Source organism: Schistocerca piceifrons, chromosome 6 (assembly GCF_021461385.2).
Source record: "Schistocerca piceifrons isolate TAMUIC-IGC-003096 chromosome 6, iqSchPice1.1, whole genome shotgun sequence".
NCBI classification, from domain to species: Eukaryota; Metazoa; Arthropoda; class Insecta; order Orthoptera; family Acrididae; genus Schistocerca; species Schistocerca piceifrons.
In genome coordinates, this window is record NC_060143.1 from 280,763,390 (window position 1) to 280,907,568 (window position 144,179).

Genomic DNA, 144,179 nt, shown 5'->3' on the forward strand with positions numbered 1-144,179 from the left:
GGTATTGAACTAATGAGATGTGGGAAACCGCCTAAACAGCATACGCAATCTCGCCACTGCAACGGTCCTCGTCGTTAATCCACTGGGAGGGTTCGATGCAGGGCCGAAAGCAACACACGGCTATCCGGGCTGGCGTTTAAGAAAAGGGAATTAGGAAATACAAGGGTTGGACAAAAAGGCTTTGAAACACGTATATAACGTAGCAGCGATGGTGAGGCACGTTAAAATCTTTGACCAGAGAGCCTATTATCGTGGTTAGTCCGCGCTTGACCGCGCGAGTGTTGCGTGCAGTACGCTAATAGTCGTCGTGCAGTACAGTTGCGAGCAGTCTGTCAGTGGGCAGTCTGTGAGCAGTGCAGTATGTCGGTAATAGCAGTCGAGTGGAGTTGTGTGTGTGAGGAGTCGGCGAGCGTCGACATGGCATTCTGGTCATGAGGTATATTGTTAATTAAGGTAATCATCAGATAATGTAAAGTTTGTTTATTGTAATTAATTTTCAACAAGTGCCCCAATAATAATTTTGATTTCAAAGCAATTTTTACAAAAAAAAAAAAATTTTATTTAATTAAACTAACGATTTCCTTCCACTTCCCTTAAAGAAAAGTTTCAGTTAAATTAAAAAAAAAAAAAAAATATTATTTGCAATGCAGTTCCTCCAAGCCGTGCCAACAATAAGAGCAGAAATTTGACTAGCAGTTTCAATGAGGTAAGAATTTTATTCTGATTTTTGCACAGGGCCAAAGACCGATATTTCGGTTTAATTGAATTATCATTATCACTGAGATTTTCTTATCACTGAATTGACTTTCATTTTTTTGTGAGGAACTTATACTTGGGTCAGATTGCTAATTTTTGTTTAATTGTCATTGTCAGTAAATTTCATTGCGGGAGGTTACACTTGGCTCCCATTTATTATTATATTTTTTTATTTAAATATTTCTGTGGGGACGATATTGCTTCTTGGCTCCCATTTCTATTAAATATTGTCTTTTCTTTTAAATTTTTGTGGGGAGGTTACAGCTTTTAAAGATGAATAAAGCAACGCGTTACCACACGTATTACGGAGTAGGAAAAACATTAGCAATCATAACAGCTCCCAGTCGTCTCGGAATGGATAAATAGAGATCCTGTATTAGTTTTCAAGGGAATCTCGAATCAGTCTTGCTGGAAAATACTGGCAACTTCAAGTAACGACGATGGAGGTGGACAGCGTTCACGCACACTTCCTTCCAAAGCAGACGAAAAAGGCTCAGTCTGCCGACTGTGGTGGCCAGTGACCAGAGGGGGGTGGGGGGGGGGGGGCGCAGGACGATGCGAACCCGTCGTCTTGGAACACAGCGTCACCAGTGAGGAAAGAATTTTGTACCGTGGGATGGACATGGTCAGCCGAAATGGCCACGTAATCCTCGGCAGTTTTGCGGTGTAATAGAGTAACCATGGGGCCCGTTGAATCCCACAGTGCGGCTACCCAAATCGTCGGCGAATCAACGCCGTGTTTTACTCTATCGGCGAAAACTGGGCAAGAAGTAGGAAAGAGTACGAAATAAGACCCATCCGACCAAATGAATCTCTTCCGTTGCTCCATAGCCCAGATTGTATGGCTTCGGCACCAAGTTTTCCTATTACGGGAATTTGAATCACTGATGAGTGGGCTTCGAAGTCCAGCTTGTACTGCAAATTCCGCTTATGGACCTCCCTTCGCCTTTTTTTTTCTCTTTTTTTGTGCTGACATGGTCAGTTATGTAATGGCATTGCAGCTGTCGTCCTCTTAGTTTCCGGCGCAATCCTGATCAGTGATCCCCTGTGACAACACACACTCTCGTCCGCGTTGTGAATTAGCGTATGATGTTTTTACGCTTTCCCTGTGTGCCTCTTGAAACACCAACACTCCGGGTGCCTGGGTTAGGGCAGCAGCCGCCATACGACCACCAGCTGTTTGCCCAGTTCGAATTCAGTTAGCTCCGACGCAGTGCACCCTCAACTACACAGAACATAGTTCCGACCACAACTGGCAGCTGTAAGGTGTCGAGGACATTGCAAAGGTGCCGTTGGTGGTCAAGAACGACAGCGCAACTTGCAGGCTCGGCTAGCATCTACATTTATGTTGAACCCGTGTATATTAAACTGCTGTGGAAGGGTTTGCTGGAGGCGAAAGTGTGAAAAGCGTAAAACACTCTCCCATTCATAGAGGACGGTACAAACGGGTGAGGTTCACGTTCCGATGTGCTCGGTATGCACAACCATTACTCGTGCAAATACTCAGCAACGAGACACAGTGCAACTGGAGCGGCGGCGTCATCAGAAGTAATGGCGGCGGTCGACTGCGCTGCTCGCCGCCGCCAGTGTCTGAGAGTGAGCGGGCGGCGGGCGACCGCCCGTCCATCCGTCAATGCGGACAGCAGGCCGATCGCTCATAATCCATCACGGGGAGGCGCACGCGCGACCAGCTGCGTCCCGGCAGCGCGTCCTGAGCCACGCGCCCGCCACCTGCGCATCACGACACGTAACACAGGGACTGGAGAAAAACGTGGAAGCTCCGCGACAAATGCGTGCTTCAGCATAACGCACATTCCAGCCAATCCTGCAGAGGGCGCTGTTGCATTCGACAACGAACGGCACCTGCTCAATATTCCTCAGAACGGTCCCCTGTGTTGTCGTCAGTGCATTATGTCGAGGTGAAGCGAATTCAAACCAAGGCGAATTGTTGACCCTCGTATGGTGGCTGCTTCCGTAATCAAGGAATCCCAAGGTTTTGTCGGTTCAAGAGGCACCTTACCGAAAACATTTATAACGGACGCGGGGAAAGCTGAAGAAATTTATCAAAACAAAGACGAAAGTGTCTGTCGAGTGATAGTGATGGGCGGCTAGGATTGTGACGAAAAATAAGAGGTCGACCGCTGCAAATGTCACTGCAGGACTGAATGACGCACTCGCGAGCTCTGTCAGCACCAGTACAACACGAAGGGTGCTTCACATGTAGAGAATAGCAAGGCCCTCTGGAATACCAAAACCAATCGTCACCGGTGCAAATGCCCTTAACACGGAAATGTTGCGCCCAAGCCAAGATACCTGGGCTATGGAGCAACGGAAGAAAGTAATTTGTTCGGACGAGTCTTGTTTCATACTGTTTCCAACTTCTGACCGAGTTTACGTACCAAGATTGGAACATAGCGGTCGTTCCGTGATGATTTGCGCCGTCATATCACGGTATCCCATGGGACCCATATTCTCGGCGAAGTCGCCTTACTCCCAAGGATTATGTCACCATTTTGGTTGATCAGGTGAATCCGATGGTACAATATTTGTTCTCCAATGGTGATGCTCTGTTCTAAGACGACAGACAGCCTGTACATACGGCTCGCATCGTCCGGCACTGGTTTTGTGATCACGAGGAAGACTTGTAGCATCTTCCCTGACCATCACAGATTCCAGACATCAAAATTATTGAGACTATGTGTCCTACTTTCCCGAGAAGTGTTCGCGATCGCTATCAACGTCCACCATATTTACCTGAACTTGCGACTGTTCTGCAGGAAGAATGGTGAGAGACTCCCTTAGAAACCATGTACGACGTATATTTACCCATTTCAACAGCACCAGCACCAAATTTGCTTTCATGATGCCTCTCTTTTGTTGTGGCTGGTGGATTCCATCCCCGTCTACGTAACGGTCTGTGTGCGTGGGAGTTGTGCCCATGGAGAAAATAACAGCCAGTGTAGAAGTAGGCATTCGTAGTGTTAACACGCCTACAGCTGAAGAAATCCATATAGAAACTATAAGAAGTATCGGCTAGCGCGAAGCTTCGAAAAAGTAATTTAACTGTGGGTGAGAGGAACGCCATACGACGCCTCAAAGAGAGCGATATTATTATCATTCTCCCCGCTGGCAAGGGAAATGCCACGGTAGTTCTGAATGTGACTGTCTGTCATAGTGTGATTAACGACTTATTAGATCCGCAGACATACAGGAAACAGAGTAAGCATTCTACTGACAACGTTTCTAACAATATTAGCGATTGATAAAATTGTGCTCGGTCTAACAGAACGTTCAGGGAAGTTTGTTCGATTCAGTTGCGCTACCACCAACATTTCTCTGTTGCCGAAGGTGTATAAAGAACTTGTTCCACTGATACGCACAGTAAATAAATGCCAGGACGTAAACTAAGTGCCATTGTTTCGCCCAATAACACGATTGCCAAGTTCTTGACAACATTATTACGGCCGTATGTGGATGATCGGACTCCTTTATCAAGAATTAGGCACATTTTATCAGTAAATTAAACGGCATAGTGGTCGAGCTGCAGGAAGTATTAGTTAGTTTTGATGTGGTACCGCTATTTACTATGCTTCCCCTCAATGAGGTGTTGCTACAACTGAATCGAATTATTCCTTCTGATACTGCAGAACAGTTTAAATATTGCCTCACGACCACATATTTTAAATGGAACGATGAGTTCTATGAACAGACGGATGGTGTCGTTATGGGGAGCCCCGTAAGTCCAGTTATAACGAACTTCTTTACGAAAAAATTCGAGCAGCGGGTGTTGGATACTGCCAACAAAAACCCGAATATTTGGTTCTGCTACATAGATGATACTCCTGTTTTGTGAAGGCATGGTAGAAAGGAAGTACGTCGTTTTCACAAGCACCTCAGCAGGATTAATCCGAAGATTCAGTTTACCATAGCGGAGGCAGCTGGGAGATGAGTTCTATGAATTTTCCTGATGTGCTAGTTTCCAAAGAAAAAAATGGTAGCTTAGGCCACACAGCTTACCAGAAACCCATGCACTCAGATCGTTGCCTACACTAAGATTCGAACCACCACACAACAAAAGCGAGGCACCATGAATACAGATAGAGCAAGGAACTTAAGCGAACCAGAGCTGCGTGATGCGGAATTACGACACCTCACATTGAGCATTGCTCAAGAACGGTTATTCACCCGCTGAACTAAAAAGAGCGTTAAGATCGCCGTGCAAAAATCATAGTGATGCACAAGCGCCTGTGAAATAGAAAGTTTTGCTGTTCATTAAGGACATTTCTGACCGCCTAAGAAAACCTTTGACATAACGGAACATCGACATAAAGTACAAACCCAGCCTGAAGACACAGGATCCCCCGAAATTGGGCAAGAATGTTCGAAAACCGCTTGGAAAAGGCAGGAATCTGTGTCGTGGGAAGCTGCACATGGGTACTACAGAAATTGCGGTCGAAAACGACTAGAAGAACACAAGGGCAACCATAGAAAGGGAGAGACTGACGCATCTCCTACTGCGGAACATGCTTTTTGTCCAGCAGGCCACCACATTCACTTTGATATGACTCAAATACTGGCAGCAGCAAGCCGATACCTGAAAGGCTATACAGAAACGCCACAGAGATTGTTAAACACCCCAGCAATTTCAGTGTAAAGGAGGAGGGCGTGAAACGTAATAACATCTGGATCCCGATGTTGAAGAAGATGTGTACGAGTCTTCCACCATGGGATGATAGGAACTGCTCACGACGGCAGTCGAGAACCGCAGGCATGAGACTTCACGCCACTGCGCAGCAGCACGCCTAAACAGAATTTTGTTGCAGTCAATAGCGAGCCAGTATGAATCGAACACTCAAAGAAGCTACGATCCCTCTTGAAGATATCCTCTGCAGATGGTGACCAAGGCGTAACAACCCGTAATATTTTGGCAACTGCAATTGGACAAAATTTAGCTTCAAATGAAACAGTGTACAAGAAAACAGAACCAGTAATGAGCACGATCAGGATGAAGCCTATATCACACTTTCGTTGTCTGATGAGAACAATAGAAAACAGATTTAGTAAGGAAATAATAAAAAAATGGTGGTTTAGTACGTGCAACATTAAACGGATCACAGAAATTGAGGAAGATGCAAGAGAACTCAAAATCACGATAGACGTCTAAAAAAAAATAAAACAGGGAAAACCAGAACACTGTAAGACACAGAAACCAGGCTACAAACGAAGACGAAAAATGGTTCAAATGGCTCTGAGCACTATGGGACTTAAGTTCTGAGGTCATCAGTCCCCTAGAACTTAGAACTACTTAAACCTAACTAACCTAAGGACATCACACACATTCATGCCCGAGGCAGGATTCGAACCTGCGACCGTAGCGGTCGCGCGGTTCCAGACTGTAGTGCCTATAAGCGCTCGGCCACCCCGGCCGGCAAACGAAGACGAATAAAAGGGGTGTACGAAGAGTGATCTAAGACGTAGAAATCAAGAAAATACCTGAGATAATGAAGTATTTGGCAGACAAGAGAAAACACGCTTCATATAATAATACGTTATAACATTCCCTAAATAACTACTGCACTATTGAACCTCTTATTGAATTAATTATTTAACTGTATTGCATTATTAAATAACAACCTCTATAAACCTTTGTATAGACGACTAGAGTGGTCCAATGAAGGCTATAAAATAATAATAATAATAATAATAATAATAATAATAATAATAGTAATAGTAATAGTACCAAAGTTAGCCCCACGCACAATGGATGCTTATGAGTACCTGGACGGATTGAGAAGAACACTACGCGAAAACTACAAGCCATATACACAGAAGCGCCAAAGAAACTGGCATAGGAAAGACGTGTTCAAATGCAGAGATACATAACAGGCAGAATAAGGCGCTGCGGTCGGCAACGCGTATATAAGACAACAAGTGTATGGCACAGTTGTTAGATCGGTCACTGCTGCTACAAGGGCAGGTTATCAAGATTTAAGTGAGTTTGAAAGTGGTGTTATAGTCGGCACACGAGCAATGGGACACTGCATCCCTGAGGTAGCGATGAAGTAGGGATTTTCGCGTGCGACCATTTCACGAGTGTACCGTGAATATCAGGAATCCCGTAAAACATCGTATCTCCGACATCACTGCGGCAGGAAAAAGATCCTGCAAGAACGGGACCAACGACGACTGAAGAGAATCGTTTAACCTGGCAGAAGTGCAACCCTTCCGTAAATTGCTGCAGATTTCAGTGCTGGACCATAAACAAGTGCCAGTGTGCGAAAAAGTCAACGAAATATCATCGACATGGGGCTTTCGAAGCCGAAGGCCCACTCGTGTACCCTTGATGACTGCACGACACAAAACTTTACGCCTCTCCTGAGCCCGTCAGTATCTACATTGGACTGTTGATGACTGGAAACATGTTGTGGCGTGCTCGGACGAGTCTCGTTTCAAATTGTATCCAGCGGATGGACATGCATGAGTATGGAGATAACCTCATGAATCCATGGACCCTGCATGTTCGAACTGGTGGAGGCTCTGTAATAGTATGGGGCGTGTGCAGTTGGAATGATGTCGGACCCCTGGTGCGCCTAAATACGACTCTGACAGGTGACACGTACGTACGCATGTGTCCGATCACCTGCATCCATTAATGCCCTTTGTGCATTTCGATGGTCTTGCGCAATTCCAGCAGGACAGTGTAACACCCCACACTTCCAGAATTGTTACAGAGTGGCTCCAGGAACACTCTTCTGAATTCAAACACTTCCTATGGCTACGAAACTCCCCAGACATGAACATTATTGAGCATGTCTGGGGTGCCTTGCAACGCGCTGTTCAGAAGAGATCTCCACCCCCTCGTACACTTACGGATTTATGGACAGCCCTGCAGGATTGATGGCGTCAGTTCCCTCGAGCACTGCTGCAGACATTAGTCGAGTCCATTCCACGTCGTGTTGCGGCACATCTGCTTGCTCGCGGGGGCCCTACACAATATTAGGCAGGTGTACCAATTTCTTTGGTTCTTCAGTGTATAAAACAGACAGATATCAGTGGATAGGGCATCTCTTTAAGTTTTTAACTCACGCTACAGATGTTCGATACGGACACTGTTTGTGACGCGGCTTACGACAATGCGTCACTGAAGCCGCTGAAACGAATTTAGCAGAAAGGCGTGACAGCAGCACAGTTCGTTACTCTATCCACTGGGTCGCCTCTCTGTATGTACGAACTAATTTGATGCTTCTGGAGCGTCGTTGCGCGTTATGGGATCCTTACGACATACGGCTGACACAGGACTTAGAAAAAGTTAGAAGAAGGGCAATATATTGTTGTACTATTCCGAAATAGGTGTGAGAAGGTCACGGTTATAAATCAGTTGGGGCTACAGTCGTTGAAACTACGGCGTTTTTCACTGCAGAGAGTTATTTCACGAAATTTAAATAACTAAAATTCTTCTCCAAATGACAAAGTTCTTTGTTGATTTACATCTGCATATGGAGAAATTATCGTCGTAATAAAGTAAGAGAAATCAGATCCCGTAAGGAAAGGTTTAGGTGTCCATTTATACCACGTGCTCTGCGGAGGTGGAAAGGTATAGAGATAAACTCAAAGCGATTATGTGCGCCTTGACCAAGCAGTTAAGTGTGAGAGGCAAAGTAATCATGTAGGTGTAATCTATGCACCTTCATTTAGAACAGCGTAGTGAGTTCTGTTGACAAGGAAATTTTCAGTACTGTCGCATTTCTGTACAGACATAATCATATGCATATAAAAGTTCAGTTATGGTACAACGTAAGATAAAATTCCCACTGTTTGTCAAGAAAACTCACTCTAGAGGCGTTTCCAGTTGGCGTTACCTGTTTCTGCCAGCGTTATGATCATTAATCAAATTTCAGCTGGCATATTCACAATCATTAAAATTTTGCTGTCAGCCCGATATTCCCGACTGCGTATTAACTGACAATCCCTTTAGGTGATTAATTACCGACTGACATCGTAATATAGGGGCAACAGTTCAGCACGATGCAGCAGCACAAATATCAACTCAGGCTGAAAGCTCCGTCATGATAGCTCGTAAAATCTCCTTTCCCATGTCTCTCCGAAGTTCGACTCCATACGTTTCTGTATAGGAAACCAACATTCGTGGAAGAAAAATGACCTCATGTGGGCGAGACGTTAAACCCAAAAAGTCTTTCCTTTCACGGAAAAGGTGTGGTCGAAAATGGCTAAATCCGCTGTCTCTGAGCTGGTACTCGCTTAAAGCTCAAATGACTGAAAGTTACTTGCGAAAGGCAATTGTTGAGGTTGTTGAGGTCAGAGTCCCTGTTGGGCACACAGGTATAATTTGACAGGAAGATTCATTACTACATTTATTTGTTTTTTCAAATCAAAATCACTGTATTTAGACGTACAACGATACGTTTCGGCCATAAGCTACAGTCATCTTCAGATCTATAAAGAAGAAAAACGAAAATAAGCAAAAATAACAAACAAAAATAAAATTACAATAGTACCATACCTCTTCGGGACTCTCCTGATTTTTAACAAAATATCCAATATTTCCGATAAAGAAAACGGTGTACTGTACAGACTAAACATTACAGACTGATGCACTACTACAGCGGCTTGATGTGACCACCACCTACGTTTTCACAGACATTGTACCCATTGTACACTCCCCGTCCTATGTGGTGTCTCCTCAGTTTCTAGTGCAGTGGCCAGAACTCGTGCGACGACATCTTACTCTGTCTCTGCAGGAGACGCGCAGCAAGGCACACGTTAAGTGACATCAGGTGACCGTACGATGTGGTACACGTTATCCTGTCTACCGTACTGCGTACCAGGAAAAGCAACTCTGAGACCTCATCTGATGATAAATCGTCAGGCGATTCGAAACCGGTCATGAATAAATAAAAACTGAAAAAAAACGGCGATTGGTTGCATTAATTCCTGAAACCTTTAACAAGACAGTGGTAGCGTTGCAAATCCAGAATGGATAAAAGTTTTAAGTGTGCAAATAATTTAATAGGTACATAGAAAGAAATGCTACTGTATAATTGTAGCTGAGCGACGTGGCGCAGAGGCTAGCACACTGGACTCGCATTCGAGAGGATTACGGTTCAAACCCGGGTCCGGGCATCGAGATTTAGGTTTTCAGTGATTTCCCAAAATCGCTCCAGGCCGATGCTGGGATCATTTATTTGAAAGGGCAAGGCCGATTTCTTCCCCACCTTTGCCACAATCCGAGCTTGCGCTCTGTCTGTAATGACCTCAATGTCGACGGGACGTTAAACCCAGTTTTCCTTTCTTCCTTCCTTACAGCATAGTATAGATGGTAAATACGGAATAAGGTGAACAGAAATGATGCTTTTACTCAAAGACAATAATTATACTGAAGTCACCCAAATTTATGATAGTGACCTGGACATTACAAAAAGAAGGACATGGTTCGTAATAGGGTGTGTGCTGGGCAACGTGCTCCCATGCTGCTGCTTGGTGAGGCGTTCCTGTGGCAGAATGTTCTGTTCCTCCACCAGTGCGATCGACAACTCCTGGACGGTCTTTGGTGTGTGTGGAGAAGGTGCAGTACGTCTTCCGACGCATCCCCTATGTGAGCGGTGGGATTCAAGTCGGGGGAACGGGCAGGTCATTTCATTCGCCGAATATCCTCTCATTTCAAAAGCTCCTCCATCTGCTCTGTTTGATGCGGTCGCGCACTATTGCATGGGGGCTTAATTAAATATGATTGAAAATATTTTTATTTTTTAGTATGTCCGATTACGCAGTGTCTCGTAATCGGTTGGCCCTGACTAGTATTATTACGCTATCTGACTGCAACAAACAATGTAAGAAAATTTTCGTAAACACAGTTAATTAATTAAGTCCCCAGCAACTAAAAAACCTACAAAATCCAAGCACAAATGTAACTGTTGTGTATGTGGGAGTGTGACTCAACGTATGCATCTGGCACGGTTCTTTTCCAACAAGACAAGAATTTTTAAATACCAACTATACAGACGTGACAAAAGAAAATTAGAAAACTATAATTACGCAAGAAAACCAGAATTCCACTCTAATCCAAGAACACAAGCCAGATGCTTTGTTGACTGAACCTGTAGTGACACATTATTTCAGATAGACAATTAATAAAAAAAAAAAATTATAAATTTTACCTTCATATATATTGACGAAATGCACTCATTACAATAACATCTGCTATCTCTCCCATCAAATAACTGCATAAAACAAGGAGCAACACTCTTTACTACCACATCTCACTCCGACTTCACGACAATCACGAGCTCTTAACACACACTGTGCTCTCTACTAGCACTGACTGCCACGAACTCTCAACAACCACTGACTTCTACAATCTCATAACAAGCACTGTGGAGGCGGCTTAATAGTACTCTTTGGCGCAATCTCTGGCGCAGTGGCACAGTGTAGCCACCTTTCACTATCATTCATAAAACGAAGGCAGAGCCGAATGCACCCCTGAAAAGAAGCAAGCGGGGAAGGAGAACAGTATAAAAATAACACTGACAAGTGTGTGTATGGTGTTCAAATGTTTGGAGATCAGTTTGCCTATGCAAAATTACGCCTGCCCACGTCCTGTAACACTTGGGCCACCAAACCGACTATGTTCGACGATCAAGGACGTACCGTGATATGGCGAGTGGAACATTGTCGAACATGATAGTTTTGGTAGCCAAGTTAACGGAGACATTTGTCAACTGTGCGCGTTGACCTGCAAATCTCTGATGCCGGTGCACTCACCTGACACTGAACTAGCCTGTCCATTCCCCCGACACATAGAAGACGCGATGGGGAGACGTAGTGTAACGTGTCCAGAAGCACCGACGACCATCCACCAGCTGACAGCCCTTCCTCAAGAACTCCTTACCAACCTTGTGGTCTGCAGCAACTGTCGACGTTGTGTTTCGGGCGCAGAGGTATCGTTGCAAGCGTAACATCATGAAGGGATGGCTGAATGGCCAGTATGGAGTACCTGGAAAACAAGCAGATGCCCTAGGAAAGCAGGCATATCGCTATCGAGCTGGTAGAGGACATACCAGACAAAGGCAGTCACTACGCAGTTATTCATCCCACGATTCCAAGAGTACCACGGTACTGTGCGGCACGAACATCATGAAGCTTCACGACTGTTACACCATGGCTCACATTTAATTGATGGAAGTTCAACTAACATCTCTATCGGCTCAACCAAAGCGCCCTTTTCTACGTATTGGTGGAGAGGAAGTAGATCCAAATCATGTATTTGTACAAAGTCTTCGGAAGACGTATTACGTAAACGTCCTTACAAGTAATCTTCGAGCCCTTGGCCATTAATTCCCAAGCAGCCTCCAAACCTTGTTAGCATTCAACAATATGGCGACTTATAAACTACTGTGCGAGTTCGTCAACAGTGCCAGCATCAAGATATAGCTCTCTGGGCTCCGCAGCTAATGCCCTTGGTAAATAGAATCCCAGGGAAGGATGAAAACTGAATTAACTGACTATATTCCCACGTGCTACTCAGCAGAATAATGAACACTCTTCCTATAAATGTACATCACTATGTACCTCCTATATGTATGTGTCTGGATACTGGTGTATCCGTATGTATGGCTCTAAAATCAAAATTCGGTTCTCCTGCTATGTCTAGATGATACTTATAGATCTGCAAAAATATTCAGTTCTCTATCCGCAACTTTTGAGTCAGTTTTTACATGACATACAAAAGAACAAGTTTTTGTTAATTTAGATACATACTCTTTAATATTTGTAAAGGTTTTGTTTCATACAGAAAATTGTATTTTGTCTTTTGTCACACAGGAAAGTAAAGCTTCAACTGCATCTGAGTAATAGAGGGCAACATATCCGAAAAAGTGGTTGCGCTGCGAGAGGCTGTTAATGGAACCTTTGCTTATGAGTGAAGTGCAGTCTAGGAGAGAGAGAGAGAGAGAGAGAGAGAGAGAGAGAGAGAGAGAGAGCGAGAGATGGAGATGGAGTAAGACGTGTTTAGGCCGCGCTGTGTGCTGCCAGTAGTTTTCTTATATTATTTTTTATTTATGGAGAGATATTTTGTAAATGAATTTAGGAGACTTCAAAAGGTACTGTAACAGCGTATTTTCCGAGATATCTAACCACAGTAATCGATTTGGTCAGGGATTTATGACTGGAGATTTTTTATGATAACGTAACAATGTGTGATTAACTGAGTTTTCTTCATAGATGGATAGCATATATGTTTGAAAGAACGTAAACAGAATTTGTTCAGGTTTTCCCACTATTAATGTAAAGTGAATTTTTATTTCAAGTGTTAAAATATTTCGTCTTAATGATGTAAAGTTTTCTTAATACAGTTACTTTACTGTTTTTCGAGAAATCTGCTTTCGTCTCTCTATTTCAAGTTTCACATACATAATTTTACTTTCCTGAGTTTCTTAGTAACAGAACTTTAGTTGACAATGAACACTGTAGTAATGAGATTTATTAGCACATAAGTTTTATCGATCACTATAGTTTAAAACACGCATTGCACGTCGCGTTGCTGGTAGTTTGAAAATGTAATTCTTTAAGTAGCAAAGCGGCAGCAGCCGTAGTAGTTCGGAGACAGCAGCACAGCATTTAATCATTGCGCAAGCAGGTGGGCCAGTTATAAAATGTTAACGTCGTGTGACTAGGGCCTCCCGTCGGGTAGACCGTTCGCCGGGTGCAAGTCTTTCGATTTGACGCGACTTCGGCGACTTGCGCATCGATGGGGATGAAATGATGATGATTAGGACAACACAACACCCAGTCCCTGAGCGGAGAAAAATTTCCGACGCAGCCGGGAATCGAACCCGGGTCCTTAGGATTGACTGGTCTGGGCGGACGTCAAAGGACATCCGTTCAAGTTGATGGTTGATTCCTTTACTCACAAGGGAACCTCCCCATCGCACCCCCCCTCTGATTTAGTTGTAAGTTGGCACAGTGGATAGGCCTTGAAAAACTGAACACAGATCAATCGAGAAAACAGGAAGAAGTTTTGTGGAACTATGAAAAAAATTAGTAAAACATACAAACTGACTAGTCCATGCGAACATAGGCAACATCAAGGTCAGTGGGAGTCAAGGAGGTGGTGCCATGGTTAGCGAGAGCCGCTACGGAACAAGAGGTCCTAGGTTCAAGTCTTTCCTCGAGTGAAAAGTTTAATTTTTTATTTTCAGTTTATGTGACAAACTCTTATGTTTTCATCACTTTTTTGGGAGTGATTATCACATCCACAAGAAAACCTAAATCGGGCAAGGTAGAAGAATCTTTTTAACCATTCGCTAACTGTACAAGTTAGGTGGGTCGACAACATATTCCTGTCACGTGACGCACATGCCGTCACCAGTGTCGTATAGAATATATCAGACGTGTTTTCCCGTGACCTATGACCTTGCGATCAAATGTTTTCGGTTCCCCTTTCGTCTACTAATCGCACGGTTTTGCGGTGCGGTCGCTAAACACAGACACTAAACTTATTGCAGTGAACAGAGACGTCAATGAACGAACTGACAGATCATAACCTTGCGAAAATAAAGAAAGTAAAATTTTCAGTCGAGGGAAGACTTGAACCAAGGACGTCTCGTTGTGTAGCTACTCACGCTAACCACAGGACCACGGCGCTTCTGAGCTCAGAGTCTCCTTGATGTTGCGTATCTTGCGCATGGACTACTCAGTTTGTATATTTTACTAATTTTTTTCACGCTTCCACACAACTTCTTCCTGTTTTCTCGATTGATCTATGTTCAGCTTTTCAAGGCCTATCCACTGCGCCAACTTGTAACCAAATCTGAGGGGGGTGCGATGGGGAGGTTCCCTTGTCAGTTTTCTTTTTTATTACTGAGGTGCAGCGCCTCTCTGACGGAACACGCTGAGCAACCGTGCCGGCACCACTCAGCTACCGGGGGCGGACAGGCCAGTTATAATTTACGTGTATACAATTAACATTTCAACAGTGACATACTTTTCAGACAGAGCATTTTCGGTAGTTATTTATATTTAATATTTTTCTGGCAATCAGATTGCTCGTGTTATTGCTGAAAGGACAGTTTTCTTAAATTTAACAGATCAAACTGTACTCTTGCCACGAGTATTGCTGTACACAGTTTAATGTTGCATTTCTGATTAATTTTTGCGCTGCTGATCACTTTTCACGAATTACGAGATTACTTACAAACTTACATACGAGCTTAACTGTTTTTCTAATCTCGAGTTTAGCTTGACATTACCACACAGACAAAATACCAGTAAATATTTCTATATACTACCATACAACAAAAAGTAATTAGCCACTTTCATACTGATTGACCTGGGAGTATCCCAAATGTGTATCAACAGCGATTTATTATTTCTTATTGTGTTACCAGTAGGACTTTTATAGCATTGTACGTCTGGGTGTTTTTGATCTGTTCAATCGTTTCATCATACTGTGGCCGTAAAATTGGTTTCATGTCGTAATCTGTCCTTTTGTTAAGCCTATGTAACTTCGTATGAGGGTAAGACTTAAACTAATGTCTAGTTCGAATTGTCAGAACAAACTGTAATACTAGAATAAGTGTTGACATGCATGTATGGGAACGTTCCGAAAAAAAGGGAAACTTGTGGCCAGGATGGGAGCACGTTGGAGACCATGCACTGCCGCCTGTAGTGATTGCACGCCCTATCAAGAACTATGTCCTCCCTTTTGTAATGCCCAGGGAGACATCATAAATCGCGGTGGTTTCATTGTAATTATTGCCTTTGAATAAAGATGTCATTTCTGTTTGTGTCGCTGTGTATTTCTGTCACTCACCTTCTGTAGTATACTGTAGCAGTTCTTTCTTACATACGCGGATTAGGGTGATCACGAAATAAAATTCACTGAGACGATTGACTTATCGAAAACATCGAATTATCATGTGCGTATGTGTAGAGAGGCTATAAACACCATAATCGTTTTAATAGAAAAAGTAAGGTGTTAAATTAGACAAAATTTGGATGACAACATTATAACGTAAGAATGAGGATCGATTGCTTTCAGTCGATAATGTTAGCAACACCAGCGACAATCTCGTAGCCGACGTCACATGGTGGACTGTAATGGCCTCTACACTGCCCATATATTCGACGATCCCTCGAGTTTTGTTTGCAGTTCGTCACTTTGCCTCCGAAGATTTCTCCCGTAGTGGCAGAGGAAACATTATGAGAAAGTTTTATATATCGAGCACAACCTAATGGCCCGGAAGTGTTGGTAATGAAAATTCACTGGCGTGTGCTGCGAGATGAACAACTGTTGCCTGAATGTCGGGCAGTTAAAAGCAAGCCGTAACATACGGGCGAGGAGCGCACCGCTGCTGCGCACTTTGCGGACCCTGCGGTGGCGGCGTCTGGGGGCGTCCCGTCAGCCACCTGTCAGCAGGGCGGCGCCGCCCCCGCCCACGCCCTCGCGGGGGCTGCAGTTATCTGCCGCCTGCCGCCTGCCGCCGCTGCTGTACAGTCGCCACGCTTCACCGTGGAACCTCGCCGCCCTTTTCGCGCCACGCGGGAGCCGTAAGGGTTACGTTTATCTCGTACTACCTTCTCGCCCGATATGTCACATATAGGCTAATCGGGCCAAAAATTAGTCACCCCTAGGGAAATCATTAGAAGCGTTGTCTAATACCGTGTAATTCTGACCCTAGATTTGTTAACCGCCGGCATTCGGTCAATAAGTGAGTGCATAAGATTGTGCAGTTACGTCGCATTCAGCTTAAGCGACTCCCTGAGGATTGGATCGCACATTTCCACCAAAGTGGCGGAATGCTGATGTCGGCGTTTTACTCGCCGTTCCAAAATGTCCCTTAGATTTTCTACAGGTTTCAAGTCAGTTGGTTACTCATGCCAATCGAATGTTCAGAATACCTGTCACATTTTCTTCCAGCTCCGTGAACTGTGCTGTTGTCTTTCTCTGCTTGTGTGAGCAATGGCCTCTTGCGAGATGACCGACTGCACACGTTTATAGCACGCAGTTCCCATCATAATTCTCTCTTACTGATATGTTGGGACGTATTTTCATTGCCTGTTTGCAGCAAATCCTGTCGGACGTCCGGTTTGGAAGCAATTTTGATTCACAAGTCGTGAAAAGTGTCTGCGTTCAGCATTTTTTCCCGACCACAGTTATGACTTGGTGTTTTGTGTCACGTGTGTTACACTACTGCTGGTAGACACATTGAACAGTTCACCACGAAACACCAACAAATCCTGCAACTTCACGCACCGTATGTCTACGGACACAGCCAAGTAGGTTGCCCCTTTTAGCCAATCTGTCACGTCCACAGATTTAAGCATATTTGCCGGCCGCTGTGGCCGAGCGGTTCTAGGCGTTACAGTCTGGAACTGCGCGACCGCTACGGTCGCAGGTTCGAATCCTGCCTCGGGTATGGATGTGTGTGATGTCCTTAGGTTAGTTAGGTTTAAGTAGTTCTAAGTTCTAGGGTCCGCAGCTCGTGGTCGTGCGGTAGCGTTCTCGCTTCCCACGCCCGGGTTCCCGGGTTCGATTCCCGGCGGGGTCAGGGATTTTCTCTGCCTCGTGATGACTGGGTGTTGTGTGATGTCCTTAGGTTAGTTAGGTTTAAGTAGTTCTAAGTTCTAGGGGACTGATGACCATAGATGTTAAGTCCCATAGTGCTCAGAGCCGAGAGTAAGTTCTAGGGGACTGATGACCTCACATGTTAAGTCCCATAGTGCCCAGAGCCATTTGAACCATTTAACCATGTTTACGTACAACGCCTGCTTGAAACATAAATGCCTCATAGATCGCTAATGCCTTATGATATCTTACAGGTAGTGAGCGTGTGCTTGAGCACATCACTCGATCGCCGTGTCATGTATACTGAAGAGCCAAAGAAACTGGTACATCTGCTTAATATCGTGTAGGTCCCCGCTCGCAGAAGTGCCGCATCACGACGTGGCATGGTCTCGACTAAAGTCTGAAGTAGTTCTGCAGGGAATCGAAACCACAAATCCTACAGGGCTGTCCATAAATCCAAAGGAGTACGAGGGGGTGGAGATCTCTTCTCAACAGCACGTTGCAAGGCATCCCAGATACGCTCAATAATGTTCATGTCTGGAGAGACTGATGGCCAGCGGAAGTGTTTAAACTCATTTGTATCATATTTTCGCCCCCAGACCCACTCTCACTGGATGTAGGTGGTTCTTACTCTTACAGCATTTTTTTCCAGATAGACAGTAATATCTGTAGCAAGTTTGGCTGAAATCGAAGAATTGGTTTTGGACGAGATGTGGAATGTATATATATCACACTTACATGCATAGGTATATGCAACATTAATTTTTATAATACGTACAGATTCACTGTCACATCTTCTCCTGCCTTTCTTTTCGCTCCATATTTTGACTGGAACACACTGTCCCAATTAAAGAGAGTGATTCAAAAGGATTCATCCGATTTCACAACAGTTCACTTTCTATATTAACTTTCCTTTCCTGCAAAACGGAAACTTATACTTTACACTATGATTAATTGCTTTCGGGAGATAGAAAATGAACCACTATCTACTGTATGAGACTCGAACTTTTCAAGAGACGGTGTTACCACATAACTTTTGAAAAGTACAGAGAGACTTGTTACAGGACTGTTTGCTTATGACGATACAGCGTGATCCAGAAATTTACCGACGAAATTTCAAAGGTTATTCAGTCATATTTTCTGAGCATTTTTGCTTAAAAGCACGTCGTCTCAGATGGGTCGTTACACAGTAATTCTATTTGATTTGGTACCCCATTTCTTTTTGTATCTGTATCACTGAAAATATCTGGACTACGAGGCAAACGTCGACTGTATGAGCTACGTGTTTTCTCTATAAACTCGATTCACTCACGGTACTTGCTTTGGACAATAGTGACCTTCACCTTTCGGTTTGAACCTTGCATTCAGTGCCGTTCTGCTTTGTGCCGGGTATGTTTTTTCTGAATTATTTGGTGTACGTTACCGGTGATACACAGCGGTGAGGACTGGTCTACTGATAAAGAATTTGCAGATATGCACCCCGTGGGTGAGTTAATTGAATGCAAAGGAACATCGGCACAACCACACTACGCTGAGCTCTTTCTGCAGCGATGACAGCCACTTTACAGTGCTTTGGCGTCTGTCTGGCAGTTGCTACGTTACTCGCTGTCTTGTGTTATGTGTTTTTAGTGACTGAATAATGTGAATAATGCAGACGTTTTCTGTGTTCTGATGGTATTTTCGCAGATACAAAGGTAGTCGAGGTAACAAAGCAATAAAGCGTAGTAACTTTATCATTCTATAACGAACCGTAGGAGAGCACAGGTCGCTAATACCAAAATATTTACAAAATACCCCTGACCGGTCTCGGTAATTTTGTTACTGGAGTTTGTGTTCGTAGTGAATAGGGAACGTACATTTACGTTTCTCATGTCGAGTTTCATTTTTACCGTCTGTATTATACAGCTAGAAGAATGGAGTGGTAGTGAAACTTTGAATCGGATGTGAAATGTGAAACAAGTTTCTCCCTTGATACGGAAATACCAACTTTTCAACAGAATGTCGGTATGAATATCACAAAATCAATATGGTTGTTCATTCCAGTGTATTACGTAGTGACATGCAATTTCTGTAGTTTAATCTAAAATGTAGTTTTCAACAATTTGTGCCGACTGATACTGAATATTGTCCACATTGTAGTAACCTAATGTGCATCCACAGTGAATATGAAGATTCGATAAGTGAAATTATCTTCCATGCAAAGCTGTAGCTATCAGGGGGTGGTGAGTTCACATCAAAATGTTCCTACGAGATTTTATTCTCGTTCTTTCTGTTGGAACAAATAACAGTATTTCTCCATGCTTCAGCGTTAAAATCAGATATAGTGTTATGAAACGTTACAGCGGCTCTTTACTTCTTCACTATTCAACATTGTTTGCATACATTTTACCTTAGTTTCGCTAACTTCTTCTCGAGGAGTCTGTTATACAGGGACTGAAAAATGTTTCAAAGACAACACAGCAAATGAGGACACACAACTATTAGGACCATTCAGAGGAAGTTTTCACCTAGAGATCTGGCTGAAGATTAATGACCTCAAACTAACACTTTTAAATACATTCTTCTTTAAAGAGACGAAACAAAACGGTCCGTCCCCTTACCGTTGAAGTCTTGATGTGACCAATGTAACTGTAATGGTGTCAATCTACACTATTGACAGCAGGTATAAAGTGAATTATGTCCACAAATGCTTTCGTTTATGTCGTCAAGAATGCGAAAGGCTCAAAGTGAAAGGCGTGTTGTAATATTTCCCATAGCTCCGGAAACGTAATGATGAATGCCATTCTATAATCTACGACTAAGATAAGCAATTCCTGAATTTGGTTGCCAAACCGTATTTTGAGCCAAAATTATGTCCAATAAACGCTTGAATAGAAGTTTGTTTTGTCGAATTGAACAAAAACAGAGAAAGATAAAACGAAAGTGATACAGTTTGAACATTTTTTTAAAGATTTTCGTGAATTATGCACAGTTTTCTGATAAAGCGTTTGGTTTCTAGTGGAGAACGTGAATGAGTGTAGTCAGCAGCTTAAGTTAAGCAACGCGAGAGGAAGTACTGTTGCTACCGCAACGAATTAAGAAGATACTAATGACGGAGAATCCTAACGATCAAACGTTATAAACTAAGTGAATATTTATTTACAGTCAGTGAGTCGTGGTCGTGCGGTAGCGTTCTCGCTTCCCGCGCCCGAGTTCCCGGGTTCGATTCCCGGCGGGGTCAGGAATTTTCTCTGCCTCGTGATGACTGAGAGTTGTGTGGCGTCCTTAGGTTATTTAGGTTTAAGTAGTTCTAAGTTCTAGGGGACTGATGATCATAGATGTTAAGTCCCATAGAGCTCAGAGCCATTTGAACCATTTATTTACAATATTTTCTGTAGTACAAGAACGCTTACTGAAGAGACCGCACACTAGAGGAAAACGACGTATAAAATTATTAATAGCGAATAATTCCATCTGTAGATGTAACTTGAAATTCTTTTCTTGCATCTGGTCGCCGCAGTCACCCCTTAAAACTATATCATGAAAAAATAGGACAGTATTAGCTAGCAAAACTAACAATACTGAAACAATCTGTTCCAATTAGCTCTACGTGCACCTTATTTCATGGCTAACTTGTAAATTGATCGAACAGCCCGCGGCTGTACTGTAGGTTCATAGCACAATATTGCGCCTGTCGTACTTATGAACCCTCCCAACACCCTCCCCCTCCCCTCCTCGCGCAGAATGACACGGAAAGGAAGCAGTTGTTCGAAGGGAGTGAGACCAGGTTGTAGCCTATGCACGATGTTATTCAGTCTGCATCTTAAGCAACCGGTAATGCAAATTAAGGAGGATTTTGGAAAGGCAATTAAATTTCAGAGAGAAGAAATAAGAACTTTAACCCGTTGATACATTAATAAATTTTTCTTTGAAAGAAAAAATCAAGGATCATATTTTTTAACCAGTAATGAAGTCTTACAGAACACCTAAGGCCAAATCAAAGATCTGTCATATCTGTCAGGTAAGTGCATATCGCGTATCTGCAACGATAGGCATTTTAGAAATTGAACACTTACAACAAATGATTTAGTGAAAGATTTTTAGTTAACATTCTGATGATAAATTGAGAGCATTTATGCGGTTAAAAATGAAATGTACATGGTGATACGCATTTCACATAATCATGGACAGCACAGTCTAGCTTTACTCGTGAGACTGTTCGACCGCGTTTCTTCTTACATGGTAGTTCTGCCCCTGTACTGGGTGAGGACAGCCATCCTTTTTTTGTTATGTCTTTTTCCTGCTCTCAGAGCGCCTCTGCTGTTCTGGATTTGAATTCTATCCTATCATTTTTTATTACGTGTAATTCTGAATCTGTCAGTCTCTCTACGAAGGTGGTTAACGAGCTTTTGGAGCATCAAACGTCGAGCATCCATCGCTAATAGAAAAAAGATTTTACAGTAGTAACAGTTCACCAGAATTTCTGCATCTCAGTAAACGTGAAATATAATCAGTCAATAGTCAAAACAGTGTTAAAGTTGATGTTCATATGAAGTACTGGAACTTGTAATAAATTAAAGTTTATACACGTAGTTAATGAACACAGTTGGTCACTGAAGTATTGTGGAGCTACAAATCAATGGAAACATTTGGTTCCGCTTCACTTGATTTCATCTGCTACATGCACCCACAGACGTACACAAGCGCCTAATGATAAGCATTTTACACTAACAGTATTTTCGACTTCAGTTGCACGTGCAGCTACTTTGCTACATCAAAATAACGTACGAGATGTGTCTATAAAATAAGGCATTATGGCTGTGAAAGGTTTTATTTCAATTTATTTAATTGTCGTGAGTCTTAACATAATCCCCTCCTCTATCCCTACAACCATCCATGCGAAGTTTTCATTGATGGAAACCGTACTGCAAGTCTTCTTCTGAGCTTCTTAATGGCAGGTGTCGCTTTTCCTTTCACTGCTTCAACGGACTGAAATCTTGTTCCTTTTAATTCAGATCGGACCTTGGAGAGTAAATAAAAGTCACATGGTACTGTATGAGGCGAATTAGGTGAGTGGACTAATACTGGGATACTGTATTTCGTTACAAACCTCTTAACAGACAACGCGAGCTGAGCCGATGCGTTGTCTTCATGCAGAAGCCACAACTTCTTCTTCCACAATTCGGGTCGTTTCTTTCCTTATTTTCTCACGGAACTTAGCAAGAATCTCAAGGTAATAATGTTGATTAGTAGTATGATCTTCATGAATCCAATGAAGGTACAAAATTCCATGAAAACAGAAAAAAAAATCATCGCTTTGTGTCTTGACTGGAGTTGGGATCTTCCAGTGCATGGACTGACAATTAGTTTCTTGATCATAAGTGAAAAACCGGGATTCGTCACACGTTATCACTTTTTCCAAGAAATTCGGATAATTTTCAATGGTATTCAAAATGCCAGTACAAACGTTTTCATGAGCTTTTTTTTGTTTGATCGGGAGAATTTTCGAAACTAATTTCGCGCATAGTTTTTTCACATTGAATTGGTTGCGCATTCTTTGTCAATTTCTACAGTTTCAGCAACACTTCGAATACTCAGCCGACGGACAGAGTGAATCAAATTACCTCCCTTTTCGTAATTTTCATGCGTGTTTGACGCTGAAAGGCGTTCCGGACGTAGATGACCTTGAACTTCATGTCGACTATCTTGGAAACTCTTGAACCACTCAGAAACCGCCGTACGTGATAAACAGTTTTTGCCAGACACTTATTTTAGTAAAAAAAAAAAAAAGAAAAAAAAGAAGAAGATCCAACTGCTGATTTTCCAAGTTTCATATGGAGCTTCCCGACAACTCTTTGATCAGTTATTATTACTCTTAACATTTTTCCGGCAAAACAAAATAACAGCTTATGTACACGCGAGGGCTCCTGCCACAATGATTAGTCTACAGACACCAGAGAAGCCACATTCGACTGAGAAGCCTTCACGCTTCACAGTTATTGGTCGTTCGTCTTTGGCGCATGCGTACTTAATTTCTGACAGTATGTCCCGCTATTTTACAGCCACACTTCTTACGCCACGCTAAGGTATTATAGAACAAGCAAATAGGTTTCAGAACTGAACTTACCTGTTTATATAGCTGTAATTCTCCTAAAACGACCGCAACTTCCATAACTTCTCATTCGTGTGCCGTGAACAAATGCGCGACAAATAGCTCTAGAAGTGAAACACTCAGGATATGGTAGAGCGCGTCAGAGGTATTGGTAGCTTCGTGTAGAATCTACTCCTACCATCACTGGCCCTCAAAAACATTTAACCTTTAATGTATTGGCGTCGCTTTCGTAGGATGCGAATACGCGACACACGGTATTTAGGAGTTATGGTCTAAGGATGACATTATAATTCTGTCAGAGAACTTTAACGGTCAGCTGATAGGAAAGGCTAGTGCTTTAAAAAAGTTTATCATATCACTATCAACACAAGTCAGAATTAAATTCAGCCACGAAATAAATCAATTAACGCAGCAGACGAAGTTCGCTATTTGGGTAGCAATATAACTGACGATGATAGACATAGGATATAAAAAACGTAAACCAGGAATAGGAGAAAAGCGTTTATGAAAAATGCAATTAGGGGAACAGTTAATTTCTGCAGAAAATGAAATTTTTAAATTTAATATAAATTTAACTATTACGTAGTCTCGTCAGAAGAATTTGTCTGGAATGAAGCTTTATATGCAAGAGGAAGATGGACGATAAACAGTATAGGAACGAAGAGAATGGAACAGTTCTGAAATGTGGTGCTACAGAAAAATGTAGGAGTTTGGATGGTTAGAATGGATAACTACAGAAGATGTCCGAATCGAAACGCACAAGAAAGAAATTTGTGTCACAATTTAACAAAAGAAATGGATCGACTGACAGGACGCTTACTAAGGCCTCGTGGAACAGCCAGTTCCGTTAGAGAGGGGGCATCTAAAGATTGTAGAGGGAGACCAAAACTTTACGTCTGTGTGAATATTCAGATGAATATGGGTTGCAGCAGAGGCTTGCAGAGGACAACTAGCGCGGAGATCGGCATTAAACCCGTTGTGTCCTCATTTTCCACTGTTGAGTCTTGTACCGGTGAAATCAAGGGAGAGGCTGTTGTTTGGGGGCAGGTATCCTCTTTCTGCAACACAACTGCACACACGTATTAACAGGGTTCTTCATTTACATAAGCAGGAACCTTCTTAATTTTAAGAGTCCATGTGTTGTGGTACAAGCTCTTCACTAACGGTCCAAGTACAAGTCCCAATAAACGATGAACGACAGACGTCAGACTAGCATGCGAGTCACTGCCTGACAGACTGAGACTGACTGAGCGAGACTGAGACCGAGCCCTCCGGTCTGTAGCGGCGATCTAAATACTTGCGGTCGAGAGGGCGTTGGCGGCGTTTTGCTTGTGAGTCTGTCTCTGGCCTCTCTCTTGATAGGCGCGCTTGATCCGGCGCCTCCTATCGATCTTCGTGCTTCATCTTTGCCGACCGGTGTGCTGGCGACAGCTTGTGCCGGCACAAAACTAAAATACAAAGTGAAGACCGTAACGACATCAACAACACTAGGGTTCGTAACGCTTTGGAGACATTCAGTGAGTATGTTGAGGAGTACAGTGTGTGAACGTAACTGAAATTTACTGAAATTGTATTGTGGAGTCCGCCAACACATTCGATGTGAAGAGTCAGCTGCTCTTCTTAGATGTTATCAGTAGTCCGATTCAGGTCCACCTTGTGTCGCTTTGGCTTAGAAACTGGCCTACAGATTGACAGTTGGGCTGCCATATTAGGGGATCAGCTTCGAACACAATCTCTCACTGATTCGAACCCACATAACTAGTGTATGGACTTGTGTTTTTCTTCAGTGTGTGCTACCAGAGGTATTGTGCAAGTGTCAAAATACGATCTCTCCTAAGCGACACGCATTAGAATGCTGCACCAAACGCTGCTGACATTCTAATTTAACCTACTTCTAGTTTGTTAGTGTCAATAGGAATTGTTCCATTCAGTCTGTATATAGGCTAAGAATAAGAGTTCCTTACTATCACTCCAGTCTGTGATTACCGAACATCAATATCACTTTTCAATAAATGAAAAGCTTTTGTTCTACAATATTACTTTTATTGTTAACCGGTTTTCGGCTTACAAGGCCATCTTCCGACATTTACTGAGTATTATCACCAAAGAACTTAAATGTTAGCAAACAACATTCGAGTCTGTATTTGTCGTGGCATACTGTTCACAAGCTCATCAAGGCACTGTTGGCCCAGATTGTCCCACTACTCAACGGCGATTCGGCGTAAATCCTCGGACTGATAGGTGGGTCACGTCGTCCATAAGCAGCCTTTTAAAATCCATCCCTGGCATGTTCGATAGGGTTCATGTCTGGAGAACACGGTGGCTACTCTAGTCGAGCGATGTCGTTATCCTGAAGGAAGTGATTCACAAGATGTGCACGATGGGGCTGCGAATTGCCGTCCACGAAGACGAACGCCACACCAATATTCTGCCGATATCGTTGCACTGCCGGTCGGAGGATGGTATTCACGTATCGTGCAGCCGTTACAGCGCCTTCCATGACCACCAGCGGCGTACGTCGGCCCCACATAGTGCCACCCCAAAACAGCACGGAAACTTCATCGTGCTGCACTCACTGGACAGTGGGTGTAAGGCGTTCAGCCTAACCAGGTTGCCTCCAAACACAACTCCTACGATTGTGTGGTTCCAATGGTTCAAATGGCTCTGAGCACTATGGGACTTAACATCTGTGGTCATCAGTCCCCTAGAACTTAGAACTACTTAAACCTAACTAACCTAAGGACATCACACACGTCCATGCCCGAGGCAGGATTCGAACCTGCGACCGTAGCAGTTGCGTGGCTCCGGACTGAGCGCCTAGAACCGCTAGACCACCGCGGCCGGCCGATTGTGTGGTTGAAGGCATATGCGACATTCATCGATGGAGAGAACGTGATGCCAATCCTGAGCGGTTCATTCGGCATGTTGTTGGGACCATCTGTACTGCGCTGCATGGTGTTGTGCTTGCGAAGATGGATCACCCCATGGACGCCGGGAGTGAAGTTGTTCCTCATGCAGCCTTTTGTGCACAGTATGAGTCGTAACACGACGTCCTGTGGCTGCACGAAAAGCATTATTCAACATGGTGGCGTTGCTGTCAGGATTCCTCCGATCCATTTTCCGTAGGTAGCGGTCATCTACTGTAGTCGCAGCCCTTGGACGGCCTGAGCGAGGCATGTCATCGACAGTTCCTGTCTCTCTTTACCTCCTCCATGTCCGATCAACGTCGCTTTGGTTCACTCCGAGACGCCTGGACACTTCCATTGTTGAGAGCCCTTCCTGGCACAAAAAAGCAATGCGGACGCGATCGAACCGCGGCATTGGCCGTCTAGGCACGCATAAACTACAGACAACACGAGCCGTGTCCCTCCTTCCTGGTGGAATGGCTGGAACTGATCGGCTGTACGACCCCCTCCATCTAATAGGCGCTGCTCATGCATGGTTGTTTACATCATTGGGCGGGTTTAGTGACATCTCTGAACAGTCAAAGGGACTGTGTCTGTGATACAATATCTACAGTCAACGTCTGTCTTCATGAGTTCTGGGAACTGGGGTGATGCAAAACTTTTTTTAATGTGTGTATGTGAAGTGTACCGCACAGGGATAACATAACAGTTATTGTCGAGAACTATGTTAATGTAATGACAATGGCGTGCAAAATGAAGTATAGGACCTTTAAGAGTATACGTGTATGTAACTGGACAGTGAACAATTATTGTGGTTTCCAAAATGAACGGGAAAATACCGGGTTTGAGCCCCAACCCGGGACAAAATTTTAATTTGCCAGAAAGTTCTATATCAGAGCGCACTAAACTGTAGAGTTAAGAATTCATTCTGGAAACCATTTCACAGGCTGTAAATAAGCCACGCCTCCGCCTTATCCTTTTCTCGAGAACTGCTAGTCCTGCAATATTAGCAGGAGAACATTTGTTAAGTTTGGAAGGTAGGAGACGAGGTACTGGCGGAAGTTGAGTTGTGAGGAGGGTTCGTGAGTCGTGCTCGAGTTGCTCGGCCTGTAAAACTCGTCCACAAAAGGCAAAGGTCCTGGATTCGTGTCCCGGTGCATCACACCTTTTTACTCTGCCAGGAAGCTTTAGTGATTAGGGTGTATATGTTTCGATACTGTGTTAGTGAATAGCATCTAGCATCATCAATATTATGAGAATAAACTGCCCATCAACAGGAATGTCGTTTGTCAGCGTGTTTAATGAACGCGCATATGTCATCCTATTCCCATGGATTGCTACTGTTTATAGTGTGTACACACAAACGGACGGAGAATCTTGAAACTGTAAGAAACGCACACAACGAAAACGTTTCAACCTCATGTGGGTACTGTATAACATAAATTAAAGAAACTTCAGTCTCGTGAAACCATAGCTCTCGGATGTTTATTTTTATTTTCCGAGTGCGTACACTGGTATTCTGATTCGTACTGAAAAGTCGAGAACGTAAACGCCGACGGTGCGCAATTGGTATTACCGCAACCGAGTTTGGTGATGAAGGAAGGGGCGGGCAGCTTCCTCCGCGGAAACGAAGACGCGACGGCGGAGAAAATTCCTCGGAAGCCTCGCAGGCGAGCGTCGGCGTGGCCACCGGCGCGCCGACCCGCGGACCGGTGCAGGGTGGTCGCGCCAATTTACAACCCGGAAATTTAATCAAGAGCGGCTCGCGGGGATGAGTGTCGAGCTGGGGCTCCTTAAAATTAAGGCGGGACGTTTCGCACTTGGCGCTCGCGAGTGCACCCGGCACAGGCACACACGTTCCTGTCCGCGCAGACACACGGGCCCGCGTCCAATTAGCGGCTTAATTAGGTCCTCGGACAATGACGGTCCTAAAATGCGGTAGCTTCCATTAGCGCGCGCGCTCAAGTGCTGCAGTCCTCGCGGGCCGCACCTGCCATCTTCGTCAGTGCTTCTGCAGCTGGTTTAGCCCATTGTCGTAGATGCGAACAGCACTCGCACTACGGTCGTGTTAAATAAGTCTCTCGTTAAACAACTGCATTACATATTACTTTGTATTAAAGTTTGACGGCACGTTGAAAGATAAAGGTGAACTACAAATTCACTAGTGATGACTTCGTAATAGCCAACTGGAAAACTGTCACAAAAATTATTTCATCATCGTTTGGTTGAGTTCAACCAGGAGCCGTGTTTGCAGACTAAGTTATGACATCTTCACTTCTGAGATAAAACAATTACATACAAAACTTCCTTTCATATTTTCCAACAAACTAAAAAAAAGCATGACACAAATGCAAATTAAATATTTGTTGATGCTTCATTCAGGCATAAATGAAGATCCACATATGTGGACCTCAAGTTTCACTTATCGTGAAAACGTACCGGTCTTTATTACGTATTTTCTTCCCTCTTTCTTCAGTAAAAACATTACACACACACACACACACACACACACACATATATATATATATATATATATATATATATATATATATATTCGAAATTTATATATATATATATATATATATATATATATATATATATATATATATAATTTGTAACAGTAAATTGTATATGTTATGCACAAATAAAATAGGATTCTTAATAGTAATATTTTTGAAATATACGATTTCCAGTACAGGTTTTTGTTGATGCCTTAAAACTACTTCATAAATGCAAGAGAATAGCAATCATACAATAATTTCTGCCTGATAATTATTTGCTACTGTTAGTAAATAAATCTTTATAGTACCTTTTATGATAAGCATGTAAACAACTACTGTTCACAATAGATAAATACATTCCACATTCGACGCACATGTCACTGATCTTGCAATTGTAGCCATGTTCCCTGCCTTTTGAGGCATTCCTTGGGTCAACAAATTTTCGTAATTGGCCAACGTTGTAAAACTTAACTTCTGAAATCGGTTGCGACACAGCTGTTCTTGGCTTTTTATTCTAATTTTCTATCTGATATACGTCTTCACTATCAGACGAATTCACCGTACAAGGACGCCCCTTCTCCTAGCTACCGGCACTACAACCTAACGTTCTTACTGTTTATCAGACAGTCTCATCAAGCTCAGCGGGACAATCTTCGGTCTGAAGCAAGAATTCGTCAGCTTCCCAATCAGACAATTCTGCACTGCTGTCATTACGATGATATTCTAATTGTTCATCAGTTGAAATTTCATGCATTTCTATAGAGGGAGAAATAACGATTATTTCAGTAGTCCAATATCAAAGGCCAAATTGAAATTAGGAAATGTGCATTATGACCCGAGGTCCACGTACGAGGACTTTCAGAAGATGGGTCATTTCATAGTAACGAACAAAAGTTTTACAAATCTGTTGTAATAAACAAGATCTAGAATAGTTAGCGAAAGTCAACTAAAAACCCACATTCACAATCCAGTATTTAGCCACAATAATTATTTATGTACATTTTCTATGTGTAGAAGAAACCATTTTCTGCATACGACCAGCTGTAAACTAAAACACGAATCGTTCCTTGCAGGGTGCTGCTGCGTGGTTTGAAAACTAAGAACTAGAAGCTCCACACTCGCGGATCTTCCGTCTATAACCAAAAAATAGCCTGTTTAAGATGAAAAAAAATTACTGAAGGTCCGCACGAGTGGACCGAGTGTACGAAGAGTATGAGAATCAATTCTGCCAGTTGAGTAAACGACCAATCTGTACGCACTAAATTCCTGTAGAAACTGGAACCGGTGAATCGCGAATAAACTGAGTAAGGATGAATGAAGGGTCGCATAACCTAGAGAACATTTTTGTTCTACAAAATTATCCTCCTGTCTATTACTTAAAAATGAGTAGAAGCTATAGCAAAATTGAAATTGTCGATGTTTAATTCAGCTTTTATTCGAAAATTTTTGATTCGTAACGGTAAACAGAGTGATGTAAAAATCAATCCAGGTATATCTTACAGCGCTAGAACAAGCCAATTCCTTTTTAAGGATTTAGCACTATAAAAAACCACAAACCAAAATCGTATCAAACATCCGTTCAGTACTATGTCGTATCTATACAAAATATGTTTTTGTTATTCACAAACAACTTTCGCACTGATCAATAGTAACAGGAAACTCTTGCCTTTGATCATGATGAAGAACATTCTATTGAGTACAAAATAAAAACAATAATTATGCTGATTTTTTATGATAGCCGCGCGGGATTAGCCGAGCGGTCAAGGGCGCTGCAGTCATGGACTGTGCGGCTGATCCCGGCGGAAGTTCAAGTCCTCCCGCGGGCATGGGTGTGTGTCTTTGTCCTTAGGATAATTTAGGTTAAGTAGTGTGTAAGCTTAGGGACTGATGACCTTAGCAGTTAAGTCCCATAAGATTTCACACACATTTGAACATTTTTTTATGGTCGTGCATGTAAACTGTGCTTGGTTCAAAATAATTGCTTTGGTTACATAAAAGCGAAGAAGTTACGCAGTCAACTAATATCTACTACTTATAAAATACAATTTATATTTTGTAACTATGTAAAATACTCAGTGGACGGCTGACACTGAACGATGTGCGGTTCGATTATGTGAAACAGAAACAAACAAAGAGAAGTCGTCGGCTCCCAGATTCTCTCTCACACATTCATTTATGTTTGTTTTCCTACCAGTGCTATCAATACTACCACTAAACCACGATTTACAACGTCGTCTATGTACTGTACCAAAATTATGAAACCGTAGTTTTGGTAGAGAGCAGCTCTAACGACAGAAAGGTTGGTGAATGACAGCTGACATGTTGAGCACTTCTTTTAAAAAATATCGCCTTTGCTAAAAAATCTACTGTTACGCTAATTATTGCTTTTGTATGATATGAAGTGCCGTCTGTTGGTCATTTTGTGCACTTTGTTTTCTGGTTTCAATGAAACCCCATGTCAATTCAAGCAAGTGTTTCAGTTTGTACCTCTCCACCTAAATTATTCTGTGAAGTATTGAGTTTTCAAATGTTAATGGAAATTTGGGTCCCCCTGTACATGCGTGAAAACGCAGTCGATGATAACTAAATGTTATCGGTAGGAAGTTTTCATTTGCGTATTTAGACTCATGTTCAGAAAAAAGAAAAAGAGAACACCTTGAACGACGGGATAGGACTTTCACATTCGCCGGATATGTACATCAGTATGTTCTGCAGAAATGATTAGCATTTCAGTCACCTCGGTTGAGCATGTGTCCTGTTGCCTAATAGGCACGGGATCTGCCATGGGCATGATAACTTATTCCATGCATGACGGCATCGACGTGTAGCGAATGGCATCTCGTGTTATAGCCATCCACATTGCATTCACCTGATTCCATAGTTCATCTGTGAAGCTGGCATTGGGCCACAGCGCTGCACCCGTCATTTCACCGTATCCCACGCATTTTCAGTTGGCGACAAGCCTGGTTATCTGGTGGGCCAGGGCGAAAGGTTTACATCCCGACACCAAGGAGGTACGTGTTCTTGCAGCAACATGTGGTCTGGCATCGTCTTGCTGAAAAATGCCGTCTGGGGGGTTGTGCAGAAACGGCATCGCTACGGGTCGCAGGATGTCGTTCACATAGGTCACACTGTTCACAGTACCCTGGACACGAACCAGCTATAATTTGTGATTGTACCCAACAGCACGCCACTCCATAAGGCCTTGAGTTGGTGCTTTACGTCGTGGGCGAATGCAGTCACCGTGATACCACTCCCTCTGTCTGCGGCGAACGGAACTACGTCCATCGCTTTCAAACAAACAGAATCCAGATTCGTCCGAAAACACTATCTGATCCATTCCTGTCCACAGTGGCGTCGTTACATACACCGTTGCCATCTAGCACGTTTCTGCACATTCATCAAAGGTAGGCGGAGAAGTGGACGACGCACACGTAGCCCATGCCGTAATAAATGGCGTCGAATTGTCGCCCCTGAAAGTGTGCTATGTGTTACACTGTTGTGTTGTTGCGTCAGAGCTGAGGATGACGCAGATCTGTCCTGCAATGCCACTGGGATGTGTTGATCTTCTCGGAGGGTGGTCTGGGTGGTGCGATGTGACCCATCTCGTTGTGCTCTAGGGCCTTCTGTGAACCATTCTCCACACACCCGTTGCACTGTCGGAACACTTGGCCCTACACGAGCAGCCAATTCCCGGATGGATGCGTCACATTTTCTCATGACAATAATGAGTCCTCGTTTGAACTCAGTGAGTACGGGTCGGCTCGAGCACATGTCTGCGACGCACCCTGCACGTCTGCTCACCTCACACCGATCTATGTCATTCAGTTTATAGCGACATTTTATCAGTGGGTGGAGTTGCTTCGCATTACGATGTTGACCTTGAACCCACGGGCCGACATGATTCAAATGCAAATGGTTTCTGCAGAACATACTACTGTACATGTCCTGTGAATATAAACCTCCAAGCCAGTCGTTCAAGGAGTTCTATTTTTTCTGAACATTAGTGTACTATCAAGCAGATGGAATGCTGAGTGGTGCAAGGATGTCCATACGACGTCTGTAGGAGGCGGGAGGCAGACCTGGGGGTGTGGAACATTTTTAATATTTTGGAAGACGAATGACTGCTTGTAAGTGCCGCAAAAGAGCTCCAGTTTCTACCTCGTCAAAAACCTGCATAATACCGACTTTTAAGTCATTTTATTGAAAGACAAGCACTGACGACACTATATATTTTTTTCCTTTTCCTGAGAGCTACAGCGAGTACTACACAGCTCCACCCTTCTTGCTCCCAGGTATGGGGGCCCTTGGAGTGACTGATGCCTTGTGCCGCGTCAAAACTGACAGAACTTCTCCCATTTGCTGCAACGTCACTTTGCTCGCTTTAAGGAACATATATATGGGTTCTAACGCTGAATCAAAGTTATATTTCACTAATACGTATTTCAATCCCCTTTTGAGGGACTATGGTACAGTATTGTTATTAGCAGGTGAAACACGTATGTAACGCAGCAGCGATGGCGAGGCATTGTAGCATCTGTGACCAGAGAGTATGCGCTTGACCGCGCGAGTGTTGCGAGCGGTTCTCAGTCTGTCTGTCGTTGAGAGTCTGTCAGTTCAGTCGTTGCGAGTCTGTAGCTCGGTTTAGTCGTCATGCAGAGCGGTCGGTCAGTAGTAGCAGCCCAGTGCGGTTGTGTGATGTAGGCGGTCGGCAACACTGGTCAAGATGGTGAATAAGGTATACCATTAATTAATATAATCATTAGATAATGTAAAAATTTATTTATTGTAATTATTCTCCAACAAGTTCCCCAATAATAATTTTTATTTCAAAAGCATTTTTTTCAAAAATTTAATTTTTTATTGAACTAAAGATCTCGTTGCACTTCCCATTTCATTCCACTTCTTTTGAAGAAAAATTTCACTAGAATCAAAAAAAAACAGAATATTATTATTTGCAATGCAGTTCCTCCAAGCGGTGCGCAACAACAAGAGCAGATATGTGACATCCATTTATTCCGAGGTAAGACTTTAATTCTGATTGTTTTACACAGGGCCAAAGACCGATATTTCGGTTTAATTGAATTTTTTTGTCACTGAATGGACTTTAATTTTTTGAAGGATTTATATTTGAGTCAGATTGCGAATTTCACATTTTTTGTTGCCATTGTCAGTACATTTCATTGTGGGCAGGTTACGCATAGAGCCATGTCCATCAGCATTTCTAATTAGTATCGTCCTTTTCTTTTAAAATTTTTGTAGGGAGGTTACACTCGGCTCCCATTTGTATTGAGTATTGTCATTTTCATTCCTTTTAAAATTACGGTGGGGAGGTTACACTTGGCGACACCCAGTCCAGGATCGTATTTCGTTGAGAGTCTTTTGAGCGACAGTCAGATATCTGCTCTTATTTGCTTAGATAATTAGGATTTGGCGCAACGCTTTTAATAATATTGTGACTTTCTTTCTACAGGTCAACGGCAATTTGCTGCTTTGTTGTATTTGTGTGTTGCTTTTGCATTGTGCTTATTTGTTTTGTGAAAAATTTTGACTATTGTAAAAATGCCGCGAAAGACTGTGAATAGTGTATCGCGAAGTATTGTGAATGAAATTACCGACTTAAACAACGTGACCGATAGTAATTGTGATACGCAACGTAATGATGACAATCCTGCGTTCACTAACAATCAGTGCATTCCAACCACTAATGATGACTTTCACCTTAATGATGAACAAACGAACTCAATTGTCTCGTCTGTTAACTTGACGACAATTGATGACGCGGAATGCTCTATGGTAATGAGCGCTGCAGAGCTTAACACACCCGATTTGGAAAATTCAAGTAACGTACAGGCAAATTTGTCTAAAGAAAGTGATCAGGATACACAAAGTACGACGGATTTATTTAATTCCGGAACAGTGTCTGACAATGTACATCCGACTGATAAACGTTTTTGTAAATTACAGAATGACCAAATGGTCACACAAAACGCGACAATTGTAGATACACCATCAAACAGTAGTGAGAATAAAGTAGGTAATGTTACTTTGGAACAATTTATGACAATAATGCTACAGTCTAAGAACAAAAATGACGAAAATTTCAAACACTTAAATGAAAAACTTGACAATAATGACAAAAAACAAGACAAACTTAGTGAACAGGTCCGACAACAGAGTGAAAATTTCAAACAACTTAGGGAACAGAACAGACAGCTTAGTGAACAAATTAGAGACGTTGCCGCGCAGTGCCATGACACTAAGGAACAGTTGCGCGTGGAAATTGAGGCTTGTTCACGAAAAAATAGCGAAGAAATAAAGTCTGTTGCACAAGAATTAAGGGAAATGCAAACAGCCGCAACAGATACACTCAGAGACGAAATTAGCGGAGTCGCCAAACAGTGCTCTGAAAAAGCTACACAATTACGGGACGAGTTTAGAGCAATGACGGTAGAACTTTCGCGCACTATGGACGCGAAGATAGACGCGAAATTCGAACAGCAGAACACTCAGATTAACGAGCGCTTTAATCAGCACATACAGAACAGTGATACGCGTTTCCGCAGATTTATTCAGGATCAAAACAAAGTAAAACGACAAGTCATGGAAACAATCAGTGCACAGAGACAAGAGGACAAACGTAAAATATTCGCGAAAGCGAAGACGTATGTAGACAATAATATTACTACTGTGTCCGACAAAATTAATACCATAGAACAATTGAACGCGGAATTACGGGATGAAATTTCTGACCTTAAATCAAAAACAGATACACACACAGTAAATATTCAAACAGTGATAGATAGATTCGAACAATTAGATCTAACACAGGATTGTGATGTTATCAAAGGTGATGTTAAAAAACTGAGCGAAACTACGCGCAAGTTGCAAAAACAGATTAATGCGTCTGATTCTAAAACCGATGATCAGGTTAAAATACTGACTGAAAAATGTGATGAATTGGCCAGTCGTATTGATGTTATCGAAAATGCTAATGACAATAAATCAGACGATACTGCACCGGTTTCATTTATCCAAACACCTGAATTTCAAAATTTACAGCAGACAATTAATGAGATCGATTCATCTAACAACACGTTACGTAGGAAGTTATCAAATTTACAACAAGAAGTAACAGAGATGAAAAACATTTCAGTTAATAACATACCACAACAGACGCCACTTCGCGAACATCCGTCAGACTCGCGCAACACGTATAATGTGAGTAATTTACAGAGACTACGAAACGTAAAATCCGAAAAGCCACGCGACTTAAAATCTGAAAAGCTACGTAACTTGAAGTACGAAACGACACAGACAAACAGATTCACACACAAACCCGAACGTGTTCTCAAATTCAGTGACGAGAACGTTGATAATAAGCAGTTTGCATTTGTAAGAAAATGTAAGGAATTTAATAATGACAGCGTACAGGTATACGCGTTGCACTGTATAAGACAATTTATCTTTGTACATTCACCGCTATTACCTGTAATGCAGAAACTAGCTTTGAACCTGATGCGACAATTTGCTATTGCATTTTCATCAGCATTGCCTATAATGCAGAAACTAGAATTAGCACGGATACAACAATTTGCCTTTGGATTTTTACCGCTATTGCGTGCAACGCAAAAGCTGAAATTTAGTTGCAGTGCGTAATTGACCTCAGGGGATTCATTACGCTTTAATGAATATGTGCCGTAGCGAGCATAGGGCCCCGAGCTGTAGTAGTGCTGTTTCATCTTTAGTTTTCTGCACTGCTGCCTTCTCTTCTACTATCCTATATATCTATCAAAATAGCTCTTTAACTATTGCTCTTTGTAGAATTAAGAAACGTATGTAATGAAAACCGGATATGAGAAATATTTTACCGAATGTGACAATTTTCAGTAGGCACTCCCGTAATGACAATTACCGCCGTAATTTTTAATAACAGATAAAATCGTAATCATCAGTATGTGTAAAATTATCAGCAATAGAAACCATATTTTTGTAACAATAGATGTTTTTCACCACAATAGCATGAAAGTCAGCCGCTTAGCATACCTAACCAACAATGCAGTCTACAAGGTCAACCAAACTTTAATGTTTCGCCGCGTGCACGTATAGTCCCAGCTCTAACAAATAGTAACGCATGGCAGCAAAGAAATAACTACGTACAGACAACACACCATTTCAACTCGTATCGCAATGCGCCGTATAGAAATTACTATCATGACAGACGTAAAAAAAAAAAAAAAAAAAAAAAAAATGATGAGCACAATTTTCAGCGTACATTTAATAACAGTCGATCTTATGAGCAGCAACAACATCAGCAACAACGAATAATCATGAATGAAACAGACAATAGGTGTCATCGATAGCGTAATACGTCAGTAAGAAATAACAGAACAGTTCATATAGTGGATATGCCACAACATTCTCCCATAGATAATAACACATACGATAGATTTTAACCAGATACAGCACAGATTGCATATTACAGTAACGCAAACATTACTTTTGACACGCAGAATTTTGCTCACGAGAATGCTATTTGAAAAATGCTCTGTTGAATGCTCCACTTTTATCGCACCCAGATCTTAGTAGAAATTTTTCCATTGCCATTGACAGTTCTAACACCGCTTTAGGCGTACACATTTTCCAGGAAATTGAAGAAGATGGTTCTACAGTAATTAAAAACATCGCATTTGCAAGTCGCATTCTGTCACCTGCTGAACGAAATTACTCCGTTACAGAACTTGAAACATTATGTGTTGTATGGGCTTTTACGAGATTTCGGCACTTTCTTTATGGCAGACATACCACCGTGTACACAGACCACAGAGCGATACAATTTTTACTTTCGGCCAAATTCACTCACGACAGATTAAGTAGATGGAAACTATATTTACAAGAATTTAATTTTACGATTGTTCACATTCCGGCACACAAAATGTTATAGCAGACGCACTATCGCGTTCTCTCAGCAACAATCAACAAGACGTAGCAACCAACTTCTGCAAAGCAAATTTCAGCGTCATGTACATTCAACAAGTTGCATTTGAAAATTTCATTTCGTCGTCATTACGAGACATAGTATTCTTTTTTTTTTTTTTCTTTCACATGCTTTGGCCAGCTGCGCGAGCTAATGCTTCTGTCCGTCAGCTGTGTTGTCTTCTGCTGTCACTACCAATTTACGACACTCACAAAACACAAACAAATGTTTTTCAGCAAATGATTAATTTTGACACGTGCAAACTATTACGGATAGTAACAAAGTAGAATCGGAACACAAAAGAACATGTCTGACCTCACTACCATGTTTTTGCTACATCTTTGTCGCTGTTGAACTCACTTCAACATTTGTTACTTTCACTCCATTACGCAAAGCCACTGCTAAAACTGTTTCAAATGCATTTATAAAACATTTTCTATCTCATGTAGGGCATGTAATGAAAGTAATTTCCGACAATGGATCACAATTTCGTAGTAGTGTATGGACACGCATGTTACGAGCCAGAAACATTTCTCCGATTTATATATCCAAGTACCACGCTTCTTCGAACCCTTGTGAAAGATTAATGAAGGAAATTGGTAAGCTGTGCCGTATATACTGCCACAAAAGACATATTGATTGGGATACACACATACTCTCATTCCAAGATGTAATTAATTCCATTCCAAATGAATCCACTATGCTATCTCCGACTGTTATACTGAAAAACGTTGAACCACCGAACAAAATTAAAGAATTAATAGAATTTCCCAAAAGTCGTCGCCTACGACACCACGAAATAATTGACATTGCGCTGAAGAACATCAAACGTGCCGCAGAGCGCCGGAGAAGACAGCAAAAACAGGTTTGTAAACGCCGAGACTTTCACGTTGGACAGAAAATATTAGTGCGTACACACTATTTATCCAGCAAATTAAAAGGTAAGTGCAGTAAATTTGAACTTCTATACGCAGGTCCGTATCGGATTCGCAGCATCCCTCACCCCAATGTTGTACACGTCGAAACTTTGAGAACCAGAAAATCGAAAGGCAATCACCATATCTCAAACATTAAACCGTTTATTGAGTGAAACCACTGTATGATTCAACACACTATGATGCCATTTACTAATGCAATTATTTCACGTGACTAATTACTGATGATTATCGTATTTTTTCTTGGCAAGTGCCCGGCAAGGTAAGGTTAGCAGGTCGCTCTTCTTGTCGTTACACATCAGACCGTGCATATTTTTCCAGATGAATTTACACATTTACGACTATTTCTGCAATTATATTTATGTGACTACTTATTGATGATTATCGTGTTTTTTCTTGGCAAGTGCCCGGCAAGGTAAGGTTAGCAGGTCGCTCTTCTTGTCGTTACACATCAGACCGTGCACATTTTCCACTTTTTTGTGTATGTGACTGTTCTCCAGTTTTGTTTGTATGCACTATGAAATAGTTAAGATATAACACACACCAGTCGACTTTGACATTTTTTTTTGCCTTATGACATCTCAACATCGTGACTGTTTCACATTTTTTTTTTTTGCTGCTGCATTGTATTATTCTGTGTATATTTTTGCATTTGAACACTGTCAATGTTTTTGACATATTACGTTTTCTGTCATGTTATGCTGTAGGGTTAATTATGTTACCATAAACCAGTCATTATCTAGTGGGTATATGATTTAAATGCAGGACATTAATCTTTGTTCATCAATTTCAGAAAGGAATGATGATTCTAAGAAATAAATTTAACATAAATGGGAATTTCACCTACGGAATAAACGAAAGGAGTTGTAATAACTTTATGAGGAAGAGTAAATGGATCAGGATTAACAAGCATTAATAAGAATATACTATACTCATCATAGAATAGCAGCCTTAGCTAATTTTTTCTTTCAGAATACAAGGTGATTGATGCAGGCTGTCAGACTGAACTACACATCTTAGTTTTAGTGATGAAATATGCTAGAGATAAGGAATAGTTGTATAATGAGTAATGAAGTGATTTTTTGCAGATGATAATGAATACTGATGAATAATGATGAAGGATATGGTATTATGAATAATGAAGTTTTTCTTTACAGGTGATGATAATAGTGAAGTTATGATAATATGGATAATGAAGTGATTGATAATGAAGTTTTTTCTTTACAGATGAGGATAATGTTGGAGTTTTATATTTATGCTATGTAGTTATTTAAGTATTTGTTGCAGTTTGTTTTGACAGCAGGTGTTACATTGCATAGTAGGATGACGGAAAGTTTTGGAAAGGACAGCTATGGAACACATTTTTATACACACTTCACTGCCTGTTAATTCGAAGTTCACTACTTTTCAGCATAGTGTGCGTTTCTTCTTTCAGGTCAATAATCCGTTTTTGTATTTTTTTCCAGGAGAAGCCTTTCATGATACTTACTAAACCTGTTAGTTATTATACCTGTTCTAGTACTTGCATTTTTATTTTTTACCCATTTGTGTCTATCGCTTATAAATGTGATCACATGTACTGCCTTGTTACATAATCTTGCTACAGCTGACTCATGACGAATGACGTTACCTATCCTCATTTGCAGCAATAAGTCAAAAGCAAAAAGTATTATGCCTCAGCAATTAATTATCGATCCCAACGCAATGCATTGCTAACAAAAAACATGTATTACCAGTCCCACATGATGTCACTAGTTTATGATAATTCTGAATAATACTGATCAACTCTGAATAGCATGTCACTTGATTAATGACCTCTTAATGAGACTATATTCAAAATAATGGTTTGTCACTAGCTAATAACTGCCACTGTTTGTTGTAATGATACTACTTATAATGCTTGTGATTACTAATGATTTGACTGTAATTAACTGATTTTAATAATGCCTTTGTAATGATCTGAATACTACTGAATGAGGAACACTGTTTATTGTAATGAGTACTTGTAATGCCCATGATTATTAATGCTATGACTGTAATTAACTGATTTTTAATAATGACTTCGTAATAATCTGAATAATACTGAATGATGATTTTATTCAATACTTGCTGGCCACTGAGTGCCAATAATTAATGTCACTCCACGAATTGTTATTAATTATGCCATTGATTAGCTCTTGTTTCCAATGTTGATACTTTGTAATTTGAAATGAATGTGACTGTTTAATAATGCTTTGTAATTAGGAGAAGGCTAATAATTCTTAATATATTGGAATTTCAAATGATTAATTAACGATGCCATACTTTGTTATTGGAAATGAATGTGACTGTTTCATAATGCTTTGTAATTAGGAAAAGACTAATGATTCTTAATAGATTGGAATGACACATAATTAATTAACTATGGTACTGTTTAATAATGCTTTGTAATTAATTAAGGCTAATAATTCTTACTATATTGAAATGACAAATGATCAATTAATTAACTGTAATTAGACAAATGATTAATTAACGACAAATGATTAATTAATTGTAATTAAGCAAATGATTAATTAACTGTAATTAGACAAATGATTAATTAACTGTAATTAGGAAAAGGCTAATGATTATTGGAATGACAAATGATTAATTAACTGTAATTAGGAGAAGGTTAATGATTCTTAATTATACTCTGTAACTGAAAAGAATGCGATTATTTCATAATACTTTGTAACCAGGAAAAGAAGGCTACTGATTCTATGTAAAACAATTAATGAACATTTTTCTGTAATACTACATACTTGGTACAGAAATGTTCAATAACTAGGCTATGAATGCCACAAACTACTAATTAAGTCTGTAATTGTCGATATTATGTGACTTTATGTCCTTCACCTCATAAGCTGACTACCCTGAATTACTGCAATGTCCATTTGTCCTGTTTATCCCAGTGATCATGGAGCACTATCTTTGGTTTTGCACTAATTCTACGTTGGTGTGCCTTGTAAGAGTGTGGTGTTGATACGACATGCTGTCCACCACCGTGAGCAATGAAGACGTTATTATGGTCCCACTGTTTGGTGTACCTAATGTACTGCCAAAATGAAAACATGGAACATTACTACGACAGTTCAGTGTCTTTGCTACACTGATAAATTCTGATGGGAAAAGATCTTCAAGTTGTGTCACTTGGTGTTGTACTTCTGTGGAAAGATATGGACTTTCAGAGCAGCTGTGTGCAATCTAAAGTGCTACAACCATGATGCAATCCTTCCCTTTCCTATCCTGATTCTTGTCACATAAAGAAAAATTTTTTTGGTAACATCATTTATGTTCATAGGTTATACATTTTTCGATTCGCTGAACTCCAATGCGAGTACACTTATGTCATTTGTCAACATAATATTTTTTTGCCAGTCTGTTTATTTGTTCTGAATATGCTAAAGAATTTTTTCAGTGCCTGTGCACTTTATCTGTCAAATAATTTGTATATACTTTTCTGATTTGCTACTATGTTTTGTACTCACATTTTGTCTTTGTCTGATATATTTTGTACTTAGTGCGTGTGCACAACATTTAAATACTCTGTAAGTTGTAGAATTTTGTTAATTAAAGAAAAATTTTGCCGCGCTTGGCAAGTCCAAATGACTCACCATCGCTGCCAAATTTTTGCCCCCCCAGTGGAGGGTTATGAAACACGTATGTAACGCAGCAGCGATGGCGAGGCATTGTAGCATCTGTGACCAGAGAGTATGCGCTTGACCGCGCGAGTGTTGCGAGCGGTTCTCAGTCTGTCTGTCGTTGAGAGTCTGTCAGTTCAGTCGTTGCGAGTCTGTAGCTCGGTTTAGTCGTCATGCAGAGCGGTCGGTCAGTAGTAGCAGCCCAGTGCGGTTGTGTGATGTAGGCGGTCGGCAACACTGGTCAAGATGGTGAATAAGGTATACCATTAATTAATATAATCATTAGATAATGTAAAAATTTATTTATTGTAATTATTCTCCAACAAGTTCCCCAATAATAATTTTTATTTCAAAAGCATTTTTTTCAAAAATTTAATTTTTTATTGAACTAAAGATCTCGTTGCACTTCCCATTTCATTCCACTTCTTTTGAAGAAAAATTTCACTAGAATCAAAAAAAAACAGAATATTATTATTTGCAATGCAGTTCCTCCAAGCGGTGCGCAACAACAAGAGCAGATATGTGACATCCATTTATTCCGAGGTAAGACTTTAATTCTGATTGTTTTACACAGGGCCAAAGACCGATATTTCGGTTTAATTGAATTTTTTTGTCACTGAATGGACTTTAATTTTTTGAAGGATTTATATTTGAGTCAGATTGCGAATTTCACATTTTTTGTTGCCATTGTCAGTACATTTCATTGTGGGCAGGTTACGCATAGAGCCATGTCCATCAGCATTTCTAATTAGTATCGTCCTTTTCTTTTAAAATTTTTGTAGGGAGGTTACACTCGGCTCCCATTTCTATTAAGTATTGCTATATTTTCTTTAAAAATTGTGGTGGGGAGGTTACACAGGGTATGACTTCAGTCGTATTAGCATGCACTTTGTAGTAGCGTTGTTATATAATGTAGCAACATATTCGTGAAGAAAGAGTAGCTGCAGAGGCACTAATATCTGTCACTGTATCACATGGTGCTAAGCCGATATCACAGACCACTTCGTCAAGTGCCGCTGCCTGACTTATCGCTCACCAAAACCAACACTTCCCACCAAGCCGTAGCTCTGAAAGTGGACTACACAACTTGTTATGTTGGGAAGCAAAACGGTATTCTGATACCAAATTGTTACGACCCCCACCTCAGGGGTAGTAACGCGCCAGAATATCTGAGAATTGTGGTTTGGTGCAGAGACCTATATCATTGACGTCGGTTTGCAGTAGGGTTTTGGAACATATACTGTATTCAAACATTATGAATCACCTCGAAGGGAACGATCTATTGATACGTAATCAGCATGGTTTCAGAAAATATCGTTCTTGCGCAACGCAGCTAGCTCTTTATTCGCACGAAGTAATGGCCGCTATCGACAGGGGATCTCAAGTTGATTCCGTATTTCTAAATTTCCGGAAAGCTTTTGACACCATTCCTCACAAGCGACTTCTAATCAGGCTGCGAGCCTATGGGGTATCGTCTCAGTTGTGCGACTGGATTCGCGATTTCCTGTCAGGAAGGCCGCAGTTCGTAGTAATAGACGGCAAATCATCGAGTAAAACTGAAGTGATATCAGGTGTTCCCCAGGGAAGTGTCCTGGGACCTCTGCTGTTCCTGATCTATGTAAATGACCTGGGTGACAATCTGAGCAGTTCTCTTAGGTTGTTCGCAGATGATGCTGTAATTTACCGTCTAGTAAGGTCGTCCGAAGACCAGTATCAGTTGCAAAACGATTTAGAAAAGATTGCTGTATGGTGTGGCAGGTGGCAGTTGACGCTAAATAACGAAAAGTGCGAGGTGATCCACATGAGTTCCAAAAGAAATCCGTTGGAATTCGATTACTCGATAAATAGTACAATTCACAAGGCTGTCAATTCAGCTAAGTACCTGGGTGTTAAAATTACCAACAACTTCAGCTGGAAAGACCACATAGATAATATTGTGGGGAAGGCGAGCCAAAGGTTGCGTTTCATTGGCAGGACACTTAGAAGATGCAACAAGTCCACTAAAGAGACAGGTTACACTACACCTGTTCGTCCTCTGTTAGAATATTGCTGCGCGGTGTGGGATCCTTACCAAGTGTGATTGACGGAGGACACCGAAAGGGTGCAAAAAAGGGCAGCTCGTTTTGTATTATCACGTAATAGGGGAGAGAGTGTGGCAGATATGATACGGGAGTTGGGATGGAAGTCATTAAAGAAAAGACGTTTTTCGTCGCAGCGAGATCTATTTACGAAATTTCAGTCACTAACTTTCTCTTCCGAATGCGTAAATATTTTGTTGAGCCCACCCTACATAGGTAGGAATGATCATCAAAATAAAATAAGAGAAATCAGAGCTCGAACAGAAAGGTTTAGGTGTTCGTTTTTCCCGCGCGCTGTTCAGGAGTGTAATGGTAGGGAGATAGTATGATTGTGGTTCGATGAACCCTCTGCCAACCACTTAAATGTGAATTGCAGAGTAATCATGTAGATGTAGATGTAGAGTTTGGCATTGACTTTATTCCACTGAAGAGTACGCAGTGCTCCTCCTGATCTAGGTGACGGCAGTTCAGCGAGTGTACAGTGCGGACGCCAGCACCGGAATCTGGTGCTACGGCAACCGGCCGCTCAGTCCCAGTGACGTCACGGCTGCTGTCGTGTCCGGCACCGTGCGTCAGCCGAGGCGCAAGGCCCGCACCTGCCCGCTGGCGCGCGGCTGGCTGGACCCTCCACCGCTACTCGAGATCGCCGTGTAGAGCGCCGAATGGCGACAACCAGCAGCTGTCGTATTAGATCCTCAGCTCGGCCTGTGGTTGTGGGGAGCCCCGGAACCAAGGGGTCGCGAGTCCGCGCCCCGGCTCCACCCTCGCCAACCACAGCTTGCAGTCCGTCGGAGGACATCACCCAGAGAGCGGAGTCACGCCGCCCCCATGCCCCCCTGCACCAGTGTAGCGCAAAGTTTCTGACCCTGTGGCGATATGGCGCGTCCGTACAAGGGCCCAAGTCATTAACGTCGATATGCAGCAGTACCTTGGAGCATAGAATGTATTCGAACATTATGAATTACCCCGAAGAGAACGGTCCATTGACACATAGTCAACGCGGATTTAGAAAACATCGTTGCTCAGAAACAAAACTAGCTCTTTATTCGCATTAAGTGTTGAGTGCTATTGAGAAGGCATTGCAAACCGATTCCGTATTTCTATATTTGCAGAAGGCTTTTGACACTTACCACGCAAGCTGCTTGTAGTGAAATTGCGTGCTTATGAAATTAAGTTGGAAAGAACACATAGGAGATATTTTAGGGAAGGCAGACCAAAGACTGCGTTTTATTGGCAGAACAGTTAGAAGATTCAACACATCTACTAAAGAGACTGCCTACACTACGCTTGTCTGTCCTCTTTTGGATGCTTACCAGATAGGATTAATGGAGTATATCGAGAAAGTGCAAAGAAGAGCAGCACATTCTGTATTATCGTGAAATAGGGGAGAGTGTGTCACTGACATGATACTGTATTTGGGATGGATACCATTAAAACAAAGGCATTTTCGCTGTGACAGAATCTTGTGACGAAATATCAATCAGCAACTTTCTTCTCAGAGTGCAAAAACGTTTTGTTGACACCGACCTATGTAGGGAGAAACGATCATCCTAATAAAATACGGGAAATCAGAGCTCGCACAGAAATATATAGGTGTTCGTTTTCTCCGCGCGCTGTTCGCAATTGGAATAATAGAGGCCGCGCGGGATTAGCCGATCGGTCTAGGCCGCTGCAGTCACGGACTGTGCGGCTGGTCCCGGCGGAGGTTCGAGTCCTCCCTCGGGCGTGGGTGTGTGTGTTTGTCGTTAGGATAATTTAGGTTAAGTAGTGTGTAAGCTTAGGGACTGATGACCTTAGCAGTAAAGTCCCATTAGATTTCACACATATTTGAACATTTGGTGGTTCACTGAACAGTCTGCCAGGCATTTAAATATGTAGATGTAGATTCAGCGGCCGGCTGGAAGCCGAAATTCATTATCAAACGGTCGACGTGATTGACCTGGAACTTAGACAATCGTCATTCTCTCTGGTTCCAGACACAGACAGATTGGCGACACGTGCAGTTGTCGTGAATATCTGGGCTCCTTTATTTATACTCCTTCTACTACGCGTTTGACATAGTTCTCTGGAGGAGACAAGTGGAGTTTTCTTTAATAATTGTAACGTCAGATTTTTCTAGCCCACATCGGCCCCCACGTGCAGTTTACTAGGCGCTGTCGTAACTACAACGAGAGGGTTTTTCGTAGCACATCAGTGCCCTATGTTGCGACTGATTACCCCACTCCCGTCTCCACAGTTGTTTGTAGTGCCCGCCAGGCCGTAATCCGTCGCCTGCGAGTGGCGTCATAAACGTGCCTCACAGAACCGTTTGCTGAATATCAATATAGCAGCATCCGCTAGCCTATACGTCCATCCGTACCTCAGCTTCTACCTTCTGGCCGTAGCTGCGCAAATTTTTGAGAACTTTCTCCAATCGATGCCTACACTTATTCGTAGCGCAGAAATGCTCGTACCACAGTTTACAGGGGTTGGGGGACAATACTGTGGGTATGGAGAATTTGTAATACTTTATAAGGCGACTCTCGACTTGTAAATAGCCACAAGAAGATTTCATTTCCTACACTGTTAAAAACCTATGTAACACCGGCTTTTAAATAACTTTTGGAAAAAAATCTAAGAAAACTACATTTTTTTCCTTTCCTTAAAGGCTAGAAAGGGGGGGAGTGTGTTCTCCCATACTCGCTCCTGGGTGTGGGGGCCCTTTCGAGTGATGTGAGCCTTGTGCGGTGTCTAAACTGACAGAACGTCTGCCACTCACTTTAGCCTTCACTTTGCGTGCTTTAAGGAAGATGTGAATGGGCACTAGAGCTGGATATAAGTTAGATTTCACTGCGATGTACTTGAATTCCATCTCGAGGACTGCCCTACGTTATTGTCATGGCCACAACCGTTCGCGAGAAATGAAACACAGGAAACAGGGTATGACTTCAGTCGTACTAGCACGCTCTCTGCAATAGCGTTGTCGTATTTTGTTGCAACATATTCGTGAAAAGCGAGTAGCTGCAGAGGTACTGATATCTGCGTCCGCGATTATGTGCGCCCGTAAAAGACTGGACCGCGTTTCTGTATTTGCGAGAGCGCTAATTCCGGCCCGCGATAAATTACAAGGGGAAGCCGGAGCCTGTGTGCTTTGTAGCACACGTGTACCGCACCTGGCTCCGAACTTGCCGCCGGTGTCGGCGCGAGTGACAAAAAGGCTGACATCAAAGCGTCAGGAGGATAGCGGCTTCGCAAACAGCGCGTCCTCAGCAGCCCGTCATAATTTTCGGTCCGCGGAAGCCAAGCGGCCTCTCGCCGACACGTTTCACCTGATGGCGACCGTTGTTGCTTTCCATTACGCTTAATGGTAAGCCACAAACACTGCGCGTCTCCCGTAAAACGCGCAAACGCAGACATTACCCTCCGCATTCGTCGTTTTGGGGCGCCGGTGTCATTATTTCCTCTTGGAGTCCTTTGAGCGTCCTGCACAAATATAAGAACTTCGTTTTCCTTTGATCTGCACTATGAAATATATCCGTGTATTACAGCCGAGTTCTGACGAATATCTCGAGATTTCAGATTCGTGAACACTGTAATTTGGATAAAGCCTTTCTCTATTTAAATGAAGTAACTAAACTAGAAAGGTGTGAAGGTTACGTTTGCGTGATAGCGGCCTGTTTTCAGGCCTTTCTCCTCACGTTTCTCCTATTTGCGTGACGTATGTGCATCATAGATTCTCTTGCTTCATATACAAGCTGGTTTGGTTCTTATTCTTAGACTTTTCACCCGTATCGCTTGTTGATTACATGATTGGTCAGGGTGTAGCTTGTAGCATTGTACGACGGTCCTTTCAAAAGTCCAGCACATTGCGCATGCGCGACCGTTACGGTGGCGTGATCAACTTGAAATTAATCTCAGTTGTGATCGAGACTTCAGGCGTAAAGGTCGTAGGTCCGTTTGCTGGTTCGCGTAGCTGTATCGTGAGTAATTCACTTCCAAAATGGAAGCCACAAGCGAGTCAGGTCGGGTAACATGCACTGACCAGCTGTTCCTACATCAGAATAGATTCCCTATGAGGAAGGAACCTCCAGGGCAATCTACAACGCTTAGAGAGAGAGAGAGGTCAAGTTCAAAGTTGTTTGAATTCCTAACCGACCAAACTACTCAGATCATCGGTCCCTAGACTTACACACTACTTAAACTAACTTACGCTACGAACAACACACACACACCATGCCCGAGGGAGGACTCGAACCTCCGTAGGAAGGGGCCGCTCAATCCATGTCATGGCGCCTCAAACCGCGCGGCCACTCTGCGCGGCATCCTTGAGAGACGTGGGCAGGTATAGTGTACTGGATCGTAGCACAGTATCACGGTGGTCCGCTTATTTCTGTGAAGGTCAGGTAAGCTTGAGGACATTTTGAAAGAGGATCGACGAAAAACATATAAGGAAATTGTGTATGAGGCCAGAATGTCCGTCACTTCAACTTGGATATTCATTCCTGAAAAGTTGAGGATGAGAAAAGTTGCCGGTAGATGTGTTTCGCACGATCTGAGCGAAGAGCAGAAAGCAGGTAGCTAAGGAGTCGCGCAAGAACTGCTCCAGCTTTACGGAACAGACAGACAACCGTTTTTGAAAAGAACTGTTCCACATGATGAAACATGGGTACAACATTTTGACCCAAAACTGAAGTCGCAATCGATACAATGGAAAAAGTTCAGACTCTACGCCAGAGAAAGTTCCGTCGTCAACTATCAAAGATGAAGCTGATGATCAACTTTGCGTATGACATGAGTGGAACCACAGATACAATTAGAATGCTGCAGGGGACGTATGTAAAAGGCGCTTACTGCAAAATGTTTTGCGCCCGAAAATTCGTCAAAGAATGCCTGACATGCTTCCAGCTGGTGACCTCTTTTTCCACGATAGTGCGAGACCGCATATTTCTCTAATCGTGAGAGAAACGCTCGACAAATGTGGATTGGAGATACTTCCCCACTCATCATACAGTCGTGATATGAGCCCACCACCTTTTGATTTGCTTTTCAAACTGAACGAACAACTGCCTGGAAAACGGTTTGGTACAATTGATGAAGCTCCCAGTGAGGTGACCCCAGTAATCAGACACCTAGAGGATGAAGGTGCGCTATCTGGGATAAAGAAGTTGCCAAAACATTGGCAAGCTGCATAAACAAGAGTGGAGATTATGCTGAAGGCCTTTAAAGGTATTTTGTGTGTGTGTGTGTCAAATCTTATGGGACTTAACTGCTAAGGTCATCAGTCCCTAAGCTTACACACTACTTAACCTAAATTATCCTAAGGACAAACACACACACCCATGCCCGAGGGAGGACTCGAAACTCCGCCGGGAACAGCCGCAAGGTATTTCGTAAAATAAATTACTTTCTCCGATTCGGTCTTACAGTATGCAGAAATTTTGAAATGACTATCGTTGATAGGTCATCTCTCTGTACCTAATGTTACATTTCATTCTTGTAGTAGCTTTTCAGTTTAATGCATCCGGTCTGGATGGCGGGAACTCCTCTTCCCTGGGGACAGAAGAAGAAGAGACGTTTCGCACGCTCTTGAGCAGCTGCCTCTCACTCTAAGAGCAGGTTTCAAGCTAGAATACCACACGCGCAGGTGAGCAAGCATTTCAGGGATTGTACTGCAGGTAACTCGAAGAATGGGTGATGGAACGGTCGGCTGGCGTTCTCTATAACAGAACGGAAAAGCAGTGGTGGAAAGGGTCAGAATTTCGCTTGCTAGCAAACTTTCGGTGGGGTCCTCAGCCGTCGACGTGGCTTTATCCGGTTGTGTTTTGGTCACCAGGCATCGTTTCCAGAAGCTCTACGCATCTCCAGAATTTCCGACAAACAAGCCTGGTTGTGGGAACGAGGCGACACTCGGGACTCGTTTCCATAAGCAGGTATGTCATTGGCGGTTACCTGTTTTACGTGATAGACGGAGCTAGCGAACTTCCATATGGCTCATTGGGGGAGCACTTGGGCTCCTTCTGGGATTCGCTAGAAAAGTTGTGATGGGTGCCTTTCCGATGTCTGAAGGAAGGCTATTAAATTTACAGAGGCATTCTCGTTATAAGTCTCAGTCTGATTCTACCCTGTTTTCGCATGCTCATGCGGATTATGGACCCTGATTCTCTTTCGGATACCACGCTTGTACCGGTTTTTCTTGACTACGGCCTTCTGAAAATGTTTCGTAATTCTACTTTGAAATTAATGGCATCCGCGACCGGTAGTATGGAAGGTAATGAGATCCGCCTCTCACGGTCACACGAGATCGGACCAGGCCAGCAGCAGTTAGCTGCCACTGCAAATGATGACTCGTCTGGAGACATTTCAACTGGAGTCACGGTACGCGCGCATCTACATTGTGCACACCTGACTTCGGTGATCACGATGTAATGAAGGGATAGGGGTTCACTGTCGTTTTACGCTTTCATAATTTGATCTACGTGCACCAGTATGCATGTGTTCTGGAGTCTAAGTCTGGTTTCAAAGGGATATATTTCCGTAACCACTCATGTTTTATTTCGAAAGTGAGTTAATTCACTTGTAATCACCCGTCGCTTGCAGTGTGGTGCGATCTTTGTCTTGATCACCAGATTTACAAAAATGTTATTAAGGATTCGATCACAGCTAAATATTTGTGACAAGCAAGTCTGTAAATATGACTGCTGCTCGTTTTATTGGACTGCAGAAGACTGCAAAAGATTAGATGCGTACATTGGATGACTAAAAAGAAGGTACTGAAATGTGTATGGAGCAACCGGACCAAAAGAAGGGATGGGTCGATAAAACTCACTCTGAGACATCAAGGAACCGTCCATTTGGCAATGGGGAAATATGGGGCGAGGGGGGGGGGGGAGGGGGGGGGGTTACAGAGCTAGAGTAAATCTCGAATACAATAAGCAGGTTCAAATGGATGCAACTTGCTATGGTTATTCAGAGGTGAAGCCAAGACACTTGAATAGGGCAAAGTGGAGGAGAGCTGCATCAAACCATTCTTCAGAATGAAGATGTCTACAAGTTAAGCTGATTACTACTACAGACTGGACATGTACAGCTTAGTCCGATTACTCGTATTACGGTTAGAGGAACAATTTCCCATAGGAATCCTAAAAATATTTGGGCACATTTGAGTCGATATTGGATTTTATCATTAATGTTTACACTTGCAGAGAGACGCCTGTTTAGATAGAGAAAATGCTGTGTTCACTGGACAAACTCATTCAATAAAAATTAGAAGGAAACCTTGATCATATATGCACATTTATTTAAAAATGGTGACCGCTTTCAATCTGTTTTGGACCATCATTAGATCATATTCCAAAGAGGGCAGCCTCACAGTTGACATCCATGTCTCGAACATACTGTTCCTGCTCCGCATCACCGTCTCCGCAGGCCATCCTTGGAGTGTGTTCTAATGATGGTCTAAAACGGTTTGAAACCGGTCATCATTTTTAAATAAATGTGCATATGCGATAAAGGTTGCCTTTTAATTTTTATTGAATATTGCTTGAAGATCGCTGCTATATCCAATTGTGATTAGAAAAATAAGCTCGTCATTGATTGTGATGGCAGGGGGCAGGTAGAGAAGTGATGATACGAACATAGATGTCTGATTGTTATTCATAGCAGCTTGTCTGTATCAAGTTTACGATTGTCACAGCTTCTGTAGGTGCGATCTACCGAATTTATACTATAATTACTTTTGCTGTTTGCAGTGGTATCATGCTAATGGTTAAAAGCTATGGGAAAACGCTCAGCAGGTGAATTTTCCGTCTAGCTAATCTTACTGTTTTCCAGATTCAATGAGACGCTTTCGAAATGAGACGGCAGCACACAGCGGCTTCAGTTCATAATTCCAACGCCTAAATATGAGTATGTCTTGGCCTATGTAAAGCCAGCTAAGCACTAGTTTTCGCACTGCTGAGCTGCAGAATGAAATAATAGTAGAATGCTGAGTAATAACGGTTCACGCAGGCCAAGTACGGTTGTAGCGACATTAGATTAGGCAGCCCACATCACATCAACATTCCAACATTGCATTACGTTGCAACGCGCTGTGACGCATAACGCGGTGGGTAGAGAAAGCACACCACGATAAAGTGTCCACCACTACAACAGAAAATTACGCTCTTCAACGCGCTAGAATATTTGCGTGCCCCTTGGGACAAGTGATTATGTGACCGTCGACAAATTATACATTAGATTTGAATTAGCTACGAACTCTAATGGAGTTGTGTATGTCACTGCTGACTTCGAGTCAGTCACGTACTGTGTTTGACCCTTCAGCCGTAACTTCACTCAGAACTGTTTTGTATTTATGAACATAATTAATTGTGTCTACTGCCAGCAACATGTTATACCACACTGTCACCCGCGCAAATCGTCACAAGTACGCCATGTTAAAATGATGGAAATTAAATAACACGTGAAATCGTACTGGCGACTTGCTCCTCGGTGGCATCTGTGAGTCGATAAAGAAAGAAGACAAAGAAGGAGTTGGTTATAAAAACAAACTCTTGCAAGAATAAATACGCAAATAAACTTTTTTCATAAGTGTGAAAAAATGCTTCTGAATAGTTTAATGTTACTCTCTATTACATTTTGAGTTGCTTCCTATTCATACACGAAATGTTCCTATGACTTATTAATGACGTAGAGTATAGCGAACCGATAAAATTTTTTTTCTACAAACATAAATTATTTTGCATCGCCAAACTATGCAGAAGACAGAACAAAGGGGAAGATAACAAATCGGTAGTGATGTCGAGCCAGTCTTTGCTCTACTGCCATTGTGCTCCTACTGCACAGTGTTAATGTTTCTAATAAACAATGTTTTGTAAATGTCTCTACACATCAGTGGAAACAATGGTCAACAAAACTCCAGGTAGAGATAAAAGGAAGAAGAGACCTGTTTCTGTTCAACAGAGTGAGTGATTATTTGCGTTATTTGTGTTAACAGGGGGCCAGCAAACGAAATAAACACTCCTTCTTACGTGTTACGCTTCTCGTTTTTAGCAGGCAGACAACGGCATATGCCAAGACAGGAAAATACTACTTCAGATGTATAGGTATTCATAAAAAATAGTTTTGTGCTATATATTTCGCCTGATGACGAAGTTATACCTCGAAATATGTTACAGTGTTAAATAATTTAAGCAAGTTAACAAAGAACTGTGACCGGCATTTGTCACTGTAAAACCTGTTTTTGGAATTTTGGAAAGAATTTCGGTTGAATGACAGCCAATATGGCTTTAAATAAGAAACAAATTGTAAGCTACTGACTTCGATGAATAACGGTATTTCATCTTGTAAGTAGGAAATCTGTCCGAATGTTTAATGTGTGTTCTTCACAGAAAGGGTTTCAGTAAGGTATCTCTTATACGGGTTGCTTTGCAATGCAGCAGGTAAAAGAGAATACAGGTGACTAAAAAATGAGACTGGCAGATAGTGCAAAATAGCAAAGCAGGAATGGCTAGATGACAAATGCAAGGCTATACATGGAGTTCAAAAATAAATTTCGAATACTTGGAGAGATGGTAGTTTTCATCGAAACAAGAAAAATAAGTCAAATAAACATGGATCCCCATACTTTCCGAGATAAATACGTGTTTGTTGGAAGGGCTGCGTGACGCGTGGTTGCGGGTATTAACAGAGTGGTTGCGCTGACGTTCTGTCAAATGTGTCAGCGGGGTATTATGGTGTCTTACTCACAGTACTCTACCTACCGTTAGGTGGTCTGCAGCCAGTTTAGTTTTCGTCTTGTTTGTGTGCCTTATTGTTTAGTACTATCAACCCTAGATACTATTATGGTGAAACTTCCTGACAGATTAAAACTGTGTCCTGGACCGAGACTCGAACTCGGGGCCTTTGCCTTCCGCGGGCAAGTGCTCTACCATCTGAGCTACCCAAGCACGACTCACGCCCCGTCCCCACAGCCTTACTTCTACCAGTACCTCGTCTCGGTCCGGCACACAGTTTTAATCCTGCCAGGAAGTTTCATACTGTGCTGCTGGTCCCGGCGGAGGTTCGAGTCCTCCCTCGGGCATGGGTGTGTGTGTTTGTCCTTAGGATAATTTAGGTTAAGTAGTGTGTAAGCTTAGGGACTGATGACCTTAGCAGTTAAGTCCCATAAGATCTCACACACATTTTTGAAGTTTCATATCAGCGCACACTCCGCTTCAGAGTGAAAATCTCATTCTACTATTATGGTGTTTTATCTTCTTCCAAACGTGGATTCACTAATGTGTTTACTGCAATTGCGCTGTTTATACGTACAAATGATGTAGTACATTTACATTTTCTCTTTTCCACCACTTGTTAGCAATGGAAGCCTACTACTCGACAAGTGAAACGGCGGATATAATATTCTGCTGTAGTTCAGCTAATGGACGTAGCCTGTGAGCCCATGCCCTCTGCCCTAAAGAATATCCACAGCACAGAGTGCCCTCTGATAACTTGTTGGGGAGACTTTTTTCCAACGTCTGAGGGACACAGGTACGCCCGCACCTCGGAAGACTGACAACGGAAGGCCCCATACAGTTCGCATGCCTGATATGGAGGAGCGTGTGCTACGTTCGGTGGAAGAAATCCCTGGGACCAGTGTGTGACGATTAACAGCAGCAGAAGCCGTAGCTCACTCTCTTATCGTGAGAGCGGGAAAGGTGAAGGGGTGGGGGTTGCTGTTCCCATATCATCTGCAGCGCGTTCGGGTCCTAAGCCCAAAGGATCAACATGGCAGACGGCGGTTCTCTCAATGGCTGTTGCAGAAGTGTGCCACGGATTCACTGTTCTCACCCAAGATTTTGTTTACCGATGAGGCAGGGTTCACAGGAGATGGTGTTGTGAATTTCCAAAACCAGCCTATATGGGCAGATTTAAATCCCCCAATAATTGAGGAAATATGGTATCAACACCGATTCTCACTCAACGAATGGGCTGACGTACTTAGCGATAGATTTATAGGGCCATAAGCGCTACCACAAAGGTTAACTGGGGCGCATTATGTGGACTTTCTCATTAAATGTATTGCCTACCTTGTTGGAAGCTGTGCCATTGCGGCAACGAATACATATGTGGTTCATGCCTGACGGTGCGCCGGCACACTTTCGTCACAATGTGCGCGAACATGTGACGTAGACATTTCAGGACCGCTGGATAGGCCAGAAGGGCCCCACACCTTGGTTAGCTAGTTCCCCAGACCTCAACCTCCAACACTTGAAGGAACGCTTATGGGAACGCTTGAAGGAATTGGTCTACGCCTCGACCATCTAAGTTGTGCGGACATTACAGGGTCGCGTCTTCAATGTGATCCAGCAGGTACAACAACCGGGTATACCTCAAATGATGCGTCATTCCTCACGCCGGAGACCACAGGGGTGCATTGTCATGAATAGACGCCACACTGAACACGTCCTGTATACACGAGTTTATCGCAGAAATTATGCATTTCCGGAGCCATGTTTATTAGACTTACCTCAGAAAGTATGCGTTTCCAGACCCATAATTATTGGTGTAATTTTTCTTGTTTCGATGAGTACTACCACCTCTCAAAGCATCAAATCATTCGACGCTTTTTTTGCACACCCAGTATAAGCATCTATCCTAGGGGAAAGATCGACACCGCTTTAGGAAAATTAAAATTCCTCAGAGGACAGTTTGTTGAGTCCACTCCATGTCGAGTTCCGGCTCTGCTCCGGGAAAAAGGAGGTCTGACACGATATAGGAGATATCCCATGACTTTTGTCACTTCAGTGTAAAATAACAAAAGATGCTCAAAGTAGGTAGGATATAAAATGAAGGCTGCCAAAGACAAAGAAAAGGTTTATGAAGAAGAGAAATTTGTTAACATTGAATTTATGTGCAGCGTAGCCTTTTATGGATGTGAAACGTAAATGATTATCATTTCAGACAAGAACAGAAGAGAAGATTTTGAGATGTCATGCTACAGAAGAATGCTGAAGGTTAGATGGTTAGATAGCATAAGTAATAGGGAGATTCTGAACAGAACTGGTAAGCAAAGAAACTTGTGGCACAAATTGCCTCAGAGAGAGGATCAATTGACAGGACACATTATGAGACATAACAGAATCATCAGTTAAGTACTGGGGGCACTGGGGGTGGGCGTAAAAATCGTAATAATTAATACAGTAAGCAGATTCAAATGGACGTAGGTTGCAGTAGTTATTCGGAGATGAAGAGGCCTGCACAAGACGGAGTAGCATGGAGAGTTGCTTGTAACCTGCCTTGGGACTGACGACCACAAAAAACAACAATAATGGAATGAATATCGAAAAATGTTTGGTTTGAATATGAATACGTGCAAAACACTGACACGAATGGTTTAGAGAAGAACGGAAAAACAGGTAAACATTGAGACATACCAGTTTGGGTACTGAGGAAATGTAGGAATACGAAACGGTGGCCCAACGACTTACCTTAGGCTGAAGAGAGGCAAACCTACATTTAGATCATTTATGGATTTAGAAGCAGGTTTTGACCAGTCTGACTGAGATACGTCTGTGAAATTTTGGAGATGTGAAAGGTAAGCAGTGGATGAGAACGTAATAAGACAGGGCTGTAGCCTATATCCAAGTCATTCAGTATGTACATTGAGCAAGCAGTAATGAAAACCAAGGAGAAATTTAGAAAGGGAATTAAAGTTCAAGGAGAAAATATAAAAACTTTGAAGTTTGCAGATAATATTGTAATTGTGTCAGAAACGGTAAAATACTTGAAAGAACAGTTGAAGGGACTGGGTGGTGCCTTGACTAAAGGGTATGAGAGTAACATCAACAAAAGCAAAGCAAGGGTAGTGGAATGTAGCCGAATTAAATCAGGTGAATTGAGGGAATCAGATTAAGAAACTAAACAGTTAAAGTAGCTGATGAGTTCTGTTGTTCGAGCAGCAAAACAGTTGATGATGGTCGACGCGGAGAGAATATAAAATGTAGACTGACATAGACAAGAAAAGCGTTTCTGAAGAGAAAAAACTTTTTAACATCGAATACAGACTTAAGTGTCAGGAAGTCTTTCCTAAAGATATCTATCAGGAGTCCAGATATCTATGGAAGTGAAATATGGACGATCAACAATTTACACAAGAAGAGGACAGAAGCTTTTTAATTCTGGTACTGTATAAGATTGCTGAAGATTACATGTATAGACCAAATATCTAATGACATGGCACGCAACTGAACTGCAAAACAAAAAAAAATAATAAATTATTGGTACAACATGACTGAAAGAAGGAATAGGTTGCTAGGTCCTATCCTGAGGAATCGAGGCACAGTGAATTTGGTTGTGGAGGCATGTGTGGTGCGTAAAAACTGTAGGAGGATTAGGCGTGATACAGTAAGCAGATTCAAATGGATGGATGTTGCAGTAGTTATTCAGAGATGAAAATAGTTGCACAGGATAGACTATCGTGGGGAGCTGCATCAAATGAGTCTACGGACTGTAGGCAACAACGACACGAATTTTCAGTAAGCTCTTTGAGAGGCGTATTATAGCCTTTGGAGTAACGTTATTTGACATCAAGTGTTGCTGTTCTGTTGATATTCGACCTCCTGTTATTGCACGCAAACCTGTCAAATGGAGCGTATACTTCGATGAGCATATCAACAAAAGTCACCTAGAATTTATAATAAAAACCAATGTTGTGTGAAAAGGGGTATCTGTAGGTTAATTTAACACTTTCATTTTCAGCATAGCTCCTAATTCAGGTAACAGTCTTGCACGTTTTTTGATTACATTCTGTAGGAGTTCGAAAACGCGTCTCTCTCTGTGGGGGTTTTCGACAACTGTCTTTTATAGCTGCAGCCAAAGAGAGTGGATACCAGTTAACCCTTATAGATTCCGTGATGTGTTAAGAAGGGAAAGTAATTTCAATGACTAAAAGAAAAGGAAGAAACAGAATAGTGTTCTATGCAGTCATGTGCAACACGACTGGGTGTTCCATGTTTCCCGGCGTTGTTTAATATTTACCCCTTATTATCCTTATCAACCTCTTTTCCTTTATTGTGTTCACCTTTATTTTTTGACGTCTTCTTTTCTGTTTGCTGTCTTTGCAATTTATTAGAAAATCAACAAAACGGACTACAACGAAGGACAGAACTCGCTTGAGCAAACGCAGTTGTTACTAGTACGACAAGAAAAAAATGTTCAAATGTGTGCGAATTCCTAAGGGACAAACAACTGATGTCATCGGTCCCTAGACTTGCGCACTACTTGATCTAACTTAAACTAACTTATGCTAAGAACAACACACACACCCGTGACCGAGGGAGACAATCCGTGACTTGGCGCCTCAGGCTGCGCGGCCACATGAAACATCATGATTTTACTGTACGTAAGTTTTACACAACAGTATCCCATGTGAAACGACAGACATTGTTCATGTGAGAAAAGTTCCGAACACGAGTTGTTTATGAAGGAAACTATCCTGTTTTGGCGATGCAGTAATTCAGGATGACAGTTGTTTCAGCCGTATTTGATTAATGAAAATAGCGGGTTCGGCCATGGCTAACAGCATGTGACAAAATTACAAAAACAAACCAGTAATAGCTGTAATATTTTCTACAGGCAGTGCTGAACAGCTTTCAGGAATTTTCCAAACTGCATCGTATAATACGCTGTTGAGCTGTTGTATTTCTTTACTATAAGAATTAATAACAATCCATACTCGGATCATCCCCGGGTTATCTGTATCAGAGGAAAACATTTTACAGGATCGTTGTGCCTCTCAGCAGCTAGATGATCAGTGCGGCTTACTGCGATGCAGGGGATCCGGGTTCGATCCTCGGTACTTCAAGGGACTTATTTCCTTGGTGAGAGGGCTGGTATGGGGTGCACTTAATTAGAAGTGATTACAAGATCAAGAAACCCTAAAACGATCGGGCGAGCCGTGTGCTCACCACACGCCCCTCCACACCTTAGCCGATGACGTCATCAGTTGAAGATGACACTGTCATCGGCCGGTCTTGATTAGCGAGTCTAGGACCAGAACATGGGCCATTTCTAAACACGATTATTACTGTTCACAGTGCTTAACAAAAACAAGCAAAATATACTTATAAATAAAAGCAGTAATCAAACACACATTCTATAAATGCAACCCTAACCACAGGTTTGAAAATATTTATGGAACATTCCGTCAATTCTTGGAGAAACATAGATATATTAATAACCTGAATACACAGTATTAATGCTCCATAAGAATATTTATTTAGTAATTCGTTATGCGCTGGCTTTCAGCGTCTTAGCCCATCGTCAGATAACACTCCACAGAACCTCAACTGGATTTCATAGACGTATACAGATTTTTATACAATGATATCTGACATTTATGACTATATCGATACAATACACTAGCATAATGTAATGCCCAAAGGCAAACTGAACAAATAAATCTTATATTACAGTATATTCAAATGTTGTTGTTGTGGTCTTCAGTCCTGAGACTGGTTTGATGCAGCTCTCCATGCTACTCTATCCTGTGCAAGCTTTTTCATCTCCCAGTACCTACTGCAACCTACATCCTTCTGAATCTGCTTAGTGTATTCATCTCTTGGTCTCCCTCTACGATTTTTTACCCTCCACGCTGCCCTCCAATACTAAATTGGTGATCCCTTGATGCCTCAGAACATGTCCTACCAACCGATCCCTTCTTCTGGTCAAGTTGTGCCACAAACTTCTCTTCTCCCCAATCCTATTCAATCCTTCCTCATTAGTTATGTGATCTACCCATCTAATCTTCAGTATTCTTCTGTAGCACCACATTTCGAAAGCTTCTATTCTCTTCTTGTCCAAACTATTTATCGTCCATGTTTCACTTCCATACATGGCTACACTCCATACGAATACTTTCAGAAATGACTTCCTGACACTTAAATCAATACTGGATGTTAACAAATTTCTCTTCTTCAGAAACGCTTTCCTTGCCATAGCCAGCCTACATTTTATATCCTCTCTACTTCGACCATCATCAGTTATTTTGCTCCCCAAATAGCAAAACTCCTTTACTACTTTAAGTGTCTCATTTCCTAATCTAATTCCCTCAGCATCACCCGACTTAATTAGACTACATTCCATTATCCTTGTTTTGCTTTTGTTGATGTTCATCTTATATCCTCCTTTCAAGACACTGTCCATTCCATTCAACTGCTCTTCCAAGTCCTTTGCTGTCTCTGACAGAATTACAATGTCATCGGCGAACCTCAAAGTTTTTATTTCTTCTCCATGAATTTTAATACCTACTCCTAATTTTTCTTTTGTTTCCTTTACTGCTTGCTCAATATACAGATTGAACAACATCGGGGAGAGGCTACAACCCTGTCTTACTCCCTTCCTAACCACTGCTTCCCTTTCATGTCCCTCGACTCTTATAACTGCCATCTGGTTTCTGTACAAATTGTAAATAGCCTTTCGCTCCCTGTATTATACCCCTGCCACCTTTAGAATTTGAAAGAGAGTATTCCAGTCAACATTGTCAAAAGTTTTCTCTAAGTCTACAAATGCTAGAAACGTAGGTTTGCCTTTCCCTAATCTTTCTTCTAATATAAGTCGTAAGGTCAGTATTGCCTCACGTGTTCCAGTGTTTCTACGGAATCCAAACTGATCTTCCCCGAGGTGGGCCTCTACTAGTTTTTCCATTCGTCTGTAAAGAATTCGTGTTAGTATTTTGCAGCTGTGACTTATTAAGCTGATAGTTCGGTAATTTTAACATCTGTCAACACCTGCTTTCTTTGGGATTGGAATTATTATATTCTTCTTGAAGGCTGAGGGTATTTCGCCTGTTTCATGCATCTTGCTCACCAGATGGTAGAGTTTTGTCAGGACTGGCTCTCCCACGGCCGTCAGTAGTTCCAATGGAATATTGTCTACTCCGGGGGCCTTGTTTCGACTCAGGTCTTTCAGTGCTCTGTCAAACTCTTCACGCAGTATCATATCTCCCATTTCATCTTCATCTACATCCTCTTCCATTTCCATAATATTGTCCTCAAGTACATCGCCCTTGTATAGACCCTCTATATACTCCTTCCACCTTTCTGCTTTCCCTTCTTTGCTTAGAACTGGGTTTCCATCAAAGCCCTTGATATTCATGCAAGTGGTTCTCCTTTCTCCAAAGGTCTCTAATTTTCCTGTAGGCAGTATCTATCTTACCCCTAGTGAGATGAGCCTCTACATCCTTACATTTGTCGTATAGCCATCCCTGCTTAGCCATTTTGCACTTCCTGTCGATATCATTTTTGAGACGTTTGTATTCCTTTTTGCCTGCTTCATTTACTGCATTTCTATATTTTCTCCTTTCATAAATTAAATTCAATATTTCTTCTGTTACCCAAGGGTTTCTACTATCCCTCGTCTTTTTACCTATTTCATCCTCTGCTGCCTTCACTACTTCATCCCTCAAAGCTACCCATTCTTCTTCTACTGTATTTATTTCCCCCATTCCTGTCAATTGCTCCCTTATGCTCTCCCTGAATCTCTGTACAACCTCTGGTTCTTTTAGTTTATCCAGGTCCCATCTCCTTAAATTCCCACCTTTTTGCAGTTTCTTCAGTTTTAATCTACAGGTCATAACCAATAGATTGTGGTCAGAGTCCACATCTGCCCCTGGAAATGTCTTACAATTTAAAACCTGGTTCCTAAATCTCTGTCTTACCGTTATATAATCTATCTGATACCTTTTAGTATCTCCAGGGTTCTTCCATGTATACAACCTTCTTTCATGATTCTTAAACCAAGTGTTAGTTATGGTTATGTTGTGCTCTGTGCAAAATTCTACAAGGCGGCTTCCTCTTTCATTTCTGTCCCCCAATCCATATTCACCTACTATGTTTCCTTCTCTCCCTTTTCCTACACTCGAATTCCAGTCACCCATGACTATTAAATTTTCGTCTCCCTTCATAATCTGAATAATTTCTTTTATTTCATCGTACATTTCTTCAATTTCTTCGTCATCTGCAGAGCTAGTTGGCATATAAACTTGTACTACTGTAGTAGGTGTGGGCTTCGTATCTATCTTGGCCACAATAATGCGTTCACTATGCTGTTTGTAGTAGCTTACCCGCATTCCTATTTTCCTATTCATTATTAACCCTACTCCTCCATTACCCCTATTTGATTTTGTGTTTATAACCCTGTAGTCACCTGACCAGAAGTCTTGTTCCTCCTGCCACCGAACTTCACTAATTCCCACTATATCTAACTTCAACCTATCCATTTCCCTTTTTAAATTTTCTAACCTACCTGCCCGATTAAGGGATCTGACATTCCACGCTCCGATCCGTAGAACGCCAGTTTTCTTTCTCCTGATAACGACATCCTCTTGAGTAGTCCCCGCCCGGAGATCCGAATGGGGGACTATTTTACCTCCGGAATATTTTACCCAAGAGGACGCCATCTTCATGTAATCATACAGTAAAACTGCATGCCCTCGGGAAAAATTACGGCTGTAGTTTCCCCTTGCTTTCAGCCGTTCGCAGTACCAGCACAGCAAGGCCGTTTTGGTTATTGTTACAAGGCCAGATCAGTCAATCATCCGGACTGTTGCCCTTGCAACTACTGAAAAGGCTGCTGCCCCTCTTCAGGAACTACACGTTTGTCTGGCCTCTCAACAGATACCCCTCCCTTGTGGTTGCACCTACGGTACGGCTATCTGTATCGCTGAGGCACGCAAGCCTCCCCACCAACGGCAAGGTCCATGGTTCATGGGGGGGGGGGGGGGGTATATTCAAATATTAAAACTATATGAACGCATAAGCCAAAAATGTTGTGCAAATGAGTAAAGCCACCGGCTACTATGTCATATGGACAAGCTGTTGAATGTGGTGGAACAGGCTGAAAATAGCGAGGGGGTGAGGGGGGGGGGGTGGAACGAAGAAGTCTGTGGAATGCGGATGTGGAACAGTTATTAATGAGGATGACAGAGATAATAACTGGCTGGTGCTACTGAAATAAGGGTGGCTAATGGAACTGTGGTTGGTCATTCAGGACCCAGACAGGATACTTTGATTGGTGTTAACTGATGGCCAGAATTTCGCGTATGTTAGTTTCCAGCTTAATTTTCTCTATGGAGAGATCACATTTCACATCACATGAACGACATTTATTTAGATCACTTCTGTCAAAGGTGGAACGTTTCTTTTTTAGTCTCCATTTCCTTTCATGCTCAGTCACTCTAGTAGTTACAGTCCTACTTGATTGACAAGATCAGGCTGCAGGAAATTCTGTAGATTACACTCCATTCTAAAGGCGGAAACTCATGTTTACTGCAGAACAGAAGGTGGACAACAGTATTCCTAGTGATTCTCTCCATAAAGGAACTAAAGGCAGGAAACTAATATTACTTGAAATTCGTCATTAGTACAAACCAGTCAAAGAATCGTGACCTTCTTAATGACTAGACACATCTCCATTCCTCACCCTTATTAAAGTAGCACCAGCCAGTTATTATTTCTTTCATCATTAGGTAATAAGCTTTCTAAAACTGTTCCACACCCAAATTCCATAGACTTCCTTTTCTGCCCCTCCTCCCTCTTTTTTGGACTATTCATCACATTCACTAGTTTGTCTATATGACATAAGAGACTGCGCCATTACTCACCTGCACAAAATTTTTGGCTTACGTACAGTTTTAGTGTTTGAAATCCCTGTAACGTAAGATTCATTTGCTCAAACTCCCTTTAGGTATTACATTATGCTTGAGGTTTGTATAGATATAGTCATACAATGTCACATATCTTTCTACAACAATCTTTGTATAGCTATGAATTCTAGATGAAGTTGTATGGACTATCTGTTTAGTTATCTGACAACCTCAAGAGTTCTAAAGCCACTTCATAACGAACTATTAAATACATATTGTTATGGAACATTAGTACTGTGTATTAAAGTTATTAAAAGAGTCTGAAATGTTATATTTTGGCAAAAAACTACAGAAAATGTAATAATTCAAACTAGTCTTCACTGTTCAGTCTTCAGCTGAGGGAACAAAGCCATGATGCCTGTCTGCTGCTTACAACTGTCCAAAGATGTCATGCCTCAGACCACAGGCCCAAGGGTAGGGGGGGGGGGGGGTTGGGGACGTGGAGGTAGCGGGGACGTGAGGAAGGGACTGTATCTTATTTTAGTTTAGAGGGTGTCAGGAAACTACAGAAAGGGTGTCAATTCTAAAGGATGGAGGGCAAACACGGGAAGCTAGACCCAGAAACAATCGAAATTGTAGTTGTAAATGATCGTAGCTGTGTTGGAAAAGAACCAGAGCTCCAAGTGCTAATACAAAGAACTGATTCTCAAATCGTCATCGCTACGGAAAGCCGGCTAAAGCCGGAAATAATTTCGGTCAAACCCGTGGTCATAAAGAATAGATTAAATACAGGTGCTAGTGAAGTGTTTATCGCTGTCAAAGTAGTTTACCTTGCACTGAAAATGAAGTAGATAGTCCATGGGAGTTAGCATAGGTAGAGGTTATTCTTGACAGCCGGAATAAATACAGTTGTTGAACATTTCAAGAAAACATGAATCTCATTTCAATTAGGTACCCCTTTCGTACAATGTAGTTTATAGTGTCTTCAATCTGTTCTCAATATGTTGGTGAAAGTACATGTCTAAAGTCGGTGCTAGCATAAAACGTTGCCAGAGATAGTAGTGAAAACGTTGTCAGAAAACTATTTTGAATAATTAGTTCAGGAACCCACACGAAACGTAAATGTTTGCGAAAACATACTTTACCTGTTAGCAGCGAAAAGTCCTTAGCAAACAGGGAGCGTCATGACCGATACAAGGGTTAGTGACCAAACTCACAAAAAAATAAACGCACTTGGCGTCTTTCTGTGGCAACGGCCTTGCCGCAGTGGATACACCGGTTCCCGTGAGATCACCGAAGTTAAGCGCTGTGGGGCGTGGTCGGCGCTTGGATGGATGACCATCCAGGCCGTCATGCGCTGTTGCCATTTTTCGGGGTGCACTCAGCCTCGTGATGCCAACTGAGGAGTTACTCGACCGAACAGTAGCGGCTTCGGTCAAGAATACCATCATAACGACCGGTAGTGCGGTGTGCTGACCTCATGCCCCTCCTACCCGCATTCTCCACTGAGGATGACACGGCGGTCGGATGGTCCCGATGGGCCACTTGTGGCCTGTAGACGGAGTTTTTCTTTTTTTTTTTGCGTCTTTCTAAAAGAGAGTTTTCACTCCTTCAAGTCGGACTATGTAAGTGTAGACGAATTGTGGATTAAATTTAAAGAAATAGTATCGCAAGAATTGAGACATATAAACCAAATAAATTAATGAGAGTTAGTACTAATACCCCATTCTACACAAAACAGGTCAGAACACTTTTGCTGAAGCAACGAAAAAATCACGCCAAATTTAAAAGAAAGCAAAACCCTCATAGCTGGCAATGTTTTACAGAAACTCAAAATGTTGTACGAACTTCAGTACGAGGTGCTTTTAATGGTTTCCACGACGGAACTGTGCCTCGAAATCTGGCAAAAGACCCAAAGAGATTCTGGTCGTATGTAAAGTACACTAATAGCAAGCCGCAAACAATACCTTCACTGCACAATAACAATGGTGACGTTATTGATGAGAGCGCCATTAAAGCAGAGTTACTAAACACGGCTTTCCGAAATTAATTCACAAAAGAAGATGAAGAAAGTATTCCAGAATTAGAATCGAGAATAGCTGTCCACGTGAATAAGTTAGAAGTACACATCCTCGGTGTAGCGAAGCAGCTTAAAACATGTAAGGCAGGTCTCCAGTCCAGACTGAATACCAACCAGGTTCCTTTCAGAGTATGCTGATACAATAGCTGCATACTTAGCAAACACATACAACCGCTCGCTTGTCGAATGATCCGTACCTAAAGACTCGAAATTTGCATAAGACACATCAGTGTCCAAGAAAGGAAATACCACTGATCTGCTGAATTACAGACTCATGTCGCTAAAGTCGATTTGCAGTAGGATTCAGAAGATATGCTGTGCTCGAACATTATAAATTACATAGAAGAAAACGATTTATTGACAGTCAGCCAACACTGATTCAGAAAATATCAGTCTTCTGAAAGAAAACAAGCTCTTTATTCTCACGAAGTAATGACTGCTGTCGACAGGGATTGTCATGTTGGTTCCACGTTTTTAGATTTACCTCAAGAGCGACTGATAATGAAATTGCGTGCCTGCAGTGTATCGGGTCAGTTGTGTGACTGCATTCGTGATTTCCAGTCAGAAAGGTCACAGCACGTAGTAAGTAACGGAAAGTCATCGAGGAAAAGAGAAGTTATATTTAGCGTTCCCAAGAGAAGTGTTATAAGCCCTCTGCTATTCCTGATCTACATAAACGATTTAGGAGACAATGTGAGCAATCCGCTTAAATAGTTTGCAGATGATGTTGTCATTTACCGTCTTATAAAGTCGTCAGACGATTCAAACCAATTGAAAAATGATTTATACATGATATCTGTACAGTACAGAAAGTAGCAATTGACCCTAAACTAAGAAAAGTGTGAAGTGGTCCAGATAACGACTAAAAGGAATCCGTTAAATTTCGGTTACCCGATAAATCACACAAATGTAAACTCTGTCAACTTAACTATGTACTTAAAGATTACAGTCACGAATAAGTTAAGCTGGAACTATTACATATATAACCAAAGATTGCGACGTATTGGCAGAATGCTTAGAAAATACAACAAAGCAACCAAAGAAGCTGCTTACACTACGCTTGTCTGCCCTCTTCTGAAGCACAGCTTTGTAGCGTGGGATTCGCATCAAATAGGACTGACGGAGGACACTGAAAATGTCTAAAGAAGAGCAACTCGTTTTGTATAACCGCGAAAGAGGGGATAAAGTGCCACGGATATGATATGTGAGCTGGAGCAGCAATCATTAAAAAAAAAAGACAGTCTTCGTTGCAGGAGGATCTTCTCATGATATTTCAGTTACCAACTTTCGCCTGAGAGAGTGGAACTCGTTTGATGGCGTCCACCGACACAGGGAGAAATGATCATCATAATACAATAACAGAAATCAGAGCTTGCATTGAAAGATTTAAGTGTTTGGTTTTTCCCACATGCTGCTCGAGAGTGGGGCGATAGAGAAGGAGCTTAAAGGTAGTGCCAGGTAGTGCCAGACATTGAACAGTGAATTGTAAAGTAATGATGATACGTGAATTGTAGAAACTCATCATTGTAGAAACTCATCATCAAGTTAATTGCTGTTTATCATATAGTTACAATTGCCCGAATTAAACACTTGCAAAATGCATCTATACACACATATTTCGTGACTCATCCGCTGCTACCAATAGTTTTACACAACCAACAATTCCCTCAAAAACCACACTCACAGATTTTCATATTCTTTCACTCGCTACCCACAAACTATTAGTTCTACAGAGACAAGAAGTAGGTCCTTTTTGTAGGGAATTTATACAGTTAAATTTTTTACTAGGATAAGTTTTCGCTGGAGGCCGCGATTTTCAAGTTATTCAAGAAATTGAAGATCGCTTTCGTAAATTTTTCTTGAATAATTCGAAAACTGCAGCCTCTACCGAATACATACACCAGGACAGAATTTAACTATATTAAATTTTCTACAAAATGTCCTGTTCATTTTTTCCTGCAGGACTAACAGTTTGCATGTAGCAAATGAGAGAATCTGTTAATCTATGCATGATATTTGAAGGCATTATGGGTTTCATAAATCCCATTGGTAGGGACAGCTGAATCACCCTGTATAACACGATGACCAGTCCAAGTACAGTCCGATATCAATTGTCACAATAAAATAACGTACAACAGTATGTTATACGATGGAGTTTGTAACGATTATGTATAACATTGAGGTGAAAAAAAAATTCTGATGTAATTTAGATAGGGAATTTCTGCGCAATTTTGAGGCGCACAAGCGAAGCAGTGCTGTGTCCTCAGTAGGATGATGAAATAAGGAATGTTTCTCGAACAGACTGCTGACTGGTGGGGACAGAGAGGAGGCAGATTTCAATGCTTACAGTAATTTGTCTTACATCTTAAAATGGAGAGAAAATAAGCAAACTAGAAAGTATTTAGAGTTATATTAAAGGTATGTAAATCAAATTTATGTAAGACAGGGTAGAGTTTACGGGAGCAATACAAATTGAAAAAAAAGGATTTGTGAAAGTCAGCCAGAGAAGATTAATAGAACAGCCAACACCAGGCTGTTATCATAGCGAGGCACAAAGACCAGTGGACACAGGAATTCCACACATAAGATAGTTCTGGTGGATGCATCTAAGAGAGGAGAGTGACAAAATCTCAGTTGAATAACAATAAATTTAACCCAAGTCCAGTTAGCGGTTTAGCCAGGGCTGACCATTAGAAGTTTCAAAGATTGGCAGTTGTTGTTTATGAAATAAGCTTCTTAAATGTGAATGGGGCCAGGTATCCAGCCCCATTTGACTCAAAGGAGTTAAGGGTGGAGCAGAGGAAGCGTATGTTTTTTGGAACACTACTGATGGTTGGGGGTATTGACCTTGAGGAACCACTGGCAGACAGCTAAGACAGTGTAGTTTCAGACACTATGGAGCATTGAAGTGTAGAGCTACGTGTGCTGACAGTTGGGCAGTTCATTAGAAATAATGATTCTGTAGTCACAGTTCGAAGTCTTTTCTGTCAAAATTTTAATGTTGGACGTTGAGATGCAGTCCCAGGTTGAAACACTATACTCTGATGAACTGCAAAATTTAGGAGTAGTGGCTCTGTCATGGAAAAGAAACCACATGGTCTCCGTTCAGTTCAAACTCTGGAAAACGTAGAGAGAGTGAGAATGGCAGTCCTTGCTAGTACAAAAGGATCTGCCGGGCGACTGGCTGCCATGTCATGCATTTCATCACATCATCCATGACGATCTGTTTTCACCTGAACAAAATAATGATTATTCAGCAGGTAAGAGAAACGTATTTTGTGCAGTGCAGAGAATTTTGTGGCGTAATGGACGCTATTCTTACGGCATATACAGATGACCCAGTATTCATGAGTGATGAAGCCCATTATCATCTGTATGGTTATGTTAATGTGCAGATCTCTCAGTACTGGGCGTCAGAGAACACACATGAACTATCCCAAAAGCTCTTGGACCTTCCTTTTTCGAAAAGGGAGGAACCACAGTTACTGTGACATCGGCACACTACATCAAAATGTTACGCAGCTTTCTTCATTCAGAACATGAAAGGTGTCGAGTGAACACGAGAGGAATGTCGTTCCAAGAGGCTGGTGCCACAGCTGACGTGGCGGGAGGATGCATGGAAATGGTTTGACAAATGTTCTCAGGGCGTGTCATTTCCCGATATGGTGATGTTCTTTGGCCCCCACGCTGTCTAGATCTATCGATCTGTGGCTTCTTTGTGTGTTCCTTGAAATCAAGAATGTACATGACCAAATCCCACATAGTCCATGATCTCAAGATTTCTATTCATCAGGAAATTGTAGCTGGGCTTATGGAACATTGGACAGAGCTGTGCATAGCTTTCAGCGGAGAATCCAAATTTGTGTCTGACAATGAGGGCGTCACCTCATGACAATATTTCCCAAACCCTATAGAGGTATATAGATTCCAAAAATGTGATAAAAGTACTATTAGTGAATGCAAGATTTTTTAAAAATAAAAGGAGGTTTCAATTATTCAGTAGTGAAAAACAACTGTTTCCTCTGCTCTGTCCTGTTTAAGACTGTATGTGGACAATAATAGAATGCTTTTAAGCGTAAGTGGTGGCAGATAATCTGCCCCATTTGACTAACAACAGCTTGTGTAGTTTACATGTGAATGTGTATAATAAGGGGACTTCTTAGATGTTGGTGGTGTCAGGCAGGCTGCCCCATTTGAAGCACAACAGGTTGTGGAGTATACTTGTGAATGTCTTCTTAAATGTAAGTGGCGGCAGATATGCGGGCCAATTTGACTCACAACAACTTAGTTATTTATTTATTTAACCTGATCAGATTAAGGCCATCAGGCCCTCTCTTACATCGGACCAGTGTTTCACAGATGCAGCATTCCACACATCAGAGTTACATCATGACAATAATTTAAATAAGAAAATTAGATTACTGTACTCACAATATGAATAAAGAGTAACGACTAAGACTTAATAAAGAAAGTACTGGCAGTATTTTTACAACAGGTGCTATACATACAAATTATGATAAAAGTAATAATAGTAACAGTAAAAAATCAAATAATAATGATAAACATGAGAAAAATTGGCAATAGTAATGAAGATTTGTGCAGATGTACATTAATATCTTGGTGTGTAAAGTAGATGTTTACTAGTATAGCAGTTTTGGGGGAGGGAGACTTAAGGAGGGGGAATGAGGGAAGTAATGAGATGAAGTGCATTCGTGTACAGAGGGAGGCATTACTGTTGCTTAAGTAGATACATCATTAACTGTTTTTTGAAGCCGGACATGTTTTTAAGTTCTCTAACATAACGAGGGAGGTTATTCCAGAGTCCGGTTCCCGCTACTGTAAAGGACTTGGAGAAGGTGACTGAGCGATGCAGTGGAACAGAGAGGATTTTATTATGATGGGAACGTGTGTTTCTGTCATGTTGTTCCGACATGAGCGTTAAGGAAGAGGAGAGATATGAATGACAGTGTACATTTATAAGGCAGTAGATGAGACAGAGTGTATGGAAAATCTCTGCGTTTGTCTGCACGCAGCCAGGACAATTTTGCATATTCTGGTAAAATGTGATCAAAAGGTCGAACGTCACAGATACATCGGACGCAGGCATTCATGACCAGTTCCAGACGTCGCGAGTTTTCCTGAGAGAGGCCTTGTAGGATAATATCGCTCTAGTCAATGATTGGGAGTATAAGCGTTTGTACTAATTTCTTTTTCAGATCCAAAGGGAAGAGTTTTTTATATTTTTGTAAGACATGAAGGGATGCTGATGCTTTTTTGCACAATGCAGTTACGTGCTCTGTCCAATTTAGATTTTCATCTATTATTACTCCCAAACTCTTTGCTGAGGGAGAGAAGTTAATATTTGTTCCATTTAGGATAAGAGATGGTACGGATTCCCGATGTTTTGGGCTAATGAGCTTAGAGTGACCAACACGTACCGCTTGGGTTTTAGATGGGTTTAGTTTTAGACCTATGTCCTGTGCCCAGTTTGACAGTGCATCGAGATCAGTATTGAAGTTTTCAACAGCTTTCTTAAGATTGCTTGGTTTCGCACTTGGATACAACTGAAGGTCATCAGCATACATATGGTATTTGCAATAAGTCAGGACCGTCGACACGTCATTGACATACAGAGAGAAGAGTATAGGACCCAATACCGAGCCTTGGGGAACGCCTCAGACTACCTGCCGCCATGGAGGATACATGCGGATGTGTGTAGCAACAGAAGAAAGTTCTTAAATGTTGGTGGTGGCAGGTAGAGTACGTTGCCCCGTTTGACTGGCGGCGGCCTGCCCAGTACGTGTGTGGCGGTGGCGGACGCTGGCGGTCGGGGCTGCGAAACACGGCCGTGGCGCCGAGCCGCGTGTTGCCGCTGATTGGCCGGCGGCCCCGCGGGAGGTGCGCGCTAATTGCGACCCCGTGTCGCGTAATTCCGTTTAGCCGGCCGCTGTTTTTACGGCGCGCCCGCCATGTTTCCATATCGCGGCGTCATTACAGCGCCGTGTCGCACCGGCAGCGCTCGCGATGCGACGTGACGCTAATGAAAGCGCGTGTCGGCGGCTGGCAACACCTAGCGCAGGGCGCGGCCTCCCTCTGCCTAGGAGACCTGCCGCCGCCGTCGCACGTCTCACCTGCCATCACGTGATTTGTGACGACTGCGGCTCGGTCGCTCAGTCATTCACCGGTTGCTTGCGAACTCAAACTAAATCTTGACGTAGCCCACCAGATCTAGTATTCGATTACTTCCCAGTACCGATATTTCGGCTATACAGCGATCCTTCGGAAGCTCCCGCGTTCGTTCAAAACAATGTAATTATTACATTTCCGATGCAAACAGTAGGAGATAATTAAAAAAGATTACTGCATCGTTAGTCTACAGTCTTCTGTGTCAAAAATTCTCGAAAACATATCTTACCGAAAAATTGGTGGGGAAAATTTAACGCTGATGAGAACAGGAACAGTTTGGTTCACGAAGTATTGCCACTGGTGGAAAAGTCGGTTATGGAGAGCTTCTGCAATAAGATAGAAGCTCTCCCAACGACCTCACTGTATAAAATATTCACGGTCTACTAGTCAGGTCAGATACGGATAAACTCTCGAATTTTCGACGAAACCCTCCTTCGTCTTCGTCAGAAACAAATGACTGTCGTGGCTGCCATTGAGATAACCATTTGCATTGAGGTGAAAGAAACCTTGGGACAGCGACATGCACACACACTATGTGATCAAAAGTATCTGGACACCCCCAAAAACATACCTTTTTCATATTACGTGCATTGTTCTGCCGGCTACTCCATATCAGCGATCACAGTAGTCATTAGACTTCGCGAGAGAGCAGAACGGGGCGCTCTACGGGACTCACGGACTTCGAACGTGGTCAGGTGATTGGGTGTCACTTTCGTCATACGTCTGTACGCGATATTTCCACATTCCTAAACATCCCTAGGTCCACTGTTTCCGATGTGATAGTGAAGTCGAAACGTGAAGGGACATGTACAGCACAAAAGCGTACAAACCGACCTCGTCTGTTGACTGACAGAGACTGCCGACAGTTGAAGAGGGTCGAGCGGTGTGGCCGAGCGGTTCTAGGCGCTTCAGTCTGGAACCGCGCAACCGCTACGGTCGCAGGTTGGAATCCTGACTCGGGCATGGATGTGTATGATGTCCTTAGGCTAGTTAGGTTTAAGTAGTTCTAAGTTCTAGGGGACTTAAGTCCCATAGTGCTCAGAGCCATTTTTTAGTTGAAGAGGGTCGTATTATGTAATAGACAGACATCTACCCAGACCATCACATAGGAATTTCAGACTGAATCAGGATCCACTGCAAGTACTGTCACAGTTAGGGCAGGAGGTGGGAAAACGTGGATTTCATGGTCGAGCAACTGCTCATAAGCCACACATCACGCCGGTAAACGCCGAACGACGCATCGCTTGGTGTAAGGAGCGTAACCACTGGGCGATTGAACGATGGAAAAACGTTGTGTGGAGTGACGAATCACGGTACACAATGTGGCGATCCGATATCAGGGTGTGGGTATGGCGAATTCCCGGTGAACATCATCTGCCAGCGTGTTTAGTGCCAACAGTAAAATTCGGAGGCGGTGGTGTTATGGTGTGGTCGTGTTCATCATGAAGGCGGCTTGCACCCCTTGTTGTTTTGCGTGGCACTATCACAGCACAGGCCTACATTGATGTTTTACGCACCTTCTTGCTTCCCACTGCTGAAGAGCAATTGGAGGATGGCGATTGCATCTATTTTCAACACGGTCGATCACGATTTGTGGGGACTTCAATGTAGATTCTCTGAAAGAGGGTAATAGGAAAAATGACCTAGAAGCATTACTCGGTTCTTTCAATTTGACACCCGTTATTGATTTTCCTACTCGGGTGGTAAAGGATAGCAGCTCTTTATAGACCAGCTCTTTATAGACCAAGATAAGTTTAACCAGATAAATGTTCAGCCTGTTGAGAATGGTCTTTCTGATCATGGTGCACAGCTAGTTACAATATATGACATTCAGCAGTACTAAACAGTCCTCCAAAGTAGTAAGTTCAGCCAACGATTTAACAATTGCAAGTTTTACGGAAAGCCTACAGCAGTCAGACTGGGATGAGGCCATTCTATATTCATGAAGAGGCAAAGCTAGTTCTCTTTGCTGATGATACAAGTATAGCAATCACACCTGACAAACAAGAATTAACTGATGAAATTGTCAATAATGTCTTTCAGAAAATTACTAAGTGGTTCCTTGTAAACAGACTATCACTGAATTTTGATAAGACACAGTACATACAGTTCCGTACAGTAAATGGTATGACGCCATTAGTAAATATAGACCTTAATCAGATGCATATAGCTAAGGTAGAATATTCAAAATTTTTAGGTGTGTCCATTGATGAGAGATTAAATTGGAAGAAACACATTGATGATCTGCTGAAACGTTTGAGTTCAGCTACTTATGCAATAAGGGTCATTGCAAATTTTGGTGATAAACATCTTAGTAAATTAGCTTACCACGCCTATTTTCACTCATTGCTTGCACATGGCATCATATTTCGGGGTAATTCATCACTGAGGAATAAAGTATTTATTGCACAAAAGCGTGTAATCAGAATAATAGCTGGAGTCAACCCAAGATCATCCTGCAGACATTTATTTAAGGATCTAGGGATATTCACAGTATCTTCTCAGTATATGTACTCTCTTATGAAATTTGTTATTAACACCCAAACCCAATTCAAAAGTAATAGCAGTGTGCATAACTACAATACTAGGAGAAAGGATGATCTTCACTATTCAAGATTAAATCTAACTTTGGCACAGAAAGGGGTGAATTACACTGCCACTAAAGTCTTTGGTCACTTACCAAATAGTATCAAAAGTCTGACAGATAACCAACAAGTGTTTAAGGAGAAATTAAAAGAATTTCTGAATGACAACTCCTTCTACTCCATAGAGGAATTTTTAGATATAAATTAAGAAAAAAAAACAAAAATAAAAAATAAAAAACAAAAAATTAAAAAAACAAAAAAAAATTAAATAAAAAAGTTGTTATATTAACTTAATTATGTTGTTAAATTAACTTAATTATGTCATGTATTGAAAAATTTGACTCGTTCCACATCATTGCAAAGTGCCGTATTCATGATCCATGGAACTAGTATTAATCTAATCTAATCCAATCTAACCTGTCCATAATGCACGGCCTGTGGCGGAGTGGTTGCACAACAATAACATCTCTGTAAAGGACTGGCCTGCACAGAGTCCTGACCTGAATCCTACAGAACACCTATGGGATGTTTTGGAACGCCGATCGTGCCAGGCCTCACCCACTGACATCGAGACCTCTCCTCAGTACAGCACTCTGCGAAGAATGAGCTGCCATTCCCTAAGAAACCTTCTAGCACCTGACAGAACGTATGCCTGGGAGAGTGGAAGCTGTCATGAAGGCTAAGGGTGGGCCAACACCATACTTAATCCCAGTATTACCGATAGAGGGCGCCACTAACTTGTACGTCATTTTCAGCCAGGTGTCCGGATATTTTTGATCACGAAGCGTATACTGGCGGCTGTAGATCGCCTACACATCGTATGAGAGGGCAGTGCATTGGCAGAGCAGTCGTTTGTACTCAGGTGATTCATACGAAAAAGTTTCCAATAGGATTATGGCCACAAGACGAGAATTAAAGACTTTGAAGACAGAGTGGAAATTGGAGCTAGACTCATGGGACATTCCATTTCGCAAATTGTTAGCGAATTCTGTGTTCCGAGATCCTCAGTGTCAGACTGTTCCGAGAATACCAATATTCAGGCATTACCCATCAATACCCACAACGCAGTGACTGGCAGTCTTCACTTAACGACCGAGGGCAGCAGCGTTTGCATAGAGTTGTCAGTGCTAACAGATAAGTAAGAATGTGTCAAATAACCGCAGAAATCAATGTGGTATGTACGACGAAGGTATCCGTTAGGACAGTGCGGCGAATTTCAACGTTAATGGGCTATGGTAGCAGACGACCGACGCGAGTGCCTTTGTTAACAGAACGACATCGCCTCTTCTTGGCTCTTGACCATGTCCGTTGGACCACAGACGACTGGAAAACCGCGGCCTGGTTGGATGAATCACGATGTCAGTTGGCAAGAGCTGAGCGTAAGATTCAAGTGTGGCGCTGACCCCACAGAGCCATGGACCCAAGTTGTCAACAAGGCACTGTGGAAGCTGGTGGTGGCACCATAATGGTGAGGGCCGCGTTTACATGGAGTGGACTGGGTTTTCTGGTCCAGTTCAACCTGTCATTTAACTATTTGCAGGCTCCCACGGAATTCATATTCCCAAACAACAATGAAATCTTTATGGATGACAATGCATCTTCCTACCGATCCACAGTTGTTTGCGGTTTGTTTGAAGAACATTCCGGACAATTCGAGCGAATGATTTGGCCAGCCAGATCGTCGACAGGAACCACTGTGAACATTTAATGGATACAATTGACAGGTCAGTTCGTGCACAAATCCTGCACTGACAATACTTCCACAGTTGTGGACGTGTACAGAGGCAGCCTCACTCATTATTTCTGCAGGGGACTTCCAACGTCTTGTTGGCTCGATTCCAAGTCGAGATGCCTCACTACGGTATACACGACTGCTGTCACCTCACCTCGTGTATACCACATAGGGAGCTAGTGAATGGTCGCGTACGACGTCAATACGTCACGCTGTCAGAGATTGTGTCTGTATCTGCACTGGTGGTGCCATCGCTCTGGTATGAACATAAACAACTCAGCGCACTTCGCTGTGTCTTCTCAGTGACCAGAAATCGCTTCCATGTGCTGCTGGGAGTACAAACGCTGTCCTGATAGAAGTTGTTTTCGCACGTTCTGATTCCTACTGCTTGTTTCATAATCTCAGTACCTAGAAGCGTGAGACAAGATTAGAGTTTCATCAAAAGTTATTGTGTATTTATTTGTGAGACTTTGTTCAGCAGCTGCTGATTTCTGCAGTTCTCGATTTTTAATGTCTTTGGTGTTCTACACAACTATGGGAAATAAAAAGTTACCCCAACAGGTGCAACGACACTCTGCTCTTTCTAATAAAGGCGCTGTAAGATGTCATCGAAAGCTCGACATTTTACCCATGAAGTGACAAGTAAACCGAGAATTATTTATGGTACAGTTTTTGTTGTTTTATCAGCTCATTTATACAGGATGGGAAATCCTTCAGCGCGAAAATTATAGAGATGGTAGCTGATTTTCGAATGATAATTTTGAAATAGTGAACCGGTCACTCCGTCACAGGTTCCGTTAGTGAGAGCGAAAGCGTCACGGAGACGGTTATGTAAGTACTGTGCCAGACGCTACAAGAGAGGCGTTGTGCATCAATGGTTCAAATGGCTCTCAGCACTATGGGACTTAACCTCTGAAGTCATCAGTCCCCTAGAACTTAGAACTAGTTAAACCTAACTAACCTAAGGACATCACACACATCCATGCCCGAGGCAGGATTCGAACCTGCGACCGTAGCGATCGCGCGGTCCCAGACTGTAGCGCCTAGAACCGCTCGGTCACACCGGCAGGCATGTTGAGTATCACCATGGGGTTTACTGTTAATATTGCGTGAACATACTCTTCTTGTAAAGTCAACTAACATATTGTTTCCTCATTCGAATATCCCCAGAAAAGCCGAAAAAGTTTAAATCAGAGAGATTTAAGCTCATGTAGAGACTTACCAAAAACCGTTTCTCTCGTGTAGAATTCGCGACTGGAAAACGAAAGGGAGAGGGGAGTGGAGGGTCAGTGGTACACAAAGTACCCTCCGCCACACATCATAAGGTGTTATGCTCTGTACAAATGCAAACGCGCATTATTGGGAACATATAATTCACGTATTACATCGTCTTGAATGAGCAACTCTTGCGAAATACGTGTTAGTAAACTGCTAACGTTTCATAACAAAGAGCCTAGTGTATGTCCCCCTCTGTATCTCAAACAACGCCCGATAGCAAAATAACAAACTAAAAGAATTGTACTATAAATTAGCGGACCACAAAGCTGGGAACATTATAGAAGATAAATACAAGGGCACAAACTGGCAGGGGATGTGGAACAACATTCATAACAGACATTTACGAAAGCAAGTGAGGGCCCGGTGGAAGACGGCGGTCTATCGGAAAATTCCAACCAACTCCAAATTAAACGCAGTACATCTCACTGAGTCAATCTTGTGCTCCCCATGTACTGCTAGTGGCAGTGACGGACACAGTTTCACATGTATAAATGCGAGAGCAATATGGAGCACAATTAGAAAGATGCTTGTGAGAATGAAGAGGGCTGCACTGCATGGCGTAACAACAGGGAAATCCTCAGCACGGATGATGTCACTTTTCCCAAATGAAGAGAACCGCAGTCAAGGTCATACTGTTTATTACATTCTAACGAACGACAGAAAGAGTGAACTGTACTTTTGGGTGTACATCACGATAGCGCCCCATAAACTTCAGCGGACCAGAAATTAAACAGAAGAATTTGCTAGTTTTTTTTTACTGATTGTCTTAAGGGAAAGTCTTACTTCAAAATAATGTTGACAAAATATATCCTTTATGTAAATAATAATAGGCCATATATAAAAATCATTTGAATGTAGCTTGAGTCTTTATAAGAAAGTTCTTAATGACATTACATTTTTCTCCATTGTTTGTCATGACCTGATTTAACGTACCTATGTCTGTAATCATTATTGATGTTGTGTGCACTGTATATGTAATATATATGTACATGAAACAAATAACTGTAGATCTTTATGGATTATAAAGTCAAAGGTTTTTGTTGATAAAGTAATTAAAAAAATTGTAGGCTATACATGCAGACTGAAGCGACCAATGAAAATTTGTGCCAGGGCTGGCATACAAACCCTTGTCTCGTGGTCAGTAGGCAGATGCGATAACCAATGTGCCACTCTGGTACACGACCGACCGACCGCCGTGTCAGCCTGTGCCAACGGTGTGATTTGGTTGCGTATGGCAAGGCGTGGGATCAGCGGACCGCTCTCCAGACTGTTGTAAGATTTCTTGACCGTAGAGCCTCGATTCTTCACTCAAGAAACTTCTCAGCTGGCTTCACGAGGCTGAGCTCACTCCATTTCAGTCCTCTCGCAAAGGAAACATCCTTGGCTGTACCAGGAATTGAACCCGTGTCCTCCTGGTTACTGGTTGTCGAGGAAAGCGCATTGGCCTTTAAGGAAACTTGCATACTTGCTTATAACGCATGATGCAGCGGGATGTAGTGACCGGGAATGAATGCACCGACAATAGTTTCCCTGTAGGTGTCATCCCGAAACTCGGTCACTCAATCCAAAGAGAGCCATACCAGTTCTCTACAAAGAACAGATTCTCAGAGTAGAATTTGAGGAGATGGTGCTAGATCGTGCTGGATAAAGATTCGTGAATAAGCACCTTTCAGCTTGGCCCACGAAATACACATACCAAAGAAAACAGTACAGCAACAGTTACTTCCCCTTCAATAAGAGCGTATGCATTAAATGGAGTGAAATGGTATTGAGCCCAAAGTTAAGCACAACACTACCAGTGCTTAACTCCCTACAGTTCGTATCATTCACAGATGATTCGAGCTTTGGTGTTACATCTGTTTAACACAAAACCTACTGTTATCTGCCAGTGGAAGTCGCCTCTTCGATACGACTGCTTGTGGACAACAACTTCCCTCTCTGTCGCATTGGAAGCAAGGTTCCAGCACCATGGCCAATGCGATCCATTCCCAGGCATTTTGCGTTAAGGGTTAAGTAAAGTGAAGATGCAACTGCACTAACCGTGTCAGAAACGAATGAGACGAAAAGTGGATGCCGTTTCAGTATGTTTCGTTTCATAATTCCATAGTTCTTCGTCACACACGTCGAATACGCAGACGCCAAAGAAGGCAAGCGAGTGTCTGATTTGACGGCGCCGTTGTCTTTGAACCGCCGTGTAAGCGGGCGACACTTTTGTCTTCATTGCGTTAATAGTAGCTTTGTTGCGAACGCGGGCGCAAATTCGTAGTGCTGCTTTGGCAGAGAATTAGTTACGAAGATCACTGTGACATAGGTCGAAAATTTCGTTTGACACTTACACGTCTACTCAAAAACTCCGCTGAATGTCGTTGTTTAAATTATCTTTTGTGCGTGTTGATTTCCTCCGCGAAACTTCCAAATGAAGAATGTAATTGTAGCCTCCCTTGCATGGTTGAGGTGTTCTAATGCTTGAATATTTGCGAAGTGTGCTATCACTGCCATGTATGTAATATAGAGAAAAAATATTAACTATATCTTACATATAATCATAATTCATAAAAGTGAACACCACGTTTCTTCTCCCTTTTTATTACTTGATGACTGAGTACAGACCAAAGCATTTGCTGATCGAGCTATCCACCATCATTGATGTCCGGCCTTTCCTTGAGTGGCAGTACGCAGCAGCTTCTCTCTGTTAACACACAACCAAGCGTAAACTTTCAATGACGAAGGGTGCATGGGCGGACATCCCGCCGAAGCTCGCTTAACACACATTCTGTGGCATTAATCATCATGTATCCACGCGAAATTAAGCGTTACACAAGTTGTTCCATGTGCTGTTTTTTTCTGTCCGAATACTGGCTGCACGCAGATCTCTATGCTACGCTATCCTGTGCAAGCCTATTTATCTCCGAATAATTATGGCATCTTAAATCCTTCTGAATCTGCTTCTTGTATTCATCTCTGGATCTCCCTCTACGATTTTTGCCCCACACTTCCCTCCAATACTAAATCTGTGATACCTTGATGTCTCATGTCACCTTGATGTCCATCAACCAACCGCTTCTTTTAGCCCGGTTGTGCCGCAAATTTCTTTTCTTTCCAATTCTATTCAATACCTCCTCATTAGCTACGTGATTTACCCTTATAGTCTTCAGCACTCTTCTGTAACACCACATTTCAAAAGCTTCTATTCTCTTCTTGTCTTCATTGTTTATCATCCATCTTTCACTTCCACTCCATACAAACATTTTCAGAAAAGATTTCCCAACACTTAAATCTATATTTGATGTTAACACATTTCTCTTATTCAGAAACGCTTTTCTTGCCATTGTCAGCTTGCATTTTATATCCTCTCTACATCGGCCCTCATCTGTTACTTTGCTGCCCAAACAACAAAAGTCATCTACTACTTTAAGTGCCTCATTTGCTAATCTAATCACTTGATTTATTCGACTACATTCCATTATCTTTGTTTTGCATTTGTTGATGTTCATCTTACATCCTTCTTTCACGACACCATCCATTCCGTTCAACTGCTGTTCCACGTTCTTTACTGCCCTGACAGAATCACAATGTCGTCGGCAAACCTCAAATTTCATTCCGGAAACATCCCCCAGGCTGTGGCTAAGCCATGTCTCCGCAATATCTTTTCTTCCACGAGTGCTAGTTTTGCGGGGTTCGCAGAAGAGTTTCTGTGAAGTTTGGAAGGTAGGAGACGAGGTACTGGCAAAATTGAAGCTGTGAGGGCGCGTCGTGAGTCCTTACTGGGTCGCCCAGATGGTAGAGCACTTGCCCGCGAAAGGCAAAGGTCCCGAGTTTGAGTTTCGGTCCGCCACACATTTTTATATGCCAGGAAGTTTCATTGAGCTACGGTAGTTGGCAGTTGTAGGACGGTTGAAGGCATATGCAACACTCATCAGTAAAGAGGACGTTACGCATCATGCAGCGTATTGCGCATTTATGAGTCGTAACACGACGTCCTGCGGCTACACGAAAAGCATTATTCAACATAGTGGTATTGCTGTCAGGATTCCTCCGAGCCATAATCCTTAGGCAGCGGTCATCCACTGCAGCACTAGGTCTTGGGCGGCCTGAGCGAGGTGTCATCGACAGTTCCTGTCTCTCTCTATCCCCTCCATGTCAGAACAAGATCGCTTTGGTTCACTCCGGAACCCCTGGACACTTCCCTTGTTAAGAGCCCTTCCTGGCACAAAATAACACTGCGGACGCGATCGAACAGCGGTATTGACCGTGTAGGCATGGTTCAACTACAGACAGCGCGAGCCATGTACCTCCTTCCGGGTGGAATGACTGGAATTGATCGGCTGTCGGACCCCCTCCGTTTACTAGGCGCTGCTCATGAATGGTTGTTTACATCTTCTGGCGGGTTTAGTGACATCTGTGAACAGTCAAAGGGACTGTGTCTGTGATACAATATCCACAGTCAACGTTTATCTTCAGGAGTTCTGGGAACCGGGTGATGCAAAACTTTATTTCATGTGTGTATTTTTATTTCTTACCCTAACGCATAGAAAACGACGTCGAGAAAGTTCAGACTGGATTTCGGAGAAACGTAGGAACGCGCGTAGAAATATTGACCCTGCGACCTATCTTAGAAGGTACATTAAGAAAAGGCAAACCTACGTGGGTAGCATTTGTGGACTTAGAGAAAGTTTTTGACAATGGAGACAGAAATACTTTCTTTGAAACTCTGCAGGTAGCAGGAGTAAAATACAGGGAGGAAAAGCTATGCACAACTTTTACAGAAACCGGACGGCAGTCGGAGTTGAGGGCACGAAGGGGAAAGAGTGGCTGCGAAGGGAATGAGACAGGGTTGTAGCCTATCTCTTACGTCATTCAATCTATACAATGAGCAAGAAGTAATGGAAATCAAAGAAACTCTGACGGTGGCAGGGGTAAAATACAGGGAGCGAAAAGATATGCACAACTTTTACAGGCCGGCCGGTGTGGCCGTGCGGTTCTAAGCGCTTCAGTTTGGAACCGCGTGACCGCTACGGTCGCAGGTTCGAATCCTGCCTCGGGCGTGGATGTGTGTGATGTCCTTCGGTTAGTTAGGTTTAAGTAGTTCTAAGTTCTAGGGGACTGATGACCACAGATGTTAAGTCCCATAGTGCTCAGAGCCATTTGAACCATTTGAACAACTTTTACAGAAACCGGACGGCAGTCGGAGTTGAGGGCACGAAGGGGAAAGAGTGGTTGCGAAGGGAATGAGACAGGGTTGTAGCCTATCTCTTACGTTATTCAATCTATACAATGAGCAAGAAGTAATGGAAATCAAAGAAAAAATTGGAGTTGCAGTTGAAGTTCAGGGAGAAGAGATTAAAACGTTAAGGTTTGCCGATGACATTTTAATTCTGTGATTGAAAGTGAAGGACTTCGAAGAGCAACTGAACCGAATGCATAGTGTTTCGAAATTAGTATAAAAGGTGAACATCAACAAATTCAAGACGAGGATAATGATCCTGAGGGAATTAGACTAGGAAATGAGACACTTAAGTAGTAAATAAATGAGTTTCGCTATTTGGCAAGCAAAATAACTGATGGTTGTCGAAGTAGGGAGGATATAACATGTAGACTGGGTATGGTAAGGAAAGCGTTCCCGAAGAAGAGAAATTTGTTAACATCGAGTATAGATTTAGGTGTCAGGAAGTATTTTCTGAAAGTATTTGTATGGAATGTAGCCATTTATGGAAGTGAAACATGTACGATAACTAGTTTAGACAGGAAGCGAATAGAAGCTATCGAAATGTGGTGCTACAGAATAATGCTGAAGATTAGATTGGTAAATCACGTAACTAATGCAGAGGTACTGAATAGAACTGGAGAGAAGAGGAATTTGTGGCACAACTTGACTAGAAGAAGGGATCGGTTGGTAGGACACGTTCTGAGACAGCAGGGGATCACTAATTTAGCACTGGATGAAAGTGTAGTTGTAAAAATAGTAGAGGGAGACCAAGAGGTGAATACAGTAAACAGATTCAGAGGGATGTAGCTAGCAATAGTTATTTGGAGATCAAGAGGCTTGCACAGGACATAGTAACATAAAGAGCTGCACGGAACGGATCTTCAGACTGAAGGCCACAACACACCCTAGTGGTTCTGTATATTCAGTGAACTTTCCATTCAGAATATTATACTAATATTTCTAAGAGAACTTAAATCTTGTTTTGCAGTAGAGAGCCTGTGGGAAATGAACATCAGGATAGAGAGAATCTGAAGCAAGTAACTTGATCCTGTTTCTAGCTAACAGAGTAAACGAATATAGAGAACCTGTCAAGGGATTATTAAAAAAAAGTTATCAGTACGAAGAAGAAACTTGTAATACCAAACAATATTAATTTAAATATTGGGTAACAGTGAGTTAAGAGTATTGACGAGCGTCCCTCTCTATGGGAAAGAAAGGCGAAGAGTAGGGAAGCAGGAACAAAATAGCTATAGGCCTTCGAGATGGTGCGCTGGAGAAGAGCAAAGATATTGTGAGTAGACGGATTGACTGATGATGGTGTCTCCACCACAGGACGAGATAAAACATGATTGTGAGGAACTGTGAGGGAATTTGGGGGGGGGGGGGGGATGTATTGGACACTTACACACTTGTCGATATTTTCCTTACATAGCGAAATGAATGCAAAAGGAAAGCCAACGCTATAGTATATTAAACAGATAATACAAGGAGTAAAAGTAATACCGTTCCGTGAACTGAAGAAAAGTGCGAAAGTGAGGGAGCACTGATGCCTCAGCAGTCAAGTATCTACAGGCTGACAACGAAATAAGAATAACATATGATATTATGAATGACAGCAGACGGCAACAAGTGCGGTGAATTACGAGCGGTGGAGATAGCTATAACATTACGAAAACTTCCTAGAGAATGGATGAAATATGAAACGTCTGCATGATTCGGACAAAAAATCGCGATGATCTCAGTTCAGTTATTGCGTTTGAATAAAAGTATTATTTGTATTGGTATCGTTGCCAATTTGTTTCAGTTTTCTTCTCCATTACGGAGTAGCATCTCTTTCTATGTTGGTCCAACATTTGTCAAACTGTGTTACTTGGCGTTGACAAATCATGCGAAAGAAGTATATGGAAAGCCATCTACAATGAGCATGACTGACATTTAACGCCGAGCCTTACACTGCAGAAATTCGTTAGAGCATTAAGCAGTTTGTCTATTTTAAGAGAATTCTCATCCCAGGTTATATGGCTGTTAATTACTGAGTGATGACAATCGTTGAGAACGTAAACCAGTGGAATATTTATTTACGGGTTATGAGCAACCGTAATAACAGTTTACGAATGTCAACAATATAGAACTTGTCACCGTCAGGTAACGTAGAAGTTATTGGTAACTCTGACACAATGTACAGGGTTATTTAAGACTACGTAGACACTTTCAAGTGATTGGAGAAAACGTTTATATTGCAGTTGGATACTATATGTTTATTTATATCAAGACAGCAACTCAAGAACGTTTCGTGTCACATTTACAAATGTTCAGTGTGTGAACCCTTAGTCACGCGGCACACGTCCTGTCTGTAGTGCAATCTGGCCCGTACCCATATCCGCATCGATGGCAGGCACAGCTGCCCTGATACGTCATCGTATGTGAGAGATATTGTGAGAGGTGGAGGCACGAAAACAGGTCTTTGATGTAACATCGAAAGTGAATATCTCACGGTGTCAGATCCAGAGAATGTGCAGGCCATGGCAGGAACTATAGATTGCCCGATCATGCACGACCGGTCTACCGTCGTAGCAGCTCAGTATCCAAGAACTCACGAACAGTTAGTTCAGGAGCACACTCGAAGTGTAAATAGTTGCGGAAACATACTTGACCTCTCAGCAGCAAATAATCCTGACCAAATAGGGAGCTCCAGGACGAATACAGGTATCAGTGACCAGAACGTTATTGTTGCGAGACTGAAAACCATAACATCCAAACTCGTCAAAAATAAACGCAAATACATCCAACTATTAAGGCATATAAAGATTATCTTGAGGCCTTCGTAAGAGACAGTCTCCACTCCTACCAGTCTGGCTATGTAAACGTACACCAGTTGTGGTTTAAGTTCACAGAAATAGTGTCGCTGCAATTCTGAAATATAAACCAAATAAATTAATGAGAGATGCTACTGATCCCCCATGGTACGCAAAGCAGGTCAGAGTACTGTTGCTGAAGCAACGGAAAAACCCATGCCAAATTTAAAAGAAAGCAAAACCCTCAAAACTGGCGATGTTTTTCCAGAAAATCAAAATGTACCGCGGACTTCGGTACGAGGTGCTTTTAATAGGTTCCACGACGAAACTGTCTCCCCCCAGATTTGGCAGGAAACCAAAAGTGATTCTGTTCGTATTTAAGTTAATCCAGTGGCAAGACGCAATCAGCATCTTCACTGCTGATAACAATGGAGCTTAATTTATGACAGCACCACTAATGCATAGTTACTAAAAACAGCTCTCCGAAATTCCTTCAGAAAAGAAGACGAAGTATATATTACAGGATTCGCATCAAGAACAACTGCCAACATGAGCAGCTCAAAAGCAGATATCCTTTGTGCAGGGAAGCAGCTTAAAACACTTAAGAAGAGCAAGACTTTCGCTCCAGATTGCATACAAGACGGATTCCTATCAGAGTATGCTGATGCAATAGTTCCATACTTAGCAACCATATACAACCGCTCGCCCGTCGAAAGATCCGTAACTAAAGATTGGAAATTTGGACAAGCTATACCAATAATCAAGAAAGGAAATACCAGTAATACACTAAATTACAAATCCATATCGCTCACGTCGATTTGCAGTAGAATTTTGGAAGGTATACTGTGTTCGAATTTTATGAATTACCATTCATTGACAAACAACCGACATGGATTTAGAAAGTATCGTTTTTGTGAAACGAAACAAGCTCTTTATTCTCAGGAAGTATTGAGTGCTATCATAGGTGATGTCAAATTGATTCCACATTTTTAGATTTTTGGAAGGCTTTTTACACTGTTCTTCAAGAGCGACTTCTAATCAAATTGCGACTGCATGCATGTAGAGTATCGTCTCAGTTATGCTTCAGGATTAGTGATTTCCTATCAGAAAGGTCACAGTTCGTAGTAACTGACGGAAAGTCATCGAGGAAAAGAGGAGTAAGATCTGGCGTTCCCCAAAGGAGTATTATAGGCACTCTGGTGTTCTTGATCAATGTGAGTAGTCCACTGAAATTGTTTTCAGATGATGCTGTCAAGCCGGCCGCGGTGGCCTAGCGGTTATAGGCGCTCAGTCCGGAGCCGCGCGACTGCTACGGTCGCAGGTTCGAATCCTGCCTCGGGCATGGATGTGTGTGATGTCCTTAGGTTAGTTAGGTTTAAGTAGTTCTAAGTTCTAGGGGACTGATGACCATAGATGTTAAGTCCCCTAGTGCTCAGAGCCATTTGAACCATTTTTTTAATACTGTCAATCACCGTCTAGTAAAGTCATCATACTATCAAAACTAATTGAAAAATGATTTAAACAAGATATCTTCATGGTGCTAAAAGTGGCAACTGCTTCTAAATAAGGAAAAGTTTGAAAATTACATTAGATTAATTTTTCGTCCCATAGACGCAAAAAACGAGATGATTCTGGTGCTTGTGGGACAAGTCAGAAAGCATTACATAAGAAACATAAAACATTTGACTACAGTGCTTACTATCCTGAGCATTTGTCATGAGGTTGTCAAAATATATCATTACATTACTATAAACTGGAACTCCTAATACAGGGCTATTACAAATGATTGAAGCGATTTCATAAATTCACTGTAGCTCCTTTCATAGACATATGGTCACGGCACACTACAGATACGTAGAAAAACTCATAAAGTTTTGTTCGGCTGAAGCCGCACTTCAGGTTTCTGCCGCCAGAGCGCTCAAGAGCGCATTGAGACAAAATGGGAACATGAGCCGAGAAAGCGTATGTCGTGCTTGAAATGCACTCACGTCAGTCATAACAGTGCAACGACACTTCAGGACGAAGTTCAACAAAGATCCACCAACTGCTAACTCCATTCGGCGATGGTATGCGCAATTTAAAGCTTCTGGATGCCTCTGTAAGGGGAAATCAACGGGTGGGCCTGCAGTGAGCGAAGAAACGGTTGAACGCGTGCGGGCAAGTTTCACGCGTAGCCCGCGGAAGTCGACGAATAAAGCAAGCAGGGAGCTAAACGTACCACAGCCGACGGTTGGGAAAATCTTACGGAAAAGGCTAAAGCAGAAGCCTTACCGTTTACAATTGCTACAAGCCCTGACACCCGATGACAAAGTCAAACACTTTGAATTTTCGGCGCGGTGGAGATCATGATCAGCAATTCATGTCATGGCCTCCACGCTCTCCCGACTTAACCCCATGCGATTTCATTCTGTGTGGTTATGTGAAAGATTCAGTGTTTAAACCTCCTCTACCAAGAAACGTGCCAGAACTGCGAGCTCGCATCAACGATGCTTTCGAACTCATTGATGGGGACATGCTGCGCCGAGTGTGGGAGGAACTTGATTATCGGCTTGATGCCTGCCGAATCACTAAAGGGGCACATATCGAACATTTGTGAATGCCTAAAAAAACTTTTTGAGTTTTTGTATGTGTGTGCAAAACATTGTGAAAATATCTCAAATAATAAAGATTTTGTAGAGCTGTGAAATCGCTCCAATCATTTGTAATAACCCTGTATTTAGAGAATTAATACAATGTCAGAACGAAACACATTTAAACATTTTAAATAAATTTATCATACACAAAACGCCTAATATTTACTGTTGTGACCAAGTACTGTCAAAACTGAAATCTAACAGACATTTTTGCTTAAGCTCTTCTAACCATTTCTGTTAAGATATTCGTTTGTAGATTAGAAGGAGTTGCCCAGAGGCTTGGGGGAGGATAACACGAATACAACAAGATGTTATTGTTAATTAATCTTTATATTGATGAACAGTGTAGTAACAATACATAAAGCAGTTGCCAATCAAACAGTCTTTCAAATTCTATTTAAACTGTTCTTTACCTGAAACCAAATTTTTGATTATTGCTAGAAATTTGTTGAAAATGTGTGTTCCTGAATATTGGACCCTTTTTTCATCAAAGTAAATGATTTTAAGTCTTTATGTAGATTGTTCTTATTCTTAATATTTATAGAATGTATTGAGCTATTGGTTGGAAATAGAGACATATTACCTGCAACAAATTTCATTGAGGAATAAGTATATTGAGAAGCAGAGGTTAGAATCCAAAGTTCCTTGAACATGTTTCTCATTACACGGTTTTGCAAGCTAAAAACTTTTGCTCGGTTTGGCGAGTACCCTCAGAATATGATCCCATTGGCATAATCAAAGTAAGCAAAGTTTCCAAGATTCTTTTTGTATATTTATATATTTTCTACATCTGACATCATACTCACTGCAAGTACCAAGTTGCTAAGGTACTTTGGAGTTTTGTGGTATACCTTTCCCAACTGAATTTATTTATCAAGTTGTAATTCCAATAATTTAACAATGTCAGCCTCTTCGATCTGCATGTCTTCATATGTTATATACATGCAGGAAGAAAATCTCTTACAGGTTCTGTGCTGTATATAGTTTGTCTTTTCAAAGTTTAATAACAATGAATTAGCTTTCAATCATTTATTAATGTCAGTGGAAATTTGATTAGCAGCCATTTCTAAATCTGTACTTAACTTGCACGCATTAAAAGGAATCCCCTAAATCTCGATTTCACGATAAATCACACAAATCTAAACTCTCTCCGTTTAACTAAATACTTAGGGATTACAGTTATGAATAACTTAAATTGGAACGATCACATAGATAATGTTGTTGTTAAAGCAAACCAAGGGGAAAGGTTTATGGGCTGAGCACTTAGAGAATGCAACCAGCCTACTAACCAAACTGCGTATACTAATCTTGTACGTCCTCTTCTGTGCCGTGTGGGATCCCCATCAGACACGATCGACGGAGCACATCGAAAAAGGTTAAAAAAGGGCAGCTCGTTTTGTACTATCTAGAATTATGGGAGAGGGCACCACGGATATGTTACGTGTATTGGGGTGGCAATAATTTAAACAAAGGCGTTTTTCGTTACGGCAGGACCTTTTCATGAAATTTCTATCATCAGCTTTGTCCTCTGAGTGTGAAAATATATTGCTGGCGCCCACCTACACAGGGAGAAATGATCACCATGTTAACATAAGAGAAATCACACCTCGCGCAGAAAAGTTTAAATGTTCGTTTTTCCCGAACACTGTTCGAGAGTGGCACGGCAGAGAAAGACCATGACGGTTGTCCAATGAACCCTCTGCCAGGCACTTTATTGTGAACTGTTGAATAGTCATGTAGATGAAGATGTAGATTAATATCGCTGTGGAAGTGTAGTGGAGCACCATCCCGTTCAAAGATGAAATTATCGCCCTCATCTTGCAGTGTGGCGTGAACTACTCAGAACGCATTCTCCGCTAGTCTGGCAGCCATGTTGCTGGAGATCATAGCAAGTAAAAACTTCATCGACTTGTTTTTTCATACATGTAATCATATAATACCTTAGCTCAATAAAATCATTTTTATAACCACTTGACAGTGTCTAGATCATTTACAGTAATCCACTAGAGTATCGAGGCAGGCGACGAAGAGGAAAGCAGTCCTTCGGGTAACGCCTTTGTCTCACATGTGACGTCACTGTAAGAGCTCGTGTAGTGCTGGAGCAGCCTCTTGAGCTCGTTGACCGTCAGAATGCGCTAGACAGAAACAAAGAGAAACAGCGAGCTGGTCGCAGGGATTGTTTCCCGTGTTCTTTTTTCGTACCAGAATCCTCAGGCTTTTATGTAGTGACTCTCGTAAACAGCGTGGTGTATGGTCCTTGTTCCACTTTTGCTGGTTTTTGGCCCTTTGTTCTCCACTGCCATAACGGAGCTCGAGCTGAAGTCTACACAACAGTTTCACCTACTTTGCTGGTTCTGCATATAGGTTAGAGGGTCTCGTGGAAACACAAAAAGAGCTTCGGCCTCAAAGGGTGCAGGTGGAACACAGGAAGAACGTAGTTCTAGGAACAATAGCTATAACAGTTTGTAAACTGTCGTAGCCGTGTTGGGAAAGCACGACAGCTCTAAGCACTAAAACAAAGCACTGATGCTCAAATAGTTATAGGCACTCAATGCTGGCTAAAGCCGATGATAAGTTCAGCCGAAATTTTTTGCGAGGGACCTAATGGTGTTCAGAAAGGATATGCTAAATACAGTAGGGGACGGCGTATTGTTGCTGTTAAAAGTAGTTTATCTTGTACCGAAATTGAAGTCGATAGTTTCTGTGAGTTAGTATGGGTACAGGTCATTCCTAGCAACCGGAATAAAATAATAATCGTATCCTTTTTGCCGATCTCCCAACTCAAATGGTACAACTGCTGAAAAAAATTTGAGTCTGTTTTCAAACACGTATCAAACTCATACAATTATAGTTGCTGGGGACCTCAATTTACCCGCGATATGTTGGCGAAAATATGTGTTTAAATCCGGAGATATGCTTAAAACATCATCCGAAATTGTGCTAAACACGTTCTCTGAAAATTATTTCGAGCAACCGGTTCATGAGCCCACTCGAATAATCAACGGTTGTGAAAACACAGTTGACCTTTTACGAACTAATAATCCTGAGCTAATAACGAGATCAAAGCGGATACAGGGATTAGTGAACACAGGGTTGTCGTAGCGAGACTGAATATCGTAACTATTTTCTATGTGTTCTTTAGAACTTAAATTGTTTGTAATTGTAATACCTAAGTATTTAGTTAAATTTACGGCCTTTAGATTTGATTGATATATCGTGTAACCGAAGTTAACGGATTCGTTTTAACATTCATCTGAATGACCTTATTTATTTAGGGTTAACCGCCAATTTTGGCACGAGACAGATATCTTTTCTAAGGCGTTTTCCAATTTGTTTTTATTTTCTGGTGACTGTACTAGACGACAAACGAAGCAATATCTGCAAGCAACTTAAGACGGCTGCTCAAATTGTCTTTTAAATCGTTTATCGCGATAAGGTGCAGCAAAGGGCCTATATCACTAGCTTAGGGATCGCCAGAAATCACTTCTGTTTTACTCGATAACTTTCTTTCAGTTACTAAGAACTGTGACTTCTCTGACAGGAAATCACTAATCCAGTCCCATAACTGAGATGATATTCCATAAGCACGCAATTTGACTTCAAGCCGCTTGTGAGGTACAGTGTCAAAAGCCTTCTGGAAATCTAGAAACACGGAATCAATTTGAAATCCCTTGTCGATATTACTCAACATTTCGTGTGAATAAAGAGATACTTGTGTTTAACAAGAACGTTGTTTTCTAAATCCGTGTTGGCTGTGTGTCAGTAGACGGTTCTCTTCTAGATAGGGCCTCCGCGAGCACGCAGAAGTGCCGCAGCACGACGTGGCATGGACTCGACTTATGTATGAAGTAGTGCTAGAGGAAAGTGACACCTTAAAGCCTGCAGGGCTGTCCATAAATCCGTAGAAGTACGAAGGGGTTGAGATCTCTTCTGAACAGCACGTTACAAGGCATCCCAGAAATGCTCAATAATGTTCACGTCTGGGGCTTTTGGTGGCCAGTTGAAGTGTTTAAACTGAGAAGAGTGTTCCTGGAGCCACTCTGTAGTAACTCTGGACGTATGAGGTGTCGCACTGTCCTGCTCGAATTGCCCAAGTCTGTCGGAGTGCACAATGGACATGAATGGATGCTGGTGATCAGACAGAATGCTTTCGTACGTGTCTCCTATCAGAGTCGTATCTAGACGAATCAGGGGTCCCAGATCACTCCAACTGCACTCGCCCACACCATTAGAGAGCGTCCACCAGCTTGAACACTCCCCTGCTGACATGAAGGGTCCATGGATTCATGAGGTTGTCTCCATACCCGTACACTTCCATCCGCTCGATACAATTTGAAAAGAGAGTCGTCAGACCACGCAACAACATGTATCCAGTCATCAAAGTACAATGTAGATACTGACGGACTCAGGTGAAGCGTAAAGCTTTGTGTTGTGCAGTCATCAAGGGTATACGAATGAGCCTTCGTCTCCGAAAGCCCAATCGATGATGTTTCGTTGAATGGTTCGCATGCTGACGCTTTTTGATGGTCCAGCATTGAAACCTGGAGCAATTGGCGGAAAGGTTGCACTTCTGTCACGTTCAACGATTCTCTTCAGTTGTAGGTGGTCCCGTTCTTGCAGGATCGTTTTCCGACCGCAGCGATATCGGAGATCTGAAATTCACGGTACACTCGTGAAATGGTCACAGGGGAAAATCCTCATTTCATCGCTACCTTGGAGATGCTGTGTCCCATCGCTCGTGCACCAACTAAACACATCAAAAAAAGTTTTGCATCACCCCGGTTCCAAGAACTCCTAAAGATAGACGTTGACTGTGGATGATGTATCACAGAAACAGTCCCTTTGATTGTTCAGAGATGTCACTAAACACGCCGAAAGATGTAAACAACCATGCGTGAGCAGCACCTATTAGACGGAGGGGGTCTGACAGCCGATCGGTTCCAGTCACTGCAACAGGAAGGAAGTACACGACTCGTGTTGTATGTAGTTCAACAGTGCCTAGAAGGTCAATACCGCGGATCGATCGCGTCCGCATTGTTACTTTGTGCCAGGAAGGGCACACATCCAGGAAAGTGTCCAGCCGTCTGACAGTGAACCAAAGCGATGTTGTTTGGACATGAAGGAGATACAGAGGCACAGAAACTGTCAGTGACATGCCTCGCTCAGGCCGCCCAAGAGCTACTACTGCAGTGCATGACCGCTACCTACGGATTATGGCTCGGAGGAACCCTGACAGCAACGCCACCATGTTGAACAATGCTTTTCGTGCAGCCACAGGACGTCGTGTTACGACTCATACTGTGCGCGGTAGGCTGCATGATGAGCAACTTCACTCCCGACGTTCATGGCGAGGTCCATCTTTGCAACCACGACACCATGCAGCGCGGTACAGATGGACCCAACAACATGCCGAATGGACCGCTCAGGATTGGCGTCACGTTCTCTTCATCAATGAGTGTCGCATATGCCTTCAACTAGACAGTCGGCGGAGACGTGTTTGGAGGCAACCCGGTCAGGCCGAGCGCCTAAGACACACTGTCCAGCGAGTGCACCAATGTGGAGGTTCCCTGCTGTTTTGGGGTGGCAGTATGTGGGGCCAACGTACGCCGCTGGTGGTCACAGAAAGCTATACGATACGTGAATGCCATCCTCCGGCCGATAGTGCAGCCATATCGGCAGCATATTGGCGAGGCATTCGTCTTCATGCACGATTCTCAGCGGCCAGCGACAAGTTAAAACTAGAGTCGCTGGCCTGTATAGGCAACCCGCTACAGCGGGTCCAAAGACTGCGGAGCGCACTGAGGTGCCTCACACTGAGAGCATCCCAGAGTGCCCCAGAGGGCTACAACACTAAGAAGAATCGCTTCTCGGCTTTTGACAAGATCAATGTCTAGGATATGTTTAAATAAAATAACATAAATGATATAATAAAATTTGATTTATTGACTTCAAAGATTACAATAATAAAACATAACATCTCCTTGCACTGTACAATCGTTACCTAGAGAACCACCAGTTTTACACCATACATAAACATGTTCTGAACTCTCAATTTTACGACATACACGGCTCCTTAAAACTAAGGGTTCATCACTTGAAAGGTAGCTTCCTTCATATGATGAATTTGACTGATGAACAATGTTGAATGTCTTCCACGCAATGACATCTCTTGTTGCAAAAGAATCCAACGAACTCTTCTTGGCATCACTAGTACGTACAAACGCAATAGTAATCCAACCGTTACCAGTTCCCTGAACAGTCATACTCAAAGAGAATCTGGCAACAAAACCCATCCATCTGTGCGCTCCTTGAAATAAAGAAGCCTCATCCGTACTCTTAGGCGATAGACTAAGACTTTTGCAAACCATCTCGTGAATGACTTCCTTCAGGATAACGACATCGCTCGACCAGAGTGGTCAGCATGTTCTCCAGACATGAACCCTATCGAACATGCCTGGAATAGATTGAAAAGGGCTGTTTATGGACGACGTGATCCACCAATCACTCTAAGGAATCTACGGCGAATCGCCGTTGAGTAGTAGGAGAATCTGGGCGGACAGTGCCTTGATGAACTTGTGGGTAGTATGCCACGACGAATACAGGTATGCATCAATGCAAGAGGACGTGCTACTGAGTGTTAGAGGTACTGGTGTGTAGAGCAGTCTGGACCACCAACTCTGAAGGTCTCGCTGTATGGTGGTACAACATGCAATGAGTGGTTTTCATCTGCAATAAAAAGGGCGGAAATGATGTTTATGTTGATATCTATTTCAATTTTCTGTACAGGTTCTGGAACTCTCGGAACCGAGGTGATGCAAAACTTACTTTTTTTATGTGTATATAACATCACCTTCAAACTCTCTTAAGTTTTGATAACCTGCCATTGTAGCAGCAGTAACCGATTTAACAACTGCACCAGACACTTGTCTTTGATAGGCGTTGCCGACGGCACCGCCGTGTTCTGCCTTCTTACATATATCCGTATTTGAATACACACGTGTATACCAGTTTCTTTGGCGCTTCAGTGTATATTTTGTAGCGAACGGTGCATGTCTTGGCTGCAAACTTTTCTACGATTTGTATACTAGTTTAGAATGAAAGGTATTTGGCCGCTTGTGTGATTCACGTAAATACTATTTCCAGCGTTGTTGCACGCTACTTCAGTGCTCCCTCTGATAACTCTGCGCACTCCCTTTTTCCTTTCTAGAGATATTTCGTGATTTATATTCTACAAATAATATGTATCGTGTCTTGAGATATGTCTGCACGTATTTTGAAAACTGGAATCCACGTTCGGAAACGTCATCCAACAATGCTACAAATTACATGACGTTGCTCGTAAGCAACTATGTTGCTCTGGTGACTAAAATATTGCTTTAATCTGATGTAAGTCTGTGATATGCACAATTATCCCGCAGATTACAGTGGTTATTGATGCCACCATATATCTGCCAAAGCTCCTAATGCAGGGGCAGCCAATTCGAGTAACCAATGATATGACTGAGAGGAACGCCGCCTACGCAAAGAATTGCAAAGGACATCTGTGCTAGTGCAATGGCGGTTCGAAATGCGTTACCTGAGAGGAACATCATCGATTATGACTACCAGAAATTTCACACAGTAGACTCTGTAATGACGTAAAGTCAAGCGCTGGCACTCCAGTCGGGGACGAAAGAGAAGAGAAGGCTGTGAGGGGAAGTCAGCCAATCGCACGCTGACCGAACTCTCTCCAGGACGACAACGCAACAACAGCAGCCCCAGTGTGAAGAGGACAAAAGCGGCGCCATCGCCTGGTGCGGACCCAGTTCAGTAGCCGCTTCGTGATTAGGCATTTGTATAGCGGCGCCAGCGCTTGTCACTTCGCTTGTACTCTCTATGTAGCACAGATTCAGGACTACCTATACTGAAGAAACTTGGTTATTTTGTATGTCGCCTACTGCTTGCGACACATTTGTGTAATTTCAAAGTTAAGTATTATAATTAGCTTATTGTAATAAAACTCATTAATGCGACTTGTTTAAATGTTTGTCTAGCGATCCGAGTACGCACGTTTCCTAGACACCACAGTCTCAATCGAGGAGCTAGTAATTATTGTACACCACAAAAAGTTATCGATGGCAAGCGAAACAATGAAGTGATTAATTTCTTCAAATAATTCTTTTGTGTATAATAACTATAGTAAATCGATAAATATGGCCGACTATTCACATATTTCTCTCCATATTTGGAGTGAAACAGAATAAAAGTCGCATATACGAGTATATTTTCCAACTGCGGTAAAACCATAAAGAGATGACTGCACGGCAAGAGAAGCAAAGCAACACAAATGTAGACATCACATAGAATTTTTAAAATTTTGTACACGCCTCGAGCAGCAACAGTTGGATGAAATCTTCTTGTAGAAATTATAAACAGCCAATCAGTTCCAAAATGGAGGATGTATTAAAAGCCATTTACTATGGCTTCAATGTTTACAAAAACGACTTCTTCAGAAGGAAATATTACAACTTGTATTTTCTCGCCAATGTACAGCTAGTGCAATACTGCATACTCGTGAGGAAATACTAAATTAGAAAAATTATGTTGTGCATGTAATGTTTTAATCATTATGGAGGCGAAATTTTTGTATTTTATTGACGCCTTTCAGCTATATTTTAATGTACCTCCGCCACAACATGTAATCCAGTTGTGAATATTTCCTTCTGTAGAAGACGTTTTTATAAACTGGGTTGTTTTCTGAATCAGCCTTATGCAAACACTATTAGTTTATGTTTACATTAACCTAGACATGTTTCGACACCAATGTGTCATCTTCCGTGGGTCAAATTTTTATTTCTGTAAAGTACAATATCACATTTGTAATAATATAACTGCTGTAGGCCTAAGAAATACAATATTTGCAATTTGCTTCGTTTTGTTTAGACGCTCACGTTAAAATTTTTAGAAGCGTTGAAACCATGGTAAAAGGGGTTTAATAGATCTTCCATTTTCCGTCTGACTGCCTGTTTACCGTTCCTATAATAGGATCACATAAATTCTATTATAGATTCTCATAGAGCTTGAAAATGGGGATAAATTTATGAAATACATTATGCAATTGCTCCGTATTTATTTTACGTAGCATGGATGGGCAAAATAAGGACGCCACGACGGTTAATGCAAGAGACTCATGGAAGCAGGTCAGACCACGTCTGACCAGACAAAGTCTCATCACGAGCGACATGCTGATGCAAAAGTATCATCTCCACTGCGTCGGGGAATTACCATACGCGTTATGCAGCAGAGGGACCGGAAGTGTAATGTCATCGACCCAGCTGAATGGTAGAGCCACTGCGGTCTTAGTGACCTGATCGTTTAACGTCTGAGCCACGGCTCTATTGGGGTTTCACGATTGAATCAATAAATTGGCAAAACCAGGGACAAGCCAAGTCCATCTAAATACATCTTATTTGTAAACAGACAGGCGCAGTCTGGTAGCCAGCGGCTTCGATGAGGTACCCATGGTGATTTATGAGCCCCCACGGATCAATTACGCGACACCTGTGGACTCTGCTACCGCTAGCAGCGGCCCCGCTATCTGTTCTGAGTCTGACGCTGCAGACACGGCGTTCCAGCCGGTGGATCACGTGCGGGCCCGCTTCATCTGCTGCCGTTCTCCTAAGCTGGTGGCCCACGGTTCGATCCAGGGGCTGTGCAGCTGCTCAGCCACTCTCGCTTGTGCGAGCAGACTCTCCTGCCTTCACGTTTGTGATCAGGCACTGTTGCGGAGAGTCGCCTCATCGACGCTGGGTCCACGGAGACGTGGCCTCTGGTCTAAGTGGCTGCGGTCGCCGGCTGCCTTCTACTGCCCCAGTCAGCGCCCTCGCCGAGCTGCTGGCGCCACCGCACAAGCTGTCAGTGGCTGCAGACTGCTCGCTGACGGCAGTATCTCCTCGTATACACCATGCACAGCTTATGCCTCAGGGGCGGTGACACTGCCAGCGCTGTCATCGATGATGTACTTTGTCAAGCAGTGAATCGATGTTTTGACAACACTGGTTTCATTAGAAAACGTTGGACGACAAGCAGATGTCCACTCACCACTTCACCGCTACCCCACCCAGTATTGGGAACTACTGGCTTCTAGACCCCTGACAACCGACTTCCAGCATCCACTGTACAGGCCAGCTACTCCTGCCCTTGCAACGTCGTCTAATGAATAAAATACGATCGTACGGAATATCTGTGTAGCTGAGTAACTAGACTGAACAGTTTCTACCAAAGATAACATAGCATGTCATCCTCAACAGAGAGGAAGCTTCAAACGTGAAAATAACTTCGGACGAAATGCAACGGATTGTTATAGAACCACTACTTTTCACGTTGCTGTAGAACTGCTATTCAGAGAAGTCGCAACGCAACGCTTGAAAATTGTTGTGGCTAAGCCAGGTCTCCGCAGTATCCTTTCTTTCAGGAGTGATAGTTCTGCAGGGTTCTCAGGAGAGCATCTGTAAAGTTTGGAAGGTAGGAGATGACATACTGGCAGAAGTGAAGCTGTGAGGACGGGGCGTGAGTCGTGCTTGGGTAGTTCAGATGGTAGAGCACTTGCCCGCGAAAGACAAAGGTCCCGAGTTCGAGTCTCAGTCCGGCACATAGTTTTAATGTCCCAGGAAGTTTCATATCAGCGCACACTCCGCTGCAGAGTGAATATCTCATTCTGGAAATTGTAGTGTAGTCCAGGAAGACCTGCAGAGAATCGCCGCTTGGTGCAGGCATTGGAAGTAGTTCCCCAACATTAAGGGATTTAACATGCTGCGTATACATAAAGACCCATTACGGTATGATTGCACGGCTGTAAAACAATCACTGGAACAAGTTACTTCCATAAAATAACCAGGAGTATGCGTACAGAACGATTTAAGGTGAAACAACCACTTAAGACTAATCGCAGGTAAGGCGGATGCCTGATTCAGTGGCAGAATGCTCAAGAAATACAGTTCACAAAAGCCGCGCTCGAACAACACCTGTAATCCGTGCCACATAGGATTGACAGCGGAAATAGAGAAGATCAAAAGGAGAGCAGCACCTTTCGTTACAGGTTCATTTAGCAGAGAGTGTCACGGAAATGACCAATCAACTCTAATGGCAGGCGCTGCACGATGGGCGGTTCTACATTGTTGTGTGATTTTGTGACGGATTAAAATTCTTGAATCGGTTTTCTTGTCGTCCCGGTTTAATTTTATCGTTTCAGTCGATTGTAATAGCAGTGAAGAACTAACATAAGCCAAGAAAAAAGGTGGGATATTTATCATTTCATTGTAACTGAAGTCTTTGTTGATGAATATGTTCCAGAAAAATCCGTACTTTGTCCAACCACGCTGATGTTCATATAGAGACGGTAAAGATCATCCAAGCATCGTTGGCGGGCAGCAGAACTTTGGCGGAGCTGTGATGATCCTGGGCGAGCTGGCTGCTAGAAGAGCGAAAGATGGCCACGAGAGTCTGTATTTTAAGTGTTAAGAAATAATGGTGGCGTCCTAGGCTTGTCTGAATTAATGATTCTGTTATGGCACTGAAGGGGTTTTGAGTCAGTTACTACTGAGCAACTGAGGAGATAGTCAGCTTGAGCCGGTAAGTCGACTCGTGCGTTGCCGTATTTGTGTCAGGACACGTTTAAAAGTGTCGTGATCTGTATATGCCTGGAGCAAATTGTATCAATTATTTTGTCAGTGTGCAGTTTCCCGCGATATTCTAGAAAAATATAGGAAGTTGTCCTTGACCTGAGTTGTGTCTGAAACGCAAGGATTCGAGAACTGAGTGACTGATCTAGTACAAGCATCTTGTCACAGTTAGTCTCCTGTTAATTTGTGTGATGTTTGACGAAAGGTCAAGTGATTAAAGTTGGCACGGGCTCAGTCAAGAGTGGCATGTACGCTGTGACATTTTCTGACAGTAGGATTCGTGAGTCTTTGAAGTTTTGACTTCAGTAATTTCGTGTGAAGTGTCCGTGTTGTGTTGTCTGTCACATTAGATGGTTCACATGTCAGTGGATTTGGATACTGTAAACGGTTAAGGGAGATTTATGAAAGCATACTCTAAGTTAGTTGTGTGTCAGTTGTAAGCGTAACTTCTTGAGTACAGATTCGGACTACGAGGTAATAACGTACTTGTGTATTGGAATAATTGCTCAGCAAGCATTATTCCAGAAGCTTTTCTTGATACGTGAATCAAGCACTGGAACACACAGATCGGAGGTGAATTATTCTACGCAGGTATTTTGTCCATACGTATTGATAGCGACGCACCCATTAAGACCATATTGTCTTGTTGAGTCATTTCAAAGCGGGAACTCCGACAGGTGCCATTATTTCTGTTGTAAAAGTGATAAATGACAAATACATTTAGGATACGCTAGTGGGTACGTGAGAGGCCGATACTTGAAGAGGCTGATATTTTGAAAATCTGAGCTTTAAGTTGAGAAATGAAATGTTGGTGTCACCTTGGATTTATTTTGAGTTTTTTTTGTATTAGTCATCTCGCTTATTGTGGGAATATTAGTTTCCTGCAGTGACTTATTCAGAATCAGCGTTTCGTCATTGTAAAGCGTTCACTTTTAAAAAGAAAGAAAAACAAACCTTCATTCGTTAAAAATGAACTTTAGTCCCCTAGTTATCATTTACCCGTGACGAACTTCCAGCAACTAATTGTAGAAAAGGAAGGAATGTAAAAAGGAGAGTGGGAGTTACAGTTCTGAGGTTTAGTAAACAGCGCAAGCACGCTCAAGTCAGCAATAAGATCTAGACAACTGAAATGAGAATAGTTACAACCAAAGTTGGTCATTTTCAAACACTAGCGCCTTACACCTTAAGACGGTAAAGCAATTTCATACGAGGTTGGCACTGAACCATTACCATTCATATATGGCCAGAATATTTCTAAAATATTTACTGAAGAATATATATAGAAAAATAACCAAAGGTGTTACGAAAAGAAGTTTATTTACGTTTGTCTTAATAATAATTTGTGTCTCTGGATTTGGATGTCATATTCTGTTACGAAAATAGTTTATTTCTGACTTTCTCAACACTTTATGGCTTTGTAATTAATTGATGGTGTATAAACATTAGAGTCTTAACTATCGTGATATTGAAAGTCGTATATCGATGCGAGAAGAGATATTTTAGTTATTTAGTGGAATACTGCTACGTGCTATCTTACGCACACATATCGGTACGACACTTATACTGAGAGAATTCTTTACAAAAAAGACGCTTCATTAGTAGGGAGTTGGCTTGTGCATTCGCTCTGTTGTATGTTGATGGCCCCTTCTAGTGATCCATTTAATCGAAGGTGAGCTATAGTGCTGGGAGGTAGCTTTCCTCTCCTATCAATCGTACTATTGCTTATTGGTCACACAGGTGCTCGTGCAGTGTTTCCAGGAATCTCTAGTCTTCTGAGAGGTTGGATAGCATTCTAATTTACCTCTGCACGGGTAATCACGAAACTTTTTAATTTATATTTTTTCTCGATTGTCTCACTTATTGGGACGGAGTGGCGCCTCAACGTTTTAAGAGTTACGTGGACACTCGTGAGTCACAATTCCACCACAGCGCAACTTACGGTTAAAGTTGCGAGAGCGTACGTTGCTGGAAGAATCGACCAAAATATATTTCCTTCTACGTACATCTCGTGAAAAGGCCGTGAAGATAAAGTCAAAGAGATTCGAAATTACACGGAGGCATACCGGCAATCGTTCCTCTTGCGAACCATTCGCGAGTGGAGCAGGAAAATTGGGGTATGACAGTGGCACTCAAAGTACCCTCTGTCCCACTCCATGAGGTGGTATCCGGGGATTAGATGTAAATGCAGAAAATAGCATCGTGAGTGAATAATCTAATACTAGAGTTGTCGTGATTCCTATGGGGGATTGTATTTGGATCGTAAGTGAATAACCTGATAGCGCAGTTGCCATGGTTCCTACTGTATTTGGATGGAGGAAGGAACCCGTGTTGCCGCCGATATGGATCAGGAGGAGGCGACGCACGGAGCCGGCACGATGAGGCAGGCGTTCGCTTCCGCACACGCGTCCCCCTCGCATTTGAGCTGAGCGGATGTCGCTTATCAGACGGCGCAATCTTCACATTCGCAATTAGCGCTGACAACCTGCTCGCGGGCAGGGCCTGTGTGGGGGCGCATTCGGGCGGGCGACCCCCTCTTCATTAGGGCGTCGTCTGGGAGCGGGAGTTGCAGGAAGGGACAAAAAAAACAAAATTGAAACAGAAACTGATGACTGCTGCCGTAGCACGTACGCGAGGGGTGGGGAACCTCCGGGGTAGGTGAGCACCGGTTAGTTCATTCCGCTGTTATTTGAAAAATGAAACAGACCTCCACGTGGCATATGAGTCAGTGGGAGGAGTGGGACGAGACACAACACGGCAACCTAATGGCGAAACTTGCGCTTGAGCGGAGCTGCATTTAGGGTGGGTCATCACCATGGCTGAAGGGGGAGGGGCAAATTGTCTGGACGTGCGTGAGCGGTGCGTGTGAGTCGTGTGACAGCGTGCGACGCGCGACATCTTTACGGCGAGCAGACCTCCGGTGTCAGGGGACGCGTGACACGCGAGGCAACGTAAAACAAACCAGCAAGAATACCAAATAACGCTCGTAATGGTTACTCAGTGACTAGAAAAACAAAAATAGTGAATAAGGACTGCGCTGGAATGGGCCCAGTAACTCGCGCCAGGTTGAAAAAGGAAAAGCAGGTATGCTGCTAGCAATGATATTAATCTCAATTACATTTGCACATGTGCAGTTTATCCCAAGGCTGTGGTAGTTTACGTTAATGACAGTTACTAATTGTGAAAATCTGCACTCATCTACTCTTGAGCCAAGTTTCTTGGATGACTTGGTGTAGTTTTGTTTGAGTATCAAGGACCGAAACAAAGTGATTACCGAGCGAGGTCGTGCAGTGGTTAGCACACTGGACACGCATTCGGGAGGACGACGCTTCAAATTCGTGTCCGGCCATCCTGATTTAAGTGTTCCGTAATTTCCCTAAATCGCTTCAGAAAAATGCCGGAATGGTTTCTTTGAAAGGGCACGGCCGAATTCCTTGCCCATCCTTCCCTAATTTGATGGAACCGATGACGTCCTTGTTTGGGTCCCTGCCCCAAATCAACCAACCAACAAAGTGAGTCCTAGACACGCTGGATTGAAATTACGGTCAAATGTAGCTTCATTATTATTTGGAACGAATCAAGTAACCTCAATTTTATTTGGGTTAGACTGAAGACTCTATTTATGGCAGTAATCACTCAAGTTCTTCAGATTCCTTATCAACCGTTTCTCACACTGGAAGACTATTGCTAGGTTGTCTACATACTGGATTTTCATGGGGTCCGTATCTGGAAAGTCATGGTTAAACAGAACGGGGGCAGAACCGGTTCCTGATTTAGGTCATTGTTTACAGTCCTCCATCATCTGCTGGGTTATCCACTCAGACCACTTTATAGCACATGTCAGAGAGCAGACCAATATCGTTAACATCGGTTTGCCATGCAATTCTTGAACGAGTTCTGAGTTGAAATGCAATAAATTTCCTTGAGACGGAAAAGAGTCTGTCCACAAATCAGCACGGATTTAGAAAGTATCTCTCATGCGAAACTCAACTTGGCCCTTTCTAGGGCAAGAGGCAGAGTCCACATTTATAGGTTTTCCGGAAAGAGTTTGTCACGGTGCCCCAGGGCAGACTGTTAGCAAGGGTATGAGCATAAGAAACAGGTTCTCAGATATGTAAATGGCTTGAAGACTTCTTAAGTGATAGATCCCAGTACTTGACCTAGACGGTGAGTGTTCGTCAGATACGAGGGTATAGTATTTCTCCAGAGAAGTGTGATACGATCACTGTTATATTTCTACACATAAATGATCTGACGGACAATTCGAGCAGCTATCTGCACTTGTTTGCTGATGATGCTGTGGTGTACGGGAAGGTGTCGCTGTTGACTGTAGGAGGATATGAAATGACTTAGGATTTTCAGTTGGTGATGGATGACAGCTTACTCTAAATACAGAAAAAAAGTTAAGTTATAGCCGAAGAGTAGGAAAAACAATCCTGTAACGTTCGAATACAGTATCAGTGGTGTGCTGCTTTATACAGTCACGTCGTTTAAATATCTAGGTGTAATGCTGCAAAGCGTCATGACCGTTACTTGGCTGTAAGGGCACGACAGTACCGCCTTAGTTCTTCACGGCAGCTGGCATGTGAGCTCGCAGCATCCACTGGACGTGTTGTATCGAGGCAAACGGTGTGTAGAAGGTTTCGACAGAGTGGCCTTTATTGTCGGAGACCTGCTGTATGTCTATCTCTGATGCGTCTTCACAGAAGGGACGTCTAGAGTGGAGTCATCAACATTGCTCGTGAACGGTGGAACAGGGGGTCAAGTTGTTTTCGCAGATGAGTCCCGTTTTTTATTCTGGAGAGTGATTCTCGATGGATTCATATCTTTATCGAACGTGGAACACGGTTTCGAGACCCAAACGTTATCGATATTGAGGAGGATCCCTAATGGGGTGGGCAGGGATTATGTTTAGCATCCGAAACCCTATTCATGAAATTGTATGAGTGAATCGCCAAGGTTTAACTGATGTCAGGTATCGTGACGAGATCTTGGGGACCTCATGTGCGGTTGTTGCGAGGTGCTGTGGGTCGGGACTTCGTACTAATGGACGATAATGGTCGAAGTCATGGAACACCAGTGATTGATGTTTTCTTGAAAACGGAAGGTACTGGTTCAAATGGCTCTAAGCACTATGTGACTTAACATCTGAGGTCATCAGTCCTCTAGACGTAGAACTTCTTAAACCTTACTAACCTAAGGACATCACACACATCCAGGCCCGAGGCAGGATTCGAACCTGGGACCGTGGCAGAAGCGCGGTTCCAGTCTGAAGCGTGTGGAACCGATCGGCCACAGCGGCTGGCGGAAGGTACTGCATACGTGGCGTGGCCTGCTCTCTTTCTCGATTTCAATCCCACAGGGCATGTCTGGGATGTACTAGAGAGAAGGCTTGCATCACGTCACTATGGACCAACCACTCACCAAGACTTGTCAGCAGTTCTGCAAGAAGAATCCGCGTTACTGCGTCAACATGCATCGATGACATCATTCACAGCATACACCGTTTGTCTTGCTATCAGAATTTCGGAATGTGTGTGCAAATCTGTTAAGTTGGAAAAAAAGAAGAACATTTTTTTCTACAGTTATGAATCTTGCAGTTGCTTGCGTTCTGTATTCTTTACGATGTTTCTGCTTTGCTAGCATCTGTTTATACTGTTTTGTGTGGCAAAATAAACGCATCTTCGCAAAATTTCTTTTTGTTGCTTTAATTTTGGACACCAATGTAGTAAAGATTGAAAGCTGAAGGGAAACGTGCAATGCTTGACCTGATCCCACATATGAGAACAAAGAAGGGAAAATAAAAAGAGAGATACACAGGCAAGGAAAAGAAATCGAAGCACTCGTCGCATGCGGGTTCGCAGCAGGCAGACAAAAGCCGCACAGCCAGACGAGGGAACCGGCTGGGTTGTCGGCTGGAGCGGCCGCGCCCTGACGGAAGGGCCCGGGCTAGTGTCGCCGCGTCGGCATTGTGGGGGCGCCGTTCATTACGGACTCCAGAAATAGGCAGGCGGCCGGATCTGACGGCTGCGGCGGGAGACGCCAACGCTGCGCTCTCGCTGACGGAGCCGAGCCCCGCACGAGACGCCGTAATTAACTTTTTCCGCCAGATCGCCTAACTGTGCGGATGAACTGCGTAACATCAAAACGTAATAAAATTATGATTTGTTACGCATGTTTTGTTGCCACACAAATCATTAACAAGAAGAGAAATTGTAAGCGCTGAGCCCCTAGATACCGTTCGATAGCTGCTTGGGGGTGATCGATAGGCGACTGTAAGAGAGTAAAGCGCCATACATACGGCATGAAAATTATTGAACTATATGAAATAAAATCGTCATAACTTCTGAACGGTTTACATTACGACGTTCAAACTGCAACGTTGGCCGCGAGGCACGAAGGGAATTCATGCGCGATGTATGGTTTGGCTGCGAAGGAGCCCACTTTCATTTGGATGTGTTCGTCAATATGCAGAACTGGCGCATTTAGGGGACTGAGATCGACAAGTCTCTTCACCCTCCACAGGTGACTGTGTGGAGTGCAATGTCCAGTCACGGAGATAATCTGGGCGATATTCCTTGATGGCACGGTCACTACCAACGGTACGTGAAGGTTTTGGAAGATGATTTCATCTCCATCATCGAAAGTCACCCTGATTTCTTCAAGATGTGGTTCGTGCAAGGCGGATCTCGACCCTATCGAAGCAGGAGAGTGTTTGATGCCCTGGAGGAGCACTCTGGGGACAGCATTCTGTCTCTGGGGTATCCAGAGGCCACTGGCATGGGCCTCGATTGGCCGCCGTATTCTCCGGATCTGAACGCATGCGACTTCTTTTTGCGGGGCAATATGAATGACCATTGCTGAGCTGAAAACAGCCATTGAGGAAGTCATCGGCAGCATCGATGTTCCGGCACTTCAGCGGGTCATGCATAATTTCGCTATTCGTCTGCTCCACATCATCGTCAATGATGGCAGCTATATCGAAAATGTCATAACTTAAATCCGAATATCTATAGTGACATTCACATGTTGAATAAAGTGTGTGCACGCCTTAGTTTGTAAAAATTTACGGTTTTTTCCCTATATTTCAGTAGCTGACAACCTGTATCTTGCACGACAGCTCTTTTTCTCCTGTCTCAGACCTAATTCTCCTGTAGACTACAGACATACGTATAGGATCGCAGCTGCCAACCCAGAAAGAGGTTTCAGCGAAGATTTTAAAAATTAGAAGCCCGAATTAGGCCAACGCTTTGCTGTTTCACTGTATTGCGATCTGAATGTCATGCAGTACTTACAAGGGGAGGCCGCCAATTGTGAAATTCAGATTCGATTCATACTCCGCATAGTAAAAGCTCATGGCCAGAGGTGTAATGTGGCAAAGCACCAAGATGCACTTCTCAGCTGTTGTCGAGAAAATCGACAGTTAAAAGAAACCGCTGCGGTGAAATACTCTCTATGGGTCATGATTTTTCTACAGCGTCGTGGCGCAGCGGTAAGCGCTCGGGTTCGTAATCCGAAGGTCGCCGGATCGAATCTTGCCCCATGCAACCTTTTTCTTTTTCTTTTAGTAATTGTTTTTAGTAATTCAAATGTGTATATATACACAAACACACACACACACACACACACACATATATATATATATATATAATTCCCGGCAATCAGTTGCAACAATTATGCATATAATAAGCTGTTGAAAGTCGTTTGTCGTGGAAAAACTGGCGACTTCGAACATCATTATGTTTTCCGCAAACAAAGTTGTATTTCAAAAATGTTATTAATTGTCTTCGTAATGTTTACCACGTATAGTTAACGGAAGACGTAGAAACGATATTCCGAAACGAATACATATAGCGTAAGTCAAACGTTCGAATTAGAATAGAGACCCCACGAACAAAAATTTGCTGTGGCAGGTATGAAATATAAACTCCGTAACTCGCTCGTTACACTTGAAGGACAGACGTTGAATGGGCCGAAACGAGCCGCCGCATAACAGCGTAGTTGCGTGCTAACTTCGAAAGAAGGTAGATGCGGTCCCTAGCGCAACTTATAACATCGTCGAAAATCAGTGTGGACGGGAGAGCTTTGGTACACCCTGTTAAAAAGAAATGGAAAAATGGAGGCGGTACAACTGGAGAGCGATCCGCCTTCACCAACATGCATAAGCAATTCATTAATAGTTTATGTGTGAGTGTGTGTGTGTGTGTGTGTGTGTGTGTGTGTGTGTGTGTGTGTGTGTGTTGTGTATACATTTGAATTACAAAAAACTAATAATAAAAAATAAGTTGCATGGCGCGAGATTCGATCCGGCGAACTTCGGATTACGACGCCGAGCGCTTACCGCTGCACCACGACGCTGTAGAAAGTTATTAATCGTAGAGAGTATTTCACAGCAAAGGTTTCTTTTAACTGTCGATTTCCTCGACAACGGCTGAGAAGTGCATCTTGGTGCTTTGCCACATTACACCTCTGGCCATGAGCTTTTATTATGCGCAGTATGAATCGAATCTGAATTTCACAATTGGCGGCCTCCCCTTGTTAGCCCTACATTGATGGTAGTTACTTTTTTTATTACGATCATCTTTTTTCGATTTCCTTCATACTACAATCAACATAATAAGTAAATCCACGACTGTTAGTACAAGGAACATCTACAGTAGCTTCCATATTTTCTGCTCCTTTTTCCACTTTCACTATGTATATCATCTGTTTAATTTCACTTTATCATTTCTGTCACGCTTGTCTTTACCTAAATTGTTAAGAGGAACCAAAAAAGGTCTATTTCTTTGCATTTTAGCCAAAAAATAAAAAGACTTCAGTGGCTAACACTACATTCACCGTGTTTTTTAACTGCAAAAGGACGTGTAAAACTACCGGACACAGAAAACGTCACAAATTTACCGAAACTTTCATCGGTCTATAACAATTTACTCCGAGAAAAATTTAAAAAAATTAAAGGAGACGGCCATTAATGATAGCGTCAGGTTAATAATTTAGATGTGGGTAAACAGGTAAACTGCGTATCTTGTGATGTCACCTCGTTAGGAAAACCGCAACAGCTTTGAACCGTGTGACGTCAGTCGATTCGAAAGCAGTTATATTCCTGTCCTTTAAGTTGACGCGCGCAGAACGAAAAATGTTCGTCGTCACTCAGCTTAGTAAGCCGCACTGATGAAATCATTACAATCCATAAAATATTTTAGCAGCATATGATTAGCAAAAAATAAACTGTACCTTTTCTGATTTTTTAAAAATATCGAAGTGTAAAATATTTATTCCCGTAATTCTTTAGTAAGTTCCCGAAACCCCGTAATTAAGGTGCTTAATCCGTAACAATTACGGACAATCCGTAACAGTTGGCACCCGTGAACCACAACGTACCAGGCGCCTGCTTCAACATCTAGCGAGGTGATCTATGTTGTCTTCCACTCGCTAGTCCAGACTTCACACTGACCCGTAGATCAGCAGCAGTAACTTAACATCGTGTTGCAACCAGTTGTTCCATAGAAGCAGTAATACCCGTTGTCATGGCCATCGAATGTTATTAGTGTAAGAAGAGGTATGGTTGCGAGGGAGGAAGACAAACATTATTACGAGCAATATGTAAAACTACGCACAGGGTGTGGTGTCAGGCGGATGTCATGAAGGGACTAATACTCCGTATCAAGTCAGACTTGTTGATAACCTGCTGAGGAAGTGGCGGTGGTGCAACGGCTAGGCGAGTACAACATCCTTGGGCACCAAGGTGACGCTAGCATAGAGACAGAACGTTCGAGAACTTTCTGGAAGGTTCTGGGAGAACGTTCAAGAAGCTCTTCGAAAGAGTCAGGAGAAAAGTCTCCACAGGAAAAACATCTCCACAGGAAAAACTCGCACAAAAGTCTGTGAGAAACCAGTAGACAAACGGCCAGTTCAAGGGACCAAGACAGTGATTGCGAGAAAGCAGAAGAAGCAGTACCACAGCTGAGCCTCGTAGTCACAGTAGAGCGACACTTCGATGCTCCTGTAGTAAAACCTAGGAGAAAGTTGTACTCATTCCACGGAGGACAACTGAGTTTCCGATAAGTATACAACAACATTTGTTATCTTGAGGTTTCCGTCTGTTACCAAAGAACAAGTTCTTTAGAGATTTTTCCTAGTGTAGTAGCAAAGAGAAATAGTCGATTACTCCTGTGTGTCAGAATATTAAGAGGCACATGTAGTGTCTCGCATTTGCCTCCCATTGTGGTTAAAGTATTTAACTGTTTAACACCGGAATGAGTTACAAGCAAAGCACTCGTCTCTGGTACCAGAGTCCACAGTTCGTGGTTTAGTGGCCAGCGTTGCTGCCTGTGGATCAAGGGGTCTCAGGTTCGATTCCCGGCCATGTTGGGGATTTTCTCTGCCCTGGGACTTGGTGTTTGTGTTGTCCTCATCATTTCATCATCATCATCAACGTGACCATCATTAACAACAAATAGCACTGTTACCAAGTTTCGAGCCGACTGCTGTAAAAATATGCAGTATTTTTTATTTCACTGAAAACTAACTCAGCCCTTGCCTTAAGAAGTTATTTGAGTTGTTCCATTTCTTTGTTGGGTCAGTTACAGTAAATTAGCCACTTTTCTTGCACCATTCTTTGCTTTAGGGCACCATCACTCCTAATAACTTCCACCATAGCAAAAATCACCTGATGTCGTATGTACAGTATAAGCTGTACGTAATTTTAAACATGTGCCTGGCGGCTGGAAACAGGCAGCAGCTCTGTTTGGTGTTACATCTAAATTTACATCTACATGACTACTCTGCATTTCACACGTAAGAACCTGGGAGGGTCCATCGAACCAGTTTCAGGCAATTTCTTTACCGTGTCACTCTCTAAAAGCGCGCGGGAAAAACAAACATTTAAATCTCTGCGGCCAAGCTCTGATTCCTCATATTTTATAACGATAATCTTAATAAATAGTAATATTAACAGTGGCAGATCCGCCTCAATTGCTGATAGGTTTGCTCACCTGACTGCCATGCAGAGGATCTGGATATTGGTGAGAGGACTGGAACGGTGACCACTCAGGCTCGTGATGCCAAGTGAGGAACTACTTTAATGAGAAATAGCAGCTCCAAGGCCTGGAAAGCTAACAAAGGTGGGGTCGGCATCGTGTGGTCCTCTACTCGTGATTGAAGAACTGAGTTTTACTAACGATCTCTTGTTGCCGTTTTTCCTTCATTAAGAACTAGCCTTTTCCTTGCATCTTCTCTTGCACATGTGTCTGACACAATATTGCCCAGCTCCCTGGCCCTGCGTGTTTCCATCTCTCCCACTGTCGCTTTGCCCACCTCATCCTCCTGCCTCTACCTACCTCCTTCTCCCCGCTCCCTCTGTCTCGTCATCACCTACTTTGCCTTCTCTCTATCACTTCCTCATTTTCCCTCTCGCTGATCAGTTCCTCCTCCTCTCTGTCTCTACATCTCCTCTTTCCCTCTCTGTCCATACACTTCTCAGCCCTCTCTCTATCTCCTCCTCTAATCCCTCTCTCTGTCAATCTCCTCCTCTAATCCCTCTCTCTGTACACCTCCACCTCCCACTCTCTCTGTCTGTCCTTTCCTCACCCCTCTTTGTCCATCTTAATCACCATCTCTTTGTGGTGTCTACCTTCTCCTTCAAAAATGGTTCAAATGGCTCTGAGCACTATGGGACTTAACATCTGAGGTTATCAGTCCCCAAGAACTTAGAACTACTTAAACCTAACTAACCTAAGGACATCACACACATCCATGCCCGAGGCAGGATTCGAACCTGCGACCGTAGCGGTCGCGCGGTTCCAGACTGAAGCACCTAGAACCGCTCAGCCACAACGGCCGGCCCTTCTCCTTCTCCATACTCTGCATTAGTCTCTTCTTCAGCCACTGTCTGTCGCCTTCATCCACTATTTCTGTCCCTACTCTATTTGCCCTGTTCCTCTATCCATTCCGCCCTTCCTCCCTCTCTCCTCCACATCCATCCCTCTATCCAAGCTGATACTACTCCAGCACAACACGCCTGTCATGCAGGGCAGCTTAGACGCAAAGGCTAGGAAACTGTTTCTTGTCCCTGACTCATTATAGGTTGCCATGCAAAGTATGTCGATAAGGCAGGCTGAGACTACTACAACACAGTTTGCCCGTCGTGCATGGCAGTCTACATGTTGGGGGCTACGAAACCATTGAGATGTAGGCTGCTCTGCAAAGAGGTCGATCAGGTAGCTGATACTCTTCCTATACAACATGCCCATCATGCACGGTGCACTATACAAGAGGGGCGAGGGGCTGGAAAAAGCACGTTTTTGCCTATCTCCGCTTCTACTAGAGATAAGAAGTTATAAAGTTACACACTGGACAGCGCTGATACTCGCGAGGCCTGCCGCTTCTCTGCCAAATTTAGCTGAAATCGGTCCAAGGGTTTGGGAGAAGATCCCAAACATACACACACACATACATACATACAATCTGCTTTATGTGTATTGGGATTAGTGTGTGTTTTCACATATCCAAGATATCACCACGTCAACGACTGACAAAATAGCAGAAATCACAAATATCAGTTGGATTACTGAGATAAATGCGACTATTAAGAGAAACGCCACGTTTTCCAAATGACGCAGGTATCGTCTCGCAGTAGCGTTTCATTGAAATGTCGAATGTGAGGTACGAGACTGTGAGAAACAAACTGTCGGTTTTTTGAGCTGTAGAGAGCAGTGATGTTCCTCAGCCAGACAGCGACGTTGCAACTATTTTGAAATGTCGGGGACTAAGCGAAAAGTTTACACGAGGCACGACGGACGGGGCGCGCGAATGCCTAACTCTCCGGCCGCTCATATCCGCTGTCCCGGAGGTGTCAAAGCGGCTCGCACGCGAGCATAAACAGCGCCAGAAGTGCCAGGGAAGATTAATGCGCGGGTCCGCCTGCCGGTAGGCTGGGGGGGTGGGGGGGGGGGTGGTGCTGCGGGGGCGGGACATTAAAGTTGGCCGGCCGGCGGGCCGCGCGCTGCGCCGCTGTCTGCCGTGCCGCCGCCCTCATTCACAATTCATACGCCACGCCGCCCTGCCAATAACTTGCGGATGCCGGCCGAGTGTGTCGCGCCGCGGCCCCGACGCCAAAATAAAAGTGGGCAGCTCCGGCAGCCCCGGGCTAGCGGCGCACTAGCCAGCCTGACACACGAGACCGTCCACACGGAGAAGCCGCCCGTGCACAGAGAACCTCGCGCGGCTTCCGTATGCGAACTGCTGCGTTTCTGCTCTTCCGGGCCTCAGGGATGCGGTTTGCTTCTCAGATATTCTGCTACAATTACATAGTACTCGCAGAATTGTTTACACTAACTTTCGCTGTTAGTTACTGTCTGATAGTTAAATGAGAGTACTCTCTCTAAGTGTCTGAGAGTGTTGCAAGAGAAGATACCGGATGGGTTCACACACACAGCAGGGTGAGAGCGTCTGTGAGAGCTCAGAGATCGCTCTCCGCGAAATTTTTCTGTCGTACTTCTGTGCGAAGGAAAAGTGTCGGGCTGCAGCTGCACTTTTAATACCTTTATTGGCAGAGAAAAACGGGAAAGACCGTGTTCGTGTTGGATAAGTGAGCGGATTAGGCTGCGGGATGATTCTGGGGCATGAAAGAATCTCATTGCAGAGCTTGTGATGGAAAATCCACAAAAAAAAAATGAATATTTTACGGGAATAATAGCGATGGAGATGAAAGAAATACTTATAACTGGGCCGGAAATTGCCAATCTAGATACTAGTATGCGTAAATCAGATACTGTTAATGACAGACTGCCTGTGACACTAATATTTGAAGAATCAGCTACGTTTATTCTCTTCTTTATTTGGTAAAATAGCAATTACGGTGAAATAACATTACAATAATTTCATCTTGATACCCACAGGCGTTCAAAATCCAAGTATAGTGGATATCTAATCAATGAAGAATTTCCGGACATACACTTATTTGAACGTTTTTACTTGTATCGACTTACGGAGCCATTCGTAAATTGCTGAAGGTCTGTTCTTCAAACCCATTATAATAATATAATTAATAAATATCACGTCATATAAAATTATAGATACCACTATATTATTTGAAGTAAAATGGCTATTTTCTGACTCCCAGAACGATTACTTTCAAACATAACTTCACTTGCTTCGCTATGTTAATTAATTTCTGCTACAAAACTACTTTCCCTAATTCCTTGAACTGTGGATATTCTGGTGAATTTCTTTTGTGGAACTGTAAAAAATTGTCTATTTCAGCTACAATCTTTGTTTCATATCTCAGTTCCTGTAGTCGAATTACTATGCATCCCATGACGCTGCCCTTTCCTCGTACCAACCAATTAAATGTAGAACTTCATCTTCAATCCACTTCATGGCAGCTTTCTTCATTACTTTTTTTTTTTTGCCGACACATCGGTGACATTCAGTTATAGTGAGTATCCAATGCGTAAAGTATATTCAGCTACGCCTACAATGCCGATACAGTGGCACAATGGCGCAGTCGGTAGCGTACTATTCACTACGTTCTGTTTTCAGATTATCGTGGGCTCGAGTCTTTTAGTGACATTGCATGGGGGCTTAATTAAATATGATTGAAAATATTTTTAGTTTTTAGTAGCTGTATGTCCGATTACGCAAGTCTCGTAAACGGTTGGCCCTGACTAGTTTTATTACGCTATCTGACTGCATAGAACAACAACAAAGAATGGAATGAAATTTTCGTTAACACAAATAATTAATTAAGTCCCCAGCAACTATAAAACCAACGAAACCAAAGCACAAGTATAACTGTTCTGTATGTGGAAGTGTGACTCAACGTACACATCTGGCACGGTTCTTCTCCAATAAGACAAGAAATTTCAAATACCATTTATACTGAAGTAACTAAAGGAAATAAAAATACCATAATTACTCAAGAAAACCAGAATTACACTCTAATACAAGAACACAAGCCAGATGCTTTGTTGACTGAACCTGTAATGTCGCATTATTTAAAACATGGAAATAATGAAAAACAAGCAATATTTTACCTTCATATATATTGACGAAAAGCACTCTGATCGTTACAGTATTTTCACTAGAATAACATCTGCTATCTCTCCCATCAAATAACTGGATAAAACATGGAACAAGCACTCCTTAATACAACATCTCGACAAGCCTTGCCCACTAGCACATCTCAACACGAACTGTCTACTACGAGCTCTCTCCAAGCACTGACTACTACGAGCTCTCAACAAGCACTGACTCTACGAGCTCTCAACACGCACTGTGGAGGCGGCTTAATAGTACTCTTTGGCGCAATCTCTGGCGCAGTGGCTCAGTGTAGCCACCTTTCAACATTTTTTCTATTTTCTTTTGTTAGCATCTATATAAAATCTATATAATATGTCTATGATACTGGAGAAAAGAAGAAACAAGATTAAGACCTCCCTTATGCACGTCTGGCTACTGCCCTTGATTTAGAATAATTCACCGATAAGCCAAAAGATTACGACCACTACCCCGTGCAAGGTTGGATGCCTCCTTGTGTGGTAGCTTTGCGGGAACATGAACAGTAAGAAAAGTATGTAAGCCGAGCAGAGACTGATGGGGGCTATCCCAGCTAAGATATACGCTGCAAATGTAGAAATCCACTGACGTAAGCGACTTGGCAAAGGGCAGATTATTATTGCGCAGAGCCTATGCACGAGTACGGCGAAAATGACGAACAGTCTGTTAACGTGCTACTTTCGTTATTATCTAGGAAAAGTGGTAGAAGGGCAATGAAACTACCACTACGCGCAAAGTCGTTGGACGTCCACGACTCTTCACGTAACTTGGGGTTTGGAAGGATGTCTGCTCTGTGAACTAGGATAGATGGAGATCTGTGGCAGCTCTGGCGAAAGATCACAATGCCGGTGGTCGCGCATGTGTTTCGGAGCACAGCATTCATCGTAAATTGTTGAGCAAGGGGCTCCATAGCAGACGACCCCTGCGAGTTCAAATGTTGGTCCAACGACATCGTCAGTTCACACATTGGTCCAACGACATCGTCAGTTACGTTTGTAGAGGACTCAGGATCATCGATATTGGACCGCGCATCAACGGAGATGTGTCGGATCGTCGGATGAGTCACGCTTTTGCTCCACCTTGTTGATGGTGATCTCCTCAAACGTCGTCATCCACGACACGGAAGGCTGCTCGAAAAGTGCAGCGCGCCACGGACGCAGGCCGGTTGGAGCAGTACTGTGCTAATGGAGACTTTCTCCTGTGCTTCCGTGGGACCATTGGTAGTAATCGAAGGCACACTGACAGCCGGGAACCACCTCCATCTCTTCACGCTCGATGTCTTCCCCGATGACGATGTCATCCTTCAGCAATATAATTGTCCGTCTCTCTGAGCCACAACCGTGCTACAGTGATCTGAGGAGCATTAAAGTGAACTCACGATATGTCTCAGCGACCAAATTCGGCTGACGTAAATCCTGTGGAAGCCATGTGGGTCGCTATCGGGCGCCATCACCACGTACGCAATTCAGCGGGTCGTTATTTACGCGAATTACATGACCTGTAAGTAGACATCTAACCCCCTGTACCTCTACAAACCTACCAACAAACTGTCGGATTCCTGATACGCTGAATCAGTCATGTATTTCGTTCCAAAGACTGACAGACAAACTATTAAGGAGATTGTCATTGTCATAACGTTTTGGCTCGTGATTGTGTAATTAAACTTGCGTCAGTGTAGACGGAAAGCTATTTACCGTATGGATACGCATCATTAAAGGCATGACGTTCAGACCGCGCTCTGTAGGGCTGGCATTCACAGTAGTGGCAGTGTCATGACTTGCCGCTGGTACTGGTACGGCATCCTATGGTTGAAACGCAAGAATCGATTGGAATTACACTCGCAGACATTCTACATCAGTCTGGACAAGGTAAGCAGGGCTTAACTCCTAAAGCAATTTTATCCCAAAAAAAAGCAACAATGCTGCTGCTCTTGACGGGTATTGACGCATTAAAGGAAAATGAGTAGGTTCTTTTTCGGCACCGGGGTTGAAGAACATGATTCGGAAGTTCGAATTAAATGGAAATTTGGGAATTGCTCTTGGGAGATGCTGAAAGTCAACTGCGCCACAAATTGTTGAAGAAGTTACTGTCCCCATGGCTGAGAATCCGCCATGCAGTGTGCAATACTCAAACGTGCATGAGCTGTGTCGCGACAGCTGAACTCTCTACTATGAAATGGTATCTCTGAATCTCTATTGTTAATCCAGGGTGTTGAGGATACAGATGGTCGTCAAACTGAGCAACATTTGTAACCTGGAACGTAAGAATAGTATGAACTAAAGTTACCCTATCATATGAAATTAAAATGTGTTTCTTTCAGTGGTTTATTCGTTATTTCTCATCCGCATCTTCTTAAAAATGTTTCCGCAAAGTTTCGTTTTCCTACGGTCGCTCGTTTTCCATGCAATCGAAAGATTAATTATAACCGCTCTGTATAACGAGATTGCTTATGGTAGGCAAACTCTCACTGCTAAAGGCATCAATATATTTCTTTTATTTGTTTTACTTATGTAATTTTGACATTTTGTCTCGAGTAACTGCGGAAGAAAGAAAATAACATAATCGAAAGATTAATTATAACCACTCTGTATAACGATATTACTTATGGTAGGCAAACTCTCACTGCTAAAGGCATCAATATATTTCTTTTATTTGTTTTACTTATGTAATTTTGATATTTTGTCTCGAGTGACTGCGGAAGAAAGAAAATAACCTACCCACTGCAAGGAATGCACTATTATGAAACGTAGAAGACAGGAACCCCTCCTGCATATTGTCAAAGAAGTCCGCACTAACTGTGTAAAGCACAAACGATAATTATTGCCGTTGCGCGTGGAATGACTTCACAGCTCAGCAACACGTGCTAGAAGCCGAGTCCTCCCCCAGCTTCCTCCCTTCCCGCGTTACCATAACTGGGCACGGCATATCTGAAGAAACACGTGGACTTCATTTTTACACCGAATACAAATCATTATTATGGTTAGATGTGGTTTTCGATGGTTTATCATGATGTCTTCTGCGGGAGACCATTTTGTGGTCCGGCGTGCTTACATTGAGCGATGAATATGAGGTGGTAAACAGACGTTTGCGTTATTGTTTACCGTAAAAACAGTGCCACTCATTGTTTAAATGTTCTAGCTGCTGCCGGCTTACCCCCCCCCCCCCCCAATATTTCATATCCCCCAGTGAAATTCATGATAACGCCTATCGTCCTGGTTAGCCAGAATAATGGGAGGGGCTTATACTGATCGGCCAGAACATTGTGATCACTGACCTAATATCGATATAGACCCACGCAGGCGAAAGCAGCATCACATGACGAGGAATCACTCACTGCTGGTCAGACGCATGAACGACACATGTAGTACCAGTGAGCGAGCTGTCCGTGTGGAGAATCGGGAAGGCGCGCGATTTATCCGAGTTTGACCGAGGGCAGTCTGTTATGGCTCGGAGGCTCGGCACGAGCATTTCGGAAACTGCACGACTTCTCGTGTGTTCGAGGAGTGCGATGGTGAGTGTCTTTAACACATAGCAATACCAAGGCGAAACCACGTCCGCACTTCGTGGGTTTGAGGGGACCCTCCTCATTACAGATGTCGGACGTCGCAGGATGGGCAGACTGGTAAAACACGACAGGCGGCGAACTGTGGTGGAACTGACATCAGACTTTAATGCTACGCAGAGTGCAAGCGTGTCTGAACATACGGTACACAAAACACTCTCAACGATGGGCCTCCGCAGCCGACGTCCCACGCATGTGCCAATGTTACTACCACGATATCGGTAACTACGACTGATACGGGCGCTTGACCATTGGCACTGTAGGCTGGTGCAGTGGCAGAATGTTGCACGTCTGATGAATCCCGATACCTTCTTCATTATGTCAGTGGGAGGGCGCGAATCCGTCGGCTTCGACTGGAAGAGCTGCTTGACACCAGATCTGCGGGACGGAGACAAACTTGAGGCGGCTCCATTATGCTCTGGGGAACATTCACGTGAACATCCATTGGTTCAGTGGAGCTCGTTCAAAGCTACGTCACGGCCAAGGAGTATCGTGCTTTCAAGCCGATTATGTCTCCCGACGCCAGTGGCATTTTTCAACAAGATAATGCGCCACGTCACAAAGAAAGGAGTGTGATGGAGCGGTTCGAGCAACACAGTGCCGAGTTCCAATTGATGTGCTGCCCCCCCCCCCCCCCCCACCTCGCCAGATCTGAACTCGACCCAACACATCTGGGATGTGGTTGAACGTGGCGTCAGAACTCGTCGCCTCCTCCCCAGATTTTACGGGAATTAGATGATCTCTGTGTGCAGATGTGGTGCTAACTCCCCCAGCGACCTATCAAGGCCTCGTTGCTTTCATGCCAGGACGCGTTGCCACTGTTATCCGGGTCAGTGGTGGACATGCTGGCTGTTAGGTAGGTGGTCATAATGTTGTGGCTGATCAGTGTTCCTTCACTGTTTTGGACGTTCATTGTTGATAGAAATATGTAGACGTGGTTACGGTGGGGTCTGATAGGTATGGGGTACAATATATGGTCAATGAAACTGACCTTACAGCGATATGTACAACAACAACAACCGCTGCTACTACCACTTCCAAAATCAGACGACTTTAAAGCGCGGGAAGACGCAACGTTGTTGCAGCTGATGGACATTGTGAAGTGGGCACACAAAGCAGCGGCTTGGTTATTGTTAGCGAAACCCCGTGAGCCCCCGTTTGTTTTCTTGTAAAAGCTTGGCTGTCGCTTCGGTAGTCATTTATTCGAGAAGCGTGTCACAGCACTCAAATTTGGAACAATACCAGAACGAAATCTTACTCTCTCTCTCTCTCTCTCTCTCCCTCTCTCTCTCTCTCTCTCACACACACACACACACACACACACACACTCTTTGTCTCTCTGTCTGTCGGACCTACTACAATTTCGGAACAGCTCTGAGAGATATAAATCCACTTAGCGGAAAGGTCACAGCCTGGAGGAACATATTCCACAGTTACAGTGACGAACTTTCATTTGGTAATGGATGGAAGTGTGTGTGTGTGTGTGTGTGTGTGTTTGTGTGGCGGCTCGAGGGGGGGGGGGAAGAGGAGGGGGAGGGGGGAAAATTGTTGAGGAAGACCAAGGTTTGAATATAGTAAACAGCCCCAAAATGATATAGGCCGCTCGGAGATGTAGAGAGATGCACACAACAGACTGCCAAGGAAACTGCACCAAACCAGTGTACGAACTGAGCAAGAATATATCTTAATGTTTCGTAACTGACGCCGTGGCTTAGGAACCGTGATCCGTTTGTTAAACTAAATAAACACCGTCTGTATCACAACTTTTTATTTCCCGACAACCGCTTTCAGTCTCCGTTGCAGGTCACCTTAGATCTGTGGCCGCAAAGTACGATTTGTCAACATTGACAAACTGAACTTTGGGGCGCTAGACCAGAAGATGACCTGCAGCACAGAGTGATGCCAGTTATCAGAAAATGAAAAGCTATGAGCCAAACAGCGTTTGTTTACTTATTACTTTAATGTGCTGTAGGCTGACACAGTAACAAAATCCGCATAAGGGCTGCACTTTTTCCACTTTATATATAGCCTTCACATCTTGCATAGTTGTGGTAGTGCTCGCAATGTTTGTGCGAAACTCTTATAAAGGGATTCGTCACACTTTGCTTCTCTTACACTGATCTGTGAAATGTGTTCTGCTATATACATAACAATTTTTAGTGTGATGTAACTCGATAATGCCCAAGCGTGCGAAATAAACTAAACGCGAATTACTGAAATAAAGTATTTATATCAAAATAAAGTAAGAGCGTATGAAGGAAAATAACATCCTTCAAGAAATTCTTAGCGGCTGTGGACCCGAATATTTAAAAATTACGATGAATTTTATTCATTGTTTATTCATAAGAAACTTCAGTCCGTCGTCGGTAATGTGCCAAATCGTCAGTTTATTTATTTTTTTCTCTACTTTAGTTCCCCGTCGTATCCAGTTGCGTACAATATTAAAGTATGTTGATAATTTTTATTTTCGGAGAGTCTAATTGCAACTGAATGCAACGCGTTGCCACTGAAGATGCCTTGCAAAGAATAAGAGCGAAACGCGTATGGCACAAAAATTAGACTGGCCCAAAATGAAAATTATCAAAATACCGTAATTTTTCATTATTGAACAGTTTTTAGTTCTGATCCACAATCTTGAAGTAAGTAAATCCACGTAAGTGTGTGTGTGTGTGTGTTTGTGTTTCATCACAGCTATCAAACGTCCGGAACAGTGTCAACCAAAGTGGATATACTAATGACTTGGTGCCACGGGCGACAATTGCCGTGGGCATAAGGTACCACTTTCTTGTGATAGAGGTGGAAGTGTAGTGACACGTAAGAATAACCTTAAAACACCTGGCGCAGCTTATCTCAAACTAGTTAAAAATGAGACTAGTTATCTGAGAAAAATACTATTACTGTGAGACACCCAGAAACACTCTTACGGGAGGGGTGTGGCTGTGAAGGAGGTAATATTTAAAAGTGATCGAAGAAGAACAGCGTTAGTGTCGGATCGATAGTTCTCGGGGGTTATGAAAGTAACTGGTGACAATCACGCTGGCGTGTCACCCCTGGCGGTCGGGTGGCTGTACGGAAGAGGGGTATCTGAAGGGAAACTGTAACGATGTTCGTCCCCGTCGGTATGACGCGGAACAGCACGTGTAGCTCTCGTAAGAACACAACTCCTCGCGTGGTTTAGAAATATTCTGTTATCTGCCCGCAACAGTCTTCTCAGCTTGTGCGAACTGGTAAACAGTAATCGTTTATTTTAATTTTTATGCCCGCTTAGTTTCGTGATGAAATTAAATCTTGATTTCATCATCACGGTTGTTTTTCACATCACACATAGCGAGATTGAAATTTTGCTGTCTACTATTCCGTTGCTATGCCGTTGCTACGTCAAGTTATTAACAACGGTCCGACGTAACTCCAGAGATAACTTGCGTTCGAGTAAATGTTTTTTTTTCTTTTTTATACGCCGTAATACTGGTTTAAACTAACCACTTTTCACTGTCCATTATTCATGTACTCACTTAGTCACATAAAATGTTTAAAGAGTCAATCAACTTGTATTAATGCACACTGTATTGTCCGTTTAATGAGTTAGGGGACACGTAAGAGTTATCTTTTGACTCAGATTTTATTGTTCTTTCTGTAATTAATTGTTTGTCCATACAACACACGCACAATCATATATCATTCAAGATTAACTTCTGTCCAGTTCAGTAATCGTGACGCTGACGACAACTGTTGACTAATCGGCGTACTTGTCTTTCTTCGTGTCTTCGTTTTATTGTGTCCTACTCAAGACTACGAATTGTTTTTCCGTCGTTGATCCATTGCTCTCAAGGTTTGTAACTGTTCATCAGTACGAAGGCTAAGTCCGATTAACCAGTATCACTCAATTGAAGTCTGACACTCGTCTTACTATACCGTCGCGTTGATAACGATAAAGATTAACTTTCATCAATCGAGTGACTGAGTAACACTTCAGTCTCTACCTCACGAATTATCAAGCTTCCAAAACTGAAACAATCTAATAGCGTTTGCGTCCAGACAACTATCGCAGAAGTACTCTAGAACGACTCAATAGCGACAAACTAACTGAACATTTCCATATCCGAGTCGCATTGTAGTCGCATTGAATTTCCTTTTCGATGCGGCTACAACTCTCTTCCATGGTAAATGTTATCTTTGACTGAATTACTTTCTTGCATTTAACCTACGTTCATATGATTTTGGATTTATTCTATAGATGTTTGATAAAGAACCTATGATAATCGTTTCCTTTTGTCTCCCCTTTTTGTATGCTATTCTCAGTATTTGAATGATATAGGTGTTTTAAAAATTTTACCAGTGTAGACTTTATCGTCAATAGTTGCCGTCACTGTCACGATGACTCACTTCCCTACTTTAAGTTTCCACAAAGTTTGTTAATTGGGGTTTTCTGTCCTTGGGACGTTACACTGGGGAACGTTTGGGGCAGTGTCAACCACGTAAGTAACTATCTGAAAAATGCACGGTTGGGCTAGACCACCCATTTACAGAGGCAGACACACGGGACAGTTCAGTAGCCGCGAGTGCATTATAAAGATGCCCAACAAACCGCAGTGACAGACGGTGGAAGGGAAACGTTATGTATTACCGGGAGGTTTACCGCTGACATTCCTAAAGCGCACATTTGAAGAACAGTCGGAAAACATTTTACTTTCTCCCTCATATGTCTTGCGATATGTCCACGATGAACAAATCAGAGAAACTAGAACTCAGACGGAAGTTCATCGACAATTGTTATACGGTCGCACCATACGCGACTGGAAGTGGGAAGGGGGCAAACATTGAAGTGTTGCCACAAGTGCCCTCCGCCACACATCGTACGGTGGCTTGCAGAGAGTAGATGTTGAATATTGCGCAACCTCGGTAATTAGCAAGCATCTGCAATAAAAAAGAAAGACATCTTTCCATAATCGATGGAGATGAAGACCACTGGGATTCTGTCATAAAAGTAGCCGTTCAGAACTCGGAACAGAATACGCAAAAATAATTTTTACTGCGACAGTCTTTAGCATTAATAGTGTATGAAAATGGGCCCTCGCTGCTCAAATTATCTACCATCTAACGAAATCATGCATCACAGATGTCGTCTTAGCTCTCTGATAGCATGTGGAAGGTCCGTAATTACTCGACGTATCCATGACATAATTCGGCCAACTATACCCAACGTACCAAATATTAGTTACCCTTTAAAAAAGCACACTGCTCGCTTTGGACCACTGTAGATGGATCGACGCAGAGACGCGACAGAATGGCATAAAGGAGATCTTCCTTTTCGGCCTGCCCATGGCCATTCCAACGAATGAATTTACCCAATTTGTTGGTGTATCAACACGGACCGTCTACCGTGTCTACTCGCAAGCACGTAACACAGCGGAAAAACAATATTCATAAAAAAGATTGCGACTAACAGGGATCAGAGAACAGTTATACGCCTTGTCAACGGCAATCTGTACCTCTTCCAACAGGAGCTTCTGCTGTCAGTCAAAGTAAGTCCATGTTAACCAGTTTCCGAGAAACAATACGGAGAAACTGCTGGCAATAGACAACTGGTGTCGGGTAACTTACAGCACACAAAGCTGTACGTCTTAATGGGCCAGACAACACGGAAACTGAAGAACACCGATTGGAAGTATGCAGTACAGTCCGATGAATGTCGTTTTTTCGTTTTTACTAATTACGAAACGCAACTACTCCTCTACCGCGCAGTAACGCATGTAAGACACTGTGTGTAGGGGGTATAGGTGAAGCAGAAGGTAGATACGTGACGTTCTGGGGCCGTTTCTCGTGTCAAGATTTGGGCCCACTCATTCAGATTACCGCTAGCATGAACCAAACTGTTTAGTGTGTGCCGTATTCGGGACGATGCCCTAAGTCGGCACTAGCTGGTGTGACGCTTCCTGGCACTTCCACGAACAGCGAAAGTGTAATGTCCTTTTTTCTACGTGCAGCCAGTATTCTTCACCTCGTCGAGGTACGTGAAAGCGAGGCGGCACAGCACTGTCTGTTATTGCAGTCAATATTTGTTGATTACGTCCACTCTTTGCTGTAATTTGAGTCAGACACTTTCGTTAATAAGTTTACATTAAAATTATTACTATTGCCTAGCTGCGTTGTTTAGCGGTTGCCGCCAAAGATGCTCATTAACAGTTAGTAGGCGGCTGATTCGCGTTTCAGAAGGAATTAATATCTTTGATTCGCGTAGCACATCTACACCGAATTAATTCCTTTAAAAGACACAGGGTTCACTTAACACAGAACGATGTTTTGTCCGTTGAAAATCATTCCCTTTAATATAAATGTGTAATAAACGTTGAAAATCATTCCCTTTAATATAAATGTGGAATAAACTATTGTTATTATTCTCAAGAGAAAATCCAGTACACGGTTCACTTCTCGTAATACTCTGATCCAAATCATAAGACACTATAGTTTTTCCTTCACTCGAGTTTTACTAACACAGTTTCTTTCATATGAATCAGTAGTACGAATGGTTACACTTTAGTCCGATAATAAATGTCGAACCAGTGTCTAGAATCGAAAGTCAAGTTGCGATGAGATGTTTGGCAAGTAGCTTCGGCAACAACTGAAGTTTTTACTTCGGAATTAATGATACCGATCTTTTATCGATTAAGATGTTCGCTGGAAGTTACCATTATCTCAGTTCTGTCAATTTTCGTACTTTTGACAACAAATTAAACAAAAAGAAATTTACTTTTAATTAGCCCGGCTTGCAATGAAGTTAACTATTTCGCGCAGCCGCACATGAACTTAAAAGATGCGAATGTTCAGGACGCAGACGCTAAAAGCTCGGACACTAAAATCTCGGACAGAGAGACTTCCATGTACTAGAAAACAACAAACGCTAAGTACTCGCAGACGCTAAAGACGTTATCAATACGTGCGTTGCGTTTATAAAGTGATTACGAAACAAAAGGGCGTTCGTTAGAAACTCTTTGAATAGAGCCCCTTGCTATTTTGCATACAACACTGTATTCTATTGGCTCATATTATTCTTAAATTTTCTCTGCTTTTAAACGGGAATTCGCGATTTCATATGAAATATGGGAATCGTTGATGGCCAGTTCGAATAATTTTTAGTTTCAAAAAAGACCGGATGTGTAACGAGGTATCCAGGGTATGTGAAACTCCTCTGAAGAGGAAGTGGTTGATCTGAGGGACGGGGATGCTTTGGAAATAAGAAGGAAGTCGGAGGTCGGAGGTAGTACGTGACAGACGAAGACCAGAGGGACCGTGCGCCTGCTGTGCAAAGCGGGGGGCTACGCTGCTGCGCTGCTGTCTACTGGGGAGAGTGGTCAGCTTCTCACACGGAGTGTGTAACAGGCACTGTGATTCGAAGTAGACGGCGGTGCACGTTACGTGCATCAGGAGGCCAAAGGTGTGAAGTGTAAATGGAGGCGTTACGTTGATGCGAAGGTTTGCAAGAGTTACTGTCACTCGGCAATGTCGTATTGTTATCATTGGCTCATATTATTCTTAAATTTTCTCTGCTTTTAAACGGGAATTCGCGATTTCATATGAAATATGGGAATCGTTGATGGCCAGTTCGAATAATTTTTAGTTTCAAAAAAGACCGGATGTGTAACGAGGTATCCAGGGTATGTGAAACTCCTCTGAAGAGGCTGCTGAACTCCGTGATTATCGCTTCTGTTCTTTTGGGTGAACAGCCTTTCACTTAGTGACTAGATAGCTGCTTAAGTAGGTGTTCTGCAGAAGTGTATTATGGTGTTTGGATTGTTACTATTTACGGATCTACTTGATAGCCACTTGTGTCAGGTTATTTATTAATAATGTTTGTGTAAGGCCGCTTGCCGTGGCTAAAGCGTCAAGTGACTGGAGCTGATTTATTCCTGAGCTGTATTGTTACTTCTGATCTCTAACACTGAGCTGTTTCAGGTGTACTGTCCTGTATTTCTGTTGTATGAGGCAGACGGACGCAGGATGACGACAGACATATGATATATGATGAAGTAGCGGCCGGGACACGACCAGACGTTACTAAAAGTGAAGCTATATTCAGTTTCTAATTATGTAGAAACGTAAATGCTGCGACCATTTACTGTTACTGTTACTGTTCATTCCTCACTACAAACTGTGAAACAAATTTCCTGTCTGTTCCCTAGAACTTGTCAGTTTTGGTACTCTAGGTAATCTTACAGATTTTACCTTTGGTTGTGTTACGCTTATTTGTGCATAGTGAGTCAGTGTGAAAGAGGCAGTAAGTTGAACACAACTGAAATTGCATAAGGGAGAGTAGTATTTAAAAACTAGTATAAAGGGTTGAATTTTAGACGTTAAACTGTGAGTTTTATTATCATTATTGCTATGGCTGGAAAACTGTCTCAAATATTTTTACTAAGAAAGTAATTTCATTTCTAAGTGATATGTTATTTGATCTTTTCAAACAAGGAGAAAAAATGGAGACTACTGTCTGCCGGATAACTATAATAATGAGTACTGTTTTGTACGGTAGCAGTGATCAGAGTTTTTACAATTTGATTTTAATAAATGTTAAAAATGTTAGTTTTGTGCCTACTCGGTGATCAAGTGTTGCTGTCTTCCTGCGTCTTGATGATGAGTACACTCAGACCACTCCCGTCTTCCAAGATGACAATAGCCGTCTTGACAAGCATTCTCGCATAAGCTTAGATTTTCATGAACTCTAATCTGCCATATTACACCTCCTCGCAAGCTACATCACGAGATCTTAAGCCGACGAAAAGATGTCTGGGGCTGTATGGCACCGTGGGTGAAACTTACCACTTAATAGCCCCGCTGTTTGCTAGCTGTAGGGGATCGCACCATCAGTGGTCGGCGTGGGGTGGATACGAACATACCAGTCGTAACTTGTGGACATTCTTTCTCGGCGAGGCTAAAGGTAGTGTCACACTGCCGTGATAACCGCGGGGTGAATAATTTTTTTGTTCGGTGTGCTTACGTATGACAGTAAGATGTGGCATTCTAGAACGAAAGTCAAACCCTGGAGATGATAACAGATGAAGTCGTTGACGGGTTGAGTTTTCAAATGAGTTTGATGCCTCTAGGAAACCAAGAAACGTTTATCCAAGAACAAGTAACTCCAGCACCCCCCCCCCCCCCCTCCATTCCTTAAAGAATCGAACATGTTAAGCATGTAAAGTCTTTATGATTGAACCCTAATTATGCTGATTTTGTCCTTTCTGAGTTTTCAACCGTAGATTGCAAATTGCTACCAGGTGACGGCTATACCTGATTACAAATACAGAATAATACATTGCCAACAGCAGAATTTTGCTATACTTAGCAAACCCTTTTGAATAACTGCTGGACAGTCACAGAGGGTGGAATTACTGGTAGCTGGGAGCTCCAATGTTAGGCGCATAATAAGGCCCCGTTGGGATATGATTGCCAACGAGAGGAAGAAGTCCAGCGTGTCCTAGGCGTGGATAGCCCGGGGGAGTCATCTCACATATGGAAAGAGTGCTTCAGGATGCCATGGAGAGCACAGGGTCCAGCCAACTGCAGGTGCTAGTTCTTTTCTGTACTAACGATGTGTACCACTTTGGATCGGAAGAGATTGTCTCTACTTTCTGACCACTATCTGTGTGTGGTCCTTCCCGCTCGTCGCGTATAGGGTGCTGCGTTCTCGGAATGCTATACAACAATTCAAGCAAGTAACATTAGTAGTTTTATTTCAATAAACCATGTTGACAATACTTAACTTGAATGTACAAGGGTGTCGCAAGCGACTGGCAATATGCAACATAAATCAGAGTCATCGCTATAAACAATGTTCAAACAAGCGTTGGATACGGATAACCAGCATCTGATACCGTAGCACTCTCTGGTAGGCCGCTCTAATACTCTGCGAGTACTTTCCACTTATGTCCGGCCGAGGCTGTCAGGAGCAGTGCTTACATTCACTTCTTGCAGGTGTCGCTCTTGTCGTGGTGCGGTCCTAATCAGCGCACCATTGGCCGACGTCGTTTCACCGCCTTCCCTGGTCTTGCGTTCTTCGTCTTCGTTCCGGCGCTTGTGGTTACGTCAGAACAATCTGAAGTGATACGGACCGCTAATCTTGCTTACGAGATCAAGGCAGAGCTCATCATCCGTATCGTCATCGGCAGGAGCGACCGCAGACCTGTCGTACAAAGCCGAGTAGAGGGGTCTGAATGAGAGGCTGACACAGTCCTGCGACCGTATAGCCCGCAGATTCCTCGAACTGCGCCAAACGGTGGGATTTTGTGCTCTGCTTCATAGGTCAGGAACCAATACACACAGGAAGCGGCTACGTGGTCAGCGGGAGGTGTGTGGAGTGGACTGTGCGTTTCTTTTTTTTATTTATTTATTTCTTTTTTTTCGTTTAGAGGTTCTCGGGAACTATGGAAAAGGCTTCAGTCTCAATGGGTACAGGGCAAACACAGGACGAGGGTAGAACCAGCAACTATTGATATCGTAGTTGTTAATTGTCGTAGCTGTGTTGAGAAAGAACCAGTGCTCCAAGCGCTAATATAAAGCATTAAAGCTCAAATCGTAACTGATACTGAAAGCCCGAGATAAATTCACCCGAAATCTTTACAAAGGACTTACCAATGTTCAGAAAGAAGTGATTACATGCAGTTGGTTGTGGAGTGATTGCCATTTGAAGAACTTTACCTTGTCTGGAAACTGAAATAGATAGTTCCTGTGAGTTAGTGTCGCTAGATGCTGTACTTCGCAACCGGAATAAATTAATAATTGTTTCCTTTTATGGAGCGCCCTGCCCCGCAACTCAGATCATACAGTTGTTGAACTGTTCAGAGAAAATTTCAGTCTCATTTCAAGTAGTTCCCAACTTAAAAAATTATAGTTGTTGCTCACTTCAATCTACCCTCGATATGTTAGGGAAAATATTTGTTTAAAGTCATTTGTAGGTGTAAAATGCCGTCCGAAATCATACTGAATCCATTCTCCGATAATTACTTTGAATAATCTGTTCAGGAGGCTAGCTGAAGAGTAAATGGCTGCGAAAACATACTCGATCTCTTTAGCAACAAATAAAGCCGAACAAATAGGGAGGATTGTGACGGATACAGAAATTACTAATCAGAAAATCGTTGTAGCAAGACTGAATATTGTAACTTCCAAATACCCTAAAAAACGCAAAATCTACCTATTCGAAAAAGAAGATAAAAATATTCATCTGACGCCAAACTATGTAAGCGTAGACCAAATGTCGCTTAAATTCACCGAAACAGTGTAGATGTCATGTGAGGAATTTGCACCAAATACATTAACAAAAGATGGTACACAAAACAGGCCACAACATGGTTACAGTCTCCTAGTCCAGGGGTTGTATAGCTATTACTTCGATTTGAGCATGCATATTTAATAGCGCCGTATTAAGCAATCGTATACGATGTCTCCCTCGACGAAAGCTCCGCAACTAAAGACTGGAAAGTTGCGCAAGTCGCACCTGTACCCGAGAAAGGATATAGGAGTAACCCGCTGAGTTATAGACCAACATCAGTGACATCAATGTAGAGAAGTATTTTGGAATATAAACTTTGTTCGAACATTATGAATTACCTCGAAGAAAACGATCTATTGACACACAGTAGGCACGGATTCGGAAAATATCGCTCGTGTGCGACACAAGTACCTCTTTATTCTCATGAAGTAACGAGTGCTACCGGCAGTGGCTCTAACTGATTCCAGTTGTGCGACTGTCAGGAAGGTCACAGTTCGTAGTACTTGATGAAAAGTCATCGAGTAAACCGGAAGTGATATCTGGCGTTCGCAAAGAAAGCGCTGTAGGCCCTCTGCTGATCATAATCCGCAAAAAGGATTTAGGAGACAATCCGAGCGTCTCTCTTAGATAGTTTGCAGATGATGCTGTCTTTTACCACCGCGTAAGTTCATCAGAAGATCGAAACCAATGATTAAGACAAGATATATGTTGTGGTGCGAGAAGTGGCGATTGACTCTAAATAGTGATAAGTGTGAAGTCATTCACACAAGTAATAAAAGGAAGCCGCTACATTTCGGCTACATGGTAATTCAGACAAATCTAAAGGCTGTAAATTCAGCTAAATAATTACGAAATACAATTACGAATAACTTAAACTGGAACGATCCCAAAGATGCTGCTGTGGGGAAAGCGAACCAAAGACTGAGATTTATTGGAAAATCACAAAGAAAATGCAGAACCTCTTCTAAAGAGACTGCCTATACTACGCTTGTACGTCCTCTTCTGGAGTACTGTTATGCCGTGTGAGATCTGCATCAGGTAGGATTGACGGAGGACATCGCAAAATTCCAAAGTTCCAAAGGAGGGCGACTCCTTTTGTATTATCACGACATAGGGGAGAGAGTGCCACGGATGTCATAAACGAGTTGGCGTGGCAGTCATTAACATGAAATATGTTACGTCCTCACATCCACGATCGCTCGGTTTGCTGGCGAGTCCATCCGCGCACCGCAGGCAACCTCGGAGCCCCTCCAGTTCCCTCCGGTATGCGCCCGCAGACACCCACCGCCCTCGGCGGTCCAGCAGGAACGCGCAGCGCCTTTATCGCGAGTGAGGGCGCATTCGCCCCCGGCTGGGATAATTTAATATTTCTCTGAACGAGCAGGGGACAAGGGGACCGAGGCGCGGGGCGAAATAATGGGGGTTCTTAAGATTTCTTTGTTGGGATCCAATTTCAACTTAATGGTGGGTCCCGATCATTCCATGCTGTTCCCCTTCGTTTTTATTTTTATGTCTTTGCTTCTCGTTTTTCTTTTATTACTGGCATCTAGAGAGTAATCAAGGTGAGATAACATGGCATGAAATAAGAACGATGTTAGTTACACAGTGTTACATTTCACCACAGTTGCTCCGCCTCAAGTGGGAAGAAGAGCGCAGAAATGAGGAAAGAACTATGTTTTTATACAGTGTCATATATTTTGCTCCTCATACAGCTGTAAATCTACTCCCAAAAGCAGTCTGTGAATGGGTGCTGTTAATCGCGCGGCACGTAAATTTAAACTGTGGTGTAATGTTAAAAATAACTAATAATTTATACAAAAACTGTCCGTCTAGATTACACTTTATTTCTTCAAATTGAAAACGCGATGCCATCGTGAGATGAAAAACTTACAGAACGAATGCATCTTATTACGCCAAATAGCACAAAATATTGTCGAGTATGTGCTTATATTCGGTACAATCACGTACCAAATGGCGGGACACTATGTATTGGTTTTTAAAATTTTGTGATGACGACAGCTATCCAAACGCGTTATCCATTGGATGCGCTTTAGACAGATAATCTGTACTACAATACAAAAACAAGACGTTGTTATCAAAAAAATCTCGAACAGTTCTTGACCGATATGCTTCAGATTTTTCTCCAAGGACAATTTCTTTAATATACATAATACATAAATATGTGCGTTAATTTATGTAGGGGTAACATTAGTACCAAAAATCTCGAAAGGTTCAAGACCGATTTGCCTCAAATAGTTACACAATACTCTAATAAATGTTATTAGCAAGGATCTCGAAAAATTCTTCACCGATGTATATCAAAATTCATATATGTTACTTCGATAAACATTCAGATGGACATACGGTAACCGCAAATTGTTTAAAACAGAAATATATAGGTTTTTTGTCACAACCGATGCGGCTATGAAAATGGTATGCTGTACTGTGAACATCTGCAGTCTCGTTTTGTTTCTCACAAAGAACAAGTTTTAAGAACTATAGGAGGGCATTTGAAAGTATTCCAACAAACTGATTCACCCACTTATCTTCTTTTTTCTTATACATAGTTTTAAATAAAAATTGTGTACAGAGCAATGTGCTGTTCATTTGCTTCTTCGCCGTCAGTTTTAACAGAAAACAGGCACGTTTTATTTATGGCTTTCTGGCTTGAGATTAGAATACTACTACGGAATCTGACACGGCCAAAACTTCGTAATCCAACCCGTTCAGAGATTAAAAGTATGTGAAACAGTGTCACTGAAGCTACTGTCCTTGTAGATCCGGCGGCTGGACTGGTGTCACTCGGGACTATAGCCTATTTACCCACTCATCTTAAGCGACTTCAGTTTCCAATCAAGGTTTTGTTAACAACAACATGGTTAGCTGGTTGATTTGGGGGAGGGGACCAAATAAGGAGGTCATCGGTCCCATCGGATTAGGAAATGATGGGGAAGGGAGTCGGCCGAGCACTTTCAAAGAAACCATGCCTGAAGCGATTTAGGGAAATCATGGGAAACCTAAATCAGGACGGTCGGACGCGGGTTTGAACCGTCGTCCTCCCGATTCCGAGTCCAGTGTACCAACCACTGTGCCACCTCGCTCGGTTTGTTTACATCAGCAGTAAACAAGGCTGAAGATCGGGGGAGGGGGGGGGGGGTGGAAGAGGAGACGAGATGGACAGAGAAAGGGGTATAGTAAATGGGAAAACAAAGGAGAAATGAGGAGAGAGACAAAGAGGGGGAGAGAGAGGGGAGAGAAGGAGATTAAGCCATACATCCAATTCCCATATAGTTGCAAAGCATTGCCGGGTTCGCTAATTATTGTATAAAAGCGTCATGGTTGCAGATGTCTACACATATTTCCTCTCTTCCGTTATCATTACAACTATAAACGACGCACAATTAACATTACGAACTGGTGAACTTCTTTTCGCAGTAGTTGCCCTCCAGAGCTGTAAATGAGCCTTAGCTGAATGGGAACACATGAAGACTTAAAATTATTTATGATTCAGACGGCGTCTCCTTTACAATAAAGTCATTCCACAAAATTATGTTCCCACTCAAATTTGAAACTGTTGTCATACAGCGCTTTCATCAAGAATTTTTAAACCACATTTACAAGTTTAGTGAGTATTTCAAGTCCTTAAAAGACGATGTTCCAAGAATAAATTGATTGCCAAAGCGCATACTTATCATTCTACGAATGAGAAAACTCGTCACACGTCTCGTATTTCATCGACGTGAAGTGGGTAACGAGTAATACGAGGGTCGTTCGATAAATAATGCCCCACATTTTTTCTCAAAACATATTTATTGTTAAGAGTCAGAATTTGGTGACAATATACATCAATATGTCTTGTCCATGTCCTATTTTTCTACGTAGTCTCCATCACATTCTGTGGCCGCACGCCTACGTTGTGGAAGAACATGTATTCTCTGCTGGTAAATGCTCTTTTCCTGTAGGAGTAGCCATGTTTTGACTGCATGACTAACACTCTCGTCATCTTCAAGAGCTCCCGTAGGGAATCTTGTTGTGATGCGGCACGAATAATGGTATCCGCACGATTCAGCATGTCTGGAGCAATGGTTGTGACTGGACGTCTCGAGCGTGGCTCATCATGGAGATCTGTTTCTGCAATTCCTGAGGCTGTAACTTTCTCTACCCATCGTCCAACTGTACACCTATCAACTACACCATCGCCATACACTGCACGCAAACGTTTATGGCTGTTCACCACGGTTTCTGTCCGCCCCCGGTAGCTGAGTGGTCACAGTTTTAATCTGCCAGGAAGTTTCAATAAAAAATTTACTTACTTTTTTGCCGGCACGGTAGCTCAGCGTGTTCAGAGAGCTGGTTGGCCTCTGTAATAAAAAACTGAGTGGAAGGATCAACAAAACTAACTTGAACGGATGTTATGTGACGTCCGCAACGACCAAACACACAAGAAAAGTGGTCAGCGTGACAAAATGTCAATCCTAAGAGCCCGGGTTCGATTCCCGGCTGTGTCGGAGATTTTATCCGCTCAGGGACTGGGTGTTGTGTTGTCCTAATCATCATCTTTTCATCCCCATCGACGCACAAGTCGCCGAAGTGGTGTCAAATCGAAAGACTTGCACCCGGCGAACGGTCTTCCCGACGGGAGGCCCTTGTCATACGACATTTATTTACCACGGTTTCTTTGTCTGTACATAATAATTCAATAACCGCACGCTGCTTGTAACGTGAGATGTGTGTTGACGCGATTTTCACGCTGTACGAGTACTAAGGCTCTGCCATCTGCCAGAACGGTTCGAAACTTCACCGGCGCGCAGAACAAACATCAAACGTGAAGCACCAACAAGGACGTTTGTCTATGCATACTATTGGCTTTTTGAAAGAATGTGGGGCATTATTTATTGAACTACCCTCGCAATGTCACCATGTCTTCTAGGAGGCATAAAGAGAAGAAAATATTGATTGTCCTAACGAAAAATCGTTACAGGTGTCCCATCATTTGACAGAAGTCCCCAACAATTTACACATTTGCATTAGAATTTGGATTCTAAAACAAAGAGCCCTCCATATGCCGTTGTTGGCCAGGAGGCCCCCGTGTGATTGTTTCAGTCGCATAAATCGGAAAGGCTTTCCTTCCTGCACGCACCATGGCCCCATGACTTGCGGTGCGTGAGTGGTGCATCTTAAAGAGTACCTTTTGAGTATAGTTCACTGTAATGTGGTGTCTGTAGTGTGGTATTACGTTTGTGTATTGCGATGATGACAGAGGGGAAGGGTGCTACCGTGACAGAGCTCTCTCTTCTGGAACAGCACCTAGGGGGATTGCTGGTTTCGAAGTTCCCATTACGCGGACGGATCACCGTAAATAGTTACACATGCCCTCACTTCAAGAGACACTGCAGAAAAATTGGAGTTTAATATAGGACACTGGCGCAAAGTCGATCAGGAATTTTGCACCACCACCTGTTATTCTCTTGTTGACCAAAAAGGTACTGTGAAAATTTGTTCCGCCAGCAGGATTTGAAACAGCTGCCCACGAGTACAGCGCTAGGACTGCTTCAGCGAGCTCGGCTACAGAGGCGGATATTCTGGTTTGGAGCTGTTACACAAGAACCTCTGCATCTACACACGTGCTCCACATCTCAACCCGTACGCTGAATAGGCGAAATGTATACCTATGATTTCATAGTAAGTTAAGCTACTCAGCATATCATAAATCCGGATAATCAGATCGGGTTTCAGACCGTTGCCCTGGTATCTACATGACTACTCTGCAGTTCATACTTAAGTACCTGGTAGAGGGATCATCGAACCAGTTTCAGTCAATTCATCTACAGTTCACTCTTGAACAGCGTGTGGGAAAAATGAATACTTAATCTTTCCGTATGAGTTCTGATTTCTTTTCTTTTATTATGATCATAATTTCTTCCTAAGTAGGATGGCGTCAATAACACGTTTTGGCCTCCACAGGGGGAAGTAGCTGATAGAAACTTCGAGAAGAGATGTCGCTACAACGAAAAACGCCTTTGTTTTAATGATCGTCACCCGACCTTCCTCACTATAGTCTTGACCCTCGCTGTCCTATTTCACGATAATTCAAAGAGAGCTGCCCTCCTGTGTACTTTTTCGATGTCCTCCGTCAGTCCTGTATGCTAAGCGTCCCATACTGCACAGCACTACCGTAGTAGTGTAGGCACTGTCTTCAGTTGACATGCTGCATCGTCTAAGTGTTCTGCCTATAAAGCGCAGTGTTTGATTCAACTTTCCCACATCATTATCTGTGAGAGCGCTCCAGTTTAAGTTGTTTGTAATTGTAATTCCTAGCTATTTAGGTGAACCGACAGCCTTTGAATTTGTGTGATTTATCGTGTAATCGAAACTTAACGGATTCGTTTTATACTCATGTTGATGACCTCGAACTTTTCTTCACTTAGAGTCAATTTCCACTTATCGCAATCACGCAGATACCGTGATACATTCTGCAGTTTTTTTCGATCTTCTGATACGTTTACTAGACGACATATTACAGCTTGATCTGCCACCAATAGAAGACGAATGCACAGACTGTCTCCAAAATCGGTTATATAGGTTAGAAACAAGAGAGAGCCTCTAACACTTCCTTTTGGAACATCACTTCTGCTTTACTCGATGACTTTGTGTCGATTATTGCGGACTGTGACCTTTATGACAGGGAATCACGAATTCAGCCGCACAACTGAGGCAATACTCCCTATGCACGTAATTTGATTGGAAGTGTCTTCTTCTGTTTTCTTCGAGGTAATTCGTAATGTTCCAACACAGTATGTATCCCAAAATCTAAGTTACTAATATGGGTTTGTAATTCCGCGGATCTACGTTAGTGATTGGGTTTGTAATTCAGCTGATTACTTCTGTTTCCTTTTATGAGTACTGGTGTGACGAGCTGTGCAATTTTCCAGTCTTTAGGTACGGATCTTTAAACAGAGCGAGCCGCTGTATATGATCGGTAAGTATGCAGCTATCATATCAGCATACTCTGAAGGGAACCTAACTGGTATATAGTCTGGACCGGAGGCCTTCACTTTGGTAATTGATTAAAGCTGCTTCGCTACACAGAGGATATCTACTTACATCTCACCCATTTTCGTAGCTGTTCTTGATTCGAATTGTGAAACATTTACGTCGTCTTCTTTGGCGAAGAAATTTCGGAAAAGAGTCTTAGCAGTTCCGCTTTGGTGGTACTGCCATCGGAAATATTAACATTGGTATTGCGCAGTGGAGGTACAGACTGTATCTTGCCGCTAGTGTACTTTACGTATGACCAGAACCTCTTTCAGTTTTCTATCAGATAACGAGACAAGTTTCGTTGTGGAATCTATTAAAAGCATCTCACACTGAAGTCCGAGCTAAGTTTCGAGCTTCAGAAAAACATCGTCAGTCTTCGAGATTTTACGTTCTTTTGAATGTCACACGTTTTTTTCGAATGGAGTTCCTAAACCATTAATCCGCTTTTCGCGACAATCAAAAAAATGCTGGACAACTGTAGCCAATAGCTTAAGAAAACGACTCATCATAAGTATCATTATCGCAGATTAGGTTTAACGTTGCCCACACTTCACTTCGTCCTCTTACGCGGCAAGATCAAATAAGGGCAACAACTTCAAAGTGCGTGGTTGCTATTTAGTATGTTTGTTTTCCGCTGGACAGACTTCACCAACCTCCCCGGAGTGGAAACATTAAATTTGGAGGTACATGCCGTAAAATTCGGTTTATCTAGAGCCTTTTTCTGAAACAGAATACCTTATGCCTCTCTTGAGTCACCTGCAGCAGCTATATTTATTTCGTGAAATGACATTGAGAGGCACTCGCTACGAAGTTGTAGGCCCTTCAAGTTTCTTCCGCTGCCAGTTGGAATACTTTGAATGAAATACAACACAATGCGTGACGGACTCGCTTGCGCTGGCGTGTTAGGAATTCAAGAGAGGATTTCAGGAAGAAGTGTTTCCACCAGCAAAGTAAATCTGGACCATGTATAAACATTTATGAATTTACTGTAGTGTAGTTTAACAGACATATGCGAAATACGGACACGGTTTGAGCGAAGCTGAACGTGGTACTACATCGGTCCCAGTTCTGCAGAGAAAACGCCTTTATTTTTTGTCTAACATCGGATTTAAAGTCTCAATGTGAAATAAAATTTAAATATAAACGACAAAGGTGCTGACGCTAAATCTGAGCTAAGGTAAAAAAAAAAAAAAATTAAAGGAAAAAAAGAAGGAAACGAAGACAAACTTGTTTCGAGGTACAACGGACGTAATTGTAAAAGGGAAGCTCTACACAAAATTTGCATCACCACTGAAGAAAGGTGTACAGGTAGACATGTAAAAACATAACTTTCACACTTCGTTCATAATCCAAAACATTTCGCCATCTTGCTGTTTTTCAGCTTGGCTAAAATATGAAATTTGCTCCCTATACTATTAAAAAAGAAGAATTTCAGCATGTACAAATTACACGTAGAATTAGCAAACCAAATCACAAGCTCCTCAGCACTGTATGACGTAATGGAAAGAATAAATTGTGACACACAGTCGATAATGTGAAAGAAATGGCAGATACAGGAACAGAAATTAAATAAACTGATGAACAAAAACAGCTCTGAATTGAGACACACACACACACAACACACATTCCATGAACGCTTGATTAATTTTGCTGATATAACACGCACAAAACAAGAACAGCACCTACTTGATAAAGGCCCAAATACAACTTGAACACGCACATAACACAAAAGGCCATAGAAACTCTTATTGCTGAGACTGGGTGCATCATAGAGCAGCATCAAAGAACTAACACACCAGACTTCAACCCAGACCTGACATGAGAACTAGCGACAGAACAAACCATACGTAAACACAAATACAAAAACTTCTGATAAAAAAACCATGAACAGTATACACATAGAACTGAAACAACACAATGCATTCATCACCAAGGCGGACAAAGTGAACTTTCTAGTCTTAAGAAAGGAGGCAGAATACATTGAGAAAATAGAAAAATTTCTAGAAGAAAATAAAATAACCCAGCTAATCAGTGACCCAACACTAAGATACAAAAGGAATCTAAAGACGCTCTTAAAACGCATCACACACACCCTCACACAGAGTCAGACAAAAGGAATGAGGCAAAACAACCCTAAAGCTCCACTCTTAACAAGCCTCCCAAAGGTCCACAAACCTCTTATCCCGGTCAGGCCGGTGGTGGACTTAAGAAAAGCCCCACCTTACGTACCACGGAGAAACATGCACACATTCCGACAGAAAACATACACATACAAAAACAACAGAAGCCTCGAAAACACAGGAGACATAATAGAGGAAATTAAGAACGTTCCATTCTTAGGCCAATCACAGACCAAAATTACTTCACTATCAACAACAACTACTATTAGCAACAAGAGGGGCCATGCATCGGGTCCCCCATCAGTGAAACTTTAGTCAACATTTTCTTGGATCATAGAGAGAACACAGCATTCACCAACATTGTAAAACAAGAAGAAGGCCGCAAAGTAATTTACTGGTACTGATATGTGGATGACATAATCTGTCTCGTAGATGAAACACAAAATAGGAAAAACAAGCTATACAGTAACATCATCACAGTTCACCCACAAATCCACTTCACAACGGAAACAGAAAACAACAAAATACTACATTTCTTGGTTCTTACAATTGCAAGAAACAACCACCAACATGAATTTTCCATCTTCAAAAACGAACATTCACAAGCACTGTTATCCATAGCTCATCCAACCACCCAACATTGCATAAATATGCCAGCTCCACACACATTCTCCACAGGACAAGCAGAGCACCGCTTAAACCAGAAAACTGCGCACAGGAACTTAATGTAATCAAACAAATTGCTCTTGAAAACGCTTACAGAACAGACATCATAAATAGGCTCAACAACAAGGTAAAAATGAAATATAAAAATAATGGCCACCCACTCAAGAACACAACCAAAGGATCTGAAAACCCAGTTGAGGAACACACAGACAACACAGCAGACCACACAACACCAGGAGAAAGAAACAGATGGTACACACTAACATACAATAATAAAACATCACATAAAATTGGAAACATCTTGAAAAAGCAGGAGATATCAGTAACATCCAGAACAATCAACACGGTTCGAAAAAGGCTACGACCAACAAAAGAACCTCCGACCATTTCAGCAATGCTGGAATGTACCAACTCACATGTAATTCTTGTCAGTCCCAGTCCATAGGACAAACAAATAGAAATTTCCAACGAAGTACACAGAGCACATGAGAGCTCTAAAGAGTGACAGCACACATTCCACTTTCGCAGAACGCCTAATGAACAATAACCATAACCCCAATAATATCAAAAGTGATCTACACATTCTGAAACGCAGCAACGATTTACACCGACGACTAACAACAGAAGAAAATTGTTACACACAAAAGGCAATAGCGCAGGGAAAATCGTAATAAACGAAAACACACCACTTTTCAACAACACACCCTTTAACGCTCTGAGAGAACTGACACAGAACACTGAGCAGAAAACACACACATACAAAAAACCACTCCCCCATCACATACAGATTTAAATAAGGAACAGAAGTCTTCAGAACACCCAATACAACTTTCATAACCTTCTCGCAATATGCGATACATTTCTCGCGAGATATGCGAACAGCAAGTTGGCGTAATGTTTTGGATTATGAACGAAGTACGAAAGTTATGTTTTTCTACGTATAGAAGTAGCTGCAAGGCGTCCAATGAACGTGAGCACACGACAAACTAAGTAAAAACTTAGCATACTCCAAAACTGTATCCACAACACTACCGCAATCCCAACTGTATAACAATGGCATACTTCCGTTCACAGTTTTGTTTTTGTTTACTTACAGCCGCTGACACAGCTGCAGATGACATGGTGCATGCTGAGAAAACGGGAACAGAAAAACGCAGAAATTGTGCCCCAAACAGCGACAATAATCTTAAAACTATGCGGTAACGTATAGTAAATAAGGTATTATGAATGTATTCATAGAAAACAATATTTAAAAAACAAACCACACTTATTTAATAATGTTTACAGTGTTTAATAACTAAGCTATTTTCTGTAGTTTCGGAATTAAAGAAACCACTGGTGATGTCGATGTTTCTCGCTGAAACTAGGTTGGGAAATAAATAACAAAGTGTTTTTCATCAAGGCGGACCCATAATTCCCATATTGTTGTTTTTGTATGCAAACACGGACCAATGGAAACGCTCCAAGATAATATTATAGTTATGGGAAGAGGTAGTTTAAATTATGCAATGAACACATATTTTAACATTAAGGGAAAAAAATGCATGGGACACTTTTTAGCGTTCCTGTCGAGAGTGTCACCATTAATTGTAGAGGGGCTATGTGGAGCATCACGGTTTTCAATAGCTTCACTATTTCGTTATCAACTAGGCTTACTGTTGGTCGACCTAGGCTTCATTGTAGGCTTAATATGCCAGACCGGTGACTGGTAAGAGCAATAAATTATCCCCGATTAAATCTTCCACACAGAAAGAATTGACTTGAGGTGTGCAGCAGAGAAGTGTAACAGGGCCATAAAGGTTCACATTATACAGGGTCTTACAAAAAGGTACGGCCAAACTTTCAGGAAACATTCCTCACACACAACGAAAGAAAATATGTTATGTGGACATGTGTCCGGAAAAGCTTACTTTCCATGTTAGAGCTCATTTTATTACTTCTCTTCAAAGCACATTAATCATGGAATGGAAACACACAGCAACAGAACTTACCAGCGTGACTTCAAACACTTTGTTACAGGAAAAGTTCAAAATGTCCTCCGTTAGCGAGGATACATGCATCCACCCTCCGTCGCATGGAATCCCTGATGCGCTGATGCAGCCCTGGACAATGGCGTATTGTATCACAGCCGTTCACAATACGAGCACGAAGAGTCTCTACATTTGGTACCGGGGTTGCGTAGACAAGAGCTTTCAAATGCCCCCATAAATGAAAGTCAAGAGGGTTGAGGTCAGGAGAGCGTGGAGGCCACGGAATTGGTCCGCCTCCACCAATCCATCGGTCACCGAATCTGTTGTTGAGAAGCGTACAAACACTTCGACTGAAATGTGCAGGAGCTCCATCGTGCATGAACCACATGTTGTGTCGTAGTTGTAAAGGCACATGTTCTAGCAGCACAGGTAGAGTATCCCGTATGAAATCATGATAACGTGGTCCATTGAGCGTAGGTGGAAAAACATGAGGCCCAATCAAGACATCACCAACAATGCCTGCCCAAACGTTCACACAAAATCTGTGTTGATGACGTGATTGTACAATTGCGTGCTGATTCTCGTCAGCCCACACATGTCGATTGTGAAAATTTACAATTTGATCATGTTGGAATGAAGCCTCATCCGTAAAGAGAACATTTGCACTGAAATGAGGATTGACACATTGCTGGATGAACCATTCGCAGAAGTGTACCCGTGGAGGCCAATCAGCTGCTGATAGTGCCTGTACACGCTGTACATGGTACGGAAACAACTTGTTCTCCCGTAGCACTCTGCATACAGTGACGTGGTCAACGTCACCTTGTACAGCAGCAATTTCTCTGACGCTGACATTAGGGTTATCGTCAACTGCACGAATAATTGCCTCGTCCATTGCAGGTGTCCTCGTCGTTCTAGGTCTTCCCCAGTCGCGAGTCATAGGCTGGAATGTTCCGTGCTCCCTAAGACGCCGATCAATTGCTTCGAACGTCTTCCTGTCGGGACACCTTCGTTCTGGAAATCTGTCTCGATACAAACGTACCGCGCCACGGCTATTGCCCCGTGCTAATCCATACATCAAATGGGCATCTGCCAACTCCGCATTTGTCAACATTGCACTGACTGCAAAACCACGTTCGTGATGAACACTAACCTGTTGATGCTACGTACTGATATGCTTGATGCTAGTACTATAGAGTAATGAGTCGCATGTCAACACAAGCACCGAAGTCAACATTACCTTCCTTCAATTGGGCCAACTGGCGGTGAGTCGAGGAAGTACAGTACATACTGACGAAACTAAAATGAGCTCTAACATGGAAATTAAGCGTTTCCGGACACATGTCCACGTAACATCTTTTCTTTATTTGTGTGTGAGGAATGTTTCCTGAAAGTTTGACCGTACCTTTTTGTAACACCCTGTATAGCGTGTTCAAAAAATGTCCCATACTCTAAGAGGACATAGTACCGGTCAAATTTAGAAAAAAAACGTACCAGAAACCTGTCCGGATACAAATACTTGCTGATACATCGGGCATTGGACTTTCTGGAGAACAGTAGTGTAGGACTTCTTTCTATTGACCTACAATGTTCATTTATTATTGGTTATGTTTTTGTCTGTATTTATTTTTCTGACTGTGACGATAATATAACACGTAGTACTCATATTTGCCTCGTTGTATAGGTCCAGTTATATCCGCTTCTTTTATTTTCTATAAAATATTAATTTAAAATGGAAGAGGGAATATACAGTGCCTGACAAAAAGTGGAACACCTAGAAGGAGAGAAAGGAACAAAATCAAACTTCTCGGATTGACGGAGTATGTGATGCAATTTCAATGATTACTGGATCAAGTCGAACTTAGAAAGAACTTGTCAGTAAGCGCCCACTTATCGTTATCACGTTGCATCCTTCCCGACACAGATGCATGCACTGATTCGGTTGGGAACGGAGTCATAAACCCGTTGTATGCTGCCCTGAGGCAATATGGCCCACAACTGTTGTAAATGGACCTGCCGCCCGAGCGGTTCTAGGCGCTTCAGTCCGGAACCGCGCAACTGCTACGGTCGCAGGTTCGACTGCTGCCTCGGGCATGGATGTGTGTGATGTCCTTATGTTAGTTAGGTTTAAGTGGTTCTAAGTTCTAGGGGACTGATGATCTCAGATGTTAAGTCCCATAGTGCTCAGAGCCATTTGAACCATTTTTGTTGTAAATGGTCCTTAACATCCTGGGTAATGACACTGGGACGAAATTCACATTCGACC